The sequence below is a fragment of the Erigeron canadensis genome, chromosome 6 (genome assembly GCF_010389155.1).
Source record: "Erigeron canadensis isolate Cc75 chromosome 6, C_canadensis_v1, whole genome shotgun sequence".
NCBI classification, from domain to species: domain Eukaryota; kingdom Viridiplantae; phylum Streptophyta; class Magnoliopsida; order Asterales; family Asteraceae; genus Erigeron; species Erigeron canadensis.
Genome location: NC_057766.1, coordinates 27,171,002 through 27,315,180, shown reverse-complemented (window position 1 = coordinate 27,315,180; position 144,179 = coordinate 27,171,002). Strand labels below are relative to the sequence as shown.

Below are 144,179 nucleotides of genomic sequence, written 5' to 3'. Positions count from 1 at the left end.
CAGTTTTTAATTTTTTAATGTTAGACTTTTTTTTTAATTTTGACTTTAATTTACACTTTTTTGTTTTCCATCACAAATTTACACTTTTTACCCAATAGTCTTAATATAATAAATAAATAATAATAGCTTATATATATCCGATAAAATAATAGCTAATATTTATCCAATAAAATAATAGCTAGTATATATCCAATAATATGTTCTTTCATATATATAAAATTAAATATATAAAAATAAATTAAATTTATTGTAAATATATTAAGATTTTAGTAGTAATTGTACAATTTTAATTTTAATCTTAATCTTAATCTTAATCTTAATCTTAATATATACTATAAGACAGTTGAACTAATGACTTATTAGCCAATCAAATCGCTCAATTGTATCAAATTGACTCTCGCTTATGTCATTATACAAATATATTATTATATTGGTATTTATATTAATTTATAGAAAAAGTCTCATTAATTTCACTTTTTTTTTATTTTCCATAAATAATTTACACTTTTTAACCTTAAATACTTAAATTATATTTATTTTTAGCCATCAATTTGAGAAGTTTTTCTTAAATTTTTTAAAAACATTACAAAAAGTATTTTTATTTAATTTTTTAAAGTTACAATTGCCACTCAAATCAAAAGTCCTAATTGTTATCAAACAATATGAAAACAATCATAATTGTTATCTAATTATCATTGGACAGTGGTCGAAAATAAACATATTAATGTTATGGGTCGTATCATGATCAAACACGTATACTTGAATGTCAAATACGGGATCACAAGTATGTTTATATTTTAATTCATAATAATCTTTCATAATAATATCACATTATGAGTACAATTGGTTTCAAAAATTATATAATAGAGAAATTATTGTAGCATGTGCCTTGTGGAATGACTATTACAAACATCTCATCAATGTGTATAAGCTAATAATGACTGTGACGAACATGTGGTTATTGTACTACAACTTGCAAAGTATATCACTTAGAACCATATATCTTCCAAATTATAAGTTTTTATGAATTAAATGTATGAAGATCTAATATTGATAATATCGTAAACCCCGTGTCCAGTGTCAAACACGGGTCTAAAATAGTATATATTAACAGACAGTTGAACTAATGACTTATTAACCAATCATATGGCTCGATTTCATCAAATTGACTCTCGCTGATTTCATCATTTAGTTTTTACATAATTTTATTTAATTAATAAAAAACAAATAACTAAAATAATTATTTTTACAATGTTATTAAAACTGGTTTCTATCTATAAAGTTCGGTTTTCATACACGAACAATTGTACATTGCAGTATCTCGAGTTAAGTTGAGAAGGGGCTTTAAGGTGCTAATATGTGACAAAGATGACAAGACAAAAAACACTACAACAAATTTTGTCTATAAATAAGTCTTTCAAATGATGAAGGAGAGTATATACTTCCAATATTCTTTTATTACATTAGTTTTCATTCTATAAGCTTAACATTTTTGGCATTTGAATTGAACACTCAGTATCTACTTATATCTTCAACTTTCACTTTATAAACTTTTATGAGTTACATGTATTAATATCTAATATTAATAATGTCATAAATTTCGTGTCCAGTGTTGGACATGGGTCTAAAATCTAGGATGGGGACTAAACCATGCCTCTAAATATGTATGTAGGCATTGACTACCAGTTCTTAATTTCCATGTAAAATATTCCCAAATTTAATATCATTACCATGGAGTTGGGTATTGTAAAACAAGTATTAATGTAAAACAAAAAAGACAAGATCTTGACCCTTGGATCATGGTTAAATTGATGCACGAAGATTCACGAAATAAATGATACACAATGATTTTAATGATGCACGATGATTTTCAATGAAGAGAAACATATTATTTTATTTGTTTTACTTTAATACTTGTTTTATTTTACCTAAAACCTCATTACCATATTACGATTAGTATTTACTGATTGTCAAAAAACAGTTCATTGTTTACTGTTGTTTACCAAGCAACTACTATTTACTCATTAAGCAGCGAAATTAGTTGCATACACTTAAACATCTTTTTATTTTCCATCTTTTTATATAACGTGAATCTTTTTGGTTTTTTTAATATTTTTTCATATGAAGTACGGGTTTTAATTTCTAAATAAATTAGAACTCTATAGATGCTTATTTAATAAGCCGGTTTGATTAAGATAACTATTTTTACTACTATATAAAACAAATTATTCTTTTTCTTTTTCAACTTTCAATTTTAAAAATATTTAAAACTAACATAATTCTTTATTCACTAATTTAAATATTAACACTCAAGAGAGGAAATCACTTTAACCGTAAAAAATAAATTAAGGATTATATCTAGATATATAGTTATATGCTAACTATAAAATTATAGTACCCTTTTTGGTCAATCACTTCTTATTACCCACCACCTAAAGTATGAAATAATGAAAGATCAAATTACATCATGCCATGTGTCACATGTGGGGTCTAAAATGTTGCTCAAAACAAAACAAAACATCTTACTCCTAAGCACTATTATTCTGAACATCTACATGAAGAGTCCGGTCATATATATAAGTATTTTGATTTTGTTTTGTTCACAGCATTAATGTAAAACCTCACTTATGGGCTTATGCATGGCTTATGTATACAGTAAATGAAGCAAATCAACAATTTTTTTGGATAATATACATGGTAATTTCTAAAGTATGTAGTTTACTTATAGTGAATCTAATTTTTTTGGGTTAAAATAGTGAATCTAATTTGTTATCTTATACAGTAATTGATAAATGATATTGTAATTATGACTTTATAACATAGAAGTTCCGATGCACACTATCTGATATTTGGCACTTATAATTAAAGATGATCATAATAGATAAATCGGATATGAATTCAATCTATTAAATTTTTTAACAATTTAAAATGAAGATATGAGATGGATGGATGTGTGATAACATGATGTTATTGGATATTTGCATTTGTTACTAAAAAAAAATAGTACTGTAGATGGTAAGAACATAGCCCGCTCTATAGTTGTGGACCTGTGGTGGAATAGGCGACAACCTATAAGGCCCCCAAATAGTTAAATTTTAGTGCTACTAGACTAAAAATATTATTGCGTTTTTTTTACAGTTAATTAGTTTTGTACTTAAAATACTAAAATTTAAAGCAATGTACATAATAAAAGATTATTAAAAGTCTATAATGTCATAACAAAGATTTATTAAAAGCCTATAATGTCATAACAAAGATTAAATGAGTTAGCTATTTATCAATTGAAAAATATGTATTTTATGAAATTAAGTATGAAAATTTAAAGATTTGGTTAAACGCTTCATGAAAAAGCGTCTAAAATTAATTCCCTTTGAGCTACATAAAACTTTAAGTCTAGCTTTGTAAGAATTGGTTTTTTTTTTTTTATTTTACAGCAAACAATACACTTATATACCCCACATAATCCAAAACTACCCCAATTACTAAGGATTGAACCTTAGTCTTTTACACCAAAAAGCAAAGCCTCTACGATCCTAGTATTTGGGATTGAGCCTTAGTATTTGGGACACCTCGTATGTTGTATAACCGATTTTTTGGAATCAGGTGACGATTTGGGTTTGCCATACTTGGATTAAAAATGGGTATTATAGACTCGGGTCAACTTAGTAAAGGCTGGGTTTATCGGTCAAAAATCGGATGTACTTAATTAGATTAATATAAAGTCAATTTTTTTATTAAACTTTTTTTAAGCTTTGATTAATTATGTTATTATAGCTAGACAATTATATATATATATATAAGTTGAAGAATTAGGTAATGTTTTAAGTATAAAGTTTTATACATAAATTTGATTTTTCTATTTCACATAATTTCAAAATTATATTTTTATACATAAAAACCCAACCCAATTTTTCCCTCGATCTAATTCAATTCTTAAAAAATCCCAACTCTCCACCTCACCAATCCGATCCTTATTTCCGAGTTTCGTAACTTTGGATGAGTATAGTCGACTTCTCATGACTCAGACATCTAGTTTCCTCACATGCCCTTGTCATATTATTATACATAGAATGTGTATATATACACACATAATTTTCTTGGTGCATACACACATAAGTGTAAGGTAAAAGGCCGGGTCAACCAAAAAACATTATAACCAAAAGAAAGACAATGAACATAAGACAAGTAGAAAACCGGCGGTTGTCATGGCGAGTGGCTATCCTAGCCATGGTGGTGGTGGTCATAACCATGTCGAACCAAGTGACATCACAAGTTTCTCAGCCGACTGATTTCAATAGCACGCTGATGAAAAATTATTGTAGTATGTATAAACCGACGCACGAAGTGTATTTTTTGAGCAACCTTAACGCGACACTTACTAGCCTTCGTCGGCAGTTAACCACCAGTGGCTATTCTGCAGCACGAACTTTGATCAACGGTGAGTCGGTTTGGGGGCTTGCTTGGTGTAGAGGATATCTTTCAATTCCAGATTGTTTGAATTGCTTCGACTTTGCTGTTAAGCAATTAAAATTGTGCGGGGTCGTTAATGGCGCTCATGCTATTTACAGCGACTGTGATGTCAGGTATATATAACTAAATTTTACTGTAATATTTTACTGTAGTTAATACTTATTTTTTGTTGGTTATATACTTAATTATATCATGCATGGGTTTTAATATATAGTTTAAGTTGGTTTAAACTTTTGCTAGAATTCATTATCAAGGTCTCTCCTTATAAAGAACTACTTCTAACCCACTTCTAACACTATTCATCACTTTTAGACACACCAAGAACACCCCCTTCTTATAATCACCACTTTTAACCCGTTTCTCACACTATTTAAACAACCTTTACATTCATCCGGGCCCACAAGTCTACCACTTTCGTGCGTCTAAAAACAAAAGTAAGCACCAAGACGCAGCCAAGAAGCGGACGGTGCTTATAGTGTCTGCTGCTTCTGGTGCATCGAACGCAGCCAAGACGCGGGCTAGAAGCCCTATAAGGAACGGCCTAACTATTGAAACTAACGTTGTCCTTAAAACAGTATCAGTAATATAATACCAGTATATATGGTACCATAAAACATATTGAATAATGTCAAAACTTTGTAGTTATCGATCTAAGTATACACCAATATGACAATGATACATGGTCGTGAGTCATTCAGGAGATCTCTCCGGCTAGTTGATTTCTTGAGAGCCTAATTGAGTTTTTCCCAATATTTTCACGACCGGACCAGACCAACTAATACTCACCCCTACCTTTGGTTTTGGTTTTTTAAAAACCGAATGGATCGGTTCGAGTTTCGGTTTTAACCAAAAACTAACCCATACTCACCCCTACTTTTGGTCCTCATAATTTTATATATAAAAATAAATGTATCTTATAAAGTATTTTATATTTATTTATTTTAGTACAATAATGGTACTTCGTATAAAGTCTTTTTTATGGTGTGTTTATATTGGATTGAATTCGTATGATTGTTTCATAACCTACCTAGATCTAATTTTTTTTTTTTATTTCACTTTTTCTTTTAATGAGAAATGAGGTGGATAATACACATCATTATTTTGACCTAAAAATAATTTAAAATTAAACTAAAAACAAAAAGTGACTGACTACTTGATGATGGACCCTTTAAAGACGTTTTAGCCGATTTTGTTCCCTACAATAGAAAACTTTTTTATTTAGACCCCAGAATAGATATTTGAGACAAGTTGAGTGATTTTCTAAACAAATAACTCTATATTAAATATATAAAACTAAATGATTTTTTCTATAAATATATATTTTTTTTGTAAAGTGAGTTTTTTAGTACAATAATTGTACTTCGTAGTCTTTAATGTATATAATTAATAAATAAATAAAATTATTTATATAGTATATTAAATATATAAAACTAAATGATTTTTTTTAAATATTAATATAAAAATAATATATAAATATATTTGGATAATGATTATTAGTTTTTTTTATTTTTAATTAAATTGATAATGACATCATCAATTTCTAATTTGATAAAATATTTTTAATATATATAAAAATAAAGATAAAATGTCAGGTTTATGTTATTTATCTTTTTAATGGCGTTATGACTTATCATGGTGACAAGGTCTAGGTTTATATGGTTAACTGGTTAAGTTAGCTAAGATTCCAATATGAGTTCCCGTTTCTTACAAAATTGCACTAATTGTATATTTTTGTCTTATTGAGGTTGCATTGGAATCACAAAGTTGCCGAACAAGTTAGCTTTGACTATAACTGATTCTCTAGTAGATCTGGACTATAAGGGCGCGTTTGGTTCGCGGAATGTTTTTGGAATGAATGGAATCTTTCAAAGGAATTGGAATATGAAGGAATGTAATTTGACGGAATGTTTTTAATTTTTTGAAGATTCAAGTGAGGGACGGAATGAGATTCCTTCCCCCATCCCCAAGGAATGGAGATTCCATCAAATGAGGGAATGTTAACATTCCAACGGAATGTGATTCCTCCATCTTTAACCAACCAAACACACTAAGAAATGGAATTCAATTCCAATTCCATCAGATTCCATCAAATTCTGTGAACCAAACGCGACCTAAGAGTATAAGTTAATCTAGTTATATAGTTAGCTATCCGATTACAGTTGCAGTTTCTCACAGCACTGCACTAATTGTAAGGGTCGTCATAGCCAAGATTTGTCAAAACATAGGGGGCCGGTTTGTGTAAATTTGAAAGTTAGGCTCTAAACTAAATTAAAAAAGTTAACTAGCCGATCTCAATGATGTTTGCCGAATGTTTTGTGTCTGAGCCCAACTTAATTTCCAACTATTTAACTCATTTTCAATAATATTGGAGTTGGAGCCCCCTTACAATATGGAGGCCCTGCATGATCGGACACCCTTATCGACGGCCCTGCTTTAATGTGTTGGCGAAAAAAGTTTTAAGTCATTGGGCTATTCCGTATGTTTGTTTTAAATTAAAAGAATCCTTCTAGCCAAATGATATATGGTTCAAAAGGTATTTTCCATGCTAATTAGCTGCTTTAACATAGGTATGAGGCTAATAACTTCTACACCGAGGCTAATAATCGAGCTGGTGTTGTAGTATGTGACAATGTAACATCACCTGATGAGCCAACAGAGTTTCGAAAGGCAGCTGAAAAGTTATTATCAGACCTACAAACTGCTGCCCCAAGAGCACCAAAATACTATGCACTTTCTGAAAGGAAACTACCTGATGGTAGTGCAACTGTGTATGCAATTGCCCAATGTAATTTAAACGTAAGCCAGAGTATTTGTTCAGAATGCTTAAAGCTGAGATCGAGTTCTCTATATGCTTGTCTCCCTACTATTTCTGGACGCGCAATGGATAATGGATGCTTCATGAGGTATTCCAGGACTCCGTTTTTTGGACCAAACCAAACGACTGATATTTCATCTTTCCTTTGGGATGGTAAGAACTCTGCTGTTCTTTTGAAATGATCATATTTCCATTGTTACTTTTCGTGGTTTCCTTATCGTGTCAATAATGATTATTTTCAAAAATATGCTTTGCAGAGGATTCAAACAAGAAAAGGTCAATCATTGGGGGAGTTGTCGGGGGTGTAAGCTTTTTGTTTCTTGCTGTACTTGCATTTTTTCTATGGTACCGAAGATCTAAAAGGATGGGTAGAGGCCATGAAGGTATAAACGTCGAGATGCACTATTTAACTAACTACATGAATTTCAATTCCATAGCTTCTGATTAGTGTTTAACTCATGTCTACCTATTATTCTAATTACATGGTCTCTAGAAAATAGTTACCATGTAAGATGTAACTTATTTGATATCCGATTCATAGATAAATCCACTGGATCAACGGAATTGCTTCAAGGTCCAGCAGCATATAGTTACAATAATTTGAAAGTAGCGACAAATAATTTCAGCGATGAAAACAAACTTGGAGGAGGGATTTTTGGAGAAGTGCATAAGGTAGTATTTAACTATTTATATCAAGTTTATACATTCTGCATGTTTAGATGTATAACTAATTAAATTCATTGTATATGTATGCGTTGTGACGCGATATAGGGAACTCTTAAGCAAGGAGACGTGGTTGCAATTAAAAGAATCTTTATGCCCTCTAGCAGAGGAAAGACGCACTTCAATGAAGAACTTAAGATCATAAGTAATGTTCATCATAGACATCTTGTCCGTCTTCTTGGATACTGCAGCAAAGGCCCGCAGTTATTTCTTGTCCATGAATACATGGAAAATGGAAGCCTTGATCAATTCCTCTTTGGTGGGTCAAAACATTCTATTTACTTCTTGAGCGTGTAGATTTTGTAATACTAGTATTTTTTAGCAATTGATAAGGGTACTTTTACACAACAGATGATAAATCGAGGACTCTAAATTGGAGACAACGATTTGAAATAATCTTTGGGACGGCAAGGGGTCTTGCATATCTGCATGAACAGTACCATGTTACCATCATCCATAGAGATATAAAAACCAGCAACATTCTACTTGATAATGAACTTCAGCCCAAAATTGCAGATTTCGGGCTAATAAGACTACTACCAGATGACAAGACTCATCTCAGCACTGAATTGGCAGGGTCCTTGTATGTTTAAATCAACACATTTTTTATTCTTTATTAATCTCTCTTAATTAAAAACTGTATTATATATCGCCATATTGGTGCATTTAAATCTTTCCAGGTCCAGTGGTTATGTAGCACCCGAATATGCTTTTCATGGGCATTTATCTACTAAAGTTGATACATACAGCTTTGGGATAGTGGTCCTTGAAATCATTAGTGGAAAGAGGTACAACGATGTCATAAACGACAATTCAGTTGCTTCGAACCTCCTTGATCATGTAGGTATTTCAAAATTAAGGGCTCGTTCCTTTAAACGATTTATTATATAGTTATAATAACGTACTTCATTCTATAATGCAAAATAACTGATCATGTGTGTGTGTGTGTGGCAGACATGGAATTTATATGAGAATGGCACACATATAAGTCTAGTAGATGACAAAATGGAACCTAGTGAATATTTAGAGGAAGATGCGAAGAAAATCATAGAGATAGCGTTGATGTGCACCCAGTCACCGGTTGCAGCCAGACCATCAATGTCTGAAGTGGTTACTCTTTTGAGTGACAAGTCGGTTGCTGAAAAGCCGCCAGTAAGGTCTTCCATTCAGGATGATGAGGTGAAAATTTACATATCTACCATGGATTCATCGATAACCAATGCTACTGACTCCACCGTTGACCTTTCTGGGCGTTAAACTTTATGTTAATAAAACGTTTTCTTGTTTTATGGTGTATGAAATTTTCAAATAAGAAAAATAAAACTGCTAGTATTAATATTAGACCTGTTCTTACATTTCGGATCAGGCAGTAATATTATATTTTATACCTGTTATCTTTTTTTTGTGGCATGTTATGAATATGAAAAACTAAGTAAAAGTTGATTAGAGATGCCAAAAACAGAAAAAAGTGAATAAACAAGTTTCTGTGATAAAGACCAATTATGAAAGTGAATTCTTTAAGTTGATTAGAGATGCCAAAAAGGAGCATTTATCCAGCAAGTGAATTTGACCAAATTGTATATGCTAAATAGGGGTTGAGTATTGTAAAACAAGTATTAAAGTAAAACAAATAAGACAAGATCTTGACCCTTAAATCATGGTTAGATTGATGCACGAAGATTCACGAAGGAATTGATGTACAATAATTTTTTTGATGCATGGTGATTTTCAGTGAAGAGAAACCAATTGTTTTATTTATTTTACTTTAGTATATAGCTGTTTTATTTTATCTAAAACCATGCTAAATAATACATACTTACTCTATTGTTAAGTGATACCATTCTTCGTGTTAAAGATTTCTTTGGCTTAGTATTAATAGTTATGCTTAGATTAGATACATACATCTGTTTTGGCACAAGCTGCAGTTCTAATTATTCAAAATTGTTTATCAGATTATAGAGATGCAAATACCAGTTAACCAGTTTCGGTTATTTTTTTTAGCAACCGAAACCGGTTATTTTTTTTTAAAAAAATAACCGGTTTCGATTAACCTATACCGGTTAATAACCGGTTTCTATATGAAAAAACTCCAACCGATGAAACCGATTTCGGTTAATATAAACCGGTTAACCGATAATGGTTAACCTATTTCCAATTATTTTTAACCGACCACATCATAATATATATACCTTTTCTAGTGGAGAGGCCAAAAAATCAAGAAATACATTTCTAAATCTCTATGTGACTATGTGTAATTCCTATCATACGACTTCACAGATTTCTTATCATCTTCATTGTTGTTGACCAACTCAACAACCAGATCTAGCGCAAAAAAACATGATCCAAGAGTGTTGAAGGCACATATCCAACAGAGGAAGTTTTTGTGGGATTTTACTGTGTCAAACCCAAACATAAGGATTCAAGCTCCATGTCCTCCTTGTGTACAATTTTATCCCAAAACTATGCCTTCTTCTCCTTCTCTGGAAGTCTTTCTTTCTTTTTGTGCTTCTTATTATTCCTTAGTATTGTGTTTTATTGTCTTTCGTTACCTTTGTTACATATTATATATATATTATACATATATTAGTTGTTGGGTTTCTTCAAGATCTGGACTTTTCTAGTTTTCTTTTACTTTTTCTATATATTTATATGGGTTAACCGATTAACCGGTTTTTATTTTGTAAAATAACCGGTTCTAGGTTAACCGGTTAAAAATTGGTTTTTGTTTTGAAAGTAGGAATCGGTTAGAAACCGACGGTTAATGGTAACCTATAACCGGTTTGTACGGATTCGGTTCCTAACCGGTTAGACTTCGGTTCGGTTAAGTTAACCGGTTTTTTTGTGCACCTCTATCAGATTATAACATTATAAAAGGCCCAATATTTTTTAATAAAATAACTAAAAGTTTAGCCCAATCACATAACATGTATTTAAGCCAAACAATTCCAGCCCAACAATTCCAACTACAACCTCTATCAGTAAGTAATTTATCACCAAGCATGGATATTTTAAACGGGAGCCCATACTCATGCAGTCATGCCATACATTTAGTCTGTAATACATAGTTGACTAGTTGTAATAATTGATAAAAATATGTGATACTTTTATGAGTTTATCAAATTTTCATTCCATATCTATGGTTAGCGTTGCGTCAAGGGTCAAGTTTGACTTTCAACCTAATGGCAAAGGGCGGTGGAACCTCAGCTCCGACTTTATTTGTTTTACAAATTTGGTGTTGAACGCCAAGTTTTACAAATTCGGCTGAAAAAAACACTATTTCTCCAAAAGAAAATTCCTCAATCATGGTTAGTCCGTCTTTTCAGATCATTCAAAGTTTTCTTGAGGCTCAAAGAAAACGATTAATTTCATATAAGGTAGTCTTCGATTTTGTATACAATGGAATAAACATTAATAATCATAAAAAAGAAGAGAAGATATTCTTCTTATAATATTTACTTTAGACCGATGAAAGTCACTTTTTTTTATAGACAAAGATTCATTTGGGATTGATGAAGGTTATTTCTCAAAGTCTAATTTACAAATGTATGTTTTGAATTCTGCATCTCCATACCAGCCTCCATGTTCTTTTTGTCTTTTCTTAAGGACAAAACATCTTTAATTGTATGATGAATCAACAGGTTTTTTAAAAGAATGTTGTTTGCTCAAATTCTTCTAAGTCTTTTTGTTACTTGGTCATCAACAGTTATTTGTAAGAACTATGCGCTATATAACACTTTTGTTGTATCTTCAAATTGTCATTTAGACCTAAAGATTTATTCCTCAAGTCTTTAAGGTCTATTGCATCAGCTTTTTTTTTTTACTTCAGCTAACTATTAATTCATGTTTATACTTGATGATACTTATTCCTATTGATAAATTTACTTATTAATATGTTTTAACTAATTAAATCTCAAGTCCAATCTTGAGACTAAGAGTCTTTACATTATGAAACTTTAGGTAAACTTATATAGGTTAATATCATGTAAATATTATATCTAGTTGTCTCTGTTTGTTAGGACTGTAAATTTCGACCCAACTCGAAACTTAACTCGAACTTAGCCAAAAAAAAATCAGGTTAGGGTTGAGTTTTTTTGACCCACCAACCTGATTTTTTTTTGGGTTGGGTTGGGTTGGGTTGTTGGGTTGTCAGGTCGACTCACCAACCCGATATCTTTAAAATAAATGAATTATATATAATAGCTCATACTCCATGTTACACTAATCCATACGCCCCATTCTTATTTTCAATATTTCTAACTTAAATTAACTTCAAATCATAAATAAAAGGAGAATTCAAAATTCTGTAAAATAATAAGTGATGTAATATGAGACGGTAAGTTTATTAACTTTGTGTCAAGTACTAACAATACCTTTGTATTTCTTTCTTTTTTTAATCCTTTGTTTTAGCTTACACCGCCAATGAAAAAGCTTTATATTGGTTGATTTATTTCATTTTATATTTATATACATTTGCTTATCTAGTCACATAGGTTAGGTTATGGGTTAACGGATTATGGGTCAGGGTTGAAAGTTCTGACCTGAAACTTTTAATGGGTTGGATTAGGGTCGGAGTTTTTCAACCCGCCAACCCGAACCCATTGACAACCTTACTGTTTGTCATATGGGCCTCGAGACCCAAGATTTTAAATATATTATCGTCATTTAGTCCATGCATAAATACTTAGAGGTTTGACCAGTCAAACTGGTTCAACACGTAAAATTTCTTTTTTACATTTTCGGACACATACTCATGAGTATAGCATACGACTTCTAAATACATTATCCCCTCACAAAATTAAAAAGTTCTTGCTTCGTCCATGCCAATGACCCTCTCCAACAGTGTACGCTCCCTAATGGTCCATTCAATCGGCAATGGTATGTCGATTTGGCTTGCCGATGATGCATCCCGATTCTACCGCAAGGTTTGGGGGCGGTGTTATGTCCATCCCCCCATTCATATATAGTCAATCCATATGATTAAGACTAGTGTATATATATATACACACTAATTAGATAAATATAGATAGTTTCAAATTTGTAAATAATGAGTATTCTTCTAAGTATTATTATCTATTAATTAAATTTACATTCAAAGGGAGTCTTATTCAGGCCATGCCTACCTCACACTATATATATATAGATAGATAGATAGATGCTCCAGATAATAAATGTTCCCAAACTGCTGATTGAATTAATAAAAGTGTCATTAGCTGAAAATGGACCTTCCATCATCATCTCAAGTACATAATACTGAGTGTTCCCCAAATCAAGAAATCAAATATTCTGAGAGAAGAGAAGATCATGTCGAGAAGGTGAAACAACAATACATTGGTGTTCGTAGGAGACCGTGGGGGAAGTTTGCAGCTGAGATCAGGGATTCAACACGAAACGGGAAGAAGGTTTGGCTGGGGACATTTGATACAGCGGAGGCTGCAGCTTTGGCATACGATCAAGCATCATATTCAATGCGCGGTTCTTCATCTATTCTAAACTTTCCAGTTGAAACCGTGAGAGACTCGTTGAGAGGAATCAACAAGTCCAGCACCAACAATATTGATCGCGGGTCTCCTGCACTCGCTATAAAGAAAATGCATAAGCTTGACAGAATATCGTTGTCATCCAACTTGATTGAAGAAAACAACAAGCAGGAAAACTTGTTGATTTTGGAAGATCTCGGATCGGATTTGTTAGAAGAACTGTTAAGTTCTTGCTGATTAATTACTTTTATATATATCTAATCAAATTTTATTTTTTCTGATGTACCATTTGAGTATTCTTCTTGATCATTTATGTCTACAAATTATTATTAATGATGTCAAAGTTATTCTGATAATTAGCAAAGCTGGCTCAGTTTTAGGTTACGGAGTATTATAATATAGCCAGGATCTATCAAAATTAATAAGGAGTAGTTGAAGTCCTTACCCTAAATATGGAAGCTCGATCTTAACAAAATTAGCCAGGATCTATCGAAATTAGGAAGTCCTTAATTATCTACAAACAGAAAATTAGAATTTGGAATTATGTCAATCGTAGGAGACATGGCAGCTGATCGTCGATGGAGAAGCGTTGAGACAAATGAGGGAGAGAAATATATTACTCGTATTAGAGACAAATCTATTATGACCTTTTTACAATATAAAGTTTTATGGGATTAATTTTCTGGAATGTAACCATCTTTGACTGAATGTCTATAGTAGGAAAAAACTAAAGTTATGTGTATTGTATGTAAGCAACTTGAAAAAATGTTTATTGTATGTAAGAAAACATGTGTGGCAACCATATATAGGTGCCACTTGTCAGATTTTAATTAGTTGAAACAAAATTCTTACATACAATAAACATTATTTCAAAGTTGTTTACATACAATAAACACAACTTTAGTTATTTCTTACAATAGACATTCGTTCAAAGTTTCTTACATTCGAGGAAACTAATCCTAAGTTTTATTTATAATTACTACTCCGTATTCATTAGTACAGTCCCTATTAAAGAAGACACCTGGTATCCTGACCATATTTTTGGTAACCCGATCAGACTATTAATGACAAAGGGCCCGCTTTTACTCTATCAGATTTGCTATTACAGATATGGGGACCACACTATTTTGAAGCGATATGGTTGAGATACCAAAAACTTTGGTTGGGATACACCATCCGTTAAAAAAGCTTTTGTGACTGTTAATCGGATTAGTCAGGAAAAGGTTCAGTCACTAAATGACATTTGTTTTGTAGTGCTTGTAATGTTTGTTAGTTAAAGTTCGTTTGTTAAAGTCTCATTTGTATGGTATATAAAAACTTCAAATATGAAATAATAGTGTTTATTTTATATGGATCCGTAATTTGTAAGTCTAATTCTGTAGCAATTTAATTACTTCTTTTATATTTATATTTATATTTGTCTACGTAGATCGATCATGTTAGGGAGACATTGACAGCATGAATAAAGTAAATATTGGACTAAGGTATAAATGAATAGAAAAATTGGTTAAAGTTTTTGTTGCTGAAGTGTGAAACTTATGATTTGCTCATTAACTTTTGGACTTCTTTTATATGGAGATGATAACAAATAAATAGTATAATAACAATGCAATTTATAATACATTAACATATAATTAATATGAATTCCGTAGTTGTTAGATAGCACCTCTTTCTTTCCTATTTTTTTTCCATTTTTGAAAATTAGATAGCACCTCTTCTGAGTTGACATCCAACCGTCTGTCGCTATAAGACAAAACAATTATTACAATAAAACAATGGAATAATAATGGCTACTCCGGAAATCTAGCAAATAGTTAATTTATAACATGTCTTTAGTTAACCATCATTAAGATATAATTAACCTAATGATCATATATCTTCCAGTGTGACATTTTGATTAGCCACAAAAAAGTTTGGAAACACATACATCTAGTCAAAGACTACGCTTTCTGATCGAGTTTTCTGAACAAGAAAAACCTCATTAATCTGTTTATCGTTAATTTGTTTAATTACCACCATCAAGATGGCCTAATGGGTCGACTCAGGTTAGAACACCTTGCTAATTAAATTTCTTGAGGTGACCGGAAATTGTTTGAAAATAATCACAACAATTAACCTTAATTAATTAATTAATTAGTACACAAAGAATAAAACCTCAGTTGTAGTCTAACGATTTAGTCTGTAACATATCATTAGACTACCTTCATTTGGTGGTAAATTAATTAGAGTTCTTTTAATTTCTTGTTTAAGAATTATAAGGAATATTTGAAAATGTGGCCACAAGTATCTTAAAATTCTCAAACTTTCAAAGTGGTGAAACACGGTTGTATTAGATTAAAATATGTCTTACATCTTACCAAATTCAGCCAATAAGACGTCGAATATTTTAAACTTTATTATTAATATATATGAACTAAACTAACAAAGGTGTTTAATTTACGAAATAAATGCATATATATATAAAAAGTCTAATAAAACCCTTATGATGTTAATGTGGTTGACCAACCTTAAAAGAAGCAAACCGATATTGATAATTTCTGATCTTGAAATTCTAACGGTTAACAAAGGAGTAGTATATGAATATAACCACTTCAATTCGTCGTACCAGAGAAAACTTGAGAAGCATCCTTAATTACCAACGATATAAAAAGTCTAAAACCTGCTTTATGATGTATTGATGTTAATGTGGTCGACCAACCTTAAAAGAAGTAAAGGTCTATCTATCGATAATTTCTGATCTTGAAATTCTAACAGATATTTTACATATCGTGCGCATCTATATTGACGCGCGTACATCTCGTTTAGAGATTGTTGACAACCTATTTAAGTTTTCATATATCAAATTGATTAAAATATCTACTGGTATTCAAATGGTTAAAAATGTATGTTAAATTAACTAGGGAAAGATTCTCGTAGATTCACAGATGCTATATTCTCAAAAAAATTAAAATAAAATAAAATACTTCCCAGAAAAAATTATTACTGTAAATAGACAAGGAAGGAAACAGATACAGACTAGCTATTATAGCCAAACAAATGTGATTACTGACATAAATGGTCGTCTACTTTCCAGGCTTTCAAGGCCATTAAACTTTCCTTATTAGGTCGTCTTCTAATTTTTTTTTTATTAACGTTTCATTTTATGGGTGAGACACGATGGGAATCTCCACATACGAGTGAGTAGTTTATTAATGTGCAAACTCATAATTATCATTAATTGCTCTCAATTAAAGCTAATTGTGAAATATAGTTTATTTGTATACGAGAAGAGTACCCGCACAATGTGGCGGCGGTGGTGATGGCAGCGACAGGTAATGGCGGTAACGGTGCGGTTATTAATGTAAAAGTAATTTATTTAAAAGAGGTAGTGTACTTATTATAGAGGTTAAGAAATGCATGTTGTAACAATTTGATTAGGGGTATTTTATAAGTATATTACGTGAAATATTTATATCAGTGAATAAAGAAAGGAGGTAATTTAGATAAATAGGGTTAACTGGAAAATATTTTAGGGGTATTTTAGGTAGATGTAGTGTATGAGTTGAAAATGTATTGAAAGTTAAAGGTATTTTAGGTATTTTAAAAGTAAAATGTTTAAAATGGGGGAGAGATAATTTGTTTTATAAAACTAGATGGGTACCCGCACGATGCAGTGGTACCATTGAAAAGGTGATGGTTAAATGTATCTGTATTTTTTTGCAGTTAAACAGAGAGAGCGAGGGAGAGATGAAAGCAATCTTTTTGTAGGTTGATGTTGATTGCCGTCGAGATTAAACTAATTTTTATATTATGGTTCAGGCGAGAGCAGGAGAGAAGGGAATTAGGGATAGACATTAGGAAATAGATAGAAGGGTAGTACGGAAAAATCACTTAAAAGAGTAGAAGAATATTTGTTTGTAAGAAGGTATAATAGATATTTCAAAGATAAAATGGTTGAAAAGAAAATAGGTAGTTTGCTTTAATATGGAATATAGATATAGATATGGATAGATAATATAGAATAGATGACTACTAACTAGTTTATATATAGAAAAAGAAAAGTAATGATGATTAGTATAATTATCTGGCTACGATGAAAAGGAAAACCTTACCCGATCGAGTCACACCTTAATGAATTTTATGGCATGCATGAGAATTATTGAATAAGCCTCACTCTCCCCACACGACAAACAAAGACCCATGTATTAAAACACCAATAATTTCCCATGATTCTTTTTTATTATTATTATTAGTTAATAACTCGGGTTTAATCCGAACATATTAATTAAAATTTTAAAATTATAAAATATATTAAAAGAATTTATTTTATGTTTATTCTTAAAACATTATAACTTGATATAAATTTAATAATTCAACTAACACAATAATTATATAGTTAATAAATCAACTAAATAAAAAAAGACATTCTATTTGTAATATTATATAAGATAAAAAAAAATTTTAAATAAATGATTAATATTTTAATTAAACATGTGAACGGTTATTTTTTATTTTATTTATATATGATATCATAATTAAATAAAAGGTTTTTTTAGAAAAAATATGGATTTGTCACATCAAAAACTTTCTAAGAATACTTTTAAGAAACAATCTTGTTTTATTATATATAGAGATTATTATTATTATATACCTATATTAATAGGGACTAAAGATGAACAGTAAAAAGTGATGAACAATGAACCTGACTGTCAGGTAGTTGCGTAACTGCCTGCCGGTCTACTTTGCTTTTTTTTTTAACTGTCTTTTTACTGTTTGTCACATAATTTTAATTCTTTTACTTTTCGCACGCAAGTTTTGTTTTATTTAGTTTTTAAACTTTCATCTTTTTAACTTTTGCCACGAAAGTTTAATTCTCTTACTTTTTATCATATAAATTTATTAAAGTTTCCTCCATTTTACTTTTTGCTGCATCAATTTTGTTTCCTTTACTTTTCGCAATAAAGTTTTGTTTTATTTACTTTTTATACTTTTATTTTTCTAACTTTTATCATGAAAGCTAGTTTCATTATCTTATTTTTCACCACATAACTTTTGTTTTTTTTTTACTTTTGTCAACTACACAAAATTTTTAACCTTTGTACTTTTTTGTCACAAAACTTTATTTCTTTTACTTTTCGCACGAAAATTTTGTTTTATTTAGTTTTTAAACTTTCATTTTTCAAACTTTTGACATGAAGTTAAGTTTCATTCTTTCGTCACATAAATTTTAGTTCACATAAATTTACTAAAGGTTTCGCCCTTTTACTTTTGCCACATCACTTTCGCTTCTTTTACTTTTTGCACGAAAGTTTTGTTTTATTTACTTTTTATACTTTTATTTTTCTAATGTTTGCCACGAAAGTTTCATTATCTTACTTTTCAACATATAACTTTTGTTGTTTAAATTTTCGACAAGCTTTTTTCATTCCTGGCACGAAACTTTTAACCTTTTTACTTTTTGTCGTATAACTTTATTTCTTTTACTTTTGGCACGAAAGTTTTATTTTCTTTACTTTTAAAATTTCCGTTTTTCTAACTTTTGTCACGAACGTTTTAGTCTCTTTACTTTTTATCAAATAAATTCCTTAATTACCATGAGTTGGAAATTTGACGTGTCGTTATCTTTTTCAGGACAACGCCCAAAGATTATGGGATGACCATTGCTTTCTTTGTCTTCTTCTGCTTTTATCGCGTATTTACGATTATTGCAGCCTGCAACGCGGACGTTGAATAATACTAGTTATTATTATTATATATTAGTATATTTAAATGCAAATATATTATTGTTACATTATAATTAAATACTAATTAAATATTTAAAATATTTAATTAGAATATTTAATTTTATACCTGATAAAAATAAAATTATATGGTATAAAATATACTAATATTATTAACAGATATTAGTATATTAGTATATTAGAATATCATTATAATATTTTAAATTTAATATATATTCCATTATCTCATCACGTTTTAAATATTCTGATAACAATGTAATATTAGTATATTCAACGCCCCCTCAAGTATACTAATTATACTTTTATTATTAACAAAATGGTAATATACTAATTGTATTAGTATACATTTGATTTCGATTATTATTATGATTATTATTATTGTTATTATTATTATTATTATTTGGGTCCTTTGGAAACACAAGTACGAGGTCAACTTCGATACCTCGAATTCAAGCCGAGGACCTAAACTCTTTTCTTTTGGAGTTCTATATAATTCTCACAAGTTATCTAAAAGGAAAAATTACAAATTTTGTGCTTGTCGTTAATTTCAGGTTTCATCCCTAATTAACTTCACGAAACTACAAATTTCATCCCTGAGTTTCGTGTTTAGTCAATACTTCTGGTCCAAACCACTAACGACCATTACGATCGAGCCGCTCCTTAACCCTATGTTCTCAAGATATTTGTTAGAGGAAAGGAAAGAGAAGAAGAGAGATGAATGGAAAGGAATGGTAGATTTTCTTTTCTTCCAAATCATCCCAAAAATGAAAAAAAAGATTTTTAAACAAAATGTATTAAATTATCTTTCCAATTCTTTCCCCTTCTTCTCTTAAATGTAACTCAAAAACACAACAATTTTTAAAATCTTTCACAATCCTTTCCTTTCATTGTAGCAAAAAAACAAAAAACTCAAAAACACAGTGTAAGAGTAGACTTGTAATCCTTTTGCTTCTATTTTTTCTTTTGTTTTAACATTCTCTAATGCCTTGTCATGTCATATGTGCTTAATAAACTATTACCGTTTAGTAAACAAACCTCCCCAAAAAAAAATCTTATAGAAGAAATAAGAAAATGCCAGCTTACTCCAATTAAGTGGTTTCTGCTCACTTAGAAAATTTGAACCCATTTTAATGAATTCCACTGTAAATAATGTTGTATTTGTTTATATTTTTAGTTAGTGTGAACAAAGCAAAAATTGTCATGTTTTTTATGTGTGTAAAAATATGTTGAACTAGAAGTCTGTAGAAATTTATACACATTAAAAAGTGTATAGAACTAAAAGTTAATGTGAACTTTCATAATTATTTTGTAACACCCATTTGTTCACACTAACTTTTTAGTTAGTGCGGGCAAATGGGGTGTTACAAATTCATCATGAAAGTTTAGACTAAAAAATGTGAACTTTTAGTTCTAGTTCTGCTCACTTTTTAGTGTGGATACATTCTATACATTTTTAATTTTACATATTTTTAAACACATAAAAGCGTGAAATTTTTTTAAATTTATTCACATTAACTGAAAGTATAAACAAATACAACATTATATGTAGTATCTTCATCAAGCCCTTTCCTTTAGCCGGTTAAGCCACTCAGTCACTCAGCCACTTAAAAGCGTGAAATTTTTTTAAATTTATTCACGCTAACTGAAAATATAAACAAATACAATATTATATGTACTGTCTTCATCAAGCCCTTTAGTGGGTTAAACCACTCAGCCACTTAATTAACGGAAAAAATGTTAGAATGGAATTATTCATATACAGTTCAAAAAAAGTTATTCTTCATTGAACAGTAAACGAAATTAATTATCTGGCCGGTAAGTTGCCTTAACATTTTTTTCTTTTGAAAAGTATAAATATATATCCACAAGTGATGGGGTCTATACCTTGTCTTAAACGATAATGCTCTATATATGGAGCTCCATAACATAATACTGTATATCTTTAATTTTAACCTCCCTATAAGAAATTTATATCATTTAAATATTTAAATGGGAAAACTCATACACTTCAAACATAGGTAAAAATCAAATATATGTGGTCACCCTGATAATATTAATATTAACTTTTCATTTGGTTTTGTTTTTTAAAATTAATAATATGACCTTACTCATAAATCTAAATTACATAAATTCTTAACATAGAATCAAAACTTCTGAAACTCCCTTATAACCCATTCCCACACATATAGAGAGTGAGCTCAAATCCAGATGGATTTATCAATGTCAAAGACTTCTTCAATTGGCCACCAACCTCATAGGTAATTATATCTAACCTTTTTTTTCTTTTTGATTATCTTTGTTTTATGTTTTGAAAAAGATAAACTTTTAATTATTAGTGTTGGAAATTTGCATTTAATTTGTGCTGGAAATTTGCAATATACACTGAAACTATAGATTATAGAGTACAATTTGCAATATATGAATAAATTTGACAATATACACTAAATTTATAGGTTAAAAAAAATATTACATTTTTGCATTGGAAATTTGACAATATACACTAAAAAAATTTAATTATCAATTTTTGAGAATACATCACATGCACAATGTATCAGGCTAAAAGTTTCCCTTGTCGCATTAGTTTTCAACAAAACTCATGCTCCTTCGCAGTGCGGAATTTGCTTCGAAAGTTCGAAGGACAAGGTCGGGTATATATATAGTACTACGTCCTGATCGATTCAGGGACAGAATCATATGACACGAGATTTTCACAATTGTTGCTTAGCTAGAGAATGTTGTGACACCACCAGGTACCACCAATTAGGCCCAATGAGCTGTCCATGGGAGCTGCATCATCACTACTCACCTGGTCCACACATGTATTGCTAGCTTAGAGGTTGGCCGCCTATATATCCTAGAACTTGGGCTCGATCCAATTTAGTATGAAGGTGATTCTTATTCCCTTCCTATAAGGGTTTGTGCATATAATTAATTAACCAAGATTCTGTTCCTATATTTACACAATATCAACATCAGATTTTTTTTTTCTTTTGTAGATACATACCATACATAATCAACATCAGTTTTTTTGAAAAATTTGTACAGATATGAAAGAAGAAAAAAATGGGGGCCTTAATTTGGTGTTTATACGAACTTTGTCTTGATTTTTGCAACACTATGGAGACCGGTGACTAAAACACTGACTTTGTCGAAATCATTGAAAGCCAGTGTATTCAACACCGGTCTTAGCCAAGTGTTGATTCATCGATTCATTCATGCATTTGCAGGAATCAAACACGCACATGAAGCTAAGACCGGTGTCTCCAAGACCAGGCTTCTGCGCCAATTGACAATAATTGGAGACACGAATACAAAGACTAGTGTTGTAAACGTCGGGCTTCGATGATTTGGATCAGGAGGGGCTAATTCAAAACCCTCTGGTAACATAAGAACAGCCCCCACATTCAGGGCTCCTTTTTTACCATTAGCAGGAACTTGTTTCACTTGCATATGTCCGGTGTCTACAACACTGGTCTTCGTATTAAAAAAACTCTAGATGACAAAGTTCGTATATATAAACACCAAAGCCCCCCATTTTTTTCGTGTCAGTACAATTGTTTCCAGTTTTTATTCTATCTTTTTCCTGTGTTCAATATCTCTATCGGCTTGATGTAGTAACTACTAGTTTCACTGCCTAAGAAACTCGTGCTTATCAATAATGACACTTAATCGTTTGCTATGATATACAGATAGCTAGTTTCAGATATTTGCATATAGAAATTCGAAAGCATATATATATATATTCTTCAAAGTAGGCTAGGGTTTAGTATGTCTAACTACACTTTTAATATAGCCAAGAATTCAATATCAAAACACATATACCAAATTGCCATATACACAAACACCAATTGTCATGAGCATGCATGTAAATCTTAATTTCACCATATATGGGAGATCATCATCACAGTAGTGCAAAGAGACTGAAGCATTTTGTTTCAATATACACGGTTATTAATTTACTTCGAAATCAGAATATGTATAACAAGAATGGTGTTATCAAGAGATGTAAACATATTCAGAAATTTAAATTAATAATCATGAAATCAAAAAAATTAAGGTAATTAACCTGTTGCCACAACCCTTTTGATTGTGAGTTGAAATATATATATCTTATAAAATCATGAATTTGTTTGCTCCTTCAGAAAAGAATTAATCATGATGCACTCAAAAGCTCATCTAACAAATCAGACCCTAGATCTTCCAACACCACTAAATTTTCCTGCTCCTTACTTTTTCCTTTCGAATCCGTTCTCGTTCTACGAAGCCTGTGCATCTCCTTAATAGCAGCAGCTGGAGACTCCCCATCCTTTTTATTCACACAACAGTCAAATCCTTTCAAAGACTCCTTCACTATTTCCGACGAAAAGTTAAGTACGGACGAGGAACCCTTCATTGAATACAATGCTTGATCATATGCCAATGCTGCCTCTTCAGCTGTATCAAATGTCCCTAGCCAAACCCTCTTCCCGTTTCTCGTTGAATCTCGTATCTCCGCTGCAAACTTTCCCCATGGCCTCCTTCGGATACCGATGTATTGCTTCAATTTCTGACAATCACCTTCTTCATTATTAATCCTTTCTACATTTGTGACCTCTTTATTATCTAGAGAATTAGACACTTTACTTTGGTCTTGGGACAATGATGAAAAGTACTCATCCATCTCTTCAACTGATGGATAGCACTTGTGTTTTATAATAAGTCCTAATATATTTCCGTGTTTGTATATATATATATATAAATATTTATAAATTTACTTAAGTTTGATGATTCACAAAAGGGAAAGTTCAACTAAATTATTGGGAAACATTTAACTAAATTATCATATATTAAATTGTATAAGAATACTTTAAATGGAGGTTATAGGATATATAGCTTCAATTCATTAAGCAATAGAATATATATTGGGTAGCCATGTCTGGCTGTGATAATTAGTCTGTGTGTGGCTAGAATTCATTTTATAACATTATTTTTTTAATAAATCTGTCGTTGTCACATTGCTTTTATGATTAGTTTACATTATTATGTTAATAAAGATCCATTAATTGGGTTTACTTGTTGCAACTTGCAAAATTAGATAACAGCAACTGTAACAGTATTTACAACATACAACAATATAAATAACTGCAACACCACAAACATGATCCAACTTACTTACTAAAAGTAAATGCAAGTGGGATTGAAGATATGTTTAAATAATATGTAATTTATTATTGACTCACCTTAATCTAGGAAATCAAACCTAACCTCGATCGATAAGAATCCTAAATATATATTCACTTATCCATTATTATATATATACCACACTACAGTAATATTCATTTACGTACAATCATTTGATCTTAAGCTGATAGTAGTAGAATTAAGGGACATGTAACATAAAAGGAGAGGTCATGGTTTGAAATCTCATCCCTTGTTCTTTTAATCATAGAGTAGTTACGTGACAAATTAAAGGATCAATAATAACTCATCGCAATTTCATTGATTTTAACCTGATCAATTCCATTGGTTTTGTGTTTTCCTCCTCAGTTTGTTCATACTTAATGTTTATCCAAGAAATGAGGAGGTCTTCCGATATGAACTACAATCCCACCCCAAAAGTGGTTTGCGATTGGTTATCTTTGGAAAATATATATATAGTGAAGGGATCAAGTGAGAACCAACATATATGATGAGAACCAGTGAACCATTAAAAAACAATCTCTAAGGGCTTTGCCCTTAGAGTTAATGGCTACGCCCAAATTCTAACATCTACACTAAATCCATCAAAGTATATATAGTAGACTAGTAGATATTCGGGTCCTTTTCTCCTCTAATGGAATTCAGTGGTTATTTATGTGATACATACCCAAGACTTCCACGATAAGGAAGTTTGTGGGAGATCCATGATGAGGTGTAGCCGTGTAGGGTGTTTGTGAAAAAGGTATTATTGTTGTAGGTGATTGAGGTGGAGGTTGTCTATTATATTCATGGATGTTTATATGGGAAAAATGATGATAAATAATATTTATGTACATATATTAATTGAGTATTTTTGAGAAAAACGAACATATTATTAGTGATAAACATATTATTTGTGAAAATGATGTATATATGAAAAGCTAATGTGATATCTTGATTAGGTTGTTTATGGGAAAGCCAATATTCTGAACCGATGAAGACAATATATATAACAAAACTAGCTGGCATTATACAACTCTTTATTGCAGAAAACATGATATTGATATTCCATAGTTTAATTATATGAAATATATATATATATATATATATATATATATGTATTACCATTCTTGATATATATAAAACTTGTATATATATTGTGATAAATTAACCTGCTACTACTTATTTAAATATATTTCCCTTTTTATTGAGTTGATATTTGAATATCACTTACCAATTATCTAGAAATAATAGTCAAACGTCCCAACCAAATTTACCAATTATCTAGAAATGATATATGTACGGACTATGAGCTATCAATAAAACTGGGCCAGAATTATTGGAAGCATGAGCGCATTTTGTCGTTTACCGTCGGCGGATACCCTTTAAATATTAGCAAAATTACTTTATTAACATTAATTTTTTACTTTTTTAGTGAAAGTCCCTTTTTTCTTGATTCAAGCTAGTTTACCCGACTTCACTAGTGATCTTGGCATTCAGAGCCTCTGATCCATAAACAAATACTTCGTTACAAAACTTTTCTTCACAGATTTTAACTCGTCGTCTACATATATATACGTGTTTAGTCGCTTAAGTGTTTGTGTGTTTATTAATTCTAATAACGCACATGTGGATGCTTTGAAGAATTAGCGAATATATGGCTAAGTGTATAATGCTTCAATCCATATTATAATGAAGTTTTGAAGATGCTTTGTCAAATGGTTTACAAATTTGTTCAAGAAAATATTGGTAAGCAAATGATTACTTTACAAATGTGTTTATATATCTAGTTATAACCCTGTCATTGTAATTATATATTGTATATTGTAATAATAATAATAATTGTTACAAGGATTTAAATGTTTAATAGTAAGGGCACAAAAATTCTACGACAAGCATTGGAATATTGACCACGCTACGGTGCAAGGAACCTCCTAGCTAGCGACCATTTCCAAAATCCAAAATGCTCTCTCTTCACCAGCCACATATTGTGTGAATGACTCCATACCACTTTGCCTTTTGTTACTTCTTATCAAACTTTAAAAGGTGGAAATTAACCTAGCTACTAATTAAGATTAAAAGAATGATAGGTAAAATTAATGGTAAGTGCATCATTTTAATATCACTTCTATTCAAGTATAGCCGCCAATGTTGATAACTTTGATATAATTTAATAATTTAATAACGTTGAATATCTTAGGTGTTCAATGATAAATTATTATATGTCAGATATGACATATAATACGGTACATGTTGGTAGGGTTATAACTAAGTGACAAGGTTATCTTAAAGGCTACATTATCTTATTCCAACTAGGTTGTAACGACCATAAAGAGTTAAAGACAACCATAATTTTGTAGACTTGTTAACTTTTGCAATTCGATCCACAAATACAAACCTCCTTTTGAGGATAATGAACAGTCGAACCCATGTGAGTCAAATTTATCGGCCAAAAATGGAAGAAAAAATAATAGCCCAACTCTTGTTAGTATGAAATAACTTTATAAATGTAATACTATTGAAACAAATGCTCAATATATATAGATGAAAGAAGACAGTATTTTATCTTAATTTCTATAAGATCGATTAAATTAGTTTTCATTTTTTTTTAAAGAAAAATAATAATAACAAAGCTTAAATATATTATTTTTAGTTGAGTTGATAATTGAATCTCACTTTATCAAATTTCCCAACTATATATGTACTATGTAGCATCAAAATAACTGCGCCAGCATTGGACAATGGACAGGAACATGTTTTGTCGTTAACCGTCGGCTGAAACCTTTAAAATATTTGCTAAAATTTATTTATTATAATTAAAATTTTAGTGGAAGTCCCCTTTTTCTTGATTTAAATCGACCTTGAGTACGTCCTCGACTTCATTAGCGATCAGCATTTAAAGCTTCTCCATATTACACAAATACTTGTATGTTATTAATGTTTGACTCATACATATACACATGTGGATGCTTTGAAGAATTGGTGAAGAATATCCCTAAAGAGTATAAATTCTTTAATCCATATTAAAGGAAGTTTTGAAGATGCTTTTGCCAATTGGTTCTCAAGTTTGTTCAAAAATATTGGTATGCAAATGATTATATGGTTATTTATTTGTAGTTAATGTTATCATTAATAATCTGTTAAAAAAACCCTTATTTTATATATTAAATTAGATTAGATATGTCGGCATGACAATGAAAACTATGTAAAATAACACTCTTTTTAGTAAATGCAAAATTATTATATGTCAGATGTGTCAGTATTCATAATGGGCATACTAAATTATATATAGATTCGTATATTATTGTCTTATATCAAATGATTCCTAAACTTATAACTTGGAAAAACAAATTTTAATCAACACTTTTTATTCATAAACAATAAAATGATTGTTCTACCATACCTATGTTTTTGGAATAATATTCTTTGAAATAATAAAATAGTTATCTTCATGATGTATCCTGACAATAATTATAACCAATATTATTTTTTATATATATAAAAAGGTTGAAACACTTGATTGCTTTTCAAATTTATGTAGAAAATTAACTAAAATAATGAAACACATTCGACAAATGAAGTTATTTTCATATATGCAAGAATGTACTATATATATATCGTCTCATATGAACATAAACATAAAAAAGAATTAAGTAGTGCCCATGTGGTCATATAAAGCGATATATATTTTCGGGATGCATATGTTCAACTTAATTGCTACGATCTTTCAGCGAAAACCACTATATATAAGTAGTGACCATGTGGTCAATATTGTTAATTACTCCGTATCTCATATTATATTATTTATTAGAATATAAGTCTTATATTTGTTCGTTTATTTAATTACCAAATATATGATACATATCATGCCATATGAAAGACATTTTATTTAAAATTAATCAAAAATATATACACATTCAAAAAAACTTGTCTTAAAACCAATACCAAATGTTGTCCTATACTGTATATAACCCAAAACTGATTTGTTTAGTCTCAGATAGTCAAATGTTCTACTTTTCACATACCAAGCTCGCTTTGTGCTTGGACTTGAGAAAAGAGGGAAGGAAACAAATTAAAGGGAAATTTATTTTCAATCCTGATGAACTCACTTCTACATGTTAAGTTTATTTTATTCACTCAGCATTTTTTTGATTTCTTTTATATATTTAATTAATATAATATGATATGTATACCACTTTGTTTTCTTTGTCACTTTTGATAATAAAAAAGAAAATCAAAATTTAAGATGTTAAAAAATTTAAAATGAAGATTAAAAGGATGATTGATTGAATTAGTGTTAAGTGCACTTTTGACTTATTATTTGTATCAACAAAGCCATCCATATTGATATAATTTAATAACTTTAAATGTCACAAGTGCATAATATTAAATTATCATATGTCAGCTATGACACATATAATTATACTAGCGTAAAAATTGGTATGGGTACATTCAATAAATAAAAAACTTGTCATAACCATGACATTATCTTATTCAATTATGGTTGTGGTGGCAGCCAAAAAATTTATAGACTCGTTAGCTGTCATGAATTATGATTCGGTCCCTAAACTCAACAACCCACCTGTGGGGACGATGAATAGTTGAACACATGTTACTCTAATTGCAAGTTAGTCTAATTGTTTAGTTTTTGACACATGGGGATTGATGAACTAATTACTAACATCGTTTCTTAGAATTCATCCATTGCATAATCCCCCATTTTAATTTAAACCCTTCTGGGCGAAACTTGCAATTCGTTCTACACAGGAGAGGGCCTAGAATAAGCTATAGAGCAAGAGATAGCAAATTCAACTCTGCTCGAGTAATGTGAAAATAGTCGAGCAAAATAATACCGGTTTTCCAAAATGTACAAATGATGTGTAAGGATGCACTAAGGAGTAAGCACAATTCAACGACCAGCCCATTATTGTTGTTGGTCTTACATTTATTGCTGGAAATCTTAAGAATGTTTCATTTTTTTTTAAGAGGGTAAATTATTCACAAACAAGTGCAACTAGCCAACAATACACTTAAGGGTTTGGGTTGCTTTTAGTAAGGCAATAGCGAGTTGTACCTTATGTTTAAAAGTATATACCATAACTACAATAAATAGCTACTAGTAAAATCTCTCGGATTCCCACTTACATGAATTGTTGTATTTAATGTCGAAAGCATAACATACGTCATTGAGATGTGAAGGTAAAAATTCACTCAAACCTACGCGGAAACTAAATATATGTGGTCATCATGCTGAGATCTTTTTGCGAAAACAGATCTTCTTTCCACTATAACATATGGTGGTGATTAGGGTGTTTCGTTGGCTGTAGGTTTTTTCTACTTTTTTTTTCTTAACTTTATAAGTGCAACAACTCTTAAACTCTATGTTATCTAAAACTACCAAATAACCCTGACTTTGATTAATGTTGATTGTTCGGCTTATTTCACATTAGCTCATGAATAAATTTTATTTATTCATTTAATTAAATAATTATACTAGTAAATGTGAAGAAATAAAATTAGAACTCACAATTTGTACCCTGGAAAGAAAAGTACGTGAAACCAAAATAAAAAAGAACACGCGACATAAGTCGAAAAAAAGGATATATGTAAATCACAAAAACATTTTTGGACCAAGCCACTCAGCCTGGTTATTTGGGTTTGAGTTTGATAGGCTATAATGGGCTTTTAAGCAAAGAGCATAACTCATAAACACAAATATTTAACTCCAGTAAAAAATTTATTACCAATGTGGAGAAAAATTTAACTCCTTGATCAAATATTTTATTGAAGTAAAAGAAATACCAATTTTGACAACTATTAGGAATCCTAATAAGCAAACACTAGTGAGCTATCTGTCGTTTACCGTCGGCGGTCAAAATTTATAAAGTAATAGCTAAATTATTACTCGTATTTACTTAAAAATTTTGTTTAGTGGTTTTCTTATTTTATTTACCTGACTAGCATAAACTTTCAAATCTTTTTCATATACAAATATTGTATCTAATGTTTAAGCGTATATCTCTGTCACACACACAAGTGGATGCGTAGATGAAGTTTGGAAGATGCTTTACAAATGGTTGCAATTTGTTCGAGAAAATTGGTAAGCAACAATATTTGTATCTATGATTATTCATGCTTAAGTATCATATTGTTTCTATGTTATAGTATGGAGTAGATATAAATTAAAAACTAATTTTGTAAATCTTGATTAGTTAGATAAGTAAACACAATGTTTTTATAACGACAAAATTATCATATGTCAGATATGTCAGTATTAAAAAAATAAAAATAAACTTTATATATGTCTTCTTGTTCATTTGAATTGTTCTTTACATTTCAAACTCAAAAGACATAAAAGAAAACTTAATTTGTACCCATTATTTTTTAATCATACCCGTACTTATACTTACTACTTAATGCAGCTTTTTTTTTACCTTAAAGATCAAAAGTACAAGTCAATTAGTTGTATATAACTTAAAATAAATTGATCGGTATACAAGTTTTCTCGATGATGCTTCATTATAACATACAGGTGTAACAGGATTTATAAGAGGATTGGTACACCTGATTGATTGCTTGTCGTGGTGTATATGAAGTTAGTGATCTTTCAAGAACACGTCCTATTCTCTCTTATACACTAATAACATGAAGTCTTTAAAAAATAATCTTGAAATTGATCTCAAATTTTTTTTATAGATTGGGTATATAATTGTCATCTTTTTCCTGAACTATATACTTAATTTTTTTCAAGTAAAGGGTTAAAATTGGGATGGAGAGGATACGTATGATGATAAAATCAAATGCTATAGTAAGTGGTCACAATTATGTGGATGAGGATACCTATATTGCTTTTGTAATACAACATTTTAACTTTGAAACTTGAAAATGTGCAAAATGAAGATTAAAACGATGATTGGATCACTATTCATATAACTTAATAATGGTGAGTGTCTTAAACACGCAATATTAAATTATCATATGTCAGCTATAACACATAAAAACACAATATTAAATTATCATATGTCAGGCTTAACACATAAAAAAGAGTGATATTAGTTGAGGCATAACTATAGACAAAGTCATCTTGATAGCGAGATTATCTTATTTCAAATATTTTTGTGGTAACGACCAAAAATATCAACTCGTTAAGTGTTGATATGGTTCGTTCCATATATTGACCAGCATTGGGGATAAGTAAGAGTTTCATGAATCTACTCTAATTGCTTTTTTTCTAGGAAACTTCAATTCGAGTGTTTCGAATCCATGGATCTTTAATTGGACAATCAGCTAATATGTAGGGTATTCAATGGATCTTTTATACAAGATAGGAGCTGTTGATGATCTAAAGCTAACTAGTAATTAAGTAAATGGACTTTAAATGTACATGAACTGACATTGGTCTATTATGTAGTTAGACTTGTATGCAGATGGACTTCAATTCAGCTTATGTATATGTAGTTGGACTTGTATGCACCCTTGGATCTACTTTCAGCAACAATCTTTGTTGGTCAAGTACTGGGGGTGTTTGGGATTGATTATGTAAACTAGATTTTATGTTTAAAAACTGCGTTTTGAAAAAGCATGTATCAACATGTTTTTTCAATGTATCAACATGTTTTTTCAAAACTGTGTTTTATCTATGTGAAAACCTAAATAATCACCTTTTTTGTCAAACACTTTTTTTCATTAATTGCGTTATGTAAACGCAATAATCAGATAATCATTTTAAAACTCAATCACAAACACCCTCTTGATCTAACTTGTGAACTTAATTTCTTGCCAGATTGCAATGTTCAATGTCGATTTCTAAAGCCTTATGGACCAAACTGGCAATAATTCTGGAGTAATAATTTGGTAACTATATCTAAAGGCAATTTAGATATAGTTACACATGACAAAGTTCACTCATGTTAACGCGACTGTATCTCGAGTGGCTTAAGGAGTTAAAATATGATTGTGGCTTAGAAGTAAATGGGTCGAATGGGTTAACTTTAGCCCAGAGTGTATTTAAATTTTTAATGCTTAAAATCTACTAAAATGATATTTAAATTTTAAGCATTTAGCTTATTTAAATCTTCATTGTAATTTGTAAGCAAACTAGTAGTATTATCTGTTGTTGCGATATAAATATATAGGCAACAAATATAACGACCATGACAAGCTTTTAAACGGGATAGAGTTTGACAAACATCAGGTGCCTAAAAAATGATGATGTAAATTCATGTTACACATTTGAAACTAGAAAAAAGAACAGAAAAAAAAAAGAAAAAGGAAAACAAATAAATACTAATAATAATAATTATATATATAACTAGTATGGTGTCCGCGCGATGCGGCGGTGGCGACGGCAATGCAGTGATCACGGGTGACGGCAACGAACGGTGGTGGTGACGACTAATAGTGTAAGTTATTGATGTAAATCTAATTGATATAATAATTAGTGTACTTATTTCAAGAGCTAAGGGACTGTCACTGTATTTATTTCATTAAAGATATTTTTAGTATATTAGTAGAGGTAATTAAATTAGTAAGTAAAGAATAAGGTGATTTAGAAAATAAGAAAGGGTATTTATGTCATATTGCATAAAGTAACTTTTAACATTTTTAAAAGTAAAAATGACTATTTTTTTATAATATAGTATAGATATTACAAAAATGATAGAACAGTAACTCCTAACTTTACAATATATATTTGAGGTGTAAAATAAGTAACAAAAACTACTTAGATGAAGTGGTTTGGTGTGTGCTTTTCCCGGTCAATATTTTGGGCTTTCATCCCTTATTGGGCCCAAAACAAATTTTATTAAGTAATCTTTTAGGTCTATAATCTCATATTACAATTAGACTAATTGTTTCATTAAGATTTAATTATATTTTCTATATTTTTCATGGATATTTAGACTTATTTCAAAAATAAAATACTTTAAAATCAAAAACTTTGTTAGCGGGTCAAGAACACCAACGATTTTATATTTATTTATGTTTGATATAACAAACTTTTGAACATGGTAAGAATATATATCTATATTCTTTTTTTTTTTTGGTTTTAGTTGTTTGTAAGCGTGTTTGGTCTTTTTATTTTATATCGCAAACCTTTGAATGTAATTGTGCACGTAAACACGATAGTTGAAGCATCATAACACGAACCTTTAAACGTAATTGTGCACGTAATAAATTCACTAGTAATGATGATAAGAAAATGGAAAAAATTGTTTATCATCATTACCTCATGTACCAACTACTATAGTGGATACTTCTCGATCCTCATGACCATGACGTGACACCTTTGTAAAATAAATCCTTAACAATCATATATCTTACATACTACAAAATCACATTGTTATATTATATTTACATATATAGTGTAAGTTAAGTGTCGTGGTGTATATGTTAGAACTTTTTTATATCTCATAATCGGAATCGAAGCTAGTAAGAGGTTTAAAGATGTTCGATTTTTTCCAACTAATACAATTTCTAACAATTTCTGTATAGAAATTTTCATATCAAAATGAAATCGATCACTCGTTTAGAAGCATATAAAAATAATTTACCTACCAATCGAATCCAACTTTTTTAGTATACATAAAAGAAAAAGGAGGAAAATAAAACATTGACTAGTGACTACTTTATCCACTTTAGTAGTAAAATTCAAATAAAAATATTTCCATGAAATAAATAATATATTTTAATGGACCGCCAATGCCATTGCAAATTTGCAATTCTATAAACCCTAAACAGTAGCTAAAACCCCCAAATCATTTTCAGATAGAAAATGGAGCTCTGTACTTCCACAAATAATCTCAAATCTTTAACATTTTACACAAAAATTAACCCTCAAATGAACTTCACTCTCCCTTTGAAACCCAACACAGTTAATCCAGGTTTGTATTGTATTGTCCCTCATTTTTACTTTTATTACTTTCTTGTCACTTTAAATTTAGTTAAATATTTTGCATTTTTTTTAATTAAGTAAAGATTATTTGGTTATGGGGTTTGCAAATTGCAAATAAATTACTCGTAGTAAATAGTAAATGGGTAAATTTAGAGAGATCCTTGTTTAGGCTAGAAGGGAAAAAGTTGAGCTTTGAGCTCTGATGTATGCGGCTTAACCGGTATTCCGGTGATGGTTTCCTAGACTTTTTCCCTGGCCATTCATAGATGTTAACATGGTGAGGTTCGAACACGGTTATGTTTTAGACTTTCAAGACGTCTTGCCTCTAGGCTACCTTAAAAAGGATATATGGGTTGGAACACTCTAGTCCCATGTATTGTCTTGGTGCCCAGAGTGCATACTGCATAGTGCCTGATAAGTCACCATTCTCACACATGGATCACAAGATATAGTTTCTCCACGTGCCTTTGACAAGTGTTGAACCTGTGACCTCTAGCCTTCATATGTGAGCCCATGTGGTCACGTGATGAATGTACTAGGCTACCTTAATAAATAGAAATAAGTGTTTTGACAGAGCAGAAAAGAAAGAAAAAAAATGTGATTATATGTGTTTTCTTGCTTTCGGAAAAAGAAAAAAAAAAGAAGGTTGTAAATAGTGTGAGATAGTTAAGGTATGATATTTGCGAGAAAAAAGAGTGAGCTGGCTAGGAGATTGCAGGGAATGGAAGGGGTTTTGAAATATAGTGTTGGTTTGCAGGTTTACGCTCTTTTAAGTATACTGCTATAAAAGCTACATCTTCTGAGGAAACGTCAAGTGGTGCAAACCAGTATGTTAAAGAAGAACCAGAAGTAGTCAGATACTCGTCTGTGGAATCAACGGTTCCTGTGGAAACGTCAAACCAGTATGATAAAGAAGAATCAGAAGTAGTCAACTACTCGTCTGTGGAATCAGTGGTTCCTGAAGAAACGTCAAATGGGGATAAGTGGAATGCTAAAGAGGAATCTGATGGAGTAGTGACTGATGAAGAAACTCAAACCGAGGGTAATAGCCGGCTTGGTGGATTTAGTTTGTTTAAAGATGATGCTGTGACGGATGATCAATCTCTGCAGTTTGATTTTCTGGATAAGCTCAAAGTTGAGGTAATGCCTTTGGTGATGTGGGCCAGTCTTGACAATCTTCGTTATCATTGTTAAAGTTATAGATGAGTCATACTTTCAGTTATTTTTAACATTGTATAGAGGTCGTGGCTTGCCAATCCATATTAGTTTCCTCTAAATACTAATATGTGGTATTACGTTTCCTATTTGATTAAGAGGTTGCAAACCGACCCTAAAGATGATTAGTCAAAAAGAAATTTATATTCTTATATGTCTGGAAACTGGAGTCTAGACTCTACCTACAACAATGAGTTAGAAGGCATAGTTTGTCACTCTGTCCGCTAAGCTATATTAACAGTTAATCGTTTAGCCAACTAAAACTACCCTCTATAATCGTGTGACAATGAGTTAGAAGGCATAGTTTGTCACTCTTTCCACTAAGCCAAATTAACAGTCAGTCATTTAGCCAACTAAAACTACCCTCTAAAATAATTGTGCAAGTATCTTGTTTTTAGGCTAACCACCTCCAAAATAGCCTAGTGGTTAACATCCTAGACTTCTTTACAAAAGGTCTCAGGTTCGAATCCCGCTAGATACAATCTTGAAGGTCGCCACGTACATCTGAGTTAAAACAGACTTGTCTTCCCAGGGGAACTTGAATAGGGAAAATCTCATACTTATGCATCTTTTTTATTATTTATTTAGGCTGAAATAAGAAATTCAAATGGAAGTCTTAAATAAGTTTTGACTAGAAAGTCAATCCTTAAACAGGTTTCTATTGTTATCTCCCTAGACAGCTAACTTGATATTTAGAAAGGGCCAGTGGGATGACCTATCAAAAGAAAGTGATAGTAGACCATGCTAAAAAAGGTCACTGCTTGTAAATCATATATTAAGCTCGATTTGTTATGGGTATGAAAATAACCATGCTGAACCAAGAAAAATTACGGATAACTTGGGATTATCATATTTTTGTTGAATGTTAAACTGGAGGTGGCAAAATGGACGGGCGGGTCAGGTTAGGGAATGATTAAAAAACTTAAAAACGGGTCTAAAGGCATACGGATTAGCGGGGTTGAGTCGACCCACTAAAGTTTACATTTCTGTTTAAATTATCAATTATCATTATTTGTCACTTTAGTTAAAATTCAACTATGGTATTATAGCCAGCCCCTAGCATCTGTAATACTAATTTTTCTCTTCTGTAATAAGGCCAAGGTATCTGCAAGCTTAAGGATCATCTCTATTTTAAGAGTAATGATATATGTGATAATGTGACTAATTTGGATCTTCAAGAAATTCGAATGTTTCACTATGAAACTAGCATATGTGTTTCACTATAGGGCTCTGCATTATCTTTACTGACAACATGCTCGTGCTTTTTCTGTAGTTGGATCTTCAAGATTCCTTTTCAATTGCTTTACTTAGTGTAGGAGGTGTTGCAGCGTTGTGGTTAACTGCATCCATTGTTGGAGCCATTGATCGTATACCTTTGGTGTGTTATTCGTTATTTCATTTCATCCATGTGCTAATAAAATCTTATATGTCGTAACCCTTTTTACTAAAACTTGGTTCCATTCCTCCCCATTATCAGTTCCCTAAGTTGCTGGAAGTGGTGGGTCTTGGCTACACTATCTGGTTCAGCACACGCTACCTGCTTTTTAAGGTATGTAACAAATACTGTGTCATGCCTTTGATATGCAAGTTGACATAATATATGAATTACCAATTATGTTTTCGACTCTTTAGTATTTAATAGAGACATACTATATTATTTTACAATTTGCAGAGAAACAGAGATGAATTGGTGTCAAAGGTTGAAGAGATTAAGCAACAAGTTTTAGGACCAAAGAATTAACATGTGAGATTACTGCAATCATCGTTTTATATCAGTCTTTATTAGCTTTTAGCACTAGTAATATGCTTATCTGTGAATAATACCGACTTTGACTCTGTCTCTTTTTATTATGGTTGAATATGCAGAAATTGAGTTCGCTTTTTCTTTTTCTTTTTTTCTTCCCGGTGAGCTCTAGTATAAGCTATCATTTGTGGTTTATAAGTAATTAATATAAGGTTATGATATCATCGAGTCCCCCCACCTCCCCCCTTCCCTTTTAGGCTGCTATATGAATGGGCAAATTGACCCTTATGATAGTTCACAATACATCAAACTCATTATCATTCTATTTGATATATTGTGACCTTTTTCGGGATAGTGATACTATGTATAATCTAAAGAATAAAATAGGAGCATTTGGTGTTGGAATAAGATTAGTCTCTTAAGCTGATCCATTATCAAATCTAATCGATAGTTCTGAGATTTGGCAAGTTTAATTGAGTTCTTAACCCATAACGAAAGCCCCAATGACATCAAGGTGATCTTTAGAGCTATCCTTTGTAAGACATAGTAAGTGAGGCATGTAGAATCTATGATGTAATATATAAACATGATAATGATATCACGGATTATTAAACAGGTGAACCTGTTTTAGTTTGTAGTTATTTATTATAATATATACAAGTGAAAAATTTGGTCATCTAATAGACTAATACCATAATTGAATCAAGCACATAAAAATACCGATACATTATTGGGTTCCTCTAGAACCAACTGGCTATTAGGGGAGTAGCTCATAAGCTTTGCAAGATCAATGGGGTAAAACTGTAGCTCTTATACCTTATTGAACCAATACTTTGCCCATCACTATGCCCCGAAATACAAGTCAAATGGTATTCTTTCATCAATTTGCAATAACAGGAGTAGTCCTTAAGCGTATATATATTGCATTAGTATCTTAATTTTCCTATGTGGGATTGTGTTCATACCCCAACAGTGCATCAGTCATGTTCGGTTTAATGAGACGACACTTCAAAGCTCTTCAACATTAGTTGGGATGTTACTATTTTCTTTTTGAAATTTTGTTTTAGTCAAATTACAACTCAGAAAGGATGGACGTCATTACGTTTGAAATTTTGTTTTAGACGGATTATGTTATAGCAATTAGAGTTCATTTCAGTTATCAGCCTCGATTTAATCTTAATAACTAGTTCTAGAGTGCAGAATTTGCTGATAGTAAATTTCTCTTTCTCATGTACTGTCTTTTCATATCGTCTCTTTGCCATGGATCTTATGAGTTACAATCAACCAAGTCTAGTCTGGGTTTATTGTTCGATCAATTGGGTTTCACTATTACTGGGTTTATTGTTCGATCAATTGGGTTTCACTATTATCTGGTTTTTGCATCTGCTTGTATAGTTTCTGATACTATTTAACAAGTCATTCATGATTCTTTTATCATGTCTTTTGTGATCTTTAATGGATGAATCATGGTAGGTGCCAAGGTGGTATGGTATAAAATATAAATGATTGAAAGAAAATTAGACAGGACTAATACATGACCAAATGGCTAAGTCATCAAACTAAATCCCACTTTTCAATCTTAATTGCAAATTTCATATATGTCAAAGCACCGATAAGTCATTATTGGTTAATTTCATTAAAGAATCACGTAAAGATACAGGTAAAAGGGTTTTCTTTTCCGATCGAAAGTCAAAAACTAGAAGAGAAATTTGAACCGGTTTTCTATTTGTGGTGGTTAAGGAAATTTTGAAGTAAAAAAGAAGTTGATGTGAAGTTGTTATCTTTCTTTGACCTCTAAAATTAAGTAGCGAATAACTTTACAATTCATTTGACATGAAAACCAAAAATAATAGACCCTGCTTTTTTGGTGGATAGGGTTCGATTTTTGAGGCAAATGTGTTTTACTAATAATTTCGTCTTCGTGCCTATGGGGAGACAGATTGTTGAGTTTTATCCATATCTGGAGTAACTTGGAACGTCTAAGGGCTCCCTGAGATTGATTGGTCAGTTAAGATGTAACTTTTCGTCAATGAGTCAATTCTTACAAAATTACTGAAAGATCTTGTTAGTTGGCAATGAAGAAAAATAGTGATGAATTTATCTAAACATATTGTCCATGAAATTAAAGTAAACGACACTTTAAACATTTGTTGTTATATCATCCACGTATTAATTTGGATTCATGTGGATGACAGTATAAGTGTAGCCGATGAGGTTGGTAAATAGTCCATCAAAGAGGGTCCCTGCGTTTGTCGGTCATTGGCTGCTTCGCATCCCACTACATTCTCACCCTCTTTCCTTTTTTGATTGTCTTCAACCCTACATTATTGGAGTTATTAACCATGCATTTTGAGTTTACATGTATACGGATTGAGATTATCTAAAGTTATTATTAATTTTATAGGTAAAGTTGATGATTTTGATCTTTGGATTAAAATCAATGGTCAAGATTCAAATATCAACTTTGAATCTTAACCTTTGATTTTAATACAAAGGTCAAAAATTTTTCAACTTCACCTATGAAGTTAATAATAATTTTAAAAGATCTTAATCCATACGTATACACATTCAAAAGTTTTATACAAAGGAAGCTCTCCACTTTCTATTCATATGAAAGTAGGTTGCATCATTTTATTTAATGCTCTTACATTATTAGTCAAAAAAAAGTTATTTACATTATTTGAGGTTATGCGTCAATCAAGGGGTAGAGGTGGAACTACTAAGGGGCTAGCAGATACATTCATAAATCTTAACTCTTACCAAAACGACTTATTAAGTATATTATCTTCATTCCAAGGATTTAATTTTATGTAACTTTTGCTATTTGGTCCCTCTGAGTTAATAGATTAACGTACTGCCTCCCCTTAATACTAAAAAATTGGTTTCGTATCTACAAAGAGTGGTTTAACTAACTCATGCGAATGCTTCAAGGACTTCCTGGGGATTCAAAAGAGTGCCAAATGTTGAAGTCAACATCCCAGATATTTATGTTTTTTCTTATTTTATTGCAATGTGAAGTCCATTTTTTATGAAATTATAATAGTTTTCGTCAAAAGTCTAAACCAGATTGCCAAATCTACAATCAACTCTATATATATTGAAATAAAATAAATAGTAAAACGGCAACGTCACGCATCTTGTACTCGATTCTAATTGTTAATGTTCACGTGCCTATACATATAACTTAAAGAATCGTATCACACCATCGTCTTTCAAATAAATAATGGCCATTTTCTAATGTAAGAAGTAATTATAATAAACATATTAGTATGTGATAACTTTACGTAAAAGAAAACTTTAAATAAAGCTAGTAAACAAAAAGTAAAACCATAAATTATGGGAACTTTTATTCTGCCAATACCAAAAACACATGAGTATATCGTCATCATCAACTAAATTTAGAAATCCTTTAGTAATTTTCGGACTTGTTCTAGTGTAACAAACAGAACAACTGTAAATGGTCCCTGCCTTGATATCGTAGGAATAAAACCTTTATAAAGCGCCATTGGACCTTCCGATCGTATAGTTTGTAGGGCGCAGTCAGTTGCGCCCGTATAAGGCGGAGCCTTTCCCGGCTCCACTCTCATATTCATGACTCGGGTTTTAATCACATCTATGGGGTTCGTGACAACCGAAGCCACGAACCCTGCAGCAAAACTTGCGGTCACATGGGTTCCAAGCCCATCTTTCATTACACCTTTTTCTAGTATAGTTTCCTTGATCTGATCATAGGATGCCAACTGTGAGGCAGTCACTAACATGGCGCGGTTCACTGTTAGAGATGAACCGCGCCATAGGCTCCCAACCCCTTCGTTTTTTGCCATTTGTGATATAGCGTCAACGACGCTTTGGTAATTACGACGTTGGGCAGCTGGGAGCCTTCCGTCTGCCTGCATACGGACCATTGCCACATCCGCGGGGTTCCCAACCGCAGCCCCTATACCACCAGCGATCAACCCGGCACCAATCTTTTTCCACAGCCGCATGTTTCCAGTTTCAGGATCTGTCCATTTTTTTTTCATCATGTCATAAAGACCCATTCTAGTGGTGGAATAAAGCGTTTGACGGAGAACGGTGGCAGATACACCAGAGAACAAGGCTCTTGCCCCGTCTTGCTTGATGATCTGCATCCCGACTCCAATGGGCCCCACTCGTGGAGGCCCAGAGACGTTGATGCTCCCACCCGGTGCGGATGCAGCTCGAACGGGCTGGTTTTCGCCCTGTAACTGCATCCGCACCTTGATCAGATCAAGTGGGTGGGTAGAGCATCCGGCTACTATTGATGCTATTCCACCTTCAATAAATCCTTTAACTCCCATTGGTTAAAACTTTGGAACAGAATTTAAAAAATCAGAAAGAAAAAAAAAAGATTGGGTTTTAAAAAAGAATAAAAATGTATTTTTATGAATTAAAGTGATTTGGGTTGATGGGTGTGAAGTGAAATGGGGGGATGTTTGGTCCGTGAGACATATGATACAATGAAAGGAGTGTGGAAATGATGCGTTTTTGGGGAAAGTTGAACAAGTAACGGAAACATGAGTACAAGTAGCAGTATTTTGGGTATTCGCTCCTTTATATAAATCGAGTAATTAATGCCATTTATATTAAGCTAAAAATTGGTATATGTCGATACGCATAAATTGTACTTTTTTTTTTTTAAGACGAATTTCCGTCGAAAACTTCGTGTCGTGATTTGACAGCGAGAGTTCTAGCATACGTTGTCTTAACTGGTTCTGCGTTAGAGAGCTCTTTCGAAGTAAATATCATGGACATGATTTCTCATGTCACGATTACCTTGTTTTTGACTCTTGATTTATGGTCAGTTTATGTATTATTTCCTTAATTGTTTGACAAAAAAAAACAAGAGAATGTTTGCCAAAACAAAAAAAGTTTTAGAATATAAAAGAACATGGGTAGAGAATGATGGGCGTGTATGGAGCAAATAAGTAAATTCACATGTCCCCAAAGTTTTTAAACTTTCAACACCATCAAATAATTTTTATAAGGAAGTATAGATTTGAATATTGTAGTTTTTATTTATTTTCAACGTTCGTCTCACTTATTGGCACCTATGTTTTTCGGACAGGATGTCATTCGAATTTGCAGAGAACACCCATGGAGCAAAAACTCTTATTTATTCGCCAATTGGTACGACGATTAATAGAAATAAACTTTTTTCCCTCAACACTTGAACATTGGTCTCCTCGGTCCGAAACCTTCATGGGAAGAATAAGATACCAATAAAGATTTAACTTAATGGATTAATAATGTAGTTAATTAATTTCTATAACAATAAAATTAGCATTCGATATCCGATTACACCTCATTATACAAAAATAACTCCATGTACGTATTTTAAACTATATATGACGATGAGTCATTACAGGTGATTAAGATAAAAAAAAAAATACATAACTAAATTTTCATATAAATATATGAATTTCATTTCTTTATTTATTTATCTATCTATCTAAACTTTAAATATGTCAGTTACAATTTTTTAAATATGTTTGTAAACATGTGAAAATAGCTTATCGCATGAAGTATGAATTTGTGGAGTTTTTAATAAAATGACTCTAAGAAACAAATTATGACTTATCAAAGATAGACCTGATCACCTGATATCATAATTTAAGAATTTGGATATATCATTTTCCTTTCTTTAAATATAACTTGGAATTATACTTCCCAAGCAACATGGAAATCATGTTGAACGGGAGATCTAAACAGATATTAAAATACAATTAAAGCAATGTGCCTCAACTAGTTCATAGTAAAATTGACATGGCTTATCATAGATCTAAAAGTGACTTAATCCATGAAGCATGTAACCTTCGTGAATTAAATCGAATAGATCAATGCAAATTTCTTGATACACATCATAATTGGATGGTTGCAACACATCTCACGTGCTAGAATTTGACTATGATTCTCCTCATTATCGATGGCCTTGAATGGTAATTTCCTTATGAAAAGAGCTTTCTCATTTGAACTTAAGAAAAAACGATTCGTACACATTTTTTATTTTTTGAAAAGTTTTTTAGCTATACGTACATTATTTGCGATAACTTATTTTTTGTTTTGAATTATTATATCGTCTAAACCGTTAAAAAATAAGATTTGATGAAAAGAGGTTTTTATTGTTTGCTACGAGCATGGTACCGGCGCAATGCGGCGGTAATGACATTAATTGCGATGTGGTGACGTCGATAAATGGTGATGGAGTCGGCGTCAAGTGGTATAGGTAATTGATTCAAAAATATTTTATTTTTAGGGATAGTGAATATCTTTTAAAAGATTATAAAAATAATTGTATAAGTTAATTAATTAAGGGTAAAATGGTAATTTCACATGTTTTAAAATTGTAAACTTTTCAACGTATAATAATTTTTATATAGTAGTATAGATATAGATCTTAGCATTAGAGATTTATTTGCCAATATATATTTCAAGGAGCCCGTGAAAATTTAGATGTCTTGTGATCGATAATTATTCTATAATTCCCATATCGAAAAATTTAAATAAAGAATATTCATGACTGCGTCTAAGAAATCGAACATTAAAGTCGAAGTTTTGCGAAAGTGATGTTTCCAAAACAAGCAACGGCATCACTGGTCCTGCATCAACCACCATATCATATCATTGATATTTGATAGTGTTGTTTTATTTGACATTTAGCATCAATATTTCTCGTTAACAAGTAACAACCATTTATTTTCTTAGTTTATCTACTACTCCTTTATAATGATTATTCATCCCCTATTTTAGGAAAGAGTTAGAAAATAGTTAGATGAGAAATTACTAGATTGCCCTTAATATACAACCCTTAAGGAAAGGGTTATTAGATATTACCAAAATAACCCTTAATGAATTAATTTACGCTTTAAACTCTTATCTTCTAAAATATCACTATCACCATTGTATCAACTTACATGGTTAGACCACTCGATACCAATTGTCGATATCATCGATCACCACCCGTCACCGACACCACTAAATCACCGTCACCGTCACCGCCGCCGCATTGCGCGGGTACAATGCTAGTTTACCTTTAAAATTAACAAATTTATTTCGAGTCAAAACAAGATTGTTATAACTTCTTATAAGGAACGCAATAAATATAGTTCATATAAGCAAAGGGAAGTGATATTCGTACCATTTATTTTGATGGATGTACCACAAATGTGCATTACTGGCTTGTACAGTCAGCTATATAATTTGTACATTGTGATACACCCATCAAAAATGATGGTACAAATATCATTTCCCATAAGCAAAACAATAACTAAACCATATTGGAATTGGATCAGAAGCAAGGGGTAATTTTTATTTTGAATGTGAAACATTAGTGGTTAATAATTAGTTTTTTTCAAATTTAGTAATTAAACCTCAATGCTTAGATTTGAATTAATTTGGAACATCCACAAATGTGTATATCATGGAAATAAGCAAACTACACATCTTTTGCACGATGTAGATTGTGAAACTTGAGCTACATGCATGAGACACTTGTAAAATATGATGTATATATTCAAGTAATTAATTAACGACATGTCTTCATATCTATAAATGTAGGTTGGTTATGACGACTTAGGAATGAGTCCACATATTCAAAGTTGAAACTTTTGAATAAGATGTTTTCAAATATATTTGTTTAAGGGTCGCTAGCCAGCAAAGGTGATATCTTGGGAAGGTTTTGCCAGCTATCAAATTAGTCTTTAATACCTGTGATTATCCTAACCGAACCAGCGAACCTTGTATGTGTATATAAAATCTACAATGTATAATTGATCAATTTCAATGAAACATTTATATGTAATTGTTTTATTTTTACTTGTGTTTCATCAAGATTGCAAACAACTCTTATTTATTGGATTCATATCTTGTCTTTGAAACCGATTAAAAGAAGATTGATGATATATATGTTAGTGGAGCAACATTAATTTGGTATAAGTGAAAGATAAATATGTCACATAAATAAAATGTAGAGGGTCTTATTAAATAAAATCACATAAATATGTCAATATTAAAATTCGAACGCATGGCTTATGGTTTCATGTGCACTCGACAAGTTCGTTTAGAATTTGGTATAAGTGAAAGATAATTTATTGATAATAAAAAAATATAGAAAAATAAAAAGTACTTTCATTAAAACCCAAAAATTAATAACATGAATTTAGTAACTTAATTTTATTGCATGATTACAATAAAAACATTATAAGTTGTTAAAAACCAAAAAAAAAAAAAAAAAAACAAAGAACAAAGAAATTGAAAAAAGATTCCCAAATTATAATCAGTCTGAAAGTGAATAAATCCCACCAAATGCAGGTGGTGGTGTCGAATTTGATATCACCATTAACATACATAAGATCCATGGTCACCACCGCCGCCGCCACCAGCTCCAGCCGTACCGCCGGCGGTGGTGCTTTCACGACGATATCAGAGAGAGTGAGCTTAGAACGTGAAATTAAAAAAAGCAAATTCATTGCCATCGCCGGCCATATCCCCGACGAACGCTCCGCTCAATCTTTCCTCTCTGAGGTATATATCAATTTTTTAAAAAAAATCAAAATCGATATAATAATAACATCAATTAGGTTCATTTTGGAAAGTTATTACAAATATGAAATATATAAGTTTATGAGTTATTTAGTGATCTGCAGAAGTAATTAGTAGCTTTTAATGATATGTGCAAATATTGCTGAGCTTATATGATGAATATTTATTAGGTGACTCAGACTTTAGAAGTCTTGCCTTAATTCGTACTTTGTCGAGCCTTTTAAGACCGATTATGTGGTCGTAGAGTACGTAAGAAAATGTGAACAAGTTATTTTAATGCTTCACAACACATGAGGCACCTGTGTCAAACAACTTTATGGAAATGTGATATTAATATATTAAGCCACGCCGTCATTACTTGTTAGCGAATATGTGAGCTCGAAATGTATAGTTTTAGTGACACTAGTGTTGTCGTAGTTTTAATAGTTTTGATACACAACGAAAGAAATATATGTGCGTTTAAAGTTTGACTTGGGCCCTTTTCCACCCTGTTTCCTTTGTTTCACTGGTCTATGAAAGTGTCTGGTAATTGTGGATCTCCTCTGCATGAGTCCGTCTCAGATGCAGCGGTTACCTCCTTTAAGCTTTGCAAAGGTCAAATATATTATCTGTTTGTGGTCTTGCATTTGTCACTTAGATGTTGGACCACACGTATACCTGCTATTATAGATGCCTTTGCTAACATGTACTCCATCATCAGTTGTGATTACGAATACCAACAACTTCACACGTATTTTAGCTGTTTGGAGGTTATTTGTGGTAGACTGGTAGTAGATAGTCTACTGCTTTGTCCAACAGATTCAAGCTGCTATAAGAGCTTAGGTTTGTCTTACGTTAAGTATGTTGTGTACGCACAATATGTCAAGTTCCAGGAATTAGAGAACATGACCTCATGAGGAGAAACATTTAAACATTAAAAATCAAAATTTCGATTTTTTGTAAAGGGCCTATCCCATATATTTCGATGAAGAAGACCTTGAATTTAACAATAACAATAGGGAGATGGACTACAAATCTCCAGATACAGGAAAAGATTCTGTTTCAGAGTGTTTGCTATTGAACTACTTCTTGTCGAACAAATAGGAGATTGTGCCTGTCAAAGATCAAAGGTATCGATAGGTAGGGCTATTCCATGTATGTTACATGTCAACAGAGAACACCTTAAGTCAATCGATAACCATAGGGAGATAGTCTACAATCACAAGATATAGGAATAGATTTTGTTTCAGAGTGATTGATATTGAACTACTTGTTGTCAAACATAGTAGGAGATTGTGTTATTGGTTAACACTAACAGTCAGCCGTCAATCTAATAATTTATTTATCGGGTTCTTTGTTTAGATTACTTCTTTTATCTACCTTTTGTATTTGATATTGTTACATATGGATAGAAACCCTTGGCAGAAGCAGATCCCATAACTCACCAGAACATAGTCAAAGCTGAATTAAGTAACTGCTGAGTTCCCTTAGCATGACATTAAGAATAGCTTGAGTCACTAGATTGCCATTTGGCATGCTGAGAACATTAACACACTGAGTGGAGAAGTTTGTCTTTGTTACAATGCGTCTTTTGTGATAACCCCTTGCTTATAGCTGTTGGTAGAGTGGGCGAATTCTGATTCATACAAATTTTTTGGTCATAGCGAAAGAAGAAAAAGTGAAACACTCTGTTATTTAAGATTGGTAGAGTTAGCAAGAGTATGACAAGTTTCTAGTTATAATGATTTTTTATTCGCGTTTTATGTAATTTCTTTAAAAGCTGTTGAAACTTCTGATATTATCTTTTACAATGTGCAGGTCCAAGATCCGCGTGCAACACATAATTGTTGGGCTTATAAGGTATAGATGTGTATCTTTATTATAAAACATAAGATTTTTCTATTATGCTTTTCAAAAATATGCCATCGTTGGATATCATTCCATGCTCAATTGCCAGCACTCTGTTAAACCAGTATATCCTAAGTTCTCACACACAATGAGCTTCTGCCCATGACTCCATTAGATTAATAGCCTGTCATCTTGTATAAAGAGGAAAATAAGTGAATACCAAATACAATAGCCTAAAACTGTATACTATTTGTTCCAATATATTGCATGTGAATCTAATATTTTGGTGAAGATGATTCATGTTAGGTGTTTATTGTAGAAAATGATGATATATTGGACCACAATGAAACAACATACATGCATTGTGGTCCTCTCACTAAATTTGCTTACATGATATGTTTCCTTGCATTCTAGGTCGGAAATCAGTACAGAAGTAATGATGACGGTGAGCCATCTGGTACAGCTGGAAAACCAATACATTCTGCAATTGAAAATTCAGGGTTAGATAGAGTGATGGTTGTTGTCATTAGGTAAATATTGTGTCAAGTTTACTTCGTTAATGATTAATCTAACTACTCCTGTTATTTTTTCTTTCTTTGATAACCACCACCTTAACTGAAAAAAGCAATAGAGGGTTATCCTTGTAATACAGTAATGAGATAACATTGCTAATTCCTTATTATATAATGAATGGAGTAAGAACTGATTCACATTTAAATTATTGATTTTGTTTATTCTCTAGGCATTTTGGAGGGATCAAACTAGGCACTGGAGGACTAGTTAGGGCCTATGGTGGAGTAGCAACAGAATGCTTGAAAAATGCTCCAACACGACTTGTTAAGTCTCAGGTTATTGACTTTTTGCCTACATTTGCCACTATTGTCTTTGATTGTATAGATCCTTTTGTGAAGCTTTCATGGATGTATTTTTTTCTTTATTTTCTTGGCATAAGTTGGTAATTTATGCCTTTATGGGTTGTCACTCTTATTGGAGTCTTGTATTTAGATAAAGAGTAATAACCATTATGCTTATCGTACTTGTCAAGTTGTTCTAAAGCAACCAGCTACTAGGTTAATTACCAACAAAAGGGTAAATATCTTACTTGGAAAATCTTCAACATTTTTTTTTTTTACGTTGTATTGATCCATGCCTTGCAATTTTATAAGTTTAAAAGGCTCTATTCAAATATGTTTTTAGAATAACCAGTCTTTACATAAGAAGACAGTAAAGATTATATTTGAGAAGATCTGAACACTAATTACAGTTGCTTACCCTGAGCAGTATACATCATATCATGAACACTTCTAACTGATCATGCTTTGGACACTTTTACCTTAACCGTGATTATAATATTGGACATATTTTACATTTTTACACCTTCTGAATGATTTGCTCAACATTTTATGCAAATTGATAACTCTAGTTGAGAAATAGTGAACATAGTTGAAAATGTGAAGAGGCATCTCAGCTTTGTCAATACGATATATCAAGTATGTTTAGGGCGAAAGAATTTATAATACTGCTGGGTGGAAGTATTTGTATATCGTGAATCTTTCAAGTATGTTTTATGGAAAGAATGAAATTATATGGTTTGGCAAAAGTGGTCGTAATATGTCAAGTATATTTCAAAGTAAAAGACAAGCACTGAAGTACTCGCAAGTTTTTAGGAATTATTAAGTATGATTTGTGACAAAAGATTTAGGCAACCGTTGTGAAAAGTATTCAAGCTCTGCTGAATACAATTCGGGAGCAGACTTTAATATTCAGGTTTGCCAAAAGTTTCTAAAGATTTTACCAAATACAATTTGCAGGAAAATTGGAGTAAAGTGTCTGGAATTTGTCAAATACAATGTGTATTAGTAGATTTAGAAGGATGGTTATCCTGAAAACAAACTACTAGTACAAAGGTAAGCTTGTGGTGGAAAATGTTAAGGTTTTTCAAGTACAATAATTTTTTGGGATTTCGTGAAGTTCAGTGGTTGATTTGAAACAATATACCAATGGCTGTAATAGTTATTCAATCATTTTGATATTCTGACAAATAACATGGTACACCCTGTAGGTTCCTATGGGCGTTGAGGTTACTTTTGATCTTTTGGGGGTCGTTTACCATCAGGTAAGTCTTCAAGCTGTAAATTTTTCAACTAGAGGTGGAAATTTCAGCCCAGGTATTTGTTAACGCTAACGCGTCAAAGGGGTCAACATACACAAAGCGACTAAACATGAAACAGGTTGTAAGTCATCTTGTATACTTAATGCATGAAAACTACTTTTTTTTATTAAAGTACTATGTAATATAGCCACTATTATCCGTCATAGAGTTTTATAAGAAGGGAACTAAATGTTTCGGTACAAAAAAAATGTTTCGAGTCAATACAATCCGACCCGTTTAGACCTATTAAACAAGTACATGTGTCAACTGTTATCCAACCGCCCATGTTATGTAACATATATTAACCTCTTGTTTGTTGATTTTCAGCTACAGTCATTCAAAGCTGAGAATATTAAGCAGGATTATGATACAGGAAAAGATGGCATAACAATGGTGACCTTCAAAATAAGTTTTGACCAGGCTGAAGCATTGGAGGAAGCCTTGAAAACCAATTGCAGCAGAAATCTTGTATTCTACAAGAATTGATGTACACGATAAAGCTGATATGATGCTTGCAGCATCGTTACAATGACAGATGTGACATACTGCCATTATCGCAGGCTAGATGGATCACCAAGAAGCAGATGATGACTTACTGCTGCCCTGGGATTGTGTCATCTTCAATATGCTGTGAAGTGTGAACATCAGGATTGAATATAATATCAGGCTCAGCTTGTCAGTTTCCTTTCTTACATGGTAGCCCTTAAACAAGTTGCTATGCTTAGCTAGTAACGTCACATGTAACTCAACAGTAATCTTCATGTATATACATTTCATGGTGGATATGCTAAGTTCCTATATACATAATCATGCACCCAATATAGACAAAATAAATTTACATATATGCTCCTATTACTAAACAAAAAACATTATTTTTCTCTCTATTTCCATATCAATTTAATAAGTATTAATCAGTAATGAGTAATCTTAATTAAAAAGTACCAACTTTGTGTTCATTTACACATTTGATCAATTAAAGTTAAACTTCATTATCTTGAAACAATCTCCTATCTATGTAGAGTTTTAAATGTCTATATCATACCTCTATTATACCCTACTTCTGATGGGGTTGGATATCGGTGTTCTGGTGGTAACTTAAACTTCATTAGTTAAAGCTATATGCTAAGATGAAAGACATGGGATTATAAGTCAAAAACCCTAAGCAAGGCATTAGAAGCAACTAATCAAAAGAAAATGGAATCTGATACATTATGAGATTGTAAAAGTGATGGCTACCCAAGCAAGCAGTTGCCTGTAATGTTAAAGAGGGTAAATGCATCAATCAAACTTTACTATCTTCTTTTTGTTCTTTCTATCTGACACCAAGATTCTATAACAAGAGTACAACAATGGGCTAACCAACGTAGATATCCAAAACTCAAATTAAGCCTGTAATGCTGCGTAATGTAATGTGACTTAGGTACGTATTATGTAGATAAATAGATTAGCAAAGTTTCATCTATTCATGACCTCATGTTTAGTGTTCTTTGATACAATCTAGCTATTTAAGAGCAGAGAAAGTTACATTAACAGAACATGTGATATGTAAATGACAATTTATTTAAGAGCAGAAAAAGCTACATTAATATGACCAATAGATACATCATACATCTATGAAAGTTAACATTCAAAAAAAAGATACATCATACATCTATCTCCCTTTATAACTTGCTAATGGCAGGACTGGAAATCGATGACATTGACATTAACATGGACTTATTTGTATATACCAAATTCATTAGTCATTACTCATAATTGATTTTAATAAATATGTTGGTACATTATTAAAATAAAACGATAGCTAAACTATGAATTGAAACTTGTTCGAACAAAAACTCTAATATAGTCTAACCATCGAGTTGGAATAAACAACAAAAACTACACATATACATCAATAATCAATAAAAAGAGCCCACAAATACCATCATATATCAAGCCTAGTACCCGCACATCTCACATTTTCATTGCCTCCAAAAATAAATCAAAATATCAAAATTACACACAATCCAAAAGACGTGGCCTTTTGTTTCGAGGCAAATCCAACAAAGTTGCCCGATCGATAACAACTTTAAACGCCCTTTTTAGCTCAAGTAACCCTTGTTCTTTTGTTACTGACGAGACTTGAACCCACAACATACATTTTATTCTCCCACCCAATGTCCCTATCTCTGTTCGTACTAATTTCCCACGTACCGAACCCAATGCCCTCGTTAACTCGACTATCAAATCAGGCCTATCCTCACAACACATACGGACCTTGACCATAATCTTATTAGTACTAGAATCTTCTCCAATGTATGTCAACTCTAGTTGATCATTTTCACTTGGAATCATATAGTACTCATTGTTTTGTATCATTTGATTGTCACATTCATCCATAGCCTTTGATTCAAGGTCTGCAACCATCTTCTTTAGCTCTCTCACTCGTCGCACTACGTCTGCCAACAATGAGGCTTTATCCGTCTATATCACACACAAAAAAAGGTTACAATTAACACAAGGAATATATAAACATCACAAATTTTAAGCCATGACCAAAATTAAGTTTTACATATTTATTTATTTTAATGAATTAAATCACAAGAAAAAGCATACAAAAGTATGAATAGACAAACATAGTACACTACAAATTTAATGACATTATGTACTAATTAAGGATATGTCAATAATACGTTAGGAGTGTAGCATACATAAATGGTCATATTATATATAATGTAACACCATTTATGTAGTGCTAACATCTATTGATAGAATATCACGGCTGTCATTAGCAAATTCAACACGATTAGTAATAATATAAAGTGATCTTTGTAGCAAACTATTTATAAAAAAAAGGTATGGAATCTCCAAATATGAACAAATGTGGAAACAAGCTAGGACATACTTTGACAGTGTTGGGGAGGATGCTACGGAGGGTGGCAAGATGACCGTTAATTCGCTTCCGGCGTCTCCTTTCAGCTTCGCTATGTCGGTTACAAGCAGCCGCAGCCTTTTCCTCGGCCGTTTCGGCCACCTTTGGCTCCATATGGACCGATAAATTTCCACCGTGATCATATACCAAGTCTCTTATAAGACTAGAACAACTATTTAACTCATACCCATGACTTGGTAAATATTGCATCATATTTTTATTTAATGAAACACAAATGTTAAACAAGCCAAAAAATATGTTGAAACGTGGGAGATTGTTGAAGTGAACAATATGGATGTTGTGGTATATATGTAGGTGCAATTATAACTGTATAAGTGTGAGTTTTTGTTAAGGTTGAATATGGACACGTCATATGTCGGGCCACTGGGGCACACAAACAAGCAAATGGGGTCCCGGTAGCACCCGTGACAGGTGGAAATTATGTTGTCTCTCATAAAACTTATTTCTTAAATTTCATTTATGATTGGTCTAGTATACTTACACACTTATGGTGGTGTGTTGAAGCTTTTTATCATGAATGGATAGATTGTAGTATCAAAAGCTTTTGTGTAAGGATGTGAGAATTAAACTTATAAAAAGGAAAATATGAATCTCTCTCAAGGTAACAATCTAAATAATCCTAATTAAGCAATATGTATTTTTTTTAAATGTTGAAATTCGTGAAGTACTCGTCATCTTACTTGTATGATGTTCATATAGAGATATGTGTATTCTAATTTAGTGTTATGGTCATTCTCGCTATTTATGTGAACAAAAATAATTGGCACTCTCCCGGTAAATAAATATGTATCAAGTAATTGGAAATCGATAATCAAAGCGATTGAATCGATTAAAGTTCCGGATACGGGCTTGAACAAAGTGTTTAAAGGAGTATGTGGTAACAGGTAGGAGCTTAAGTTTTGGATGGACGTTTGGGCAGGGGACAACGCGCTCAGAGACAGATTCCCTGGTCTTTTCCAGCTTGAGAAAGACAAAAACTGTAGGTTGTTCGAGCGATATAATGAGAACTTGGACGAGTTTTCTTCTTGCTGGAACTGGAAAAGAACACCTCATACTATGAACGAGTTAAGTAAATGGTGGGATCTAGGCATGCATTTGAATGACAGGAAGCTCACTAGTCTGAAAGATAGGTGGGTATGGCAAGGAAGGATCGGGACACAACTTACAGTCAAAGCAGTGAAGGATTTCATAGTGAGCTCACGTGATTACAGTGACAGGTACATCATTCCATGGTCTAAATGGATACCTTTGAAGGTGAATGTTTTCATGTGGAGAGTTAATATGAATCGGATTCCAACTTTAGAGGCACTTAAAGATCAGAATTGTTTGGTAATGGATTATGCGCTTTGTGTGAGGAGCACATGGAAACCGTGGAACATCTTTTTTGTGGCTGCGAACTGGCTAAAATGGTTTGGAGTTCATTAGCTCCTGGTGCAAGGCTACACCGTTCTTTGTTTTTTCGATCAAGGATTTGCTCGAGATTCATGGGAATGTGGGACTAGGAAGGAAGGAACAAAAGGCTTTAAAGGGTATCAATATGGTTGCTTGTTGGAGCATTTGAAAAGCAAGAAACGAGAAAAGGTTTTCAAACGCACAAGTCAAGGTGGAAAAAGTTGTACAAGACATTAAGTCATTGGCTTTTCTTTGGTATAACAAAAGAAGAAAAATGTAAACATTAGTTGGAGTAGATTTGATATAGTGTGATTATTGTATATATGTTGTAAGTGTTGGTATCACCAATTGGGTGAATATTGTATAAATGAAGTTTATCTTTAAAAAAAAAAAGTATTAACAAGTAGGATTGGCCAAATGGAAAATCATTTAAGATAAAAGATTAAGGATTCAATTTACACTCTTTATAAAATGAACTCGGTCTTTTTATCTAATTAGGGTAAAGATATGATTGTCTAAATTTCATCTCCACTATATCTCGCAAAAGACATGAACGGATACGGTTGTTACTTTTGTTACTTTACTAATTAAGTGTTATTATCGTGTGCCAAACAAATCAAATTGAGTAAATAAATGAATGCTTACATGAACTTGTGAATCATTAAAAAAGTAATAACAAAGTCATAGCGGTTTGATTATTGCACCATATACTGATATGGTACACGGAGGGGACAGAAGATAAGCTAGTTTCGAATTTCAACTAATTACTGAATCGAATACACCTACAAAACCAAATAAAAAAATGCATCTTCCAAATGTAGAAAAAGTTTTTTTTTTTTTTTTTAAAGGTGAATTTCGCTTGTGAATTTCGTGTCGCGATTCGGCAGCGGGAGGTCTAACATACGTTATCTTAATCGAGTCCGTGTTAGAGAGCTCCCTCAAAGTAGAAATGCCTATTTCAAATACCCGATGGGGGGAAAACCTCCTACTAATCCGCCCGAAGGCACGACGATCAATAAGGGTAAACCCTGCCTCCTAAGACTTGAACCTGGGTATACTCAAGTCAAACCATCATAGAAAGACTTCCTATGTACTTCTCAAATCTTAAACCCAAAACCTCTTGCTTGTAACTTATAAGGCAGGTGTGAGCTAACTAGGAATTACACATTAAAAAAAAATAAAGTAATACTTATGCCTACTGTGCATATAAGTGATTTGGCCATTTGGATCTTAATTTGGACATGCATTTCTTAAAAAATTCAATCCTAATTATATTGTTTAAAAATAAAAACCAATTGGTCATACATTCTTCAAAAGTGACCTTTTTATGATAATTGTTATTATTCTTTATTAGTCTTAAAATCGAGAGGACATACATATCCAGTTTAAGATAATAGACTTGTTAATATATTACACTATATTAGCTAATCCTAATGATAATTAATACATCGTCTATGATTTGTTCTTTGTTCTTTTAGACTTTGTACCTTGATTACATTTTTACCTCTTGAGCTTTCATTTTGTAGAACACCTTGGTTCTTTGTCTTCATTTACACTAGATAAGATGCTTTGATACAACCATCGTACAAATGCCATTATCAATAATATCAACAAAAACTGGCACCGTTAAATCCTTCTTCAGTGAAGTTTATTATTTGCAGGCTCAAGAGTGTAGACAAAGTACATTTAACAATGCATTCGGTACTCTTCTATAACATTATTTATAATAACTTTTAGTACTTTGAACATTATTATTATTGGGCTCATAGAATGTACAATATGGGACCAAAACCTCTTATATTATTAATAATCATATATATGTCCAGTCATTCATTATGTTGATTAATAATTTCATATAGACTGAAAACTACGTTTGCTTAAACGAATGCAGATTTTCTTTTAACACGTTGATAAAAGGGTGCCTTCATAGCGATTTATATTGTACGAGTTTTAAGATACATTCATAGACCTAAGCAATTAACAAAACCGAAATTGATAAAATGGTATTTTTGTAGAATTATGTCTTATAATCTGTAACATCATCGGTTGATCAAATTTATAAATCATCGGTCTTTCCACTTGATCTCACCCAAAAAAAGTACTAGTGTTAAATTTTCGGTTTTTGAAAAGGAAAAAAAAAAAAGTGTAGTGCACACTGTATATATACACGTGTTAAAACTGATATTGCATACTCTAATACAAATTTCTAGATCTGTCATTGACAATAACGTGCCCAAGTACTAAATGAATGTCATGGGTCAAAATATTGTGAAAACACTAATACAAATTGAATGTCTTACAATATGTACGTGACAACACCAAAACATGTCGATTGTAAAAGTAGAAATGAATGAAAGTGGAAAGTAGAAATGAATGGAAAGGGCAAAGAGTGAACAGCAATGATTTTACGGCACATTCGATTATTACATGAACATTTATTAGTGGTATTTCTTTTTTTATAATTTCTCATTTCATGTGAATAAAGTTGCTTTTTTTCGTGCGAAAATCTTTGTTCATAGCACCTCCACTATATCCAACTTTTCTTTATAAATAAAATATATACAATATCTTATCTTAATATATATTATAAGACAGTTAAACTAATTACTTATTAACCAATCAAGTTGTTCAATTTTATCAAATTGATTTTCGCTTATGTCATCATTTAAATTAATTACAAATTAAATATCATAATAATCACTATCCAAATATATTATTATATTAGTATTTATATTAATTTGTAGAAAAAGTCTCATTAATTTACACTTTTTTGTTTTTCATCAACAATTTACACTTTTTAGCCTTGAATACTTAATTTATATTTATTTTTAGCCATGAGAGAATTTTTTAAAAGTTACAATCATTTAGTTAATTAAAAAAAATTTCAACACACAAATATTGTCTATATAAGTTTATTTCAAAACCTAAGGACTTATTCACAAATATTAGATTAGATTTTTATAAATTATAAAGTTTAATATTTAGTTATCACAAAACATGAGACGACCACAAAACAAAACACGATTTACAACAGAGAGTTACTTGAATACTAAATCCAAATCAATATGAACTTCATTCAAGATTCATTCAATCTTTAATCAAAAAGGTACATGATTTTCTCCTTTTTTATATATATTAATTTTGCATAATAATTTTTAAAGTTACAGTTGTCACTCAAATATTATCAAAAAATATAAAAACAATCATAATTGTTATCTAATTATCATAAGATAGGTGATTGAAAATAAACCTATGCGCGTTATGAGTTCGTATCATGATCAAATACATATACTTGAATGTCAAGTATATGAATACAAGTATGTTTATATATTAATTTTAAATTACCTTTCATAATAATATCGCATTATGAGTACAACTTGGTCAAAGTATTCTATAATTAAGAAATTATTATAACATGTGCCTTGTGGAAGGACAAACAGTTCCATTAATATGTCTCGACTAATAATGACAGTAACGAGCTTATGATTATTGTACTAAAACTTGCAAAGTATAACACTAATATATATCTTCAAAACTATAAGTTTTTATGATTTAATTGTATGAAGATATAATATTGTTAATATCGTAAACCCGTATCTAGTGTTGGATACGGATCTAAAATCTAGTATATGATTAAATTATATGCAAAATTTTAGGGTGAGATCAAGTGAAAAAAACCTTTTGATTTTGGAGACATATGTTAAGGTTTGATCCTCGAGGTTTTTTAAAAGCAACCTTTTCACCTTTTAATGACGATAAAATAAAACTATCTTTACATGCAAAACAGGACTGGGTACATATTATATATAGGGTTGGTAATATAAGGCTGTTAAGTATTTAAGTTTAGATGTGAAATACTCACATATTGTTTTTTTTATCCATAAAATTCATGGGGGCCCAAAAATATATTCATTAATCAAAAAATATTAAAAAATTTGTATGTGAAGGATTTCACACATAAACTATGATGTTGGACAGTCTTATATTCACTGTTCCCTTATATATATAATATTATTATATATTCATTAGTCAAAAAATATTAGAAAATTTGTATGTGAAGAATTTCACACATAAACTTAAATGCTGGACAGTCTTATATTCACTGTTCCCTTATATATATAATATTATTATATGTAAAAAGTTCATTTTACTAACGTAAAATTGATGTCAAAATGAAAGTATGGAACAAGATCATCACCCGAAGTTAAAAGTCTTCATATAATTTAACATAATTTTTTTGTGATGATTATATGAGAAATACAAAAATAATGGTAAAATACTAAAACTAACTAATACGAACATGAATGGCTTTGATAATACAGTAAAACCTTTATAAATTAATAATGTTGGGATCGAGATATTTTATTAAATTATCGAGATATTATTATATCGATAAATTATAAATTTAAAGAGGTTCATGTATCACTTTAAAATTTCCATATCAAATGTACATTCACACATTAAATGACACAAAAGTCCAAAGCAAATTTGCTTTCAACACGATAAAATTCGTTCCATGAATTTAATCGGCTCAAGTAATTTAATTGATGTAAACTATGAAGAAGACATTTGTGAACTTGAGAGCTTGATTATGGGTATGCATTATTAGCACAAAACGGATGTGAATGAGTTGCGAGATTGTCCTGGTGAAAATAATGAATGTTTTGATATTCAAAGCATTGAAGAATTTGTGATGGATACTGTTCAAAATCTAGTTGATGATGAAGTTGAGGATGATATAGTAATTTTTGAAATCGATTACTCGGAAAGAAAAATTATAAGCGGCTAACAACTCCTCACAACTTTTTGTTGCGACAATGTCTCAACTATTAAGTGCAATGTAGAAATTTAAATATATATTCAACATAGATATAAAGTTTAAAAAAAATAAGTGAATAAAGATTCATTTTTTACTAAACAATATTAAAATTTTGAAATATTTAATGAATTATTAATTTATAGTTTTGATGTGACTTATATTTTTACCTTAGGGTTTTAAAAAAGTTATTATCTTATTATTTTATTGATTGGTGTCTAATTTTGTACTGGTCCCAAGTTGGGACCAGACAAATTATTAATTTTATCGAAGTTATTAATTTATCGAGTATTAATTTATAGAGATTCTATTGTAGATGATATGAAACAGGAAATGAAGACACATAATAAAAAGGAAAACATCTTTTTTGAAATAAAGTTAAAAGACGTGAACCTTTTCTTAAAAGGTAGTGTTAGAATGGGGACATTTTGGTCACTTCGGATTTGGTTCTACCTTTCATAAGATACGGAGTAAAATTTTTATTACTGATGAGTTTTATCAAACAAAACAAATGCATGTACAATGATTTTAGTTCTTTTCCCTTAAAAAAACAAATTTATAAATGATACATACATGTATAATTTTTTAATGGGGGAAGGGAATATGAAGCTGTTAGGCATTTAAATTGGGTAAAAATTTTTCATATACCTTTTTTTAAACCATAAAAATCATAGGGGCCAAACATTTATTCAAAATATTAATTTATTAATATGTGAGGGGTTTTTCCACCCAAGTTGGATGCATAACAGCCCATACTCACTTTTCTCTTTTTTTAATATTCTATACCGGACTGTGTCTTTATGTGTTGGCTAGTTTTTTTACTAGCTTTTTTATCATAAAATTTTAATGTTGTTAAAACAAACGAAAAAAAAAAATCACAGGGTTTTTCACACCATTTTAGGGATTTCTATTTGAAAAAAAAGGAAATTTATTTACTACAATATGTTCAAAGCTATTAAAGTTTGAATGAATGTAAGAAGAGTACAAAAGAAAAGCATCACTCATATGACCAAAGCGATTTGAGTGTTCCTTTGTCTCCATTATTTGTCAACATCAATAAATTCCAGATGCAAGACATAAATCCAAAAGGAGGAGAAAGGAAAGATGTAATAAAGAATAAAGAGTCATATTGTGTTCCCTTTGATGTAACCTATGGTCATAAAATTGACCTACCAAAACACTTCCACTTTCATGTAAATTACATGATCAATACAAATCAACCCATGCCTAATTATTCATGTTTTTAAGATTATGTAAAATAATGATGCGTTTTCTTTACTTCTAATTGTACTTATTTGATTATGTGTCATTCTTAAGACCTTAAGTGACTTATTTGATTGAGTTTGCTTTGTTTTGTGTGTTTTGGTACAATATTAAGAAGGAAATTGTGTAGTCTAACACTATCGTTATAATTTAGGTACAAACATCTACCAATGTTTCGGAATCTTATTAAATCAATAAATTAAAATAAAAAGGTTTTGACAAACGCGAGCTTTACAATTGTCATTAAGGTTCATTAAATAATTGTGCACTTATCATAAAATTTAGAGGATGAGATTCTAATAGTTGTATACTTACCAAAACAGTATAAATTTTTTATGAACGTTAAATGTAGACCAAAAAGTTGCATTTAGCATTTTCAAGACAAAATATTCCAATGATCAAATGTTACAATAAACAAAATGAAATAACCTAATGTATAATGTATATTTGTGAAGATAATGCAATAACCAAATGTATTTTTATAAATTACAACATCAACAAGACTCAATTTTTAAGCAGGATAGAGAGGTAAGCCAGCCTCACTTGATTGTGTACAACCAGGGGGCACAGGCCCACTCTCAAAAACCAAGCCCAATTGAATTTTTTTTTTTTAGTTTAGGCCCATACTAATTTGTTATAAAATTTATTATTAGAAGTTAGAGATTAATTAGTAATGTAATAATGTAATATGTTTTTTGTGAGTTGTTAAATTATGTATTAGTCATATACTTGTTTTTTTTATTTATTTGTTAGGAATAATGGAAAAGTATCTCAAAATAAAAGAACCATCGTCAAGTGACGGTATTAGCGTAAAATCTTCATATAATAATATGGCTAGTAATATATAGAGACCACCAAAAATTTCTACACCTACAATACCTAAATTAGATGATTTGGATAATCTTTCTTGGTATCCCATTGATAAGATACGTATTTTGGATTATCATTCTAATCAAAGATATGAAATAAGAAGAAAATATTGGGTTAATGGACCATGTCAACCACGTGGTCATACATTCCCAATGAGAATTATAGGGAATAAGAGAAGACGTTTTTCTATGGAGTGGTTTGGGAAGTATGGTAATTGGTTAGAGTATAGTGTAAAAGCGGACAAAGCATGTTGCTTGTGTTGTTACTTATGTGGTGATTATGCAAAGAACCAAGCGGACAAAGGAAGGAGCTAATGGTTCTCACCAAAATCAAGCAAGTGGTCTTTTGAAGTATTTAAAATCATTTGATTTTGTATTTTTCGCAGTTGTATATTTGCTGTTTGGAAGGTTTTTTATAACTTTATTGCTGCGTTGGTTGTTTTTTGGACATGTTCATGGCCAATAATTTTTTTTCCCCTTTTCACTTAAATTTCTGGATCTGATGGTACCCTTATCTAAAGAATTGTCATTCTTTTATTTGGGTTATTGATTTCTTTAGTGGGTTATATTCATAAAGTATTAATCTGATTTATATCGACTCGAATACGTATTTTCAATTCAATTTTAAGGATATGAAAAGTTGGTATGTACGTAAACTATATCTTCTTAACTAAGTAACTTGCATTAAAATGATTTTACTGAGAAACTTTAAAAGCAATTGTTTACGTTAATCGATAATTACAGTTATTTGGAGAAATGTTACCCAAATTGTAATCGGGGACAACTTTCTAATTGCTAATTAAATAGAAAGTGAATGTACATTATATCGATTATTTTAACAATTGACCTTGTTATTTCAGGTAATGCACCGTTTTAAAGTGCGTGTATTTTATATCTTATGCCTTACTAGTTCATAATAAACAATTAGATTTTATAATTTAAAAAGTAGCTTTAAATAATGAACGGTATACTAGTATAGTAATCCTTTATATACAGAACAAAGTTAACTTAAGCTCACTAGTCACTAAAATTCTTAAGTGATGTGTTTGGGTGTCTTTTAGTTTTAGCAGGCGTGGGAGTGATCTGCCGTGTCAAAAAACAACTATCTCTTGACTGTGTAAGGTATATAGGATTTGCTGAAATTAAGAAACAAATTAGGGGACAACTGAAGCTAAAATTCGTAACTCCCTTTTGAAAAAATTACATTCAAGCCTAGAAAAAGCCGACCAGTTATGTCTTAGTAAAAGCGAATTTAAAAGATTTTCTTCGATTCATATACAAAAGCACATGCTTTTGAATTATATAAACATGTGAGAATTATAATATTGATTGTTAGATAACGCTGCTTTTACTTTCTTTCTCTTATTAGATAATTAATAGTTACTTAAAATATAAATGTAAGAAAATCAAGTGATTTACATGCATTATATATTAGTCCACTTTATGTAGCATATATATCTGTATACTATATTATAAAATAAATTCTTCTTTTTAACATTTTAAGTTTCAATATTTACTTCCCTAAAAAGTCTCTTTTATCAATTCTATATTATCAAACATCCTTTCTCTCTCTTCAAACACCCCAAAAGGTCTTTGGGCATGATCTTATTTGTCATTATCGTTTTAATTTGGTATAGCTTAATCATCAACTCTAGAAGCATGTAATTTAATTTAATTTTTGTCCTTAAACAAACATACGGTTAATTCGTGAATTTTTGCTACACCGAGCTTCGATCTGTGTGTGGCTAAAAACACCACCCACCTCAACTCATATTTGGTTATCGGTGAATGTTAGTTAATTCAGCGTCTTTGCTTATATGCATCGATGAAAATGAGAATTTCATATCATAATATAGATAGAGGCGAATGAAATGTTGTTCGAGGGTAGGTAAGTAGGAATTTGTCATTGCAACCAAGGTTGTTGACATCTCCCTAATGATCGCAGTGACTAAATATGTAATGGGAGGTTAACGCCAATGTCAGATATGAACATGGGATCTCCCAAGAGGCAAAGCCTTTTTTTTTATGAATCATTAGACCAAGTGTTCATTGACAAAGCTATGCACGACATAGCCCGATTTTCAGCATATGTGGTTCTATTTTACTTTTTTAAAACAATAGTTATATGCAATGGATGGGATGATGGAGTTCCTAGACGTGATAGGAAAATTTCAGGGTTGTCAAAGGATGATGAAAACAAGGCGAGTACAACCCGTAATCAACCTCACAAAGTGGACGAACTTATCTTCATCACGGATCTTTCCTCTTTTTAAATGGCATTCTATCCTATTCATGTTCTTAAATTACACGCATCTCTAGTCTTCAATTTCAAGTATCGTCCGAGAAATGCCAATATTTACATCGATTTATGGCAGCTATCCACTTTACACAAGGCTTAATTTTTATGTTATCAATTAAAAGCTGGCCTATACATATTTTTTTCTATTCCAAGTGTGTTTTGTAAACGGCATTTATATTCGAAGTGTGAATTATAGCCGAGATCATTGGCATACCTGCTAAGCTGCATACATTAAAGTCATGGACTCAATTTTTCTCAGGTTGCCTGAGTAGTAGTCTCTTTGTGTTTACATATTTGTAATTTGTGAACTTAAACTCCCCGTGTGGAGTGTGGACACACGGATCTAAAGATTATAAATATTGTAACAAGTTTGATATAAAAACTATTATATGATTGGAGATGGGCTAAGATATAATAATTATAACCTTATATGGTTTGTAACATATGAAGACTTAATTCCTGATCAGGCCCAGCCCAGTTTCTGGCCCAACATGTTCACCTCTAACCTCTGATAGAAATATTTAATCTAAAGTTCTGAACTCTGAAGTATATAGTAAAAGCAAACTTAGTTTATGACTTTATGTCAACAAAAACATTATACCATCACACATCTAATACAGATTTCAACTTTTAGAACCAAAACTACACATCTTACAATATGTTAAGCAAAAACCTCACATTTACTATCTGCATTGTCCCAGAAAAAAGATTTTCAGATCCTTCGAAAAGCAATTAACTTATGCAGAAAGCAATGTAAAACATGTATGCAAGAATACTTCCCTGTAGAAAACTAGAAACTATGGCAACATCATATATCTTACATGAGGAGAAGAAAGTTCATACGGATGCCTAACATTCAGCATACACATCAAACCTTCAAATCAACTGTACTCGGGATGTCAATGATTATATGTTCCTGAACTTAAAAAGTTTCTAGCGGTGATACGGGTATATGCTAGATACAATTATCATCTCTCTTCGTTATAGAGAAATGACTAACCAGGAAACCAAACTTGTTGTAAAAGGCGATTACACACCTCATGATTTACAACAAAATTGATTAAATAGTAATAGTACTTTACTAGTAACCCTTTAGCTTTTTACATTAAAAAAAGAAATAGGAGGAATGATATGCCTAAAATTGAACCTAATACTTATAATAATGGGATATACCATAACAAAGATTGAGCTTACTCAATGTATGAAATTGCATTGTTATGCCATAACAAAAACAATATTCATGGTCTCGATTTCTTTCTTATATTTGAAGGGCAACTCAATACCAACATAATCCACATCATATGCACGAGGAGAAAGGAAGAGACCAACCAACTACCTAACACGACCAACCACACTTCATGTAATCTGATAGTAAGGCCTTGTTTCATATTTACTTAATGAACTTAATAGTTAAGAACTTAATCGTTCAATCAAATTTCATGTTTCTTTCTTGACTTAATAAACAAAATAATCACCAATTACTTATATTTTACTTAATACATACAGAAATTCTTAATGCATTGAGCCACTTAATACACTCAGCACTTAATGACTACAAAAAGAAACGGGCCCTAAGACAATTTATACTCATACACATCACAAAAACAATTTCTACATATATTAAGCATAATAATATGGAAATCTAGGAAATGCAATAATAATGGACAAAAAACTAGAACAAAATAGCAGTTCCATTAAAGTATGTGATACTGCACACTTTTTTCCAAAAACAAGAACACCATGAAACTGCCATAGTACTCTCAATTTTTACAATATAGTTACTAACCTTAACAAAAACTGACCTCGATTAAGCATGTTTTTGCAAAACCTTCACCTAATTTAGACTCGAGTCAGACTAACTTTTCAATACTGCACAACAAGAACACTGTCACCAAGGCTCTGTTGTCACAATTTCTACGATTTTTATAGATATACCAAAACACTAAACTAAGCCCAACTAAGCAACTTTCGTTAACCTAAAACTAATTAGGCGTGTAAAACTAACTTTGTACATAACGGAAGACATCCAATAAGTACCTAAGAACGCCTCACTCTTGCACCACCACCGTCCATCCTTGATCCTTCTGCACTACACTAACAAGAACATCGTCACCACCATCACAAAAATCCAATCCGTCAACATTCACCGTTCCTTCAACATCCTCGCAACTATCATCCTCACTTTTCGTTTCTTTCCTCACTTTTTTCCCCAAACCGGTAACTTTCTTCGTCCTCTTAGCCACCGACTTCAACCTTCTCCCGTTCACCTTCTTCTTACACACTTCATCCTCCACTTTCACCTTCCCTTCATCACTCGATATTTCCACAAACTCACACTCATTCCCGTCCCGCGCCACTCCCTTACACAAAAACGGATTCCACCCGCCTTCCGTCCCCTTACCCAACAAAAACCCTCCACACAAATACTCCCCCGCCCTCAAAACCTCGACCGGGGGCCTACCGATTTCGACACACGTAAACGCTTTCCCACATTTATCATTCTCACACTCTAAACAGCAATCTAAATACTCCTTATCATACTCATACACATAATAACAGTACGGACAAATAGTCCAAACCCCACTAGCATTTTTCAACAAATTTTCATCAAATTCTAATTTCTTAACAGAATTCGATAACAAAAACCAAGCATCACAAACAACATCAAAAGCTTCATCAGAAAATGGGAATTCGTTTTTTGATGGGTTTAATAAATCATACAATTTATTAAATTTTTCAGTAATTAATTCAGAGTTATTTGTGTACCGTTCAAGTTGCAAGATTTTGTACCAGTCCGTTAAGTTTCCGGTGGTGGGTGTTGCGGCGGCGTGAAGGACGGCGGCGACGGCGAGGATTTGGTTGACCCCCGGGAAATGGGGGTCGATTTCTTGAACTTGGGTCGCGTATATGTGGCAGTCGGAGAAATGACGGCGCTGCAGAAAATGTTCGGAGAGACGCAGGAGCATTTTCGGGTCGTTGTTGGGTTTTCGGATCCTGTTAGGATCCATATTTTCTTTTGCTGGAATTCAGCTGAGTGTGAATTGAGAATGAGTGTTATATTTGGAGAGGATGGGATGTGGGCCGTTGGATGATGGATTCGATTGGATTTTATGACACGTGTCTTATTTGGTACGAGATTATTTCCATGTCATCAATCTATATACTTGAAAAATAAACAGGAACAAACGACAAAAATTTATTGTAAATAATCACTTCTAATCTGTATCCCGAACAAACTTTTGATAATTCAACCAGACTTATCGCTGCAAATAGTGGTGTTTTGTCAATATTCAACTATTTGCAGTGATTACTGACGGGGTCCGCTATTATTTTGCCAGATTTGTCATTACAGACAAGAGGCCCGCACTATTTGCAACGACTATCATCGTTTCAAATAGTAGTTGTGGTCGAGATACCAAAAAATAATAGTTGGGATACGATGAGCGATCTTTTTAAACCATATTTGATTAATGAATAATGACAACGGATCACTTTATATTCGTTATTTGTTATTATGTTGCATATTCCCTGCTAGTAGCGTACCATTGATAGTACTCATTATCTTATTTTAATTTTATCATAATCTTAATTTTAATTATCTTAACACCTTTATAAAGCATTTGACTCGGCCGAATTATGCTTCAACAAATGTACAAGTCTAATGCTATTTTTATCGAAAAGATGATGCATCTTCAATCATTTTCTATATTTTTAAAAAAGAACTTAATCTATCTATACTACTCATCTCATTTATTCACTAATTTAAATATCTTTAGTTAATATACCTATAATACCTTAATAAAATTATTACAACATACATTCCATAACCCTATAATAACTACAATACCTTCTTTTATATCAATTACTTTTATATTAATATCCACAGCATTACCGCCGCCACCATCACATCGCATAAACATATGATTAGTAGTTAAATAAAAGGGCTAGCGACTTTTTCTTTTTTATACAACTGACCATTATAACAATATTGGTCGTTATAGTATATCATTATTCATTAATAACTTTTAGTAGTTGATTACTTGATTTAGAACTTATTTTAATTTAATTTATTTAAGAAAATGGAGATTGTTTCGTAATTTAAAATCAAACAAAAGTTTTCTTTTTAACAGTATGTAGGTATTCGACTTTAGTGGACACCTCACCGATAAAGCCGTGTACGCATGCTACACTATGGGATGTAGATCATGAGCCGTTACAAATAATTCAAGGAAAAACCCATAAACTTGTCAAACCCAAGGTCTATAGAATAAACCAGAGATGCAACTACCAGTACTAAAAGTCATATTAAATAAAATGGTAAATGGATAGAAACCCTCTAGTCCCATATACCGAATAAGTGCCCTGAGTTAGTATCGCATAGATTACAACCCGATGATTCCCCGAAGAAATAGGTGGGAGGGAATCTACTTAGCAAGGATTCACACACATGCCTTTTTGCTGTCTACAACTCTTTATTTAAAGACGGTACCACTGGGGTTTCACCCTATTATTACTAAAAGGCATATTGATGATGTACTATAACATATACAAAAAGGGTATAGCGTCATTTAAAGAAACATTACGGTGTATTCATTAACAAAATTATGAAAAAAGATAGAGTGATGAAAACCCCTTAATCCTATGTATACTATGAAAAAAAAATGGTAACATTGGGAACTATTCATGCGAAATTGCAAATAATCAAGACTCTGGTTTTAGACAATACCACATGGCCGATTCATGTAATTAACTCATTTAGAAATCATAGAGCTATTGCATGATACGGACAGATGGAATGTATACGTGATTAATTAAATTAATGATAGGTAAAAATTATGATGTGGACAAATGATAAGAATTTAAATTTGAATTGAATTTGAACTATGCCCTTTAATCCCACAATGTTGTCATATCATTCGATCTCCCTTCAAACCAAACTATCAAACCCTACCAATTATCTTTCACATTGAAATAAAGTGATCATTCACAATACATATATAGTTACATTTTCCAAATGGAGAAAAACAACATTAATAATGCCCAACCATCTTATATACCTTTTAAAACGCCAATTGCATATATAGCCACCATTCAAACTTTTACAACAAATAATATTGCTAGCTAATTAATAGTTTCATCTTTTTATAGATGTTTTATTTTGTAGAAAAGGGTAATATAAATATAAAACATATATAGTTGAACTTAACATGGTTAGCATACAAATCACCCATAATCCGAGATGTTATATAAAGCCAAAGAATTCATAGTTATACATATTTGGCTTACATTTATACATACTTCATAGTTTCCGGAATCCTAAAAGCTTGATTATCACCCAGAGTAAGGCAACCTACACCACAACCCATATGATGTAATATCATAACCGTTTTGATCACACATGACACTGGAAAGATAGTGTAAATACGGCAACATTTTATCTAACTTGATTTTTCATATCAAAAAAAAAAGTAAGAGGGTTTCTAGTTCCAATTCTCTGCTTTAGTACTCACTATGTTTAAAAAAATATAAGTGAGTTTGCAACAAAACTACTATTATATACAATGTGAGAAATTTCATTCACTGTATATCAAAAGCATATTCTTCCAAGTATTTTGATTAGAAAACTAGCTTAGTTCAAATCCAGAAAATATACTCACCCCAATTTGAGAGATGTACCGGAGCTTTCGTAATCTTGTGGAGGACCATCAGGGTTGCAGATATCGGTAGATTGATCAGATGACTCACCATCATCACCACCGGAATCACCAATTGGTTGCTTCCAAGAATTAGATATCATCAAAAGCTTCATTTAACCATTTATACGCAAGTTAGCAGAAACACATGATGAAAAACCGTCAAATTAATTAATCAACCTCCTTTGCCCTGGCAACCCAATTTCGTGTACCCTTTCACAATTTAATAAGTATAATGGTTGGTTAAAACTTTTGTACACAAGTATAAATAGTTAAAAATGAAATTCAATATTTAAAAGAGCGATTGAGATGGTTGCTAAAACAAAGTTGGCTTTCATTGTTGTAAATACAGATAAAGTTGAAAGCAGTAAAACAATTTTAACTTAAGAGAACATGAATCATACTTCTTGTCTTAGTTTGTCGTTCTCCTCCATGAGCTTCACTTCCTGCATGTTTTTCCAACTTAAATTAGGTTGTAGAAAAGATCTAAAGACTAAAGCAAAGCTAAGAGGTATCAGTAATGTCCCTTTTGCATCACAAATTGCCAAAAGACTTTCCTATGTAATATATATGTTTCTTTAACAATGACCTCTGTTTGTTGCTAATATGACAAATATTAACAAATAATAATAAAATAAAAAAACAATTTTAAGTTCTGACCTTCTCTTGAAGATGATTAATCTCGTTCAAAATCACCTCGCCCTGGAACAATAGAACAATAAATGAACATAAATCCATGCCTACAAAGACTCCATCTCAAGGAAAATTGCATCAGCACTTAAGTTCACATTTCTCATTGATCTAAACCTTTAGTCCTTTACCTTCTTTTGGATAGAAACATGTTCTGAATAAGTATTTGCAAATCTGAAGATATATTATTAGTGTTGCATTTTATATAATAAGGGAAAGTATATGCTATTAAAAGCTGCATCACTTCATCAGTGATCAAACACATACAGTATGACTTTCAATTACGTTTAAAACTTTTGGGAAAACAAAGATTTAGCAAGTTATAGAGGACACATGAAATATGAACAACTATATATATATAACAAAGTAATGCACCTTTTTGGCTACAACACGGCTCAATCCAGATTCAAGCAACCTCTCAAGGTGGTGCAGCTCTTCAATACTTAAACCCTGCAGCTCCTCACCTCTCAACTGCCTGATTTCATACAGAATCACACCAAAGGTCTAAACAGCTTAAAATACATATAAGTATAGATATATACTTACACATGGATACACGGAAAATTTGCACATTTCCATGTTAAGTGCATAAAATGTCTGTTAACAATTGTATGCAAGGTACCTTAGCTGAAGGGTTCTTTCTGCAACTTCTTTGCTTAAGTTGGCATAGTTGGCGTCTTCAACCAGCTGTAACACATAGGTTCCATTGAACAAAAAAAATAAAATAAAATATCCATTATCAAAAGCCCAGAACCTGCACTAACAATTATTAGCGATTGCTCGAGCTCTAAGCTTCCGGAAATAAGCAAATTAATATCAAAACGTAGCAAATAACTATTAAACAAAACTACACTCACCTGCAACTCGAGAGAAGGTTGGTTTAACTTCTCAAGATTCTTAGAGTGCAAGCTACGCCTTTCAAGTACTACTTCCATACTGCAGCAGACACCAAAAAGGCAAGTGCATTAGATAGATTAATACCTACAAGGATCACAACGAAGCTTATGCTACAACAGAAGCACATGCGGTGCTTCTGATCAAATCACATGGGATATCATCGTCTACTTATCTAGCTTGTAGAGCCTTTAAATAGACAATTAAGGTAATCAAAAAGACACTTCGATCATTTTAGATAAGTTTAACACATGCTCGTCGGAGTACTTTAAGTGAATATTAGATAGAATTGTTGAACTTAAATTAATAAGTTGCCACAAAAGTGAATCTAAATGAGAGATCACTGTGATTCAACTTAAATAGTAAAACTTGTGTTGGTTAAATGCGAGCATGAAAGTGGTATCCAAAACTTACTACATTTATGATATGTTAATTACCCTAGCTGCAATTATAAAGATCAGAATTCTAACATTCCGGGTTGTATCACATAAGTAAGTCACAGTATTCCTCTATTTTCTCGACCCCCTTCACACGATAACAACAGCACACTTTTTTATTATTTTAAACCCTCGCATCATACTGTATTCTAAAACTCATCGAGTTAAACTCAAATACCCATCATATGAACTCACAAAATTTCTCCAGCTAGTACCCCTTTATTCAAGAATGCTTTATATAAGAAAAAATATATATATCCCACACAACTTTCTAACATTTTGTGTCGAGTCAGAAATTTAAACTTTTACGGGACGACAAGGATACCAAGTTTGTGGAGTTGTTTGTGGGCTTCAAGGTTGGATCTAATGACACTTTAAGCTGCTTTAGCGTGCTTTAATAAAGTTTGGGACGGATCATAGTAAATCTAATTAATGACACTTTAAGTTATACTAAAACTCACAATTCAATATATATGTACATTACTAAAAAAACTTCATAAAAACTGAAGACCCTTAAGCTGAACACCAGTTACTAACTACCTAGAAAATTCCTTTACGAAAAGATTTACTCATAGATAAGCCTTTGAGAACATATGCCAATAAGAAAATCAATACATTTGATTCAGCATGTGACCATGTGATAAAGTTTGTTTCTTCTTATTCTAGTTTAAGATATAACTTAATTCTATTCTAATTTTGAACCGCAAGATCAAATTTTCACAAGCAAAGTAAGATTACAACTTTATAAACCAATATATCATGGAGTTTGAGACCACACTTTCGGCCCTACCTACCATCTAAATAAACATCGGATTTTTATCTCATCACCTATATATGAAGTCTTTGCAAGGCTGTTTGCAACTAAACACAAAGTAGCTTTGAAACTTCAATCTATTGTGACCTCTTAGACTTCTAATATGATTTCCATTGTTTTGTGGTCACATAATTAATTTGCACAAGGAATAGAGAAACACAACATACAAAATAGTAAAATATATATTTTCCATGACTAAGATGAAGAACATGATCATCCATATAAAACCACACACTAATAGTCATAAAAATACACACACATACACACATAAACCTAGATACATATATACATGTAATGTATAGTATACCTTGAGCTAGAATAATGAAAGAGCTTATCATTGGAAGAGAAGAGAATAACAGCAACATCAGCATCACAAAGCACAGAAAGCTCTTCAGCTTTCTTAAACAACCCTCTTCTTCTTTTAGAGAAGGTCACTCTTCTTGCTGTAGCATTATCAATTTTTTTAATCTGAACTTTTTCCCTAGCCATCATATTTAATTTCCACTTCAAAAACACACACACTATTTTTGGAAATATTTCATCCAAATCCCAGTGAAAGTGAATCAAGAAAACATGGAATAACTCAGTGTATAAATCAAAGGGTTTTCTATGAATAGAAACAATTAATTATGTAAGTGAGCAAAAGAAGTAAAAAACAAAAAAAGCAGCATTCTTTTTTTTTTACCAAAATTGGGAATAACTTACATATAATATCTAACCCTAGACAAGAACACCCTTTTACCCAATTCACTCTTTTAACTGGATCCAGATTATTATGGTAATAATAAATTTAAGGTGGTGCTGCTTCTTTTTTCTTTCAAGAAAATTAAAAAAACTAAAAAACCCACAAAGGATATGATCAAAAGAAATGAACTTTGCATATATTGAACAAAAAGAAAAGATTTGAAAGAAAGTGTGAGTTGAGATTGATGTCAGGGAGGAAGGGTTAATAAGGGGAAGTGGTCTGGTTCTTGGGGACTTGAAGAAAAGACTGTTGTATAAAAGGAAACTGATGAGACAGATGAGACTGTCCTCTCTTCCATTATTTTTCCCTTTGTTTAGTTTTTTATTTATTGAGTGGTACTACTTTTGATGGTGAAATCAAAAGGTCTTCTGGTTTCTTTTATATTCCATTGTATAAAAATTTGGAGAACATCTATAAAAGCTTGTAAAATCAAATAGTTTAGAAGCATTTGTATTGGTACTTTTTTTATTTGAACGGATTTAGACAAAAAAAGAAAGGGTACAACGACAACAAATACTTAGTTTTGTTCAAAATAAATTATATATACAAAAAATTAGATAGGTAGACAAACATATTTTAACCTTAGGGTAAAAAGATTGTTTTTAAAAAAATTTATGACAAAATGGGTGTTATAAAAAATAGAGGCATACGATTAGGGAAATGATATTTATACCACTTTTTTTTAATAAATTTAATACAACTGTACATTACTAGTTTGTACAGTCAGCTGTAAAAATTATACATTATGGTATATCAATAAAAAATCAGAGTACGAATATCAGCTCCCATAATACAAGTGCAAATGTGTAATACTGGATGTGTCTTGATATAAGAAAATAACATATGTTGTAAGGACACAAGGAGTCATGTAGTGATTTTTTTTCAACCTTCCCAAATCCCATCAATTACATATCTGCAACTCATGTTATCCTTTCAACCCTCTCAACCAACCCTCCCAACTTATTTCTTAGATATTTGTTACTTTCTCAACCCTCTCAATTTTTTTATTTTCTTTTTCATTTACCTTAATCATACATTTATAATAAAAACTAAAACATTTCATTAAAATAAACTAAACATTACATAAACATAAACATAATTTAAAAAATATAACATAATTTTAAAAAACTACATAAACGATATATTTAGAAAATAAAGACACCTAAATCAATGCCTCGATCGGTGGTGGTTGCACGTGTGGGTCATCAAGATATGCTAAGTCCAACCCCGATACGTGCGCTGTCAAATCATACGGGAGGCGATGATAGACTTCTTCGTCATATAACTCCCTCAGCATGTTCCGATCATAAACAATATGGGCAGGTGGATCCATAATACGAACCGGTGATATTACCCTCACGTCGTCTTTTATTATCATGTTGTGCAATATATATACTACATATGGCGACGATTTTCCCAATCTTCTCCTTTGTCGTGAACCGGAGGGGACGCTCCAAAATCTTCCATTTCCCATTGAGAACACCAAAAGCCTGCTCAACATCCTTTCTTGTCGCCTCTTGGAGACTTTTTGAACTTCTTTTCATATTTCCTCGACTGGATGCGGATATGCCTTAACAAACATAGACCACCTAGGCTATATTCCATCGGTAAGGTAATATCCACGCTTGTAATGTCGTCCATTTACGCTAATTGAACTGTCTGGTACGGATCCATTACGCTCGCAATAAAACAATGGCGACTAATTCAAAAAGTTGACATCGTTGTTTGATCCAGCAGAACCAAAAAACAAATGCCAAATCCACAAGTCGTAAGAAGCAACAAACTCAATCATAATAGTCGGCACTTCATGATCACCCCTCGTATATTGCCCTTTTAAGTATTCAGCACACTTAACACATTCGATGTGTGTACAATCAAGACTACCAAGCATTCCTGGAGTGTGTTGTCTTTCTTCATGCGCTTGTGTAATGAGAGCAACGTCGTGAGATGTCGGCTCTGGTTTGTATAAAGCAATGACCGCCTCACAAAAATACTCGAGTCTCTCACCTGATGTTCTTTCCATAATGCATAAATACTCATCATACGCGTCTGGAAGTTCACCCGTCGACAATTGTTTGATCTCCGATGTTTATTTTTGTAGAGTCGTGGAGCTTCTTTTCCCCTGACCATTGTATCATACTTGAAAGTACTCGAACCTAGCTTCAATATCATTAACAATCTTCGAAAACAACCTTTTGCTCATGCGAAAACGATGACGGAAAAATGGCTCATTGAATTTTGAGTCTTCAACAAAGTAGTCGCGCATTAGTCTATCGTACGCTTCTACCCGATCTCGGTTGATGTACCTACGGGTGTCGCTAGAGCTTCCGGTGTTTTCATACACGTCTAAAACTGTTTGGAAAAACTGAAAGTGCTCCCCGTTGATGAGTCGGAAAGAAAAGGGGGAACACATTATGAAGATGAGTCAGAAGATGAATACATTTTGTGATAAAAGTGTGGTGTTTGGGTTGAAGGATTTATATGAAAAGTGTTTGTGTAGTGTATATAGTTGTTGTGGTTGTGTGTGTAAAAGAAATGTGTTTAAATAAGAAAAAAAGGGTTTAAAATTTTTTGGTCCTTAGGTGTGGCCCCCACCTCTTCCAACGTTCGAAAATCCCAGCCCTCCCTCCCCCCCCCCCCAATCCCTCGCCTAGCTTTAATACCGCTCAACCCAAGTTAGGCCAGTCCGCGTTGCATCCCGCCACCACTCCGTTGGCCCTAAAGAAAATTAGAAAAATTAAACATACATGCATATAAACAAATAAAAGGTATCTAGACCGACAATCAATATGTAGTTTGTTGGGGTTGGATAACATGATGGGAGGGCTTGGTTTTAGCATATTTCGAAGGTAAAGTTATGACAAGAGGGTTTGGTTTTATTTGGTTTGAAAATTATTATTTTTTGATTGTTTTTTACCGAACTATATAATTTTTTTAGTGAGTATTATAATTAACAATTTTCATATATATCCGTATTAGACAATCGAAAGCCGAGGGCTGGCGAAGCTTGTCTTGATATGTAGTCGCTTTTTGCCCCAAGTACTAATTGAAGCTAAATCATAAGATATTTCTGTTTATTATTTAAAACTTACCCTCTTTTGAATTCTAACACCTTTCTGGATTCTTAATCGACTTTTAAGATCTACCACATCCCACGCAACATCACCTCCAATCACCACCAAGTCATCAACCATTACCACCTTTACCCCCAACCTGTTACAACTCATATCACTTCGCCAGGAAGCACTACCACCACTAAAACGTGCACCTCCACCACTGCCTTGGTGAACACTATCTCCATCACAATGATACTACCAATGAAAAAGATGTCCTAGTGTCCACGAAGGTTGACCTGTTATAGCTCTGAAATCGTGTAACGAGTCAGCTTTTAAGATTAGACTGCTAACAAAGTAAGTGGGAGACATGTATTACTTTTATAAAAAAAAAAACCATTCAACATGGTCAGCAACATACATCTTCATATACCTAACTCTAATTCTATAGGATACTCATTATTAGAAACTCCTATTTTCATTTATTCAACATTTTCCTCACATCAGGATTTAAATCCAAAACCTTAAAGTCTCATGTTTCCTTATGTATCAATCCATCTACTGATATGATTCGTGACACCTGTGTTACTAAAACACAAAGTTACTATCATATCATACATTTACTAATAAATGCAAATGCATTTACCTAATCATTTTCATCTTTAAATATTTGAACAACAATATTCATATGCCTGTGTGTTATACAATCAAAAGATCAAAAGATAGTTTAATAAACGCTAGATGATCAGCAAAACCAATTGGCGGCCACAACACCTTTTGTCCCAAGTACTAAGGGGGGTGCCTGGTAAGGGGTATTGGGATGTAAGGAATGAGAAAGATAATCAATACTATGTCTGGCTGTATAAAAGAAAGGTAATCAATGCTTGAAAGTGGGTAATGAAGCATTACCCAATAAATTGGGGGTAATCATTCCCACAAGTCTATCTAATTCTTCTTCAGTTATTTTATTATCCTTTCTCCGGCTTGTGCCTGCTGGAATCCACCACCACCGTCCAACATCACCTCTGGCAGCCACCACCACCCACCCTCCCTAGGCAACCGTTAATACCCCCGCCACCCATCCTCCGTGGGCTGCCGCTAACACCTTACCTCAACCATCGAAAATCTGAAACCCACTTCTGGTCATCGTCACTCATACCACCATCGTACCTGTTGTAAATACGCCCATCCGTTCACCACCTATCCCAACGATCTCCAAACTCCGATAGGCTTCTTATGAGCGGTTATCAAATATAGGTGTGTGCGCATAACACACATACATATATGTGTATTTATGGTTGTGTTTGATGTGTATATATGAATATATATGTGTATATGTGTGTGGCGGATGGAGTTGATTTCCGATCGATGGTAGTTGAAGATGTACCCGAACAAAAAGAGGTAGATGAGGGAGATAAAAAAGGCAAAAAAACGACACATCACAATTCACAAATTATATTGAGGTAAGATGTGTGAAAACGACACACATAAATATTATATACATACATCTATATCTTTTATCCAGATGGGACTATGGGAGAGATAAATGGAGGCAGAAAGCGACATTACATTGACATGCTTAATACCCTAATTTTACAAACCAATGCTTTGATTGTATTACTTAACATTCCCATTATGTTTCTCATTCCCATTACCTTATTTAAACCAAACACCCCCTAAATTTAATAACTTTTATTTTATATTGAATTTAAACTGACAACAATAAAATAAATTATTTATCTATATATAGTTATAATAATTAATAAAGTATTTGGTTGGTTAAAATTTTAAATTTTGAAAATTTCTAAAACATCAAACGTAGATATTTCAATGTAGTAGTCCAACCTAAGTCAAACATAAAATCTTCTAGTTGATAATAGTAATTTGAAACCCAACCCCCCCCCCCCCCCCCCACACACACACACAGAGAAAAGGGATCTAATTGCACTTCGTGCTCCAAATTTTTGATGATTCAATTAATCTTTTGTGTGCGAAACAAGGGATATCTCGAGTGGGGTGAAAAGGTGAAAATCCCATATGGGCCAATATATCTAATAGGTCACACTATATGTCAACCCAAGTTGCATTTTCCTATCCAGCTATTTAAAAGGTACTTTTGGAACATCAACTAGTTTTTGTTCCCCGTACGTTGCTCCAGGAGACATTTTGTAACATCTACACATGTGGCAAAAGTTATATAAAATGAAACTTTCGTGGCAAAAGTTAAAAAGTGAAAAGTTATAGAAAATGAAACTTTCGTGAAAAAAGTTACAAAGTTGAAAGTTATGTGGCGAAAACACAAAGTTATATGCTAAAAAGTAAAGAAAATAAAACTTTTGTAAAAAGTAAGAGAATGAAACTTTCGCCGCAAAAGTTGAAAAACTAAAAGTATAAAAAGTAAATAAAACAAAACTTTTATGCGGAAAGTAGAAGAAACGAAAAGTGATGTGCCAAAAGTAAAAGGGTGAAAACTTTAGTAAATTTATGTGATAAAAAGTAAAGAGAATGGAACTTTCATGGTAAAAGCTAGAAAAATGAAAGTTTAAAAAGTAAATAAAACAAACATATCGTGCCAAAAATAAAAGAAATAAAACTTATGTGACAAAAACTAACACTTTAAAAGTTTACGTTGATAAAAAGTAAAAAGAATGAAAGTTTTGTGGCAAAAGTTACAAAAACAAAAGTTTAAAAACAAAATAAAACAAAACTTTCATGCTAAAAGTAAATGAAATTAAAGTTATGTGACAAAAATCAAAATGTTAAAAGTTTATGTGATAAAAAGTAAATAGATTGAAAGTTTTGTGGCAAAACTTAAAAAAAAAATGTTTAAAAACCAAGTAAAACAAAACTTTCGTGCCAAAACTAAAAGAAATTAAAGTTATGCGACAAAAAGTTAATAGGTTAAAGTTATGTGGCAAAAATTAAAAAACCTAAAATTTCAAATAAACTAAGTTTGTGTTAAAAATAGAAGATATGAAAGTTTTGTGTAAAAGTGTGAAACAATAGAAGTTTAAAAAAAAAGACATGCAAAACAATTCATGGTTTTTAGGATATATAATAATGGGTATTAAATGAAAAATAAATAAACTAAGTATTATATTTTAATACATTGATTTTGATGTGAAAACGTAACAAAGCTCTTATTACCAAAAGCAGACAGGCAACAAGGCCAACTGTTGACCACAACATCTTTTTGCCCCATATAATAATTAAAATTTAATAATTTTTATTATAAATTGAATTTAAAATTACAAACAAAAAAATTAAAATTATCCCTGCATATTGCATATGTATAGTAATAGTAATTAATAAAATATTTGGTCAAAGTCTTAAATTTTAAATTTTTTAAAAACATCGATGTTACTATAATAAAGCACTTTTAACAAAGTATGGTTAGTCTAATCGGAAAATCGATCCCTTGTCTTTGTAATGAGAGATGAAATAACTCGATCGATCACTTTCTACAAAAATGGATACCTTTGATTGATACGTACGTCTAAAGGTTATCACCAAAAGATTGTTAAATGCTTATAAAATTTTTACCTTTGTCTCGAATTATTTGGCACTTATATTATATTACAATTAGGGGACCTTTATTTTGAGAACCCATTTTCTTTGTAAAAACCGTGAGAACTCTTAAATTTCATATTGGTACACATGTTTTTCTTTTTGTCATTCACATGTGAAATATTGTAAAAGCATATGTTGTAGAAGAAATTTTTTTCCGAAACCTTATATATAACCGTTTGTCACATATGAAAAAAAAAATTTAACAAATTCATTCACAAGTTCATAAGGCAGGAAGGAGTACTTTATACATACCCTATTCTTACCCAATTCATCCTCCACTCAAAACTCTACAACTCACAAATACCCAATTTTACCCAATTCTTACCAAAATCACTGGCAATACATACCTAATTTCATTTTCTTTTTCATTTAATTTTAATACATATAATTAAAACCATATAAATATAAAACATAATTTCATTAAACTAAAAACCACAATACATAATAAAACATACTTAAATAAAACATACTTAAATACGACTAAAAAAATACTTAAATAAAACTAAAACACTTAAATAAAACTAAAATACTTAAATAAAACTTAAACTAAGCCTCGGAATAATCCGAGTCCACAGTGCTTTCACCGTCATTGCGGTGAATGTAGGGGTAGCGCTCAGGAGGCTCGGCGGCCGCGCCTGGTAGAGGAGAAACGTACTCCTCCCCCGGGTCAGGGTAGTAAGGTACATCCTGACCACCACCCACATTGGCTTGCGAGAATACCCCGTGGTCTAGCGTCCGGGTCAATGTTGAAGAGGCGACGTTTAACTGAAAAATAACTTGATTCAGCCAGTCGATCTTCTGTCGAAGATATACAAGATGCTCATTCTCCGCAATGTTACGTGCATAACCCGGGGCAGTAAGTCGATTGATTGTGACTTCGTAAGCCGCTTTGTTCTCAGAAACGCCCTGAATGACGTTATTGACATCTGAGAGGTGTTTGGAGTCGTGATTTAGGTGAGTTTAGATAGTCATTTTGCAATCACGAAGGTCCATTGTAGTTAGTTTGGTTGAAAGGAAATTGTGGATTAAATGGAAATTGGGTGAAAATGAAAGTTGTGGTGTAATTTTTGGAAGAAGAATGGGGTTTTTATGGGTGAAAAGGTAGAAAAGTGGGTAAATATTTTTTTTTTTTTAAAACTATCAGATCTAGCCATTTTTTTTTGGGGGGGAGGACCCACTCCTTGGCAACGTTCAAATTTGATGCCCAAAGCTTTTAGCCGATCGGCTTACTAACCCAAATAACTACCCGATCGGGCCTTAGCCGAACTCTACCCGAACGCAGGGAGTGGTATAGCCGGTCGGGTTCAATATACCCGATACCTTACCCAATTCCACTCCTTCTTATCTAAAAGGCTAATTTGAAAGTTTCTTGAAAAAGTTTCTTCTACAACATATATTTTTATATCATTTCACACGTGAATGGAAAAAAAAAACATGTGAACAAATATATAATTTAAGAGTTCTCATGGTTCTTAAAAAAAATATTTCTCAAAATAAGAAACTCATTACAATCATATACAAGTATACAACATTTTAAGTGTGTAATTAGGTCAAAATCTTGTTAATAATGTTTCTTACTTTTAAATTTTTGATCAACTTACCAAAAAAAGGGCTGGATTAATGAAGGCCCACCACGTAGTAAGAAGCCCTTAAAAATTGGCGGTAGACTTGATAAATAATAACCGAATGTTTGTGCAAAATACCTGCTCATTACCTTCTTCCTCTCCGTCTAATCTATTCTTCTGCAACTTTTATTTAAATAAAGATCATTTCAATTCATTTGATACTTTTCTGTTAACCTAGTATTGTATTGAATCCTTCCCATGGATGAAGAATACGACGTCATAGTTCTTGGTACCGGTCTCAAGGAATGCATCCTCAGCGGTCTCCTCTCTGTCGATGGCCTCAAAGTATGCCCTCTCTTGACTCATTTGCTGTTTAAATATATATGTTCAATGTGTCACTCGATTTTATTTATTGAAAAATGATTGATTCTGCTTTGAATAATGTTCATTTGATTATTATTTGTGGAAAATTTTGACTCGGATTTGTGGGATCATAGCTCTATAATTTCTGCATATAGACTGATTGAATTTGTGATTCGCGAACTGTGAAATTAGGAAGAACTCGTCAACGTAATAGCATACAAATCATCAAATATGGGTGGCCAAGCGATGAACGGTTGGGATTCTCAGAAAAGAGGACTCATGTTCCCTTCATGAGCATCAAATCTTTGGCGGGTCTCACTTTATCAGAAGAGCATAAGAATCAGATTAGTGTTTTTGTCGCCAGACAAATACTATGATTACTTCTCCTTTTTCTTTTTTTTTTTTGGGATCATATTGGTATTGGAACTATTTGATACCCAAGCTCGTCATGTCAGCATACTTGCTGTCTTGCTCATCAAACTTCCTGTGAATCTTATTTTGAGTTTTGCTCTTATCTACCTATCCCTTTAATTATATAAAACAATCATATTAAGGATCTAATCTGATCTTGTTTTGGCCGAAATGATCATTGACTTGATGTAGAACCTAGTATCTTAACGAAGTATCAACTTATTGATAATCATACTTGATTTTTGTAGCCAATGGAAAAACACTTTTGGCAGCATACTCAAATACCGCCACTGAAATGTACTTACACAAACAAGTTTAGTTTTTAACCAATTGCTTGTGTGATAATAGCTAAAGGTTCATCCCGTGAGCCATCTTCAGCCGGTAGTAAGCAAAGCTTGATGCTTGCCGATTCTGGCTAAGTGTTAGCCTTAGTTAGAGGCTCAGTTTAGTTTGGTTGGGTTTGTTTTTACTGTTCCAGTTTTAAGTCATGAAGATCAGCAGTTGTAAACTTGTAACAATATATAAAAGTCAGATAGGGTTCGGGTCATAATACTGTAGATAGAAGACTCTGTTACGAACATCCTATTGTTTCTGATTTAAGCAAGCAGTTTCAATTTTCAAACCCTTACCAAACATTCAGCAGTCAGAAATGCCAGGAAAAATGTTTATGTTCTTATCATGACAACTATAACATCATATTCATATTTGAATAAATGTGCAATGATTCAACAACGGTTAGAAGATAATCGCTAATCTTGTATGATCATTACTCGTCTTATATATACAGGTACTACACATGGATAGAAATGATTACTATGGAGGAGAGTCAACTTCCCTTAACCTAAAGCAGGTATAATAGCTGAATCCTCATTTAAATTCTGTACTATTAAAATTTTCCAATATGTTTGACCATGATATATTGAACTTCATAGCTTTGGAAACGATTCAAGGGTGACGATGAGCCTCCTGAAGAACTAGGCTCAAGCAAAGACTACAATGTTGATATGGTCCCTAAGGCATGTCTAGCTTTTCTCTTGGAAGGACAGTAATACTTACTAAACACGTCATCACATTTCTACTAATGATTGTGTTATTTTGCAGTTCATGATGGCTAACGGTACCTTAGTTCGTGTTCTAATTCACACTAATGTCACAAAATACCTTAATTTCAAGGCTGTTGATGGCAGTTACGTGTACAACAAAGGAAAGGTATGAACACCACTACGCTTGCTAAGAGTCCATGAGTAACTATTTCCTATTGGAACTTACTCTGACACCCACAATCTTACTGAGCAATTATTTCAACTTTTAGCCTAGACAGAGTAATGATTAATCAAAACGATTGAGATATTTTTCTTCTTTCAGGTTCACAAAGTACCAGCAACTGACGTGGAAGCACTTAAATCTCCTCTCATGGGATTATTCGAAAAGCGTCGTGCTAGGAAGTTTTTCATCTATGTTCAGGACTACGATGATAGTGATCCTAAATCACATGAAGGGATGGATGTCACCAAAGTACCAGCAAGAGATCTTATCTCGTACTATCCTATTCTATTTTCTCTTTCTACTAGCTCCTTGATAAATCTGGATATAAAAGCATCATTTCTAAACTAACAGTGGTATTCTAATAAGTTAATTGCTACTATTTGATGTTAAAATTATTGTTTGATTATGCAGCAAAAAATATGGACTGGACGATAATACAGTAGATTTCATTGGGCATGCGTTAGCACTCTATAGGAACGACAGTTATTTGGACCAGCCAGCTATAGATGTTATCAAGAGAGTTAAGGTGAGAAATCCACCAACAATTTATGAAGGAAAAAAGCCTCAGTTTGATACTTAAGTTATCTATCTTATACATCAATTTACTAGTATATGTGACATAATATGCCTTTATTTCCAGGTATCGAGTCATAAGATTCCTTTAATTTCTATGCTATCTAATATTTCACCATTTATTTGTTGATTAGCTTTATGCAGAGTCATTAGCTCGCTTTGCAGGAGGTTCCCCATATATCTATCCCCTATATGGACTAGGAGAATTGCCTCAGGTACAAGACTAATTTTAGCAATTATTAAGTTTGGTACCTTATGTATATAACTTCATCCAAAAAAATATTTGTCAGGCATTTGCTCGCCTGAGTGCGGTTTATGGAGGCACCTACATGCTTAACAAACCAGAATGCAAGGTAATGTTCTACTATCCTTAAAAATCAATCTAAAAGCAGCTACAGAAAGAAGACATAACTGCATAGGATTAGAGACACTTGACACGATAACTGTACATGGCTTCACTGCTTAATATGACAGGTAGAGTTTGAAGATGGAAAAGTAGTCGGTGTGACATCAGAAGGAGAAACGGCCAAATGCAAAAAAGTAGTATGTGATCCATCATATCTGCCTGACAAGGTAAAAAACCATTAAATAAATTTTGTTCACCGGTTTTATAAATATGTCCCCTTCACTATGAAATAATATATCTTATTTATTACAACAGGTAAAGAAAGTTGGTAAAGTAGCTCGTGCTATATGCATCATGAGCCATCCAATCCCAAGTACAAATGAAGCTCATTCAACTCAAGTTATTCTCCCCCAGAAACAACTGGGCCGCAATTCTGATATGTATGTATTGCAAGATTTATATGTTAGCCATCAATGAACTTACCCTAATGCTATTAGATGATATGAAGTTATGATAATGTCATTCCTATCGTAAATTATTCAGGTATCTGTTCTGCTGCTCATATTCTCACAATGTAGCCCCCAAAGGCAAATTTATTGCTTTTGTGACGACAGAGGCAGAGACAGATAATCCTGAGACAGAACTGAAGCCCGGGATTGACTTGCTTGGACCTGTGGACCAGATCTTTTTTGATACTTATGACAGATACGAACCCACTAATGACGCAGCAGAAGATAACTGTTACATATCGGCTGTGAGTTAATCATACGCTGTTCTCTCTCAAACTACCCTTCAAACTTAACAACTCATTAATCTCTATCTATATATTGTCTCTTTCAGAGTTATGATGCAACAACACATTTTGAGTCCACGGTAGAAGATGTGATTGCCATGTACAGCAAGATAACTGGAAAGGTAAATATCTATACTTCAAATTTTTCAGATCTTTGGTATGTATACATATATTTTCTTGAACTTAAGAACTTTCATTCAAGAAAACTATAAATGATTTATTTATTTGGCGTTTTATGTCACAGACTCTTGACTTAAGCGTGGATCTTAGTGCTGCTAGTGCTTCCAATGAAGAGTAACAATAACCAGGACTCCGGCAATTTATCTCTAAATTAAGAAGAGTCATGCAAGTCAACGCAATCTATGCTCATGTTTTTCCTTCTTTTTGTTAACATACAGAACTCTAAATTTGAATTACGGTACCCTAGCCTGTTATTAGTGTGTAGTTTTCCTTCCACAGTATGTTGGTTGAATACTGATTTGCTTTAAAGGCTCTTTGAATCAATAAATCTAGACAAAATCCTTGGCTTCAAATTCACATCTAGTATCAAACTCCATACACAAAATTGATTCAAAGTTTACTTTCCTATTTCATGTCATATGACTTTGCTACCATACAAGAGCAAACAATCATAGATTTCTCCATAATGAAGACTCAAATATTGCATTAAAAATTTTCTTCAAATATAAAACGACAAAACATTGTGTGACCTAACAGGCCGCATATTTGGTGAACAAAAACTGAAAACTTATGCAATAACTACTTTTTTGAAAGCCAAATAATCACATACCACACTATACATTCATACACTTGTCTCTAATGGGACTCAAAAGAAAAATTTGTACGGATGGGAACAAAAATGGAGCCAATGGTGCCTATAGGAATTTAACTCAAACCGTTTTTAAAACTAGGAAGTCCAGTGTCTAAGATACTGTGAAGTCCGGTGTCTAAGACACCGCACTTCACCTAGGTGGCACTGAGAATTGAAGTCCAGTCATATAGACACCGGACTTAACATGCAAGTATCGGCTTTTTCAAAACAACATTGAATACAATGAAGACAAAGAAGTTTGGAGAATCGAAAAAGCATCCAAGTCCGGTGTCTAAGACACCGGACTTCTGGGGACGTGGCGAAGTCCGGTGTCTTAGACACCGGTCTTCCTAGTTTTGCAAATGTTTCGGGTGAAATTCCTGGATGCACCAATTGCTTTCATTTTTTTTCCTATCCGTACAAAAAACTCGACTCAAAACCCACAACCTCTTAATCGTTGGGTCCTATCCGAAACGGCTTTGGTACTTTAAGACATATCGGTTGACGTTATGCAACTCTTGTCGACCGAACTATCTAAAGTGGGATTCTAGGAACACAAATCTATATCTATAAATATTCTTCAAGTATGAACTTCAAAACTCGAAAAAATCAAGCCACAAAACATTACTTAGAATTGTGTAATTCTTTTCACAAAAACAAATCACCAAACACTAACTGAATACATCACTCATTTTTTTCATTTTAACCAAACTTAACTTTCAAATGGGTAACATTTTTTCTTTCACACATATTATCAAACACCTTAGGTGCATCAATTCTACAATATATATTACCAAAAAAAAAGAAATAAAACATACTGAGTTGTTATTAGTGCTTCTTTCTTCTTCCAGGAAGCTTCTCAGTAGCTAATCTGTATATCCAATATACCTATTTTTATAATTCACAAAAAATAGAAATAAAATTAAGATTTCAGTGAGTAAAATTGGAAAGAAAAATGATTAAATCTGAAAGAGTTAAAGACAAGGGGTACCAAAGCAATAACATGAGCAGCTATAAGAACAACAACTACAAAAGGAACAACTTCAAGGATCCATGGTTTTATTGAGAGTTGCTGCTGCTGATTTGAATTTGCCATTTTTAGAAAGCTTCTCTAGTGAGATTTGGGAATGACTGTTTTCCAAGGGAAGTTGTATATGTTTTTCACCTTTTTACTACTTTGTTTAACTTTGACATTAGTCTTACTTAATACAATATATTTCACTTTAACCCCCTTTATTTAAGCTACTCCAATAGGGATGAGCGTTGGATTGATACTCGTGTATTCACCCGGTATTGATTTCGAAAATCATCGAAACATAGTATCGATTTCAAATGACTTTGTACCGGTGTAGGACTTTATGGTACTGGTGTTTTTGGTATTTTTTTTGAAACCGATCTCGTGAACCACCAAAAGTGGATATCGATCCCGGTTTCACTTAAAACTCGATGTCATTTTTCGGTTCGACATGTTATTGAGACGAAATTGAGACTTGTGAAATTTTGCTCATTACCTTCTCTAATAAAAGAATAGGATGTGAATAGTGCTTTTTTTGTCTTTTTATGCCAGCAATCAACACATAGCATCCTTTTCCTGAATTCAAAAGGTCCTTGGTTCAAATATTTGATGTACCCACTTTATTTTTTTTTCTCTCCTTGTTTTCTGAGATATAAAGTCTCCTGAATTTTTTAGAGATGTTTATTTTAGCTCCCTTTTGGTTTTTTCTTTTTCCTTTATAAACCCTTAAAGTTTGTATTTCATGAAATGACATGTATTTGTAACTTTTTGGTTTTTATATAACTTTTTGTAAATTTTTCACCTTAAATTTTATACTATATAAAAATGACATATGAGTAGTTTTTTTTTCACATTGTAAAAAAAAATTATACTTTGTAAAATTATAATTTTTGTAGTATTTTTTTTATAACACTGTTTTATTTAATATTTCATTTATATATTCACAGTTTTAAATTTTTTTTGTTTTCTATAATGTTTTTAAAAATTTTTTAGCTATTTTTTGTAAAACTTTGTTTTATATATATGTTATTCAATTTTTTATTTTTGTTCTCTTTTGACTTTTGAGTTTTTTTGTAAAGTTATTTACAAATGAATAGTATTTTATATGTGGCAACTTATTTTTTTAATCAATTTTTTTCATATTGAACTAAACGAATACTACATGTTCTTTTGAAAAAATTTGTGGTTCTATTTTTTATCAATAAACATAAACGCGCTTTTAAAAGCCGATGCCGCCCATCAGGCGGCTCGGGCTACCTAGTTTTCTATATTTAATCCCTAATTATATGTTTCTAGATGATACAAATTTCATAAGGTACTAACTATACCAATTGGTATTATTTCGGGAGTTCTTATTTGTACCTTAAAGGCAACTTATTTTTTATTTTTTATTTAAATAAATTCATTTTCTGACAAAACATTTTTACTTTTACAAACTTTTGTTTCTTACTTTTATATCATATGCAACTTTTAAGCTTTTTTGGTTTTTTACCTTTTCAATTTTATTAAAATTATAAAATTTTATTTGTTATAAATACATGACTAACAAAGTAACAATTTCAAAAGAACTAAATTTACTCTAGTCTAATTACCAACAAGAAAACAAACACAATGATATTGAATTGGTATCTTGTAAATAACAATTTTATTGAAAAAGAAAATAAAGTTGAGAATCAAGCATCAATGTAATTGAGAGTTAACATTAATTTATGTAATCAAATTTTAAATGCCCTATTATAAATCTTTTTACAGGAAACTTATTTCAACAATTCACTTCAACCAAAGAAGTTGGAAACAAGAACAACAAGGTAATTATCCTCCATGCAAACATCATATGATATACACATTTACAATCTAAGTCAATAATCAGTAGCTGCCCCGGCCACCACATCACTGCCAGCCGGACCTGTAAACGAACCTACAACGCTGTGGACAACAACCGCCTCTATCATCATAACCTAAGACCACCGTAACTAAATCGCCACCGTAAATCAAGCACCGGTTACAGCCGTAACCTATAGCCGCTGCCACCACCATATCCTGCAGCCGATGCAACCAAATCAATCATCACCGGCAACCATTTATCAACCACTACCATTATCAGGGGAGGAGCCAGGAAATTGAGTTGGTGGGGACCGAAAAGTTTTTTAAGAGGGTTGAGCGTAATACTAGTATCTTCTCGTAGCGATCCCGGTGTCATTAGTAGCGATCCCAAAATTCTCACAAAAATTGGTACTCGTACCATTCCCATTTCTCATTCGGTACCATTTTCTGGTAACGAGATTCGGACAGGATCGGAACGGGTTAGGGACTTTGAAAAATATGTTTATCCTTGTTTCTTGGTGCCTTTAATTTTATTTTTCATGCATTTGCTTATGAACTTATACTCCTAATTTGGTATAAATATCTATGGCATACTATATATTTATTGATAAAAAAAACTCAATTAAATAATTAAAGTATATTATATAAGAAAATCTTATCACATAAACTAATGAAAGCAGCATCAGAAGATTATATTGATAAACTATATCAAATTTAATAAAGGGTAGATTGTTAAAAGATGATAATAGAATATTATTGAATTATTTTTTTACCAATAATATTGAAGTACTTACTTGAGAATGTAACACACGTATGGAATTTGAGTTTTGGTTTGAACATGTGATGATGCGCATTTAGCTTTCGTTTACCCTTATTTTATTTTACTTGGTAAAATTTAGTCTGGATATTATTATATCATATACTCGTATCATATTGTTAATAAACTATATGTAAATCATAGAGAGTTGGCAGAGATCTGTATACATATTAGACTGGATATTTGATTTTGGGCTACCAGGAAATCATACTTGTTAGCTTATTAAAGGTGACCAGACACCCCCTAATCACCCCATTCCCTCCGTCCCTGACCATTATAAAAAGTTAATTCAAAGTTGACTTTTGAGTACACTATTTTTTATGGGTCCAACCTCATTATTTTATGATTATTGTTTTTGATGTACTGATTATAAACTTCTAAATTAGTCAATTGAGTCACAAGAAAGCTTGAGGCTCGAGGGTTTAAGCTCGCATGTGATTTCGACTCTTATGTTAGGCCACATTTAATTATGCTCAATTGTTTGGTTAATATATGTGGAAGACATCGCATCATCCTGACAAGAGTTATATTATTTTCTCATTGTGAAACTGCGCGAGGCATATTTTGGGGCTGGCGGGTGGCCCGATTAAACCATCACACTTGATTAAAAATTGACTCGTCATCTCAAGATAACCAGAAAACCTTATAAAAAAGGCACAGGGTAACACCACCAGGCAAAAGTCAACCCGACCAAGGTATTTGCGGCGACGTCGCCGCTAATACTCTGACACTGACAGGGGGCCCGCTATTTTCTCTGTCAGATTAATCATTAAGGACATGAGGGCCTGCAGTATTAGCGGCGACATCGCCGCTAATACTACCTGGTCGGGGTTTGACTTTTTTTAGCCTGGTGGACTTACGCTCCTCGTAAAAATTTATTGGATCAATGAGACCAAAGATGCAAGTAAAATTTTCTAATGATTATACTAGTTTCCCGTCACACTATATATTGCAAAAAACTTGACTCCTTCAGAAGGACATTGATTGATTTGCCAATTTCTGCCCGTAAAATGACCTCACAATCTCTTATTACAAATTTATTCAAGGATAACATATATTTAAAATTATTAAATTTTACCAAAGCGAAAGAAACACACAGCTAGGAAATATTTCCTTTTATCTATCATTTCTTGTTGATACTTTTGAACAAATAATAAATATAGTTTTACAATTATCACAAAAAAATGTTGTATAATAGTTACCAGATAAAATATCTGTTATGGAAGTGTTGATTTTTCAACCTAAGGCTTGTGTCTAGCAAAAGAATTATGCTATGAAGATTAAATCATCAATTAACAAACGGATGGAACACACAGACTAAACACAAAAGATACAAGGACATCACTCATCAAAGATGGTTATAATCCACCCAACAACGAATTGGGCGGAGTGTTTCTAAAGAATGAAGATAACTCGAATGTGCCATCTTCAAGCATCACGCCTTTTTCGATTTTGACAAAGTCTTCTTTCTTTGTCCAAGCATGTAGCCATACAAGTGAGGAATTCCTGCAAAAAACGTTGTCCATCTGGTCAGGATAGAACTTTGAAATGCTCAACAAGCATAAACGTTGATGTCTTTAAAGCTAACAGAGCCAACCCCCCTCCCTTTCTCCCAAACCCAATGGTTATAGAGATGCATATACTTAAGGTCAAGCATAGGCAATTTTGGAGTCAAGGAACAGTTTTTCTACTGGTATAAATAATAAAGACAACTTCACGACTCAAATCCACTGGCTCCTTAAGTAATCTTACCTGGTACATATATTGCGAGTACCACAATTGCCAGATAGAAGTAATCAAATGAAAAGTTCCATTTGTTGGGCATCCTTATGGAATACATTCCAGATTCCTGAATCAAAGAGACCATATTCAGAGTTTAGATCTCATTCAAACCATTCTATTCATTTCATTTTTGGGGTGGTTGCATGCAAATGGAACGCTTCTCAATCAATTCTAAACATCGGAATGTATTTTGGAATCATTGTTTAGGGTCAATACTTCGAAAATATCAAATTTACAGATTTTAGTACCCCCAAGCTGACCGGTGCCACGTCAAAACCATATATGTAATCCTGTCAATGTCATATCGACACCGAAACAATGATTTGAAATTTTTTTATAAAGATACACAAAAAATGAGGTGCGGACCTTTTTGTGTGCAATTTGACCTTTTTGGAAAGTTTTCATGGTAGAGTTACCCCAAGTGTCCATCATAACTAATACGAGTAGTTTGTTACTACAAACTAAGTGTAAATATACTGCACTGACCAAACATACATTCGAATTTACCATTTTATGAGATGATGTTATAATATTAATATATGTGATGAACAGGCATACAAATTTCAACTGGGGCCTACTATTATGCCATTTCAAACGACAACATCATCAGATGGTAAGTTTAATCATGTTCATGGTAGGTGTCAGATATTTACTCTACTAATTACTAAATCAGAGTCACTGGTTAGATTACTATAATATGTATTCAAAAATTTAATATTTCAAAGCAGCAAGGGGATCATCAGATAGTAACAGAGATTGAAACTTGTTGTTACCTTCATATAAGGTAGAGCGTTATAGATAATACCAATTTCACTGGCAATTCCAGTTGGATACAACACGAGGAAGGTGCTATACCTGGACTCATAACCAAAAATGATCACTAGAGATACAATGCAACTCATATAAGTCTAACGAAGATATATTCCTACAGGCCCTTGAAAATGTCAACAATCCCATCTTTTATGATTCTAATAGACTAATACTAATTGCATCATGCATTCCTTACTAATATAATTTCACACTAAAGTCCATGATCTGATGATCATTATATTAAACTTACACACTAGTTGGTAGTTTCCAGAGATGGCGAAGTTTTGACCATTTTTTTAAAGAATGGATCGATTTGTTTTTTCTTTTTAACATGCCAAATCAAAAAGATAACTAAAAGAGGTGTAGGTCAAACAGGTTAATATGAAAATTGTACAAAAAAAAGTGTTTGCAGATGAACCCGAGCTGACCTTGTATGTTTTTTCTGTTTGAGAAATGACCTGTTGTATCCCTAACCAACCAACCAACCCCACTCGCCTATCTATGGTCAAAAGTTTCAATCAAAGCACAGGGGGAGTACAAATTTAATAACAGATAGCAAAATATTCATATAACCAGAGGATAAAGGTCAAACCTAAGCCATAACAGCCAGTATGGAGCAGAACCAAATGCCTCCTTTGTACCAAAGAAAGAATACCGAATAATCTAATCATCAAGACCATAAATATATGTTTAGATATTTGAACTTGTCCATATTAACTATTAATGCCACAAAGACTACAGTTTATTCCACAATACATACAATATTTGCTTGCTTATCACATCCAAAATTTGGCAATCATTCAAGACTTACCTCAGTGATACACCAACTGATAACCAATGAGCTGACAATAGGATGCGTTTGAACCTGTCACCATCGAGCTTTATTTCTCAATATGATTGTATCAGAGGTATTAGCAAAAAGGAGTATATAGCTTTCTAACCTCAGGAATACTATACAGGATTCCCCACACCACATACAATCTAGAACTTATTTGAGGCAGTGTTGCTGAAACTGGGGATCTTACCAAGCCTTTTGAACATAGACCAATTATAAAAAGAAAACAAAAGGTTAGTTAACAGAACTAAAAATCGTGTTGAATGAAATCATAGTTTATGAGTGACAAAGAACTAACCTATAATCCCATGTAGTATCTGTTCGAACGACAATCAGACAAAAAAAATACTAGTCAAAATACACTCGCAGTGAATTCATAATCTACAAACTTCGTATACAATATAAGTCCGCTAATGGCTAAAATTCTAGACCTTCAAAACACAATTCAGTACCTAATTATCTGATAGGCCTAACTACACTTCCTAATACAAAGGCAAACCAACTAATGAACCAATAATTCAGTTAAGTTTTTAAGGGGTCTATGTTGTAGGCATAGTAACCGGATTATAATGCATCTACGCAACAAATCCACAGACCATGTGTTAAGTGCTACTAACTAATGTCATCATATGAACAAAAAGTGCATTTGCAACGTAACAAACTTTTAGTCGAGATCACATCGAGTACAACTAAGACTAGTCCCAAAATTATATATGACCAATACGAAAAAAACAACAAAAGAACCGACTGCCAAATTTACTATTAAAAAAAAAATGATCCGTTTGAAATGACGAAAAACAAAATCAAATATGATGACATATACTTCAACAAAATCAATATGATGACCCAATATGATGACACGATATCTTTCCCTTATTTGGAAAGCACAAAAACATATACTTCAACAAAGTTGTTACCATCTTTAAAAGTTCAAATTTTGCCCCTAACCCACATCAAGATTTTCAAAAAAGATAACAACAACGGCATACCCAATCCCGTAAGAGTCTTAAAAAGGGAAGGTAAGATGTAGACAGTCATACCTCTACCTGAGATATAGAGGCTGCTTCGAGACAGACCTCGACTAAAGTGTGTGGCAATCACAAATATATTTTACTGGGAATTCAAGATTTCACACAAATAAAACTCTAAATTTAAAAGGGTTTTAGAATATACCTCTAAAAAGGCAGCAGATTGAGCTAACAAAAGTGGTTTCTCAATGTTACTGTAAACATGTTCATGCCCAGATTCCTTTAATGTTTTCAAAGTCAAAAACAATACTTGAAACCTAAATCATCACACAAAAAAACAAGATGTTATCATACTACATCATTATAATATAACTTATCAAAATCATACAAAAACCACCACCAAGGTGGCCTAATGGTCACACGTTATGTTTCCTCGTAAGATGTCACAGGTATGAATACAAAAATTAAAAGATTTTTTTAAGGGAAATCAAAAAACTTGCCATCCAGCAAATACAACCCAGTTATAAGCAGTGAGATATAATCTTTTGAGATTTGATAGAAATCCAGCCATTGTTAGAAATTGTTTTTGTGTGATCTTTAATAATGAATTTATAAGTATGATGATGATTATATAATGGGGTGTATGAAAAAGATGGATATGAAGTTTAGTAATTGGGGAATTGAATGAAGAAAAAAGAGTTTGTTGAACGAATAAATAGTTATTATTAGATTGGATTGGAAATGAGACATTAAATTTGATGTAGGTGAGTAGATGGATCTAACATCTGGGGTGGTGCTATTATTAGCCACCTTCGATATGTTTTATGTCATGTTTTTTTTGGTCATTGTATAGAACAACTTGAAAGGATTTGAAATACTCCACAAAAAAGTGAAAGTTGTTTCTAATTATTATTATTTTTAATCATTTTGACTTGAATTAGTTATAAATTTATTTTATGTTCTTTGTAATGTTGGATCGAGATCTCATGTGGTAAATACTCTTGCCTTTCGAGACAAATGTTACAGGTTTAATCCTCTTCCAATGAAAAAGTTGGAGGTCTTTTTCTATCATTTAGGTAGAATCTGTAAATAGTCTCTATGCAAAGGTACAGATAAGGTCTGACTACATCTTAACGTTTCTCATACACCGTCGTGGTATTCAAACCCAATATTCGTAAAAAACGGCAGTGAGCAATTCCTTTTCCCTTATGTTAGATAATTAGATTGATGTCATTGACTTTTTGTTTATGTATGGTAAAACTTTTGATATTTGCAAGTAATTTACATCTTATTTTTAATATAAATTTTTTTTCTAAAGTTATATGTAAAGTTTAAAGTCGAAAGCTTAATGATATAATGTTTTTAACTTTGAAATATTTTATTTTTGCTTGAGATTCATTCGTGAATACTTTATAATTGTATTTAAAAAATAACTTTTTTTTTTCCATTTAACTTATAGCTTATTGTTGTTATGGTAAGCTCAAAAATAAATTAATGAGTTGGAATGCAAAATATGCAATAACTCCCAAAAAGCACATTGCTGATCCAAAGAAACTCGTAACAATTCAATACAATTCGAGAAACCACGCAACATACACACATATTATATGAACCCTAATTATGTGATTCTTAGTTGTTTATGTTAAGTGAAGCTAAGCTTTGAAAGTTTAAAGATGACAAAGACATATAAGATATTTTAATCTTTGGTTTTTAAGTTGAATCAGTTTAGGAACATTCAACCTAAGTACACTTATCAATTTACTTATAGAATGCTTGAATTGCTTGCAGTATGGTTTGTTGTTAAAACTTAATATATTGGGTTCTGTTCAAGAAATCTCATACCTCATGGTTATATCATATGATTCCAAAGTATTTATATTCTCTGGATAACATGTTTTATAAGAGGCTTTTTCAAAATGACATTATATACTATAATCATGTCTTATAAGGGGCTTCTTTTTTTTTTTTTTATCAGGGTCGCCTTCAATTATCATGAGGATATCAAAGATGTAATTACAAACTATAATTTCGGTGGTTATACGATGCAGAGCTATTTGAGTTTGAGGAAGTTTTATCGCATTTGTGGAAAACCACTTGCAAAACATACAAGAGATATCATACTTGAATCATTACCTTACTCCTCCATGATGAAAATTTAGAATGACTAGTAAGTTGATCTTTATTACGAGTATTTTCTTAATATTAATACTAACAATATCTACTTGACATATCTAGTTAAATACTCGTATTTAATAATAATAAATTTTTTTTATTTTTTATTTTGAAAGATAGATTTTTATTCATCGAAACCCCTAATCAATTGCAGGCGGTCATACTTATAAAAAAATCACAAAGCTATACAATAATGAAGTTACACCACTTTTTCCATCTAGTAACATCTAGTAGGACACGCCTCCACATTTTTGAATGTTAAACCGTTTTATTGTTCTACATATTCCATAAACACCAACACGGCAACAATACGTCACCCATATATAATTCGTTTTAGCGCTTTTTTGCCTGTTTCCCAATACCCACATGTTTATGCAAATCCACGCAGTCCTTGATCGAGAATCTAGTCTATTATATATCATAATGATGTTAGATAGTTCATTAAATAAAGGGTCAAGGTTTGCATACTACTACTGAGACCTTTAGTAGACGATATTAGTAGCAAGTCAAAGAGCTTCTTTACGGGTGTTAAATACTGTACCATTTTATTGATCTAAATAAAGGCGGGTAGCAACTACTAGCAAAGAAGATGTACAAAACTATGGATGACTCATGTACGGTATTATACCCCAGCGGCCCAGCCTTATGTCAAATGGCACATATATTTATGGCCGGGCCGAAGGTGACCATTCTTTTGGAAGGGCAGTAACCAATTTGTTTAGGATTGGTTAAGTTGTTCAACCAATATATAATTAAAACACAACTATTAACTATTTGTATCTATATAAATATTAAGTTCTATGCATGAATCGTATTTATAAACAATAAAATAAAAAATTTTGATTAAGCACATACCATTATTATCCGACCCTCGATCTTCTCCGACACATTGTACTTCTTGTATACACAAGACTATTTACGTTGTGCACAAGATGTATGTGAACGTTTCTAATACTATCATAGTATCATTACATTAAGAAGTCACTGAATATATGTTTCGCTAACCGTGATAACTTTATATCTACCTAACTACATAAGTATCTAAGCCTAGTTAGTTTTAAATATACGATGTAACTAAATTTAATCATAGTATCGTTAACATGTTCAAAAATCTTTATTATTTTCACTTGTTGTCAAGTGTTAAACAAAAAATCTTTTTGTTGTATACTCCTCTGATTATTGATTACATAAGCAAAACCTCGATGCCTTAACGAGACATTATCAAAGCAACGAGTCAAGTTTCCTAACAGGAAGCATGTCATCTCGAACTTCATACCTAATTAAAATTGATAATGAGGCAAGAAACAGTTTTTTGCATACATAAAAGAGAATTATAAGAACTTAAAACAAAAATGTTTCATGAAAACAATTCGAGTGCAGCCCAATGGATCAAGTATGAATCTAGGTCTCCAATTTGGGCCATCTTGGATAGTATTGCATTGCATTGCGGTAGCAAACACTAGGGTGAGTATGGATAGGTTTTTGCCTAAAACATAAACCAGAACCATTCCATTAGGTTTTTAGAAAAACCAAAATTATTGGATTCGGTTTTTGTTCGGTTCGGCTTGTCGGTTTTTGGTTCGGATCGATTTTTTAGGTGTTAAAGTTAATATAACTTTTATAAAACGAATTGATTTTATTCTACGTTTTAATCTAAAACAAACAATTTATACAAAATTTGTATACTAAAACCACAAAAGTTTAAATATATTAATATATTTACAAATTATAAGTAATAAACATAAATTTAATATGATATAAATATAAAATAAATTAAAAATATATTTGTTATGGTTTGGTTCGGTTTTTAATTGGTTTTTTGGCATATGAAACCGAAATCTGAACCAATCCGTTCGGTTATAAAAAACGAAAACGAAATCAATGGGTTTTGGTTGGTTTTTGATTTTTTTGGTTCGGTTTTTCATTTTTCGGCTCGGTTTTTACTTACACATATTAAACACATTTACTTCAGCTCATGGTTTTTCAGTAAAAGTTAGTAGATCACTAATGCATAGTACAAAGTAAGACTTTTAAAAAAAAGTCAAGTAGATCGCTGGTGCATAATAAATACATTTACTTCATCTCATGATTTTTCAATTATTAACATTTTTTTGTACTTCATTCAAAAAATTAATTTCCTGAAATATAAGAAACTTTAAATGAATGTCTATAGTAAGAAATAACTAAAGTTATATGTATTGTATGTAAACAACTCAAAATAATGTTTATTGTATGTAAGAATTTCGTTTCAACAAATTAAAATCAGACAAGTGGCACCTGTATATGGTTGTCACGTATATTTTCTTACATACAATAAACATTTTTTTGAGGTGCTTACATACAATACACACAACTTTAGTTTTTTCCTACGATAGACATTCGGTAAAAGATAGTTACATTCCAGTAAACTAATTCCTTCATCTCTAAATATATATAAAAGAGAAACCTTAATTCATAATTAGAGAAGTATGAACCCTTAGATGAAATTTAGCTTTTAATTATAGCCATTAGATCAAATGATGATGATATATACCTTATTTAACTTTTCTAGATTTAATTTTATTTTAATAAATTTTAATTATTATTATTTCCATATTTAAGTTTGTAGACATTATTAATTAATGTTTTTAATGATATAATTATAGAAACTGATATTTTTATATTTGACATCATTTTTTATCTTTAAAATTATTTTTTATGTTTTTTACCATAAAATAATATTTTTTTAATGTAATACGTTTTGATTTATTTATATTTTTGTAAGATTTTTATCATATAACGAATAAAATTTTGTTATAAGGATTTTTGTATAGGATATTTTATCATATAATGTTTTTATTAAATGAATGTTTTGAAAATTGGACCGTATGTCAAATCAGCCTTCTTAATTAATAAATAACCTAAAAACAAATATGGAACGATTATTTATCAAAAAAATAATTTTATGAAAATTGAAATGATGTTATGCAAAATGTTAACTTAGATTAACACAACATGCGATATATAGATTGATAATTAAGTTGCTTAATAATTTTAGTGTATAACTAAATTATTCGAGCAAAATGTTAAAGGACAAGTACAATGACAATGCAGAGATATTCGGATGAAGGAAAGACATCCAAAGAAACAAAAAACTTACTTAGCGAGACCTTTAATAGATGATGTATTCATTTTACAATTGTATGGTCATTGTTAACCGGAATCTAAACGATCACTAATGTAAGTTCTTGCTATTTAGTAGTTTAATTCTTACTTGGTTAAATATTTGTCAAATTATGATATTATAAAAATTTAACATGTCATTAATTATATATGTTTTCCGCGTATTACGTGGATAATAATCTAGTTCAATTACAAAGCAAGACTTTTTTATAAAAAAAAAATAAAAATAAATCATTATAAATTAACAATCAATGACTAGAGCATTTCATAAAGTTAGCCATTACATAAAGCGCTATTGGCTTTTAAGTGTATAGGTATAAAACTAGGTTAATTCCCATATGATGTACGACCGAATGAAAAAACTATATGAGAAATAAAGTCATTAATTCAAAAAATTTTATTTCACTATAAAACAAGTAGGTAGTTCAAATCTCGCGTTGAGGGAAACACAAGTATCGTTTTACGTGTTTTCTAAAAAATGATAACATAAATACAAAAATGTAAAATCCTTTTTTTCATTAATAACTTCATAAAACATAATATTCTAAAACTCCATAAAAGAAACAATAAAAAAAAGTTCAATTACAAGCAACTTCAATCATGTTCAAATGTTGTCACTACATCCAAGCTCAAATTTATTTAATAATTAGCCTGCTAAGTATATATATAGTTTTTCGGGTTGTTTACAGTTTTTAGGTTCAATCTTCCATGTTATCGCGAATATTCGTTTCTCTTATAAAGAAAATAGAAGAACCACGCCACCATGTTATGTTTACTCCAATAAATCACAAAGGAAAAAAAATAATCAAGAAAGAAACTTATATATCACAAAGAACTGAAGAAAAATGCAAAAAAATAAAATAAAAAATACAGATGGATCACTAAAGAAAAAGAAAAACTTTGATCACCCAACCAAATTCATGATTTGTTTATATTGCAGGAGGTCCTTGTAACACCCCAAATATTTTAAGGTAAAAGAAACTAACCTCTTTTTATAGTTTTGACATTAAATTAATTTCCTAGTATTTTATTTTTGGATATGGGGTTAATTTAGTTGGAACTTTAGCGGATAGCGGGTAAAATACCCACCAATTTGAGAAGTGGGTCGTGGCACTCATAGGAAGTGCCAGACATTTTCTTTTGAGTGTGAATCATACTTCCACTCTTAATTTCTTCTTCCCTTCATGCATTCCTTCTCTTATTCTTTCAAAATCAAAGAATAACTCATCCAAGAGCAAAGTCTTTAATCATCACCATCAAGTAATCTTTATTCAAGAATTCAAAAGCTAGGGTTTGTAGGTTGGTGGTGGTGGCCGAAATTTGAAAGAAAAAGGGGAAGAAATTGTGGCTTGAAAACCCTAATCTATTATCTTCTATTGTTGAGGTATTGATTTCCCCTAAATTTAGTTTCCTCTTTCTCTTGAAATTAGGGTTCATGGATGAACCAAATTGGGAGTTTTGCTAGAAATTGAATTATGATTAATTTTTCCCCAATTTCTTAGTTAACCTAGTTGTCATTGAGTTATATGATATGTTGTTTATGAAAATAATGAGTGCAAGTGATAAATTTTAGTTCTTGAGAAAAGATGAATTTTGACTAGTTATGGAATTATTGATGAAAATGGTATGTTGAACTACCTAGTGTGTTTGTTAAAGAAAATGAAACTCAATGACAAATGGGTTGGGTTTTGGGTCTAGGAAGGCTAGTGATTGAGTATGACTAGGTTGAGCTAGTCATAGTTGTGAATGTAAGCTTATGCATTTTAACGATATGACCATAGGTTGAAGATTGCTTGTGCTTGTTCATTTAGCGTTATTATCTTTGTTGCGGAGGAGGTGGGTATATTTGCATACCCTTATGTTTACGTTGGGTCAATTACCATGAGATGTGAATGTTCCAAGCATGGTAATTGATTTGGCATGAAGCCCATGTGGGGCATTGTTTATGAGGCCTAAGAACCTCCGGGGCCTAAGAATCCCGATAGTTGATGTGATATGAGGCTTAAGAACCTCCGGGGCCCAAGAATCCCGATAGATATGATTGTTTAGCTTATATGGATCTATATATGTATTGTTTGTGTGCAAGGTGAATATGTAAATGTGACATGACGATGCCATAGGTTATATGTGAAAGTCCTTGTATTATGCCCTCCTTCGTATTCGTAAATGTATGCAAGTATATTCACTAAGCCTTTGCTTATATTTTAGTTGTTTACACTTTTATAGGTAGTTCCAGAAGAAGGAACTAGTGTTGTTGATTTGAAGAAAGTTGAATTAGAGCTTGAAGTAACTTTTGGAAGTCTTGAAGGTATTTAGGTCATTCTTGGATGAATGGCGATATTTGGTGTAGATGCCTAGTTGTCCCCCTCCTTTGGCTCTTGGTACATTTTGGTTTTATGGTGATGTTTTGGTTGTAATTCTGCAAAAGTTCAGGTGTAAAGCTTTTGAAAAATTGTAATTTTGAATGTCAGGCGAAAATGGTGTCAAAATAGGTAAATGACCCATTTGATGGCGTCCATGGGTTTTGAATTCAGTTGTGATGTAATTGTGTTGGAAATATATTTATGGTGTTGTTAGAAACTTTCAGAATGTAGTATGTGAAGCTCTTTGCGTCACATGAAGGTTTTAAGTTGGTTTGGTTGTCAAAATGGTCTTAGGGTTGCAGGTCAGGTCTCCCACTGCGGTGCAGTGGGAATCCTCGGACAATTTTTGGTTTCCTCCCACTGCGGCGCAGTGAGGCTTCGTCCCTGTTCTTGCCGAGGCTTTCCACTGCGGCGCAGTGGGGTAAAAAAAAAATTTTTCTTATATTTTCGGTTATCGAGTCTAGTCCTTTCAGTCCTTTTCTATCTTTAGATAGAACCTTGAAGCAACCTTTCTACACCGTCGTGGTAGAGCTAAGGCTGTCTACATCTTAAACTATACACCGTCGAGGTATTGGGACTCAAACCCGTAAAAGACGCCATTAGACGTTACTTACTTTTTTTTTTTATATTGTTGTATGTTATATTTATATTGAAAAAACATGTAAAAACAACAAACCAATGGCCACATTTATTTGTATTATTAAAGAATATAATAAGTATCAATATATTATAAATATGCATGAAATAAAGTTTTTATGATGTAGTACATACTTTTGTTTGTCTAACATTAGCGTGAAAATTTTGACATTGGCGATAATAATAATAAACAACACATAAACGGGAGAGAATGATAAAAGCCCAAAACATATTTTTATTTTTATTATTATTATTATTATTTAATAAAAAGAGACATAGACACAATTTAGAGTTCTCATTGGTAATAGATGGGATGTTGGAAAAATATATTGAGACAAAAAGAAATATTGAAAAAAACAAATCAAAATGTAACTTTTTTTTTTTTTTTCTAATCCAACACTCACTTTTTCTAATGATGAATTCTAACACTCAATATTTAACCCTACTATTATTTTCCCCTAATAATAATTTATTCATTAATTAAAAGTGGAATTTCATCTAAGGGTTCATACTTCTCTAATTATAAATTAAGATTTTTTTTTTATATATATTTAAAGATAATAATGTGTAATAACCAAAATTTACAATAACACAAAAAATAAAAATAAAAATTTACTCGCTAACATGAGTTCATATAAGACCTTAATGTTTTTTTCTACCAAAAAACACTATAGATAATACATTTGTCCTTTCAAAAAGTACAATAAGTCAATATCTCTTCACAAGCCATTAAACTTTAAACTCATACTCCATTTGTCCCATTTTAATTATCCAATTTTGATTGCTCAACTTTTTTTCTTTCGACTTTAATTGTAAAATTTTTGTTTGTGTTATATATTAGTTAATGAAAGTTATATCAATGAAAAATACATTTGAAACTCAATCAATTCATATATGTCATATCAAGTGTTATATAACACAAACAAAAATATTTACAGTCAAAATTAAAAGAAAAAGACAAAAAAGTCAAACTATGACACTTAATATGGGACGGAGGAGTAATATTCTTTTAACGGTTGTAAGTTTTGTTAAATCTTAGTAAAATAAATTATTTTGTTTTGATATGAGATGGAAGTATAGTAGATAGTAGATACTAGATAGTATACGGATTATGGAGATAGACATGAATGTTAGACCAACAAAAGTTTAATCGGTGATGTGACGGATCACCAAGCCGGTCTATAATGATTAAGCCAATGGCCTGTTACATGGCCAAAAATATTTTTAACGTTACAATAAAAAAAGACCTGACATAAAACAGTGCACTCGCAAGTCACAACGTTACAAAAGGTTACAAGTTTGACCGTGTCGGTGCACTAGGGTGGCTTTGCTGACCATTCCTCGTACAACTAATTTACCCACTATATTTAATGCACATAAAGGGCCAACACCAACCAATATAAACCTATCCAGCCATTCCAACAAAAAAAACTACTTTTTTTTTTTTTTTCAATTTCACTTCAGAATTTCGTGTCGTGATTTGACAGCGAGAGGTCTAGCATACGTTGTCTTAACCGGGTCCGCGCTAGAGAGCTCCCTCGAAGTAGAAATGCTTATTTCAAATACCTGATGGGGGAAAACCCCCTACTAATCCGCCCGAAGGCACGACGATCAATAGGGTAAACCCTGCCTCCTCAGACTTGAACCTGGGTATACCCAAGCCAAGCCTTCATAGAAAGACTTTCTTATATATTTCCCAAATCTTGAACCCAAGACCTCCTGTTTGTAAGGCAGGTACTTAATCACTTGAACTAACTAGGAAGTAAAAAAAAAACTACTTATAATACTTATCCAAATGCAATCCCATCCATATCCTTAATTGTTACAAGGACACTACAATAGTACAATGACAATTTGTTTTTCTATAAATAAAATAAATAAATATATATATATATATATAATCACAAGTTTATATAATAGTACTCGTATTAGTTTTCATTAAACATTTACTATATTTCAATTTAAAGCGATCTAATGAAATGCATTACATCACTCTTAAATTTATTTACCTTTCAAAAAAAAAAAAAAATCACTCTTAAATTTAAAAGTGTTATGCGTGAAGTTATCCAGATTTTGGTTATCTTAAAAAATCTATAAGATAATGTCACCAATTGATTGATGAACATTATATCAATTCCTCTATTTCTAACATGTAAAGTTGTTTTTTTCACCATTGACTATCCGTTTAAAAACTATACTATACATTTTTCACCTAAGATTAAATAAATTTTAAATGGATGAAATCAATTAGGTTTATGAGGCCTTTTATTTCTATTTAAAAAGATATTCAAAAGCAGTTAAATACTAACAAAGGAAATTGAATCAAAGGCTGACAAAAGGTACAATTCTTACGAATAATAAATACGGAGTACGTGGTTAAAGGCGACTGGTATCTCGACCAGACTTTTGGTAATTCAACCGATTATCGCTGCAAATAGTGGTGTTTTGTCCATATTCAACTATTTGCAGCGATTACTGACAGGGGACCCGTTATTATTTTGCCAGATTTGTCATTATAGACAGGGGCTCCGCTGCAAATAATAGTTGTGGTCGAGATAAAAAAAATAATGGTTGAGATATGGTGGACGATATTAAAATAGAAGCATGATAATAAATTCCATCAAATATTTTATTGTCATATCTTCCATTTTGTTAGACACGTATGTTATACCAAATGGTGGCTTCTAAGCTTCTTTGATCCTCCAAGAAAACGACACAAACTCACACTCACATACATATACGTATACAGTGTACATTATACATACACCTCATCTTTGTCAATGCAAATCAATTCATTGCAGTTGCTGTTGACTGTTGTTACTACTTTTAGTACCATGTGATTGTGTCATTAAGATAGGTTTTGCCATGTGACATGATATAAAGTCATGGACCCATTTTCACCATTTCATTTAATTTTGCTTGTTCTTGGTCTTTGAAATCTTTGTTCCAAACTATTAATCTTTGTTAAAGGGCTTTGCTTCTTTTTTCATTCTCTTAAATCTTGAATTTCCATTATCAAGTTTTAAGGTGATATAAATGAAGCTCCACTACTTGTTCTTGATCACTTCTCTCCTTTTGGTTATTCCAATAGTGAGTACTCATGCTTCGTCTTCATCGGCAATGTTGGTAAGATTTTGATTTATATATCTTTTTGCTTCACATTTTACTAAAATACACTTTTAGATATATGTTTTGTATATGTTTATGCTTTATACCAGACAAGACTGGGTACGTGTTGTTTTTTGTATAGTATATGTTAATTTATGTATGAAGTGAAGTGAAGTCAATTCTTAAAATGATATTTTATATTTTGATATTTTTTACTACTAATATTGCAAACTTTCAATCTTTTATGAGGTTAATGTTTAGCTTGTTATGTAAAGAGTCCTTTATAATGCTTATGTTTTTGTATGTCTATGTGTGTCAAATGAGAAGTGCATTCTTAAGATGGAATCTTTCTGAAAGTTTTCATTAAAATTTTAGTTATGTATGTTACACCCTTTTTTAGGATCAATGTTTAGCTTGTTATAGTAGAGAAAGTTATGGATTGTGATATAAAGATTTCATCTTTTGTGGTTTTATTTTTCAAAATTGCAATATTTCACACCATATGCTTGTGTCAATAGTACGTGAGGAGAAGTGCATAAAAACAATATATTTTTAGTTAGGATTTGAAGAACATATAGATATAAATATTAATGTGTCTAACTAATGAAATGGGAAGTACATCTTTCGGTCAATATGCAAGACCAAATTGTTGTATCATTTCCACAAATTTTTGGGTACAAACCTGATTTTTTATGCTTTTGTCCTACATTCTTGCAATTTTATTTATTTATTTTAAAGTTTTATGTACATAGTGATACTTTGATTACAAGGCTTATTCTTCCTGCTCTATAAAAATGCTCATCTAAAATTTTTTTAGTGAATTTTGCAGATGTAGTTACCTATGTTTTTTGATGCTTGCACTTGAGGGTAGTCACGATTTTACAAAAATTTAGTCCGAATTTTGGCTAGGGAGTTGTAAATGAATACGGTCTCGAAAAAAAGTCCAAATATAAGTTTTATAACTAAAATGAGTTGTAAATGAATATAAGTTTTATAACTAAAATGAGATAGCTTGTACTTCAAAAATTTTAAAGAGGATTGCTCCACCATATAGAAGTTATTAGAATACGATCATAAAAATGAAAATATGAAGAACACATTGAAAATGAATTTGTTAAACCCGGTTAGAAATTGGAGTTATTAAAAATAGTACGTTTTGGACAAAAGAAGTAAATATTCGATACCACATGCTCCATTGTAACGAATTTCTAATACTTTCATACAATTTTGAACTTGTAGATTTATTTGCTCTATAAAATATCATGGGTAAATAAAAGCATGAGCAAATGAATAATTCTTTTGGGCTTCTAGTAGATTGTCATATGGTAAAATTTCTATCCCTTCATTGTAGATCAAAACATAGGTGTTTAGTACTTTCAACTATGAGTCATCTCATGATCTATACCTTTTTGCTCAGGAGTCAAGTGTTCCAAAGCCCCGTCACTCGTGCCTATTTAAGAGTGCGTTACAACATCAAGCCGTGAGTTTAACTTGATCACTACAATCAATATTGTTTCATAAAACGAATATTTACTGATTGCAATTACTAAATATATATTTATATCAATATATCATATTGTTTTTGTAGTTGAAAGAACAACAATCAGATCTTTGGACACCTTTGGCCAACCTAGGATGGAAACCCTGTATCGAATCTACTTCCATAATGTATTGTAAGTCCATGCAACTTTAAAGGTTATATCTAAGACATTCATCTAAGGATCATACCCTTTTAATGTTAGGAGATGTGATGGAAAACTTTTCCATCAAACCGGTGGTCAACAAAACAAGAAGATCCGTGAAGATAATAATATGGCTCTAGTTATTATTTAATCCCAAATCGATCCATTCACCACCCAAATAAAAACCCTAACAAAAAAACCCCTTTCTTCTTTCAATCATGTTGTCACTCATCACTATTGATCGATCGATCGATTATCCTTTAACCTAACAAAAAAACTCTCACAAGAAAAATCCCCAAATCGATCAATCGCAAGAAAAACCCTCACACAAAAAACTAAGTAGCTTTCTGCCTTTCAATCGATCCCAAATAAAACTCTTAAATTAAAATCTTCTCTGTTTATGTCTGTCTTGCTCTGTTTTAGAATGTTCTATTGTCTTACTGCTTAATGTAATTTCTGCTGCTTAAGTGTTTGTTTATGTTATTTCTGCTGCAACTTCTTTTCTTGAGTGCCCAGTTAATATTAACCCTAAATAGGTTAACCAAATCAGGTTAACCGGTTTTTTTAAACCTTAATTGGTTCCACAGGTTAGTGTTAATCCTTGTATAAATCGGTTATTAACCTATATAGGTTAACCTAATTTTTTTTTTTTTTAATTTAAAAAAACCGGTTTAGGTTACTATATATAAAAAACCGAACCGATTAACCTGTTTTTGCACCTCTAGATGGATGTATATGGATATTATGACACCAGCGTGACTTATCGGTATGACTTAGATGTGGATCGCGATTACTTTAATAGTCATCTAATAGAACCCCTAATTACTACTTTTAATAAGAACCGTTTTTTTATGGAGGACAAAACTAGAAAGTTCTTATTACCTAATCAAGTGACCCGAATCCATTTAGGAAGAGTTAGAGAGAACCGGGTTTTATGTTTTCTGGAACACAATGACGATCTATATGTTATCGCCGTTGCAAAAAGTGATAACGGAGGTAGAACGTTTGGAAGATTTCATGAGTTGTTAGATGTAGACGTAGTTACAGGCATGGCAGCTCAACGGGTTATGGTAGGTTCGGTCCCATTGCATCGAAAGTTTCTGTGGAAATATTCGAAGGAATGGAACTTAATGGAGCCGATAAATCAGAAAAGAGTTACCACTGCATTTGATAATGTTTTCGACAACTTAGATAGCCTGTGTGATCTCTACCATGACCCTGAAAGTGAAGTGGAAGACCGACTCATAAGAGTTAGAGCGGATTTAGAACTATTAAATTCCATGGTATCAGAGCGGTGTTCATGATCCTTGGAACAACCCGTTCATCAAAAAAATTTCAAACTCAAAATCCCCAGAAAAAATCAAAAAATCAAAAACAAAAAAAACCAAAACAAAAACAAAAAAGTTTCTTTTAAACAAACCCATCAAGAAACAACAACAAAACTATCGTACCTCGAGTTGTATATAGCTATTCAATTCGATTTCACAACACTGGTTTAAAGCTCTTCACGACGGCTGTTTGTCTTGTCGCCGGAATCTCAAACAATCGATTCGTCGATCCAGTAATCGCCGTCGTTCAACCCACCTTAACATGTTTTTACAAAGCTGGCTCGAAATACACGGTCCCCTAATGCATCTCCAACTTGGAGTGATCTTGGCGGTTGTGACCAGAGGAACGGCGGCGGCGGTGGCGGTGGTTTTGTTACAAAAAGCTACCGCCGATTCGACAGCAAGGAAAAACTGGGATCCAAAGATGATAAATCCGACCTCCACTGTGATGAATGTGGCATGGAAAGACATACCATGGAGCAGTGTTTCTGTCTCATAGGTAATCCGAATTGGTGGACCGGTCCCAAAAAGGGTACGAGATCCGGCAAAAAAAAATACACCACCCCTACCGCCGCAACAAACCTTAATAAGGTTAATAGTGATCAGCAAACAGAAGGTGGATTTGGAGTGAGGGTTGCAGCGGCCAGTGTTGCAGGGGGAGGAGTTCTCGATGGTGGAAAGTAAAATAAAAAAGGAAAGTGTGAATGTGATTCTAAAAATAAAAAGTTTAATAATTCTTTTCACCGTCCCACAATCTCTAGCCGTCCCATATCTTTATTTAATAAAAATAGGCCTAAAAATGATGGGCCTGGGAAACACTTAAGCCCACTGTTTTGATGGGGCAGCTCATGTAACCCAAATGGAACATGGTGGTAGTGTGGCTTTGTTTTCAAGAGTAGCAGCAGGAGTTTAGAAAAAGTCGTGTTCAAGAATTTGAATCCGCAAGAAACAAACACTCCAACTTGAGAGGGAGTTTTAGAAAAGTAAGAAATATACCTGTATTTTTTTAGGGGGTAATGGTCCACGAATGCACTACTTGTGTTTGATTTGCTAACTTATAATGTAAATATGAAATAACAAGAACAGAGACGAGAAGTAAAGAAATTAGTTTAGTTATATGTATTTCAAACTAAACGATGAAATCATGGATGGTTGTGTTACGACAACAGTAAACAAAAAGGAAAAGATTCGTTAAGTTTTTGAACACACAAAAACTTAACAAATAAGCAAAGAGAATAAAGCAAGGAATGTGGAACACACCAACAAGATGGTGGCTAGGTCAAGTGATTCCTTTTATAGGCAGATAAGGAATCACATGACAACCCTAGTAGATGTTGACACATGAAGGTTGTCAACTATCTATTGGTGGATCATTCAGATCTGCAGAGGTCTCTTTCCTTCATCTTGTTTGTTTCCAAAAACGGTATCCTTGGGACCATTATTCTATTCTTCAAATTCCCGCTCATATTTGACTTACAAATACTGGGCGATGAGTCATCGAACATATCCTTTAGACTTTGAAGATAGATCATGCTTGCAGATGCATGTGCTCGCTGAGAGCTCGCTGAACGAGTCACTCGCTGAGTCTCTCAGCGAATCCATGACTCAACAATCTCCCCCTATTCGCTGAGGAGACTTAGCTGAGTAGAAGATTTGCACTAATAATTATTTGACAAGACATCTTTGGTATAATGCTGATTTTATATATATGACAAACATGTTACAAGATATCAACATTACAATTTTACAAGCAATCTATTCCCACACGCATTCTTCCTTGGCCTTGATTAATTCAACATCATTTTGTCTTTCTGGCTTCAGCAGTTCTCTATCAATCAGCTTCACAAACTCTTGATTGTTAGAGGACTTGATGCAATATTTCCTAATCTTTACCAGAAATGCCGAAGAAGCAATGCTAATTTCATTTGTTCGAAAAAATAGTTCATGACCATGAACATTACAGAAACATAAACCTCCCAGCTTTTCATCATACTCTCCATCAACGAAAAGAGTTCTTGATGGCATTTTCAAGTTGAGAAGTGGCTCTTCTTCAATGTTTGCTTTTGGGACAACTCTGAGAATAGAGGGGAGCTGAGAGACTGCTTGACCAACAGCTGTCCTTTTGGTGCCACTTCTTGGTTGCTTGGGAGGAGGAGGATAGGGATGTCTGGCAAGCTGAGCAAAGAATCTTTCTCTTTGTATTTTTGTTCTTTGCTTCTAATGTCTTTGATCTGCTCTCCAGCCATCTTGAGCAGGGGATCATATTGTGGTGTTTTCTTGTCTTTGATCAGCTTGAAGATCTCAATCCACTCAGTTGGCCCAAGTGTAGTAGGTTTGACATTCTTCAGATTGTACAACTTGGGCATTCCTCTCCTTTGAATACTTAAGTTCATGCCTTGCTGAGTGAGAGTAGGAGTTACCTTGAGAATTTCTTCTTTTCTTTGTCTGATCTCTCTTGACTTGAGATAAGCTGCCCGACTCTCCTCCAAGGTTTTAGCTTTCTTAGCAAAGAATTGCTCCTTGTTCCTTTTGAGAGCTGCCAAACCTAATTTTCTCGTCTCTTCATCAGCGCCTTTTAATTCTTCACTGACAATCTGCTCACTGATGAACTTAGCTGAAAGCTCTTCTTCTTTCTTTTTACTTAGTATTTCATGTTGAAGGACAACTTCTTCTGGAGAAAGATCAGTAGAGGCAGTTGTTGATTTTGGAAAGGCTCTAAACATCAATTTTTCTTGCTGACGAGGTTTGGGTGGCTTGCTTTGAGAAACCATGACTGCTTTACCTTTGTCAGCAAATCTCTTTTCAAGAGCAGCATGGAACTCAAGAGTTGGTTTGAAAGAGGATACATTGATTGGCGTCGCTGGCACAACCTCCGCAGGCTTTGGAACAACTTCAGTAAGACCAGCTAGCACCTCCTCGGCTGTCTTCTCAGCAACTTCTTCATTTACTTGCTCCCCTCAACGTCAGCTGCCGGTTCATCAACCTTATCAGCTTCATCATTGTGACTTTCCTTTGTTTGCTCCCCCTCAACATTTGCTTCAACTTCAATACTTTGGGAACCAAGGGGAGCATTTTCAACCTGAACTTCCTGAACTTTGTCTGTTGGGACCTCCCCAGCTATTTTCTCCCCCTTGGAAGTAGGGGAGGTATCAGCAGCTTCCATTTTTGTTTTAAGGAGGCCCAACATCTCATGCATCATACCTTTCAGTTCACCAACTTCTTTTTCAAGTTTGGACGTGCGATCATCAGAAGTGGCAGCAGAGGAAGATTGTGGTTTGAGAGAAGAGATTTCTTGGGTGAGAGTGGTGAGAAAATCATCTTGATGCTTGGAAAAAGTGGAGACGGTATGATTTAGTTGATTCAGATGGGCGGTGAAGAGAATGTTTGATTGAGAGAGTTGATGGAGTGAAGAAACAAGACCAGGAACTTCAGTGGCCAAGTTGGATTTTAGAAACTCATTCTTTAACTTTTCAAGAGATGCTGAGATAGAAGAGTTTGAAGTGCTAACCCGTTTCATGCTGGCATCAAGTAAAGTTTGATTTTGATGAAGAAGGCGCTCATGAGTTAGCTCGCTTGCACGATGAGCCTTCTTGATGCCAAATATGTTGTCCTTAAGTTCAGCTAGCTCATCCTGCAAAGTATCGTTCCCAGCGACCAACTCACCAAACTTCGCCATGCTCCCAAGTTTAGCTCAGCCACTTTGTCAACCAACTATGCATATAAGTAGCCATGTCTATTTCCTTGACTTTGGCAAACTTGCACCCTTCTTAAGATTTCTTGCAACTGGTATGTTTCGACATAATCTAAACCAGGCAAGTTGATAGCTGTGAAGGCAGTGGTCGCTTCTTGTGGAGAAGACACTTTCAAGTCCTTTAGCGACACTGGGTATTTGCTACAAGGAAGGCCAAAGAAATCAGGATGATGTAGTGGTGGCACTTCCATGATTATTTCATCGTCCAACTCCTCAGCTTCAACATATACTGCTGGCTTCATTTTTACAATTTTGCACATCATAATTCTTTTTTGAAGCTCAGCATCATCTAATTTGAGTTCAAATTCTCCAAAGTGACCATCAAGCTCAAACTTAGCAGTGGGCTTTGGAGAGAATCTTGGAGGAGGGGGCATGTCATCAAAAGACTCTGGGATATCATCAAAATCATCTGGAGAGGAGATAAGCACATATCCCAAGTCTTCAGCCAAAAACCCACTAACAACATCTTCTTCACTTTCTTCAGCTGCAGCGATTGTGATTTCAGCATCATCATTTAATGGGTCAAACTCACTGCCAGCTTCTTCGTTTGTAAGATTACCAAAGATATATGTCTCGGTCCCTGCAAAAGCAGTTTCCAAGACAGAAGTAGATGGAGGGTTAAGGGAACCTGGTGCCTCAACCTCGGTGTGTTGTTCCACCAAGATATCATCGGCCGTAGAGGGTTTTGACTCTAGCATCACCTGTGATCTGGCTGCTGTCAACGACTCAGAAGGTGTTTGAGAAGAAGGGGGAATATTTAGTTGGGGTGGAGTTGGACTTTGACCTCTAGTGGGTTGGGGTGACCCAATTTCTTCACCAACCTCTCCTACAGAAAATTGAGGTGGCTGCTTGCTGCTCCCATTTAACTCGTCAACAGCCTGTTGGGAGGCTGCTGATAGGGTGGCTTGGGTACTAGTGTCCTTGGGCGTAGAGGACATCCTTACCTTTGGTTTGCCCTTTGAATTACTCCGCTTTCGTTTTGGGATGACAGCGGAGGGTGAAGATTGAATATCTTGAGTTGGGGATGCTACCTTAGATTTTCTTTTGGCTTGTTTGGAGGCTTTGGAGGTCGCTGGGGGGTTTTCCAGCGAACCAGCCTCCGAAGGCATTTCGGCATCCATAGCGACCGTATCAGCCACTTCATCAGAAAGAAGTGCTACCTCCCAGTCGCTGTCTTTGGGGTATAGAGAAGAGTTTAAAGAAAATAATACCTCTTTCATGTGTGAGGTGAGCCTTGCAACAAGATGTTCAGCTGGCTGCTTGTATATGTTGTTCCCAACCCTTGCAATTGGGATTGTAGAAGCGTCTGGCAGCGAGTAAGCATCACCAAGTGCTTCCTTGAAAATTACAGAAAATAATCTAACAAAAGGCACAGTATGTGACCTATTGTTCATGGAAATCTTGTTCTTCATGTCATTGAAGATCAACAGCCCAAAATCAACAAACCTCCCTTCTGCAAGAGCATGAATCATAGGCATAGAAGTAGTGGATGCCTGATTGTAAGACCCAGAATTTCCACCCATACACTGAATTACATGCGTAAAAAGAACTCTCCAGATCCCTGGAAGATTTTGCTTAAGAGGATTGCTGGGGATCGTGGATGGAGGGTTCTTAAGATTATAGTTAAACCCAATTGACGGCAACCATGCTTTCCATTCACTTTTAGTAGCAGGCTCCACAAAGTTATTTTCACTGGTTTCTTGAGGAAACCCAAAAGTTTGGCGAAGGGACGCCGGAGTGATAGTGATGGTTTTCGTCCCTTCCCTAACTGTACCACTGATGGACTTAGTTTCATCATCATAATTACAAGTCCACCAGAATTCTCTAAGAAGATGCACAAAGATCTTCTCAGGATCAACCATAATACATCGACTGACGGGGGATGCATGGATGAAATCCAGCATTGGCTTATATCCTTTTGTACCTTTAGGTACGTCAGACGAGCCGAGATGGTTATTAGGTTTAACAACCATCTCAGAAGCAGTAAAGGAGATCTTAGAGGATTTGACAATATTAGAGGATGGAGAGAAAGAAGAGGAATTTAGATAAGATTTTTGAGATTGTTGAGTGGCGGCGGAAGCGGATGGAGTTTCAGATGAAAATGCCATTTATGAGGTTTGGAAGAAGATTAGAAGATGTACAGATCAAAGGAAATAGGTAATATGATTTAGAGATTAGACAAGGATGAACAGTTTGAGAGATTTAAAGAGATTAGAGGAAAGATGAATAGTTGAAAGAAAGCGTGAAAATGAAAATATGAGTATGAATTTGTATATATAGGGTATGGTGAAGGAATATGATTGGTCAAATGAAGGTACAAAGAAGTTTTCTCTCTCTCTCCTCATTTTCAACATGTACAGTTGTTAACAACTGTAAAAATATATATATATATATATATAAATGTATATAAAAAAAACTTTGTGAGTAACGTTTAAAAAAAAAATTACAAATACTTGAGTGTGCGCCATATGCGTCTGACAGTGCCAGACCGTCAGAGGCACAGTCACAGTCTCAAGTGGACAGGTGACGTACTCACGTAAACAAGTGGATAACTTTTTGTTGTAAAATATATATCATATGGCTCAAAAGACTGCCACGTTGCCAACATAGTTACATCCGAAATAGTTAGTTTCAGATCTAATCCTATGTTTTATTTAATATGTTAAAATCCAACAACTATTATTTTAATAGATCATGCCTCAGCAAACACATTGATAAGGACATGTTTTCTATTAGATGTCAGCGAGCATATGACACACATATGGTCGCTGAGATACAATTTTTGGCAAATTGTCAGCCATCAACGGATTTTATAAGTCTTTACCATTAGCCGTTTGCTGTTGGACCAGATGGAAACTTTTGGCTTTCCATTGCCTTTATTTTGCTTTTTTCTAAAGCAACAGGGATCAACGGATTTTAGAAGTCTTTACCAATAACCGTTTGCTATTGGACTAGATAGAAACTTTTGGCTTTCCATTGCCTTTATTTTGCTTTTTCCCAAAGCAACAGGGATTAACGGATTTTAGAAGTCTTTACCAATAACCGTTTGCTATTGGACTAGATGGAAACTTTTGGCTTTACATTGCCTTTATTTTGTTTAGCAAGCAAGACAAACTTAAACTTGCTGACAAAATCTTAGCTTAGAAATGATATGTAAGTTAAGTAGCTGAGTCACCATTCAACATTCCCAACCTACTGACAAGATCTTTAAATCTCTTTTCATCTAAGGGTTTTGTGAAAATGCCAGCGAGTTGATCATCAGTGGGAATGAAATAAATTTCAACATCCCCTTTCATGACATGGTCACGTATGAAATGATACCTAATGTCTATGTGTTTGGTCTTGGAATGTTGAACAGGATTATGTGTGATAGCAATTGCACTTGTATTATTTGATATAACAAAAGCTAAAATCTTATTTCTTTTGATTTAACCAACAAAATTTATTACCGAGCTACCTATATGAGAAACCTGGAAATGTTATGATTACAACAAGAAAAACATCAATCTATTCATTGTTCACAAAACCCGTAATGGCGTGCGAATGAAAGTATGACGTGACAGACAACTATTTGTCATATCAGAGGGCATGAAATCCCTCCCATATCTCGTACATCAAGCTAGTTTTAGTGGTGTATTCTAGCAAAGAAACTCTTAGGCTGATCATGCTCTCATCACAACATTATTGAGGCCGAAAGGACTAGGCGGAAAGGTAGGTGAACCACGCTCGGATTGCCGGTAGGTCGCCTGCTACACCACCCCCACCCGACAACTTGAGTTTTTGGTGATCTATATGGCTTTCTTCATTCATGTTAGCTTTTCGATATACAACATTATCCGATGATGTTGCTTTCTTGGCTTCTCGAAGATTTCTAATGTCCCCCCTTTTCGTGAGTCTATCTTGAATTGTCTTGATTGCCTTTTCATTTATTCTTTTGGTTAGAGCCTTTTCTTCATCGGCAAACAAGCATTCAAATATCTTTTTGCAGTATTCAAGTGTTCCATCAGAGTAACTCGACAAATCACTGAATCGGATGAATATCTTCTTGCCCAGTCTCTTTACAAACACAAAGTCTTTTTCCGGCGTCAAGGCAATGTGGTCGATGCTCAGTTTCTCGATAACTTCAGTGTATAGGGTCTGATCAGGATAGGGCACATTTATTTTTCTCTTTTGAGTTCCAACCCTATTTAAAAATCGTCAAGAGAAGCATACTTTATACAACTATGTTTTTCAGACCTGTCATCAAAGCCGAACTACCTGAAACCATAACCCCAAACCTAAAGGCATCTTTCTCACCAAACTCACTCTACAAGAAAACATAATCTCTACCAACAGCAAGATAACCCCCACTTACAAGTCAAACACTCCAAACAAACACTTAACAATCAATTTTACTCATCCTATACTCAGACCAACAAAAACCTACAACCAAAATCAAATCATACATCTCCATCATCCACAAATGTTCACAATACACCCACTTCAAAGACCAATATGGATGGTTTAAACCCAAAGCATCCACAACAAACTCACCAAAAGAAGAACAAAAACTGAAAGTCATTCCCAAATGAAAAAACAAGCTTTCCTTCAAAATTTCGATAACCTAAATATGAACAAAAACATAATTTCATTTCCAAACAGTTCACTAATAGTCCAAGTTGTTCTTATTAGACATAAGTTAGCTTCTATATATTAAGTTTCCATAATATTAGTTTACATATATTAGGTTTGGTTACTCTATAAATATATTCTCTTGTAAAATAACATAACAATATAATACAATAATTCAATTACATTAACCTACAAGGTTTTTCATGGTATCAGAGCCAAGAATCCAGACACAATTCCCGTTACAAATTCCGACCAAGAAAAAAAAATCGACATATCCGTAAAACTCCTATTTTTACTTCCATCTTATTCGATTCAAATAAGTCGTAGATGATAGCCTTCAAATAGATAATTAAAGTCCATGCATTCTTGATTCGTTGGAATTATTCTCCGTAAACACCAATCATCAATTCATCATTACCCTTTCGGAGCCACCATTACATTTTATTAGTTTTTAAATTCAAATAGAAGCCGTCAAATTTTTCTTGATGTTTTTTTTCGTTTTTTCATATTATTCGTATGTTTCAAAATCCCAGCTTTTTCACAACCGAGTTAATCAATTGTCCGTGTTTGTTTTAAAGATTACTTTTTACTTAATTCGACCAAAAACTCGACAAAACAACATTAAAGCAAACAAAGCTTATGAATACCGCTGGCCACTGCCAGAACCCTTAGTTCCGAATTTTTTCTTTTCTTTTTTTATTTAGAATTTACTTTAAAAAAAAAAGGTTTAGAGATCGTTCTGACAAACAACGGTCCTATACAATAGAGGTTAGAGATCGTTCCGACTAACGGCGGTCCTATCCATTTTGCAGAAACAATCTGCATATGAAATATTAGTTTAGAGACCGTTCCGACAACGACGGTCCTATACAACATCGGTTAGAGATCGTTCCGACTAATGGCGGTCCTATCCACTTCTATTAACAAATTTCCGCCATACAAAGGCCGACACTCTTCAGCGGTTTACTTATTTTTGTTTTTCTGGCACAAATACAAGCCGGAGGCGAAAACAGGGGAGAAAAGGTGTTTGAAGAGAAGAAGTTGAAGATGAAGACATTGCTTTTAGAAGTTTCTTTTAGATTTAAGTTTTTTATGTTTTTTCTTATTTTGTTTTCAAGCTAGAATCGCTACGCGCTTAGCTTGCGGGGAAGTATTAGATATAGGTTAGTTCTATATATTAAGTTTCCATAATATTAGTTTCCATGTATTAGGTTAGGCTACTTTATAAATATAGTCTCTTGTAATCCCCTTCAATAACACAACAATGTAATACAATAATTCAATTACAATAACATACAAGGTTTATCAGTTCTGACATAGGTGACAAGCATTTACACAGAAGATATTTAGTTCAAGAAATGCTTTTAAATCACCCAAAGTCAAGAGGAATGATGCCAAGTCGTCTAGTGTTACACAAAAATGGATTTTGTGTAGTTGTAATAATGCTAAGACTATATTTGACAATGTCTGTAAGCCTGAGGGCAATCTTTGCATTTAACATTCTCACAAAATCCCTCTATCCCCTCCTGCTATTCATCATGACTGATTGGAATTCATTGTTCTTAGATAGATAGAAAACTCTTAGTGAAGATGATCGTATACTGCAAGAAGCACGAGATAGAATCAGTAAGCTTCATCATGTATCAATATCAACAGCCGAAGAGCAATTCATGAGCAGATTACAGATTCACGTAATAGATTGACTAGGGATGCTAATAAGGTTATACAAGATGAAAATACCATTTTCAAGGTTTTGTCAAAAGCTCTGGTGTATAACCAAGAGGGCCATGATAATATGCGTGCTTGTCTTGTGTCTAAATTGGAGCAATGTATTAGAAACTTGAAAAGTGTTGGCTACGATCATACTAAAGCGTCTAAATGTTTAAACAAGATTAGGGGTGATAAGATTCGCCTAATTGACTAGAAGCTAATTGTTCAACTATGTGCGAATCTGTTTAGAGTTTCAATTTTTAGTGTTTATGCCGATACACCGAGAATTAGTGTGATTGAACCAGATGGTCTTGATGCCGTAACCACTAATAATTTTTGGCTGATAGTATCCTCCACTAATTGGGAGTTCTGGAATACTGCGGCGCCCACCCGACAGGAATTTTTTCCGAGATAAAAAAGAAGTTGAAAGTCGATGTAAAAAAGGGTTTGGAGCTACATATGGTGGGGGGTTGATGGTACCCCTGTGGTACATCTTCCTACTTTGACCAAAACTGAATCCGTTGAAGACAAACTAAAACGTTAAGAGGCTGAAATTCAACTACTCATTTGATGATTATGAGTATTTTGCTTGAACATAGTTGTTGTCCAAGGGGACGGTAATTGCATGTTGAGAGCCATGTCATGTGGTTTGAATATATCTGAAAAATGCCATATGCTTCCACGAGGTATCATAGTGTCTAGGATCAGCTCAAGTAGATAATGAGGGGAAAGAAGAATCACACAATGAAAAGTGTCAAATTAGCAATCATGTTCTAAGGACTCGAGAACATTAGCAATGGCATACCGACTCCCAAAAGGAGAACACTGTTCTCAAGTCATTAGAACATGATTGCTAATTTGAAACTTTTCATTGTGTTCTTTCTTTTTTCCTCTCATTATCTGCTTGAGCTTATCCTAGACACTATGAGACCTCGTGGCAGCATATGGCGTTTATCAGATATAATCAACCACATGGCTCGCAGCTACCAATTGCCATCTCCTTGGAAAACTATGTTCAAGCCAAATACTTCTAATCTTGAAATGAGTGAATTTTAGCCTCTTTGACGTTTTAGGTTGTCTTCAATGGATTCAGGCTTGGTCACAGTAGGAAGATGTACCACAAGGGTACCTTCAACCCCCCACCATATGTTTGCATCTAAACCCTTTTATACATCGACTTTCAACTTCTTTTTTATCTCGGAAAAATCCCTGTGTGACGGGGGAACTGGTTGGGTGGGCGCCACAATATTTTCCAGAATTCCCAACTGGTGGAGGAAACTATAAACCATAAATTTTCAATAGTTACAGCGTCAGGACCATCCGGTTTAATTATACTAACTCTCCGTATATCAGCATAAACACAAAAAATGGAACAGAGATTCGCACCTAGTTGAACAATTAGCTTCCAGTTAGGGTCAATCTTACCACCCCTAATCTTGTTTAAACTTTTAGACGCTTTAGTATAATAGTACCCAGTACTCTTCAAATTTCTAATACATTGCTCCAATTCAGACACAAGACAAGCGCGCATAGTATCATGGTCATGTTGGTTATAGATCAAAGCTTTTGACAAAACCCTGAAATGGTATTTTCATCTTGTATAACCTTATTAACATCCCTAATCAATCCATTATGTGGTATATGTAATCTTCTCATCAATTGCTCTTCAGCTGTTGATATTGATACAAGCGCAAACGTACTATGTAATTCTATCTCGTGCTTCTTGTAGTATACAACGATCTCTTCAAGTATCTATCTAAGAACAGTGAAGTTATTCGTCGTGATGAATATCAAGAGGGTTTAGAGGGTTTAATTGTGTCCGTGAGAATGTTAAATGCAAAGATTGCCCTAAGGCTTACAGACATTGTAAAATATAGTCTTAGCATTATTACAACTATGCAAAATCCATTTTTGTTTAACACTAGACGACTTGACATCATTCCTCTTGACTTTAGGTGATTTAAAAGCATTTCTTGAACTCCAAAAATATCTTCTATTTAAGCACTTGTCACCTGCGTTAGATTAACTTGGACCATTAGGGGACTATTTGGAAATGAAGTTATGCTTTTGTTCATATTTAGGTTGTGGAATTTTGAAGGAAGGCTTGTTTTTGAATTTGGGAATGATGATCTGCTATATGTTTGGTATTAAGAAGTGACAAAAGGTTACAAAATATGGCGGATGAGGGGGTATTTAATATTTATACATACCTATCTTGACATTTACGTTTAGCCCCCTCATCAATCAAAAGTATTAAATTACACCAAAACATTATAAATCAAACACTATAAATAATATATAACAATTACATACTATACCATTGGTGTATCTTGAGGATTTAATAAACCTAGGCAAAGAGGGTCAATTAAGTTGGAGCAATGCTATTGCTGTGAGTTTCCACAAAAAAACTTACGTTAGTGTCGGCTAAGTTGGAAAACAAAAGCCTATATTTTGTTGTAGTAATGGGTATGAGATGGATACCAAACCTGTCCCGCTACTTATAGATGGTAATATTGTATAAAATGAATTGATGTATCTACAAATAAAACATACCACCCAATAGACCTAGAATGTATTCTAGCTCTTTGTTGGCATACATCATCATCATATGGTAACGCGTCATCCAAGTTCTTTTCATTTTATTAGTTATCTTACAATGAGCAATTTGTTTTTCTAGGGGTGGAAACCTCAGCTAGTTGCTCACACCATTTCATGCAATAGGAATTCTTGAATAAGTCGTGACAAACGCCACTACTAGACCATCAATGTTTAACCTTGAAGAGCTTGCATATCTTGCAAGGTGACCGTGACTTCAACCTAAAAAGGTGGAATTTATGGGTCTTCAGATTCCACCTCTCGACAATGCACAATGAGAGCATGACAAACCTTAGGGTATGGGCACTGAAATACATTGCCAAAACCGGCTTCTTGCATGTGGTAAAGTAGTAGGGGAGGAATTGCATACTCTCAAACATGATAGAACATTAAAATTTGTACATCACATCTGTTCACTCTCATTTGCATGTACCATTGTTGTGGAATAATGAATAAGATCAATGTTTTTTTTTGTTGATATAACCATAACAGTTTTTTTCTTTTTTTGGTTGAATATGGAGTAGATGTGGATAAATGATGTTAGTAATTATGGTATTATATGTAATATAAATAAAAAAAACAGGCATGGTACCTTAATCCTGATTTGTCAAAGCCTGGTATACTGATTTTGGAAAGAACAAAAAAAAAAAAAAATATTCAACCCAATTAGTTGGAAAAGTTCATACAAAGATAATATGACCTCTAGAAAAAGGTCGTCATTTAGCGATTAACCATTCATTACTGTATAGCATGTGTTTTCGTATTCATATTCTAAAGATTTCCTCTGTTATATATAGCATCATTGCCGGAGTCCACGGGATACATCCAAGTATTCCTTGATGGAGGACTGAACCAACAAAGGATGGGTGTAAGTTAAATTTTGCATACCAAATTTTAAGTTTCATAAGATAGTATACACCAGTACAAATCTTACCTTCAAATTCAGATTTCTGAAGTTTGATTTTATAGTATACACCAGTACAAATCTTACCTTCAAATTCAGATTTCTGAAGTTTGATTTTATTTCTTCGATTAGATCTGTGATGCAGTTGCTGTCGCCAAAATACTCAATGCAACTCTTGTAATCCCGTATCTTGAAGTGAATCCTGTTTGGAAAGACACAAGGTTTTCTCCATTTTCATGTGTCACACTTTAAACTTATACTGTAATTACCAACCAAAGTTAAGTTATAGCTTCTTAAGTTTAAGCTAAAAAAAAGACTTCTATTGTGTTACTGACACGAGGTGTGTTCATATACAGCTCTTTTGAGGACATCTTTGATATCTATCACTTCATCAATGTATTAAAGGATGATATATTAATAGTTAGAGAGTTACCTGATGAATTCACATGGAGTACGAGGGAATATTACGCCTCTGACATTAGATCCACCCGAGTTAAAAACGCACCACTTCATGCTTCAGCTAATTGGTATCTTGAAAATGTTTCTCCAATTCTCGAAAGGTTAGAATATATGTATTGACTCTCTGCTTCACTAAATTATATCTATGTAATATATGATTTGATATCATCTTAACCTGAATATATACTCTTTTAGCTATGGCATAGCTGCAATTTCACCATTTTCTCACCGGCTAGCTTTTAACAACATGCCCCTGGAGATCCAAAGGTTGAGGTGCAAAGTCAATTTTCAAGCTTTAAAATTCGTTCCCCATATTAGAAATCTTGGTGATGTGCTCGTCAATCGCCTCCGCTACTCTGCTGTTGAAAGTACCAGTTACCTTAAACAAGTCGTTGATACCAAAGGTGGAACTCGAGTTGGAAAGTTTGTTGCTCTACACCTTCGGTTTGACAAGGTATATAGATATGTTAAACTTGACGTTTATGGTCAAGTGGACATTCAGAAAGTGTTGACCTAACTGAAGTAAGAAAAGTATAAATATGTGCATTTCCTACACCGTATCTCCAAAAGATTTCATAATATTTTTGCAAAGTAAGATAATAGCAAATTTTTTTGGCAAAACAAGATAACATATTTTCAAGTTGAAGCAAAACAATACTCGGTCAACTTCAAATTTCAAGTTCAAGTAAAATTATGGACTTATGAAAGAAATGATGTTGCTGATTATGATTTTCCATTTTGAATTTGCAGGATATGGCTGCCCATTCAGCATGCGACTTTGGTGGAGGTAGAGCGGAGAAAAAGGCCCTGGCTAGATATCGACAGGCAATTTGGCAAGGCCGGGTCATGAATTCGCAGTTCACCAATAAAGAATTGAGAAACCAGGGTCGTTGCCCATTGACTCCAGAAGAGATTGGTTTGTTGTTAACTGCTATGGGCTTCAATAACAGTACCCGGTTATACCTTGCTTCCCACAAGGTAACTCCACATTTTAATCAATTCCATCTTAAAAAGTCAAACTTTGACTTCTGAAGTTCCGAGTGTTGACTTTCAATCATTCGTGCTGTGATTCAGGTATATGGGGGTGAAGCTCGAATCTCAGCCTTAAGGAAACTATTTCCACATATAGAAGACAAAAAGAGCCTTGCTTCATCCATGGAACGGGCCCAAATAAAAGGGAAAGCTTCTTTATCAGCAGCTGTCGATTACTATGTCAGCCTGCATAGTGATATCTTCGTGTCTGCTTCTCCTGGAAATATGCACAATGCAATGGTATGAGATGGAACCGACTAAAACAAAGAAGAAAAAAGAAGAAAATGATCCGTGACACAACAGATGATTATTAATCCATTTGATTATGATGATGTTTAATGGGAAATCTTTGAATTTTGACAGGTAGGACATCGAGCATACTTGAATTTAAAGACCATAAGGCCAAACATGGCGTTATTGGGCCAGCTTTTCATGAACAAGAGCATGAATTGGTTGGATTTTCAAGCAGCAGTCATGGAAGGGCAGAAAAACCGGCTGGGGGAGGTCAAGGTACGGAAAGCAAAACAATCCATATACACGTATCCCGTGCCTGATTGTGTGTGTCGGCAAGATTAAGGCGGGGACATCATCTGGTAAATGAAACGGCACATCATATGGCGGTTGTGACTCACCTTAAATGAAATAAGTTGCCATCATCTGGTAAATGAAACGGCGCATCATATGTGGGGTGGGTCCTGAATTAGTGTCATGGTAGTTATACGTATCTAAAACATATTATACGTCTAAAGAGGATAGTGTAACATCTATTGTTCAGTACTTCAGTTCCACTGGCAGATTCAATGTGTTATTGTAACATCGTGTTAAAACTTCTATGGGATCCTGTGGATGCATTTGGGAGATTGTGTTTGCTCAAAATACCCAATACCAACTTGTTACTCAAGATCTATTAGTCGATGTATAGACTATATATGAGATCAGTGTCAGTTCCAGTCATTATACGAAGTTGCTTGAACCAAGAATCAGTTTTAGAAAATGAAAGTAACTACGTATTTGGTTTGGTTCAGATGTACATATTTTGTGTTGCTTGCTACCAAGTGATCAATGAATGTTAAAACCGTGCACTAAACTGAAATGGTAATGAAGCTTTAGTATGAAGGTCCACAACACTGTCTATACATAGCTTCATATAGCTGCACATAAGGAAGAGTCCTTTTTGAACCAAGATTGTTTAAAACATATTTTATGTATTTATTTATATGTTTGTGTGGAAGATATATATAAAGATCACATAACACATTTATTCAAAGAAATTGAGATCAAATCAACTTCATATCTTCCACTTTGTTGACACGTATATTATACCAAACGACGGTGGCTTCTAATTAAGCTTCTTAACTCCTACCTCTTTGATAGATCCTCCAAGAAAACGACACAAACTCACACAACATACATATACATATGCATACGACTCATCTTTGTCAATGCAAATCAATTCATTGCAGTTGCTGTTGTTACTACTTTTAGTACCATGTGATTGTGTGACAAAGATAGGCTTTGCTTCTTTTTTTTTTTCATTCTCTTGAATCTTGAATTCCCACTATACTCCATTACCAAGTATAAAAATGAAGCTCCACTACTTATTCTTGATCACTTTTGTTCTTGCTTCTTCTTCATCGGCAATGTTGGTTAGATTTTATTTTATTTATTTTTTTGCTTCACAGTTTACTAAAATACCCTTTTTTAGATATATGTTTTGTATATGTTTATGTTTTATATCAGACTAGATTGGGTGGTGGTGGTGTTTGTATAAGTTAATTTATGCATGAAGTGAAGTCAATTCTTAAGATGATATTTTATATTTTGTGCTATTAATGTTGCCACTTTGCAATTTTTTGAGGTTAATGTTTAGCTTGTTTGTAAAGAACCCTTTATACGAGTGATACTTATATATTTTTGTATGTCTATGTGTATGGGTGTCAAATGAGAAGTGCATTCTCAGGATGGAATCTTTCTGAAAGTTTTTGTTGCAATTTTAGTTATGTATGTTACACTCTTTTTTAGGATCAATGTTTAGCTTCTTATAGTAGAGAAAGTTATGGATTGTGATATAAAGATTTCATCTTTTGTGGTTTTCTTTTTTGAAATTGCAATTTTTCACACCATATGCTTGTGTCAACACTACATGAGGTAAAGTGCATAAAAACAATTATTTTTAGTTAGGATTTGAAGAAAATATAAATATAAATATAAATGCGTACTAATGAAATGGGGAGTACATCTTTCGGTCGATCATGCAAGACCAAATTGTTGCATCAGTTCACAATTTTTTGGGCACAAACCTGATTTTGTATACTTTTATCCTACATTCTTGCAATATGCTTTTTATTGTAAAAAGAAAAAATTGTACATAGTGATACTTTGATCACATGGGATTACCCTTGTTGCTCTAACAAAAATGCCCATCCAAAAAATTTGTAGTGAATCTTGTAGATGTAGTTACCTATGTTTTCTGATGCTTGCACTTGAGTCTTGAGGGTATATAGTCCGAATTTTGGCTAGGGAGTTGTAAATGTACAACATTTATTATCAATTATACTTTAATTTGCTACTAGTGAATTTATCCAGGTTTAACCCAGATATTTAAATTAAAATTATAAAAATAAAAAATATGCAAGTAATTTTTGGAGATAGTGAATTGAATAACACAATATTTATATATTGATAAAATACCTATTGCATTAACAAAACATAAAATGAAATTATATACTACATTAATAATTTTCTTTGTTTGTAAATAAAAGATTAATAACTTTAAATAAGCATTTAGTGACCTATTTTTAATTAAGAATAATATAAATTATTTATGACATCATAATTAAAATAAAGACTTTTTAAGTAAAATTGTAGACTTACCACATCACATTTTTTCTAAAAATACTTTTGAAAGACAATTGTCTTATATTTATTATAGTGATATTGGTCTCGAAAAAAGTCCGAATATGAGTTTTGAAACTAAAATGAGATAGCTTGTACTTCAAAATTTTTAAAGAGGATTGGTCGACCATATAGAAGTTACTAGAATACGAGCATTAAAATGAAAATATGAAACAGAAAATGAATTTGTTAAAACGAGTCATATGCCCACACAATGTAACGGTATAATTGTGGTGAGTCGAGATGAGACCGGATCGATGCGGGAGAGAGTCATATTTTTTAAAACTTGGATTGGAAAAAAATAGAATGGGTTTTCAAATAAAAACTTATTAAATTTGAAAATATGCGTATATAATATAAATTATAAACATAATTACAAAACAAACATAACAAACTTGTTGTATTATATAAAATAGTAGATTTTATAACTTTTTTATAATCTCTTTTAATTTATAAAAACTTGTTGTATTATATAAAATAGTAGATTTTATAACTTTTTTATAATCTCTTTTAATTTATATTGATGTTAATTGCACTTACGGAAAGATTAAATATTTGCAACCCATTGTCTATGTAATTAATACGAAAGTATCTCCATTTTCTAAAAAATAGAAATAGCTTAGTGTATATATATATATATATATATTATACATATGAATATGAACCAGTGTTATACCCGGCCGTTGGCCGGGGATAATGATCGGACACAGACTTGAATGCGGGTTATTAATTTTAATATGTCAACTGTTACCATTAGGAAAAAAAGCACATCTTTAAACAATACGTAAATCTTAAAACACAAAACTTTGATGGCGGAATAAAAAGTTGTAAACTATCTTCAAAGATAAAGATTAGAATCTTTAAACTTTTATGGTGCAAATAAAAAAAGACAAAAACGAAGTACCATGAATTATCAAACATAAAACTTTAATGATTTAATTAAAAAGTTCTAAAAGATTTAGTAGTTAAAGTGTAAGACACTAAAACGTTATCATTCTAAAAACAAATAAAACCCAAGAAGACAAGTTGATATCTACACAACACGCTAACCGAAAAACGAAAAAAAAACTAAGCAAGCAGGCAGGCTGCTGAGCCAGCTGTCTGTCAGCATGCTTCACTATTCACGCGAAAATAATTTAAATAGGTTATAATATATGATAATATTAAAAGGGATATAGATCATGCAATCTCTATATCTGCTCACGTGTCATTCATGGGTCTTACTCTTTATCTTCATGTTTTTATTATCCCTTTCTTCAAATTCAAAATATTAAATACCAACAACCAGTTCATGTTCATTCTCTCTCCCTTTTCACCCTCATCCACCGCCCCCAATCTCCCTCAACGACCACCGCCATTTACCTCTTCTCTACTTTCCCATCCTCTCCCAACCACCGCCAGCCACTACTCTTTCTCTCTCACCTGAGACAACCAACAACCAACAACAGTCACTGGTGCTGCCGCCGGTCAGCTCAATCTATCACGAACAGTTGCTGGTGGTGAGTGTATGTGGCAGTGGTTGGTTGGTGATAATTGTAGATGGGCAGTGGCTGGAGGTGGTTGTAAGTGGCGGTGGCTAGAGGTTACTGTACATGACGGTGGCTGGAAGTGCTTGTAGATAATGGTGGCCGGAGGGGATTGTAGATGGCGTTGGTCGGAGGTGATTATAGACGGTGGTCGGTGACAGGGGCGGATCTAAAAAATGTGTGTACACTCTATCTTTTAGATTCAATTGAAATCAACAGAAACAACCATTATGGTGAAAATGAAGAATTTGTAAAGTTGCAGGTAAGATTGTAAGAATGAAGAAGATGACACACTAGTTATTCTTTATTAATCTTTCATTTTAACCCTTAAGCTAATAAAAGTTTTCCAAAATAAATAAATGAGTTTCAAAATATACAATATTACCCTTGATCATATAACTATTTGGAGATAAGAAGTAGTGTTATTATTTTCTTTTATTTTATTTGATGTGTTACTAAACTTTTGTTAGTAAATTTTATGCAACACAGTAATATTCATTTTTATGATAAATTAAGGTTTAATATTTACATTTTCTTTCAAACTTTTGTTAGTAAACTTATAGTTAATCGTTCATATTCAGAAACTTTTGTTAATAATTTATATTTGTATGACATTTAGACATTCTTTTTTAAAATTATTTATAACTTTTTTTTAAAGATTTGGATATTATAATATTTACTTTATATCCTAATTTTTTTTGCTATAAATAGGTTAACTTTTTCACTTGTATTTATCTACATTTGCTTATATTAATTCATAAACACAAATGAACGAAGATGAATATGGTTACAGGTTTGGTTCTTTGTTGATGAACCATTCGTTGTATTATACGAATGAACATGAACAAGGTCTCGTTTATGTTTTTTTCCGTTGTCCAAACCCTACTAAAATCCAAAGCAAGATACCGGGAATTTTTTTTAATTGGAAAGTGCATACCCAATGACGGATTTCTAAATCCGACACTGGCGGTGACTAGTAGGGGTGTAATCGAGCGGACACAAGGCCAAGCTCGAGCTCGACTCCATTGTAAAACTCGAAGCTTGAAACTCGACTCGAGCTCGACCAAGTATTTATTTTCAAGCTCGAGCTAATTGTTCAACTATATGCGAATCTGTTTAGAGTTTCATTTTTTTGTGTTTATGCTGATACACGGAGAATTAGTGTGATTGAACCGGATGGTCCTTATGTCGTAACTACTGAAAATTTACGGCTGATAGTCTCCTCCACCAGTTGGGAGTTCTCTAATACTGCGGCGCCCACCCAACAAGTTCCCCCTTCATACCGGGATTTTTCTGGGATAAAAAAGAAGTTGAAAGTCGATGTAAAAAAGGGTTTGGAGCTATGCAGACTTATGGTGGGGGTTGATGGTACCCCTCTTGTATATCTTCCTGTTGTGACCAAGACCGAATCCATTAAAGACAAACTAAAATGCCAAAGAGGCTGAAATTCAACTACTCATTTCAATATTAGGAATATTTGGCTTGAACATAGCTGTCGTCCGAGGGGTCAGTAATTGTTTGTTTAGAGCGATCTCATGTGGTTTCAATACATCTGAAAAACACCATATGATGCCATGAGGTCTCATAGTGTCTAGGATGAGCTCAAGCAGATAATGAAGTGAAAGAAAAAGAACGCAATGAAAAGTGTCAAATTAGCAATCATGTTCTAACGACTCGGAACTTTAGCAATGGCGTATTGAATCCAAAAGGAGAACAATGTTCCCGAGTCGTTCGAACATGATTGCTAATTTGACACTTTTCATTGTGTTCTTCTTCTTTCCCCTCATTATCTTCTCGAGCTAATCCTAGACACTATGAAACCTCGTGGCAGCATATGGTGTTTTTCAGATTTATTCAAACCACGTGACATTGCTCTGAACAAGCAGTTGCCATCCCCTCAAACGACAACTATGTTCAAGCCCAATACTTCTAATCTTGAAATGAGTAGAAATTCAGCCTCTTTACGTTTTAGTTTGTCTTTAATGGATTCAGTCTTGGTCACAACAGGAAGATGTAACACAGGGGTACCATCAACCCCTACCATATGCCTGCATAGATCCAAACCCTTTTTTACATCGACTTTCAACTTCTTTTTTATCTCGGAAAATCCTTGTGTGAAGGGGGAACTGGTTGGGTGGGCGTCGTAGTATTTAAGAACTCCCAACTCATGGAGGAGACTATCAGCCATAAATTTTCAGTAGTTACGGCACCAGGACCATCCTGTTCAATCACATCGGAGTCTCAGTGTATCACCATAAACACAAAAAAAATTAAACTCTAAACAGATTCACACATAGTTGAACAGTTAGCTTCTAGTCAGTTTGGCGAATCTTACCACGCCTAACCTTTTTTAAATTTTTAGACGATTTTGTATGATCTTACCCAGCACTCTTCAAGTTTCTAATACATAGCTCCAATTCAGACACGAGACAAGCGCGCATTGTGTCATGGTCATGTTGGTTATAGACCAGAGCTTTTGACAAAACCCTGAAAATGGAATTTTCATCTTATATAAACTTATTAGCATCCCTAGTCAATCCATTACGTGGTATATGTAATCTGCTCTTCAGTTGTTGATATTGATACAGGAGGAAGCTTACCAATTCTATCTTGTGCTTCTTGCAGCATACAACGATCAGCTTCACTAAGAGTTTTCAAGTATCTATCTAAGAACAATGAATTCCAATCAGTCATGATTAATAGCAGAGGGTTTAGAGGGTTTAATTGCGTCTGTGAGAATGTTAAATTCAATGATTGTCATCAGGCTTACATACATTGTCAAATGTAGTCTTAGCATTATTACAACTACGCAAAATCCATTTTTGTTTAACACTAGATGACTTGACATCATTCCGCTTGACTTTAGGTGATTTATAAACATTTCTTGAACTCCAAAAATATCTTCTATTTAAGGTCTCGACACCTATGTCAAGAAAACTTGGACCATTAATGGACTGTTTTTTGTTCATATTTAGGTTGTAGAATTTTGAAGGAAGACTTGTTTTTGAATTTGAGAATGACGTTCTGTTATATGTTTGGTATTAAGAAGTGACAAAAGGTTACAAAATATGGGGGATGAAGGGGTATTTATACATGGGATTAGTTTCCTGGAGTGTAACTATCTTTGACCGAATGTCTATAGTAGGAAAAAACTAAAGTTGTGTGTATTGTATGTAAGCAACTTGAAAAAATGTTTATTGTATGTAAGAAAACATACGTGGCAACCGTATATAGGTGTCACTTGTCAGATTTTAATTGGTTGAAACGAAATTCTTACATACAATAGACATTATTTCGAGTTGTATACGTACAATACACACAACTTTAGTTATTTCCTACTATAGACATTCGTTCAAAGTTTGTTACATTCCAGAAAACTAATCCCTTTATACATACCTATCTTGACATTTACATGTAGCTCCCTCATCAATCAAAAGTATTAAATTACACCAAAACATTATAAATCAAACACTATAAATAATATCTAACAATTACATACTGTATCATTGGTATATCTTGAGGAATTAATAAACCCGAGCAAAGAGGGTCAATTAAGTTGGAGCATTGCTATTGCTGCGATTTCCACAACAAACTTATGTAATGTGAGTAACAAAAGCCTACATTTGTGTTGTAGTAATGGGTATGAAATGGATACCAAACCTTGTCCTGCTACTTATAGATGGTAATAATGTCTAAGAACCTTACGAAGCATTCATTTAATAATAATTCATTTGTTGTTCGTATCCTTCCTTCCCTTGGCCGAACATATAAAATAAAGTAACCGAAACTGGTTTGTATTCTAGCACAAAACAAAGTCTATTATATAATGATAATAATTGTTACTTGAGTTTTATAAATGAGTTTCTTGGTTGACGGAGATAAAATACTTTATTTCTTGATTGTGTTTGAGATTATATTTTTTCCATCACTACATAAGGTATTTCCTTCATCTATTCAGCATAACTAAAAACAAAAACTATAATGAATTTCTCTTATTTATCTTATTGGTTTTTTACTGATACGTATTATATTTATGTGTATGTTATATGAATAAATTGTTGTCATGTTTAGTATTTTGTTTTGTACATATAATTACATTTGATGAATAGATAGGCATGCTACATATTTTCCACTTTCATTGTTGCTATGTATTATTATTAAATACAATAATATATGTTATAATCTTTTTTTAATAACCTATGTAGTAAAGTCCAGATTCAGCGCATGTTGTTTAATCTTTTTGTTGACCGGTTTTGTTGTTAACCATAATATGAAAATACAAGGGCCAACAAATGATATAATTGTATAGATTAACACAAAATACTTTTAATAATTATCAATATCCACATCTAGATTGTGATTAAAAAAAAAAAACACATCTAGATTATTTTTCTTACATTCCGTTCATTAATGATATTTAATTAGTCGTAGATTATTTTTCTTACATTCCGTTTATTAATGACATTTTAATTAGCCGCACATCGTGCAGGTAAAAGACCTAGTATTTTATATTCCTTTAAAAGATATTGTGATGCGTAAGGTTCCTATGAATTATAACAAGTTCCTCATATAACTTGTGAGACAATACTTAGTATATTATCTGAGGCCTAGTACTATAGCAACAATATATATATATATGCCTTATGTACCAACAATCCCTGATGCTATTGCATTACACAATTATACTTGAAGCGACTCTCTATGCTCAAGTTTATTAAGCTCTCAATATACGTCAATGGTATAATATGAATTGATGAATATAGAGCTAGAATGTATTCTAGCTCTTTGTTGGCATACATCATTATTATATGGTAACGGGTCATCCAAGTTCTTTTCATTTTATTAGTTATCTTACAATGATCAATATGCTCTTCTAGGGGTGGAAACCTCAGGTAGTTGGTCACACCATTTCATCCAAAAGGAAATCTTGAATAAGCCGTGACAAACGCCACTAGACCATCAATGTGTAACCCTAAAGAGCTTGCATATCTTGCAAGGTGACCGCGACTTCAACCATAACAAGGTGGAATTTACGGGTGTTCAGATTCCACCTCTCGACAATGCACAAATGAGAGCATGACAAACCTTAGGGTATGGGTTACACTGCCAAAACCGGCTTCTTGCATGTGGTGCAGAACTAGGGGAGAAATTGCATACTCTCTAATATGAAAGAAAATTAAATTTGTACATCACATATGTTCACTCTCATTTGCATGTGATTACCAGTGTTGTGGAATAATGAACAAGATTAATGTTTTTTTTTTGTTGATATAACCATAACAATATTTTTTTTTTTTTGGTTGAATATATATGGAGTAGATGTGGAGAGTAGATGTGGATAAGTGATGTTAGTGATTATGGTATTATATGTAATATAAATAAAAACATGCATGGTACCTTAATCCTGAGTTTGTCAAAGCCAATACTGATTTTGGAAAGAACAAAAATAAAAAATTTAACCCAATTAGTTGGAAAAGTTCATACAAAAGTAGTATGACTTCTAAAAGGAGGGAGTCATTTAGCGATTAACAATTCATTACTGTATAGCATGTGTTTTCGTATTCATATTCTAATGCAGTTGCTGTCGCCAAAATACTCAATGCAACTCGATCTTGTAATCCCGTATCTTGAAGTGAATCCTGTTTGGAAAGACACAAGGTTTTCTCCATTTTCATGTGTCAAACTTTGAACTTATACTGTAATTACCAACCCAAGTTAGGTTATAACTTCTCAAGTTTTTGTTAAAAAAAAGACTTCTATTGTGTTACTAACACGAGGCGTGTGCATATACAGCTCTTTTGAGGACAGCTTTGATGTTGATCACTTTATCAACGTATTGAAGGATGATATATCGATAGTCAGAGAGTTACCTGATGAAGTTACATGGTGTACGGGGGAATATTACGCCTCTGACATTAGATCCACCCGAGTTAAAAACGCACCACTTCATGCTTCAGCTAATTGGTATCTTGAAAATGCTTCACATGGAGTACTGATGAATTTATATGTATTGACTCTCTTCTTCACTACTTGTGTTTGTGTAATATGGAGTAGATGTGGATAAATGATGTTGCTGATTATGATTTTCCATTCTGAATTTGCAGGATATGGCTGCCCATTCAGCATGCGACTTTGGTGGAAGTAGAGCAGAGAAAAAGGCCCTGGCTAGATATCGACAAGCAATTTGGCAAGGCCGGGTCATGAATTCGCGGTTCACCAATGAAGAATTGAGAAACTAGGGTCGTTGCCCGTTAACTCCAGAAGAGATTGGTTTGTTGTTAACTGCAATGGGCTTCAATAACAGTACCCGGTTATACCTTGCTTCCAACAAGGTAAATCCACGTTTAAATCAATTCCATTTTTAAAAAGTAAAAAAAAAAGGGTCAAACTTTGACTTCTGAAGTTCCGAGTGTTGACTTTCAATCATTCGTGCTGTGATTCAGGTATATGGGGGTGAAGCTCGAATCTCAGCCTTAAGGAAACTATTTCCACAAATAGAAGACAAAAAGAGCCTTGCTTCATCCATGGAACGGGCCCAAATAAAAGGGAAAGCATCTTTATCAGCAGCTGTCGATTACTATGTCAGCCTGCATAGTGATATCTTCGTGTCTGCTTCTCCTGGAAATATGCACAATGCAATGGTATGAGATGAAACCGACTAAAACAAAGAAGAAAAAAGAAGAAAATGATCCGTGACACAACAGATGATTATTAATCCATTTGATTATGATGATGTTTAATGGGAAATCTTTGAATTTTGACAGGTAGGACATCGAGCATACTTGAATTTAAAGACCATAAGGCCAAACATGGCGTTATTGGGCCAGCTTTTCATGAACAAGAGCATGAATTGGTTGGATTTTCAAGCAGCAGTCATGGAAGGGCAGAAAAACCGGCTGGGGGAGGTCAAGGTACGGAAAGCAAAACAATCCATATACACGTATCCCGTGCCTGATTGTGTGTGTCGGCAAGATTAAGGGGGGGACATCATATGGTAGTTATACGTATTTAAAACATATTTTACGTCTAAAGAGGATAGTGTAACATCTATTGTTCAGTTCCACTGGCAGATTATTTTCGTGTACTCTTCATTGTGTTATTATAACATTGTGTGAAAACTTCTATGTGATACTGTGAATGCATTTCAGCATTTGGGAGATGATGTTTGCTCAAAATACCCAATACCAACTTGTTACCCAAGATCAATTAGCCGATATATTGACTATATATGAGATCAGTGTCAATTCCGGTCATTACAGGAAGTTGCTTGAACCAAGAATTATATTTTAGAAAATGAAAGTAACTAAGTATTTGGTTTGGTTCAAATGTATATATTTTGTTTTGCTTGTTACCAAGTGATCAATGAATGCTATAACCGTGTACTAAAGTTATGCAAGTTAGTGAACCAACTGCTTTTTCAGTTTTGTATTAACCATATGAACTTGGTTGGGTAAATGTTGGAAATAACATCCTCCGGATCACCTAAGCTATTTCGCAGTAATTAAATAGCAAACTGATTTCAAATTCCTCAGAATGTATGATCTGATCTTCACAGAAAAAAGATTTTCTACTGTGAGTTGGTACATGTTACAGAAGAATGTCCTGTGAGCGCGAACTTTTACTTCGACTTCAATCCTTTTAAAAAGGTAAAACGTTTTCAGCAGTGTGTGGTATAAAAAATAAAAGGTGATGTGCCATATAAAAGGAGACATAAAAGTTACAGGAACTGAAATGGTAATGAAGCTTTAGTATGAAGGTCCACAACACTGTCTATACATAGCTTCATATAGCTGCACACAAGTGAACCTCTGGGTTTAAGCTAGATAGTTGCTATTGCTAGTAGATCAAAAATATAACCAGATCCTATTGTGTAAAAGTATAGAGCTTACTGGCATCTTACATTTTAAAAACCAAATACTGTAGTCCTAAGAAGAAAACATTATGCAATTCACATCATGCAACGCGTATATAGTATCTTTGTCTAAATCACCCTGTGCGACTTGTAAATGACTTCATTAGTTGTACCGTTTAGTGCAACAATAGTAAATAGCTAGGGCAAAAATTAACAAGAATTTTTTGGTATCAACATAATGTATAGCGTTATATTATTCCATTAAAGCAAAGCTCTATTATTATTATTATTATTATACTTGAAAATTGGCAAAGGTGTTGTATTTATTTTGTCTTATTCGTTTGAAGCATTTGTGTGTGAAGGAATATTACACAAAGCAAACAATGATGAAATATCAACAGCTGGTTCAATCACAATTGTAAAAAACAGTATTCTAGCTCGAGCCAGTCAAACCAAGCACAAAATATATACCAGACTCCACTAGGCTTTGGTAACACCCGACCCAATGTATGGCAAAGGCCAAGGTCATCTATTAATATTACCATTGAAACGGTTCATACCAAAATGGCTTTTGGTTCAACGGTGAATGCATACGTGTACCAAATAACAAATACAATCTATAATGAGTAAGCTTGATCATCGACAAATACTGGCCCAAGGCATAAACTTTATGGACCAGTTAGTTCATTGTGTGATCTAATTTGACATGGATAATTAGGATCAACCTCAATGATTAGTGAAAATCTTCATAGTGAGAAAAGAATCATCCAATGTGTTAATAGTACTGATATGTAGGTGCCACCTGCAATCCAATCAGACGGCATACCTCTGTACTTATACGGGAGTTAAATATCTGGAACGAACTATAGACTGGAAACCTATCTCCCCAATGGCTTGGAGAAGACTTTACTTCTTATCGGTACTTGTGGAGCTATGAGTATTTCCTTCTTTTTTATCCTTTTCTGATGATGTGGACCCTTTCCCACTTGCGCTTTTACTCAGTTCCTTCACTTCAGGCGAAGCAGAAGTATCCATCCCTTCTTCTATAGGAAGAGTCCTTTTTGAACCATCTAAAGCGACACCAAGAATTAAGTTTTCTTCAATTGCAGGTCGTGATGTCTTTTGTTCTGTTACGGTCACATTTGCACTTTCAACAGCTTTGTTGCTCGGTTTTCCATCAGATGAAGCTGCATCCACATTTATATCTCTTCCAGTGGCGTCAGAAGTTGACTTCTTATCCTTCATGACACCGTCTTTTGCATCAGAAGTTACTTTATCAACGGTTTTGACATCAGATGTTGAAGCATCTTTGCTTTTAGATTCAGACGGAGCAACAACGCTCTTCCCTTCAGCCTTGCTAGTTGACTTCTTGCTATTTTGACCTTTTGACTTTTCTTCTCCGTTGACTTTATAATTAGGTTCAATTAATAGCAAGGGACGATTCGTAGGTGCTCTACCACGAGTGAAGACAGAATCTGCAAAGGGGAAGCCATCCAAGTCAGAGTCATTATACACCTTCTGAACTGTCCGGATGGGAGTTGCAAGTCGAGCCCTGTGGTGACTAATCACTCTCAAAAGATCCAACAAGATAGCTTCCTGGATTCATATGCAAAGATTATTTAAGTGCGATAGAATAGTGTATATTTTCAAAATTTAAGATGTTAGCATACCTTTACACACAAGTACTCCTCATGATGTGAAGTTTTCACAAAGCATGACACCAGTATCTGCAGAACAGACATTTGTATAAGTGACAACAAACAAGCCATCTATGACATAGTTTAGGGCATCAAAGTCATATAAAGAACATAATTAGACAAAATAAGACTAACCATAAGGGCCTGGTTTTCAGGATCAACATTTTCAAGGAAAACCCTTCTATGCAGTCTCTGTTGTTCTACTTGTGGATTCTTTGCCAAAACTTTTCGCATATCAGCTACAATACTCTATAAAGATGAGCAGCCATAGAATATTCCTGATTTAGCATAAAGAGGAACGGAAGAGAAATTAAATATGCATCGTTGTTCTTACATTGATCTTATTGACATCTAGATGGCTGATAGCTAGGTGTGTTTTGATACGCCAATGAGTCTTCTGAGTCATATTTCTCACCACATTCATTGTAAACTTGTGATTTGGAATATGGATAGCTTCACGATCTTCGCCCCTTATAATTGTAGGTGACCACCACCCAACATGCTATACATGGAAAACAAAGAATACATTTTGAGTATATCATGAGATCATTATAAATACATTGTCCAACCACATAATGCTTGCTTTGAATGCAGCTAAGAAAAAGCAAACCTCTACAGTTCCTGAAACTTCATAGCCTTCAATTTTTGCTTTGATCCACTCATTGACGATAAATGGACGTGTTGCATGAATCATAACACTTGACAGAAAATTTGTGAATATCTACACATAAAGATACCTTCATGAATAGATCTTCATAAATAGTGGAACATGTAAATAAAATATCACATGATATGACATGCATGATATATATACGTATATATAATACACATATTTATCGTGAAATATACCTCACGACCAGCAAGAGTCAGCAAGACTGTCCCAAGACCTCCTGCAGTGAGCCATTTCTGGGTTGAAAAACCTAACAACTCCATAAATAGTGATACAGCAGCAACCCATACTGCAGTATAAACAGCTTTGCCAGCAAATTGGAATCCCATCTGCCAACAACAACAAAGATATTGAAACACAAATAAAACAGAACCTATTAACCTCAAAATAAATCTTTTTCATGAAAAGTACATTTCTTGTTGTAGTAGCATCAGTTGTCTCCATGAAAAAGTTTTGTGCTTGTTGAATTGCACTGCATTAATAATTTGATCAAAAATAAGCTATAAGAAGGAACCTGCAAGAAATTAGCAGATCACATGAATCTCCCAGTGATGAAAGAAAGAACTCACCTGGATAAACAGAAAGCAAGTGCAAGCACAGTCGATAATGACTTCACGAAAGTCAAAAGCCGGTTTTTAACAAGCTGGCTAGCTTCTGACGGCAAAACAATTGGATCCAATGCTCTGCAGGGAAGGAAGTTAGTTTAGCATTACAGTTATCAACTCCCATTTTTGCCTAAACAAATCTCGACAAACCTGCAGATAAGTATTGCTCCTGTCCATAGCAACAAAGGCTGAAGATAAGATGTCATAACATAATGTGTACTACTCTTTCCCCAACTCCCGTCACTTTTCTGGAAAACATGAAATACAGCATTAAGTAGACCGAAGTATGATGAGAAACGGAATAAAAAAATAGTAGAGATGGGAAAAGGCACAAACATGAAGAAATATGTTTCTGCTTCGGCGCATTAGTGGCCCAAGACCCCACACAGCAAACACAATAATGCCCACCGCTGGAAGTAGCTTTAGTATAATAGGTTTACGTTGCAAAGCACTGCAGAAGTTTCGACACAATTATTAAGGTACCTCGTTGACTTATCAGCTAATGTAAAAACATGACTATGTAGAATCTTCTATCAACTAATGAACCAATATAACATGAAATATATTCTCATTCAACATATTTCATAGACAACATTCTATAGTCGAGCAATTAAAGCAAAAGAGATCACCTTGACAAGGCAAGAGCAGCATTCTTCATCGCAGAAGTCCCAAACGCTTGGGCCGTATTTACAGAACAACTGCATTTAAACTGACTAAATCTATTAGAAGCACAGTTCAACGGTTGATGCAGTCGAACCGAAAGCTTGACACTCAATATATCTTGTCGCTGCAACAAAAATACATATTTGAGACCTTTTTAGTCGTAAAAATACAAAAGACTACAAAATGATAACTAGTCTCCCAACATTTAAACCAAATATAAACCATACCGAAACAACGGATGAAAGACTGGCAGGTAAAAAATGTAACTTGTGACTTCTAATCAAATCCTGTCGAGTACACATGACATTCTATAGAAGATATTAGTCCAAGTCGGTATGAGCTAAAATACTACGTAAACCTATTAAAATCGTAAATACAATACTTTTATATTCTATGAATATATAATATAATGTGTATATATACCTCTAACTGCTTATGGTAGCTCTGGTTCTTGTAAATTCCCCATTTCGGAGAATAATTCAAAGAACCAGTCATAGCCGTCATTCGATGAAATGCGGTTACGCCTGTTCACCATACGATAATTACGCAACCCTGGAGCACTACTTTGACAAGCTTTGGTTTTGGTACTGACATAAAAAAGAAAACTTTTTTTAACAAACTTATTTGGATATACAAAATGAAACCCTAAAAGTATGAATTAGGTTTATTATAATTATTATTGGATATATTGGGAATTAGTTATAGGAAATAAATATTAAAATAATGATATGAACAAGATATAGAATAGTAGAATACGTATGGAATAATAAGTTAAATAAGAAAGTATATAAGAATTAGGGAAAATTATTGATAAAAACCTTTAATTGTAAAAAAATTAGGGCAAAATTGGCTGCTGCTGATGATGACGATGATCTGGCAATCAAAACAGGAAGAAATGATTGTTCTTGTTCGTTTTTTATTATTATTTCTTTCCTTCCTCAGCTTTGGCTTCCTATATTTCCATTATTATATCATTTTATTATCATCTTTATTATCACGCTATCCGGTGATGGTCGTTGCAGCGGTGGTGTTGATGGTGGATGATTATTGGTGGTAGAAGCGGCGTCGAATGATATAGGTAATTGATGTAAAATGTAAAGAGTTAATTGAGATGTTTTAAAAGATTAAGTACTAATAGTATAATAAATCATTAAGAGTATTTTAGATATTTTCCTCAATATAACTTTCAATATGGGGCTATTCTTTTTATAATATAGTATAGATAACCATCATCATCATTAATTATATAAAATAATAATTTGTTTCTAGAATATTGTATAATCAACAGCATATTCCTAAAATTATGTTTGCCTTGATACCCTAATATTTTAAATTTAATTTAATTTCAATTTTTTACAAAACCAACTTTATCTTAAAACAAGGAAAGAAATTGTTCATTGTTATGGATTTTAAGTTTTAATTTTTTAATAGTGTTTGAAAGCTTTCAGGTTCTACCTCAATAGTAAAAAATGACCTTCAACCTTTGCATGTTATGAAAATCAAACCTTTGTTCTCTAATTCATTGATTTGTATGAATTTCTTTACATGATCATTATAACTAAATCTCTCATTATTTGGGATTTATTAATAGAGAGAATTTCATATCTACCCAATAATAACATCTTAATTACATATTTACCCAATTAAAACTAATAATTTCATATTTACTCAACTTTAAAGAAGATTCTATCATATCTACCCATTCTACTATAAAATGATTTAAAACTAAATTTACATCAACAAATTCTCTATTACTTTTAGCAATAACTGAATAAGCAAGGGAATAGTTTGTAACCAACAACAAAGTACACTTCGATTTGTTATGTAGTTATATATTGAAGATATAAGTCTATCACCAACACAAAGAACTACATGGAAGTTTATCCTAAAGTACGGCGAGAGTGCAACAACATTTATTTTGTTGTAGTATAATCTAGTTCTTTAGGATGAATGAAAGAAAGAAATTAGTTCAACAGATACAGGGCCAAAATGGCTATTTACCCAAAGGTTTCGATACCAAGCGGTCCATTAATATGATATTGAAAATCATCACCAGTTGCCATGACACGAGTTATGACATGTGTATTTGTATTCAATTCTGATTTGCATGATCGAAATCTGCCCCCAGTCTTCCGATTAAACAATTTATATTTCAAAACAAATTATTAATCATTATATACCAGCACCCAACAATTTGTTGATCGAGTCATTCTTGTAAGGAACTTGAAATGTAAATATAATCATTGTACTTAGCAGGTTTCTTCCAAGAAGACATATTCTAGTAAGGAAGGTGTTCTTTGTTTTCATCTCGTTTCATCTCATTAATATATTACTTTTAGTAGTATAAAAATAAAAATGGATGTTACATATTTATACTAGAGGAGTATAGGGATGTCATAAAAAACCCGAACTCGATAATGAAACTCGATATATGAAAAATTTGGCTCGGATTCGGACAAGCTTATTGGGTAACAAGTTGGATTTTAGGGCAATTATTGAGGTTTTAACCGGTTTCGGGGCAAGGACAGGGGCGTGCCTATCCTGACCCGACTTGAACTCGATATATAGGTTGGTTGTCAAAAAGTGGTGACAAAAACACATGCTCCATCTGTCCCATTATAATTGTTCAATTTTGACTAGTCAAGTCTTTTTCTTCCGACTTTGACCGTTTATAATTGTTCAATTTTGACTAGTCAAGTCTTTTTCTTCCGACTTTGACCGTAGATATTTTTTGTTTGTGTTATATATTAGTTAATGAAAGTTATATCAATGAAAAGTACATGTAAAAGCCAATCAATTCATATATATTATATCAAGTGTTATCTAATATAAACAAAGATATTTACGTTCAAAGTCGAAAGAATAAGACTTGACTAGTCAAAATTAGACAATTAAAATGGGACGGAGGGAGTATGTGTTTTTGTCACCTCTTTTTGGCAACCAACCTATATATGGAGTTCGGGTCGGGTCAGGACAGGCACGCCCCAGTCCTTGCCCCGAAACCGGGTAAAACCTCAATAATTGCCCTAAAATCCAACTTGTTGCCCGATAAGCTTGTCCCGATCCGACCCAAATTTTTCGGATATCGAGTTCGGGTTTTTTATGCCATCCCTATACTCTCTAGTATATATATGTAACATCCATTTTTATACTACTAAAAGTAATAAATCCCAAATAATGAGAGATTTAGTTATAATGATCATTAGAAGAAATTCATAAAAATCAATGAATTAGAGAACATAGGTTTGATCTTCATACCATGCAAAGGTATAACAATATACACGGAGGGAGTATTTTACTGCGGGAATTGAACATTATGGGCTTCTAGCCATTCAAAGTATAACAATATACATAGAGCTATAAACAAACCGAACGAACACTAACATGACGTTGATTATGTTCGTTCGTTTAACTTAACGAAAGGTTTACGAACAAAAAAACGAACATAATGTTGTGTTCACGAACGGATAAACGAACATAATGACTTGTTCATGTTCGTTCGTTTTTGTTCTGTTCACGAACACAAACGAACGAACATTAATGTACGAACACAAACGAATCGAAATACTTATAAAATAAGTATTTTTATTTAAACTTTTTCTTAAAATACAAATAACTGATATTAATAAAAGTGTGTGTGTATATATATATATATAGGGGAAATGAATATAGGGTTGTCCTCCATTTAAGGTTAGATGAAAACTCCTCACAATTTGTATTTTAGTCCATATGTATCATTGAGGCCCCATCGTTTGTTTCAAAATCAAATACTATTAAAATATTTGTGTGTGAGGGGTTCCTCATATAAACTTAGATGGACAACAACCCAATATTCACTTTTTCCATATATATATGATTAAAAAAATATTTATATTTAAACTATTTTTAAAGTACAATTGATTAGGTATTAAACGAACATAAACGAACAAATATTCGCGAACATAATCGAACAATTGTTCACGAACATACACGATCGAATGTTCTCGAACAGATTATCGAACGTTCATAAACATATATGAACGAACCAGAAGCTTTGTTCATGTTCGTTCATTTAACTAAATGAACAAGAACGAACATCCCGCCGAACGGTTCATGAACTGTTCGCGAACTGTTCAATTCATTTACAACCCTAAATATTCGCACTTAAAGTACTAACGACACATAACGTCACTGACATTTTGACTTTGTTAAAACACTACTGTATTTTGGTTCATGCAACGTCATCAATCAAGATGGTGAAGTTTTATTCAACAATGATAGTGGTTTGAAAAGAGACAAGTGTTAAGAAAGTTCTCATTATCGGGTCGAGTTTCAAGTTTTTTTTAATGTGGATTGGTTTCAGACAAAAATTTTTTATCCCGATGGGGTGCCGATATGGTACTCGATGGGTTTTGGGTAATTATTTCTTTTTAGGTTGAGGTAACTATTTGCCTCGAATGACGAGTGATGTTTTCTTTTTTATATTTTATGACACTTTTTTTTTATAAATATAATGGGATCATCCAATAAAATGAATTTATTTTTTAAAAGATAAAGAAAAACCAAAGTAAAAGAAAGTCGTTGCATTTTAGTACTTAGTATAAATATAAATTTTATAAATTTCATATTTTGTAGTTAATTGAGATTAATTAAAAATAAGAATATATCTAAATTTGTACCTTTTAAGGAAAAAAGGAAAGAACGAAAAAGGAAAAGAAAGGCCGGGTCATAAGACCTTGTACCGCTATAAATATAAATTACCTTCGAGTCTCGACGGTTCACAAATCTATCCCTTCCAAAAAAAAACCCTTACCGGTTTTGATCGATCGACCGAGAACAGCGATGAATCCTTCCGAGAGGGCACTTCTTCGCGAGCAAATACGTTTAAAATTTATTGTTTTTTTGTCTTCTTTTATTTGCTTCGATTTTTATTTTTTATTTTTATCAATCCCTTCCGATGATGATTCCCAATTATTTATTTATTTTTGTATGTTCGAGATGACTGAGGAAGAACTAGCACCATGGAGACCTTTTAGTATGTGCATTAAATATATTTCGATATATATATATATGTGTGTGTGTGTGTTTAATTTTTGATTGTTTGGGTTTTATTAATTAAATTACTGTATATAATAATGCAGCTTGGGAAGATTTGAAGCAGAAAATGGATGCACGTATTGCTGAGCTAACCAAAGAAGAAAAAGCCGATACCAAGGTTTTTTATTTTGTCATATTTTTATATATATGATATATATACACTGTATGTATAATGTATCTATGTAATGAATGATCTGGAATAGCCATGACAACACTAATGAAAACCCTAAAAATCTGAATTTTTTTTATTATTATCAGTAATGAAATCAATTAGAAATATGACGT

General features: G+C 32.8%; 13 protein-coding genes, 1 long non-coding RNA gene and 1 pseudogene across 17 annotated transcripts; 7 read left to right on the top strand and 8 right to left on the bottom strand.

Annotated features, from left to right (window-relative positions):
* The first annotated feature begins 4,095 nt into the window (after positions 1–4,095).
* LOC122605888 (putative receptor-like protein kinase At4g00960) lies at positions 4,096–9,349 on the top strand. Its single transcript, XM_043778844.1, has 8 exons — positions 4,096–4,583; positions 7,038–7,438; positions 7,543–7,668; positions 7,827–7,957; positions 8,057–8,267; positions 8,360–8,591; positions 8,689–8,848; positions 8,963–9,349. Exons 1-8 carry the CDS (start codon positions 4,171–4,173, stop codon positions 9,263–9,265), a joined length of 1,977 nt encoding a protein of 658 aa, XP_043634779.1. The 5' UTR covers positions 4,096–4,170; the 3' UTR covers positions 9,266–9,349.
* A 3,698-nt stretch (positions 9,350–13,047) lies between these two features.
* Positions 13,048–13,841, top strand: LOC122605861 (ethylene-response factor C3-like). Its single transcript, XM_043778818.1, has one exon. It carries the CDS (start codon positions 13,225–13,227, stop codon positions 13,720–13,722), a length of 498 nt encoding a protein of 165 aa, XP_043634753.1. The 5' UTR covers positions 13,048–13,224; the 3' UTR covers positions 13,723–13,841.
* A 9,292-nt stretch (positions 13,842–23,133) lies between these two features.
* Positions 23,134–24,073, bottom strand: LOC122603566 (ethylene-responsive transcription factor 1B-like). Its single transcript, XM_043776298.1, has one exon. The coding sequence runs from the start codon at positions 23,863–23,865 to the stop codon at positions 23,359–23,361; it is 507 nt and encodes a 168-aa protein (XP_043632233.1). The 5' UTR covers positions 23,866–24,073; the 3' UTR covers positions 23,134–23,358.
* A 9,987-nt stretch (positions 24,074–34,060) lies between these two features.
* Positions 34,061–37,360, top strand: LOC122605196 (protein CURVATURE THYLAKOID 1D, chloroplastic). The gene is made up of 5 exons (XM_043778096.1): positions 34,061–34,243; positions 35,012–35,394; positions 36,743–36,847; positions 36,947–37,018; positions 37,142–37,360. Exons 1-5 carry the CDS (start codon positions 34,135–34,137, stop codon positions 37,208–37,210), a joined length of 738 nt encoding a protein of 245 aa, XP_043634031.1. The 5' UTR covers positions 34,061–34,134; the 3' UTR covers positions 37,211–37,360.
* Positions 37,361–40,535: 3,175 nt separating this feature from the next.
* On the bottom strand, positions 40,536–41,774 carry LOC122603271 (mitochondrial uncoupling protein 5-like). Its single transcript, XM_043775938.1, has one exon. The coding sequence runs from the start codon at positions 41,530–41,532 to the stop codon at positions 40,612–40,614; it is 921 nt and encodes a 306-aa protein (XP_043631873.1). The 5' UTR covers positions 41,533–41,774; the 3' UTR covers positions 40,536–40,611.
* Positions 41,775–45,429: 3,655 nt separating this feature from the next.
* LOC122603304 (IMPACT family member in pol 5'region) lies at positions 45,430–50,558 on the top strand. 3 transcript variants are annotated; one of them, XM_043775976.1, is made up of 6 exons: positions 45,430–45,754; positions 47,570–47,611; positions 48,014–48,129; positions 48,342–48,447; positions 49,411–49,506; positions 49,662–49,753. In XM_043775976.1, exons 1-5 carry the CDS (start codon positions 45,536–45,538, stop codon positions 49,483–49,485), a joined length of 558 nt encoding a protein of 185 aa, XP_043631911.1. In that variant the 5' UTR covers positions 45,430–45,535; the 3' UTR covers positions 49,486–49,506; positions 49,662–49,753. The 3 variants fall into 3 exon arrangements, 2 of the variants coding, with proteins under 2 accessions (XP_043631911.1, XP_043631910.1); XR_006324443.1 differs by lacking the exon at positions 49,411–49,506 and adding an exon at positions 50,079–50,169 and having other exon boundaries at positions 45,434–45,754; positions 49,662–49,830; XM_043775975.1 differs by lacking the exon at positions 49,411–49,506 and adding an exon at positions 50,079–50,558 and having other exon boundaries at positions 45,448–45,754; positions 49,662–49,715.
* Positions 50,559–51,578: 1,020 nt separating this feature from the next.
* Positions 51,579–52,925, bottom strand: LOC122605759 (transcription factor bHLH30-like). Its single transcript, XM_043778714.1, has 2 exons — positions 52,636–52,925; positions 51,579–52,214 (listed from the first exon to the last, which is right to left on the bottom strand). Exons 1-2 carry the CDS (start codon positions 52,873–52,875, stop codon positions 51,747–51,749), a joined length of 708 nt encoding a protein of 235 aa, XP_043634649.1. The 5' UTR covers positions 52,876–52,925; the 3' UTR covers positions 51,579–51,746.
* Positions 52,926–65,370: 12,445 nt separating this feature from the next.
* Positions 65,371–66,330, bottom strand: LOC122604600. The gene has a single exon (XM_043777479.1). The coding sequence runs from the start codon at positions 66,328–66,330 to the stop codon at positions 65,371–65,373; it is 960 nt and encodes a 319-aa protein (XP_043633414.1).
* A 2,117-nt stretch (positions 66,331–68,447) lies between these two features.
* LOC122602985 (MADS-box protein JOINTLESS-like) lies at positions 68,448–72,911 on the bottom strand. The gene is made up of 8 exons (XM_043775599.1): positions 72,158–72,911; positions 70,563–70,641; positions 70,328–70,392; positions 70,081–70,180; positions 69,676–69,717; positions 69,420–69,461; positions 68,980–69,125; positions 68,448–68,672 (listed from the first exon to the last, which is right to left on the bottom strand). Exons 1-8 carry the CDS (start codon positions 72,340–72,342, stop codon positions 68,654–68,656), a joined length of 678 nt encoding a protein of 225 aa, XP_043631534.1. The 5' UTR covers positions 72,343–72,911; the 3' UTR covers positions 68,448–68,653.
* Positions 72,912–80,912: 8,001 nt separating this feature from the next.
* On the top strand, positions 80,913–85,054 carry LOC122603795 (guanosine nucleotide diphosphate dissociation inhibitor At5g09550-like). Its single transcript, XM_043776603.1, has 13 exons — positions 80,913–81,128; positions 82,345–82,407; positions 82,490–82,573; positions 82,659–82,766; positions 82,923–83,095; positions 83,235–83,349; positions 83,531–83,611; positions 83,687–83,749; positions 83,871–83,969; positions 84,058–84,182; positions 84,286–84,496; positions 84,583–84,657; positions 84,780–85,054. Exons 1-13 carry the CDS (start codon positions 81,042–81,044, stop codon positions 84,831–84,833), a joined length of 1,338 nt encoding a protein of 445 aa, XP_043632538.1. The 5' UTR covers positions 80,913–81,041; the 3' UTR covers positions 84,834–85,054.
* An 892-nt stretch (positions 85,055–85,946) lies between these two features.
* Positions 85,947–86,716, bottom strand: LOC122603797. The gene is made up of 2 exons (XR_006324499.1): positions 86,338–86,716; positions 85,947–86,234 (listed from the first exon to the last, which is right to left on the bottom strand). It is a non-coding gene; the product is annotated as an uncharacterized LOC122603797 (long non-coding RNA).
* Positions 86,717–90,271: 3,555 nt separating this feature from the next.
* On the bottom strand, positions 90,272–94,144 carry LOC122603646 (very-long-chain (3R)-3-hydroxyacyl-CoA dehydratase PASTICCINO 2). The gene is made up of 9 exons (XM_043776412.1): positions 93,898–94,144; positions 93,603–93,714; positions 92,728–92,746; positions 92,536–92,624; positions 92,406–92,459; positions 92,187–92,257; positions 91,558–91,639; positions 90,755–90,851; positions 90,272–90,508 (listed from the first exon to the last, which is right to left on the bottom strand). The coding sequence occupies exons 1-9, from the start codon at positions 93,966–93,968 to the stop codon at positions 90,438–90,440; spliced, it is 666 nt and encodes a 221-aa protein (XP_043632347.1). The 5' UTR covers positions 93,969–94,144; the 3' UTR covers positions 90,272–90,437.
* A 10,500-nt stretch (positions 94,145–104,644) lies between these two features.
* On the top strand, positions 104,645–123,768 carry LOC122602768 (O-fucosyltransferase 39-like). 2 transcript variants are annotated; one of them, XM_043775362.1, is made up of 10 exons: positions 104,645–104,856; positions 106,256–106,318; positions 106,427–106,511; positions 121,313–121,383; positions 121,552–121,640; positions 121,776–121,979; positions 122,074–122,332; positions 122,629–122,856; positions 122,953–123,150; positions 123,274–123,768. In XM_043775362.1, exons 1-10 carry the CDS (start codon positions 104,767–104,769, stop codon positions 123,484–123,486), a joined length of 1,500 nt encoding a protein of 499 aa, XP_043631297.1. In that variant the 5' UTR covers positions 104,645–104,766; the 3' UTR covers positions 123,487–123,768. The 2 variants fall into 2 exon arrangements, with proteins under 2 accessions (XP_043631297.1, XP_043631298.1); XM_043775363.1 differs by lacking the exon at positions 104,645–104,856 and adding an exon at positions 106,078–106,163.
* An 8,908-nt stretch (positions 123,769–132,676) lies between these two features.
* On the top strand, positions 132,677–134,328 carry LOC122604599 (annotated as a pseudogene).
* A 1,363-nt stretch (positions 134,329–135,691) lies between these two features.
* On the bottom strand, positions 135,692–139,723 carry LOC122603195 (mechanosensitive ion channel protein 2, chloroplastic-like). Its single transcript, XM_043775837.1, has 14 exons — positions 139,637–139,723; positions 139,242–139,405; positions 139,046–139,126; positions 138,785–138,942; positions 138,492–138,606; positions 138,306–138,403; positions 138,120–138,233; positions 137,962–138,022; positions 137,730–137,879; positions 137,491–137,601; positions 137,215–137,382; positions 137,016–137,129; positions 136,854–136,910; positions 135,692–136,779 (listed from the first exon to the last, which is right to left on the bottom strand). The coding sequence occupies exons 2-14, from the start codon at positions 139,320–139,322 to the stop codon at positions 136,090–136,092; spliced, it is 1,998 nt and encodes a 665-aa protein (XP_043631772.1). The 5' UTR covers positions 139,323–139,405; positions 139,637–139,723; the 3' UTR covers positions 135,692–136,089.
* Between the last annotated feature and the right edge of the window lie 4,456 nt (positions 139,724–144,179).

Bases quoted from the DNA above. Each gene is read 5' to 3' on its own strand.
- LOC122603795 (XM_043776603.1), top strand. From the start codon at position 81,042: ATGGATGAAGAATACGACGTCATAGTTCTTGGTACCGGTCTCAAGGAA. The intron at 81,129-82,344 runs GTATGCCCTCTC...TTATATATACAG, and splicing joins TCTCTGTCGATGGCCTCAAA to GTACTACACATGGATAGAAA. The intron at 82,408-82,489 runs GTATAATAGCTG...TGAACTTCATAG, and splicing joins CTTCCCTTAACCTAAAGCAG to CTTTGGAAACGATTCAAGGG.
- LOC122605759 (XM_043778714.1), bottom strand. From the start codon at position 52,875: ATGATGCAATATTTACCAAGTCATGGGTATGAGTTAAATAGTTGTTCT. The intron at 52,215-52,635 runs GTATGTCCTAGC...TGTGTGATATAG, and splicing joins TCCTCCCCAACACTGTCAAA to ACGGATAAAGCCTCATTGTT.
- LOC122603304 (XM_043775975.1), top strand. From the start codon at position 45,536: ATGCAGGTGGTGGTGTCGAATTTGATATCACCATTAACATACATAAGA. The intron at 48,130-48,341 runs GTAAATATTGTG...TTTATTCTCTAG, and splicing joins GTGATGGTTGTTGTCATTAG to GCATTTTGGAGGGATCAAAC. The intron at 49,716-50,078 runs GTAAGTCTTCAA...GTTGATTTTCAG, and splicing joins TGGGGGTCGTTTACCATCAG to CTACAGTCATTCAAAGCTGA.
- LOC122602768 (XM_043775362.1), top strand. From the start codon at position 104,767: ATGAAGCTCCACTACTTGTTCTTGATCACTTCTCTCCTTTTGGTTATT. The intron at 104,857-106,255 runs GTAAGATTTTGA...CTTTTTGCTCAG, and splicing joins CGTCTTCATCGGCAATGTTG to GAGTCAAGTGTTCCAAAGCC. The intron at 123,151-123,273 runs GTATGAGATGGA...GAATTTTGACAG, and splicing joins GAAATATGCACAATGCAATG to GTAGGACATCGAGCATACTT.
- LOC122603646 (XM_043776412.1), bottom strand. From the start codon at position 93,968: ATGGCTGGATTTCTATCAAATCTCAAAAGATTATATCTCACTGCTTAT. The intron at 93,715-93,897 runs GCAAGTTTTTTG...GTGATGATTTAG, and splicing joins TGGGTTGTATTTGCTGGATG to GTTTCAAGTATTGTTTTTGA. The intron at 92,258-92,405 runs GTAAGTCTTGAA...CTTGATGATTAG, and splicing joins TCAGTTGGTGTATCACTGAG to ATTATTCGGTATTCTTTCTT.
- LOC122603195 (XM_043775837.1), bottom strand. From the start codon at position 139,322: ATGACGGCTATGACTGGTTCTTTGAATTATTCTCCGAAATGGGGAATT. The intron at 138,943-139,045 runs GTATGGTTTATA...TTTTTGTTGCAG, and splicing joins GTCTTTCATCCGTTGTTTCG to CGACAAGATATATTGAGTGT. The intron at 138,404-138,491 runs GTTTGTGCCTTT...CATGTTTTCCAG, and splicing joins GCAGAAACATATTTCTTCAT to AAAAGTGACGGGAGTTGGGG.
- LOC122602985 (XM_043775599.1), bottom strand. From the start codon at position 72,342: ATGATGGCTAGGGAAAAAGTTCAGATTAAAAAAATTGATAATGCTACA. The intron at 70,642-72,157 runs GTATACTATACA...TGTCTGCTGCAG, and splicing joins TTTCATTATTCTAGCTCAAG to TATGGAAGTAGTACTTGAAA. The intron at 69,462-69,675 runs GTCAGAACTTAA...AAAAACATGCAG, and splicing joins TTAATCATCTTCAAGAGAAG to GAAGTGAAGCTCATGGAGGA.
- LOC122605196 (XM_043778096.1), top strand. From the start codon at position 34,135: ATGGAGCTCTGTACTTCCACAAATAATCTCAAATCTTTAACATTTTAC. The intron at 34,244-35,011 runs GTTTGTATTGTA...GTTGGTTTGCAG, and splicing joins ACCCAACACAGTTAATCCAG to GTTTACGCTCTTTTAAGTAT. The intron at 36,848-36,946 runs GTGTGTTATTCG...CCCCATTATCAG, and splicing joins CCATTGATCGTATACCTTTG to TTCCCTAAGTTGCTGGAAGT.
- LOC122605888 (XM_043778844.1), top strand. From the start codon at position 4,171: ATGAACATAAGACAAGTAGAAAACCGGCGGTTGTCATGGCGAGTGGCT. The intron at 7,439-7,542 runs GTAAGAACTCTG...TATGCTTTGCAG, and splicing joins TTCATCTTTCCTTTGGGATG to AGGATTCAAACAAGAAAAGG. The intron at 8,592-8,688 runs GTATGTTTAAAT...AAATCTTTCCAG, and splicing joins ACTGAATTGGCAGGGTCCTT to GTCCAGTGGTTATGTAGCAC.
- LOC122603566 (XM_043776298.1), bottom strand. From the start codon at position 23,865: ATGGATGAGTACTTTTCATCATTGTCCCAAGACCAAAGTAAAGTGTCT.
- LOC122604600 (XM_043777479.1), bottom strand. From the start codon at position 66,330: ATGGATCCTAACAGGATCCGAAAACCCAACAACGACCCGAAAATGCTC.
- LOC122605861 (XM_043778818.1), top strand. From the start codon at position 13,225: ATGGACCTTCCATCATCATCTCAAGTACATAATACTGAGTGTTCCCCA.
- LOC122603271 (XM_043775938.1), bottom strand. From the start codon at position 41,532: ATGGGAGTTAAAGGATTTATTGAAGGTGGAATAGCATCAATAGTAGCC.